Here is a 130381-nt window from a genome sequence, read left to right as displayed (position 1 = left end):
TTATCAGTCTGCAATAAAGCTGAGAGGGGAAAAACATTTAGGTATGTAAGCATATGCAACATACTTTTAGTGTGCATTTAGATCTGAATACAATGCACATCAATTTTCTTTGCTTTATTTGCAAATATACTTCTATGCGTTTTGAAGCTGCATTAGTTGATGTTTGTACATTACAGTTGAAACAAATAGTTATTTCTATGCATGCTTAGGATATATTATGTTAATTCAAACTAATGTTTAGCTATAGATTTCCCATTACATTTATTTAAATTTATTGCCTTCACCTAATATATAAAACATACAAAATTTTGAAGATAGTAAAATGTATGCAATTATTGCCATTAGGAAGTTGTAGTAAACAACAACACAGTGTTTTAAATTATACAGTACATTCACCAGACTATCTTTTAAAAATAAATTAATATAGATCAGCAAAAGCAACATTCACATGTTGTGGAATGTGTCACATGTACATTTTTTTTAATGAGTTACAGAGATATTTTACTGAAATGTGAAATAAGTTGCTGCAAATTGCTAAATACACACATCCTCCCAAAGTTTGAAAATTTTAGGAAGCTCTTATGACTAAGACACAAGCAGGTACGTCCTTGTTACTACTGTTGCATAAAAAATCAGTTTGTGTTGGTCTAAAACATTTTAGTATTCTGTAACAGGAATATAGAAAGAGCATGGAGTGGTGGGCCTGTTCCTGGCAGTAGAGCACTGCGGGTCTGACCGCTAGAGGCTGCGGTACCTGGGACGCCAGGCACAGAGTCTCCTGCTCTGTCCGGGGGATCCCCGCCTTCCCCGCGCGGGCTCACCCTCTCCCTAGAGTACATGTCCCTGACCTGGGGTGAGTGGGGGGACGTTTATTTCCCGGCGCCAGGGCGATGGTCTCCGCCCGCCCGCCGTGAGCGCGTCTTCCCCAGGAGTGGGCGGCAAGGGCCGCTGCGGGCACCGGGAAGGCCGGGGATGTGGGCGCCGGGGCTGCCCTCCCCCAGCAGCTGCCAGCCCGCCCCGTCCGCAGCTCGCCGGAGGCGTAAACCTCGGAGGGCCAGACCCCTTCTGCGTGGTTCTTAGAGACCCCCCGGGGAAAAACTTGAGACTAGAAAGCCTGCCTCCGAAGATGATGCCGCTTACGTCCTGGCGTCTGAAAGTACTGGGTGGAGTAGGATCAGCTCTGGGTATCAACCCCTCCCCGCCCACGTCGGAGAGGGCGCTGCGCTGATGTGCTCCCCACAGTTTGGGAGCGGCCTGCCTCCCTGATGCTCAGATGACCGCGTCAACACTAGCCCCTGCCCGGCGCCCTCGTCCTTCCCCCAGGCTCCTCGCACCCCGCGCCCATCCCACCCCGGACTGACGGGACACAGAGTATCTTCCCCGTCGCTCACTTCCACGGCGGCTGCCCCCTCGCCCAGATCCCAGCATCCAGACTAAGGGAGTGGGGTCAAGGGCCGCGGGCCTCTGAGGGCCGTGCCCAGCAGCCATCGCCTCCACCGCCCCACTGGGTGGGGTGGGAGGCCGGGAAGCCGCCCACGAGGCAACTGGTGGCTGCGCCTGGCTTGGAAAGGCAAATGGAAACAAGCAGGATGGCGGACTGTAGGCAGACAGCAAAGACAAAACCAGACAACAAACGACTAACCATGACCTGCTTTATTAGGAAGCTTCGGAAGGAACTATTTAAGAAAATTAAATGTGAGTTATGTTGTTCAGTTGACAGCTTTTCAGAAAGCTTTCAGTGGCCTTACTTCAATTCCTTCTCTACAAAGTTTGATGAAAATCTCAAATTTCAGAGCAAAAGATGGAGGAAAAATAAAATCTGGATCAGGACTTCCAATACCATCTGTGTGAAAGAGACTTTTATTTTTCCATTTCCAGACCGACGTTTTTGTAAAACAAAAAATAATGCATTATTGACAAAATTTTAAAAATCGAATAAATAAAAAGACAACCCCAATTATACTTTTTTATTCGACTGCCTGAAGTTGCATTTCAATAGATATAATCAAATCAGCTTAACAGGGAGAAAGTAAAGAATTACACAAACTGGACACATTTTTCATTGAAATAATTGTATAAGCAATTAATTTAGAGAATTTTTGGTAAACTCAAATTTTTGTCATTCTGCAATGGTCATTTTAAAAATTAAGTGTGAAATGGCAATTTCCTATATTAAGGTACCTGTAAAGAAATGCTGTGTTTATCAATATTTGAAGTTTTCAGTGGGTTAAAAGGTTGCATCTTGCTCATTGACTTTTCTGATCTGGATTGAATTAAAGACATTGGCAGGGCTCATGAAATCTGTTTCTATTATTTGTTTTAGTATCACTCACAGTAAAGAAAACAGCCTCTCAAAGAAATGTTGACTGGAAAGAAGAGATTTTGAATTGATTTTCTCAAGCTCTGGATATTCACTTTTTCAACTTGTTTTCAAAAGTAAAACAAGTTTTCTTGTATTCTCAAAATTATACTCAATCTTTCATCAGTACCAGTCCAATATTTTATCCTTTTAAATTATATTACATTAAAATGAATTTCAAGGGAAGAATTGATTGTGCATTCAATACACTTTGAGATTACAGCTGCAGAACCAACCTTAAAATACACCACACTGTAACGTGGACCTACTGAGCATTGCTAGTGCAGGGGCCAAGCCCAGGGGACCCTGAGCACCCAAAACGGGTCTCTACCCTGCTCAGTCAGAGGGGCCCACTGCTCACACTTGAATAGCCTGGCAATGTCAAGTTCCTCTGTAAGTGTCCTCTTGACTCCGAACTGTGGTATTATTTCATTACCAAAGGTAACAAGTAATACTGGATTATGAAGAGCTCAACACAGAGACCTCCAGGAAATGTCTTTCTGATATTCGCTGCAGTTTAAACATCCTCCTAAGTCACTTTCACTGTTAGTGGAAATCCACCGAGATACTTTTTTATAAGAACTCAGAATGAATTTAAAATTCAGCCACCTTATTATTCACCCCCACGTGCCTACTTCCTAAATCAGATCCATATATGCAATGCGCTGCGTGCTCAAATGCTCCTTGCCCTTATCTCAATTTTCGTATTTATGTTACCTATAAAGCTTAAGAGTTATTGTACAATGAAGTAATGTTTATGAGGGTGCTTACACTAAGCTTCTGTTTGCTGCAGCGCGATCAGACCGCTCTCCACCTAGCTCTGGCTCTGACCACCTGGAGGAGAAACCCCGCAGAAATGCCACCGTAGGCAGTGATGGATTCCAGGGAGTGACTCCCCACAGCACCCCAGGGTCAGTTTTGTCTCCTGACTAAGTCTCGCCCCTGGGCGCCCACCCACGCGCAGAGAATGCTGGCCTGAGTTTAGGTCCTTCAGTCAATCTGTCCTAATGCCTGAGGGAGAGGACCTTGTGAGCAGTGCCTTGTCCGTAGACGGAAAAGTCTGCTCTTGCAGACGAAGCTTGGTGTGACATGCTTTGCCCGGCGCTGGGTTCGCCTCTTTCCATCTTGAGTCGGGTCCTAACCAGCCTCTCCGGTGGGAAGCCCGTTTGGTGCTTGCATTTCACGAATGAGGCCACAGGGCGCCGCGTGCTCTGTGCTTTATCCCGGAGCACTCGGAAACCAGAGAGGTGAATTCCAAACTCACTCCCAGATTTTGGTGGTAGTGGTGGTAGCGTGCGCGTTTCTCACTGCTGGTAAAAGTGCCTTCCCATCCCCTGCTCCCTGCGCTAGTTATGTTTTCCTGACCGAAGTAGGTGCGCTCTTTTAACACCAAAGTTTTCTTTTCTCCCGGGAAAAATACTTCTCTTCCGGGCAAAATACGTTTCATTGCACCTCCCAGCCGTACTTGTACCCCGCGCTGTCCTGGCCTTCCGTCCTGGCTCCTCCTCGAGTGGGTAACCCGGCGCAGAGGGTGGCGGGGGCGGCGGATGCGGGCCGGGAGGGAACCGGGGCCCCGGGCTCCCCGGTGACTCTTGGCCTGGGCGGACAGCCCTGCTGGCGCGCACAACAAAAGCCAGAGCCTCCATGAGCCCGCGGCTACCAGCGGGGACAAATCCCTTGACACAGAATAACCTCCCCCCCGCCCCCAGGATTTGTGAAGAGGCTCATTTACACTCAATTAATGTTGAAGAAGTGAAATGGAGCATACTTTGGTTCACTGAGGACCTGAAGAAATAATGTTCTCAAGATGCCCAGTGTAGAAATTTTCTCTTCGCAGTGTTTCTTTACATAAGGAGAGAATGATATATTTGAAAGAGCTACTGGATTCTGTTTGCTAATATCTTAAATTATTTTTGGCAAGTGATTTCTCAGGAGTCTATTTCTAACCCCTAAGGTCTTGTATCAGTGATACGCTTCCCTCATAAAGCAATCAGGGAAATGTTCCCCTTTTTTTCCTCACAAAGAGAGTGAGTGAAGTTAGTATTCTTCCTTAAATGTTATAATTCACCAATGAAGCCTTGTGAGCCAGATTTCTTTATACATTGCTTTTAATGATGAATTCAATTTAACAGATAATTGAATTATATATCTTTTCTATTCATGTTTCCAAATTGTGATTTTCCAAAATATTGCAAATTTGTCCATTTCACCTCTTATCAAATTTATTGGCATAAAATTGTTCATAATCTTCCGTTACCTCTGGGTAGCTATAGTATTTATGTTGTTACCCTTTTCAGTTTTTGTATTCTCTCTATCTTTCATTCCTTTGGATCAATCCTGTCTTTCTATGGTATTATTAATTATATTAATCATTTCAAAAAACAAATTTCATCTTTGTTGATACTCACTATTCATCAGTTTTCTATTTTGTTGATCTGGGGTCTTACCTATATTATTTCCTTCTACATAATTTGGGTTTAATTTTCTCAAGTTTTTTTAGATTTCAAAGAGGGAAGGTTGATAATTCTAATCTTTTTTTTTCCTATACATGCATTTGAAAGTAGAAATTTTTCTGTAACAATTTCTTTAGCTACATTGGGTTTTCATTATGATATAGTTGAAAATATTTTTCTTGTTAACACCGTGAAATCATCTTTGATCCATGAGTTATTTAAAAATAAATTTTTTTATTTTCCAAATATTTCATGATTTTTTAAATCATTTTATTTTTGTTATGTGCTAGAGGCACTGTTTTGTTCAAATTCAAGACTATCACTCCAAACACTGAGGCTTTCCTTTTTACCAGTTTGCCTCTCTGCAATTAATTTTAGTTTATTTTAAAGTCAGAGTGTAACCACTGGATACAAAACCTTACTTTCTCCTGGATAATGCTAGGTTTATTGGGGAAGCAAAAAGTTAGCAGGATACATGTGGTTCCCCAGCCTTTGCTTGGGTACATCTGGTTGCCCCTTGGGAAATGCACCAGGAGAGGGGGGCATCTCTCCCCGTACAGCTTTACTTATTGGAGGAGGGAGCAGAAATAGTCCAGTTGACCATATGACAAAAGGAGATTTCTGGTCACGAGAAGTGTTCGAAAAAGCCAGGGAGGGACTGGAGCTCAGCTGTCATTTACTTAGAGCATTTGCAAATCACACCCAGGACCTGGCAGGTTGCTGCCCTCTTGTGGAACCACCTTAGTCCTGTTGAACCACCTCAAGGGTGGAAGGAGAGTTGCTATCAGGGCCACCTGATTTATAAAAGGTTTTGTTTCTCTTCAGTACATGGGTAGCTTTCTGAGGTGACTACAGAATTCAAATGTGGGGTTTTTTTTGCCTTATTCATTTATTTCATCATCTTACCTCCTATTTCATTCCCCATCCCTGACAGCATATTTCTGGTTTGCTGGTCTGGGACTCTGACTACATTGGACTACATCCAGCTTCCCTGAGGGTACAGGGCTCAATATTTCAGCACATATGTGACCCCATATGCCTCTTCCACAGATTGGGAAGCTCTGATTTACATGTGGCAGGAGTGGCGGACCTCCTGTGGGCATACATTTTTCTAGCCCAGAGCCCACCTAGAAGCAGAATTCACTTTTATGTAGCCTCCAATAGATCCGAATTGTTCCCAGATTAAGGAGAATGAGTAACTGAGGAGTTGTGGACAAAGATTCAGAAGTCACAATTCAGCTAACGTTCACAAACTTTACTATTGGGACTCTGTTTTGCTTTCTCAGCCACATTATTTTTCATTTTCATTGTATCATTCCCCCTCAGTGACTATCAGAATGCCCTCCATGGCCCTGACCAATTCCTTTTCCACTCACCTTGTGAATACTCCACTCGGGAAAAGTGAAAGCCCTTGAATTGTGCCCACTTTGTTCTCAAAGCCCACACCACGTAGAGACTTAGCTAATCCCTCTCTATCGGCAAAGGAAGTTCTTTGCTGTTTTTAGTCTGTGGTGCCATGTTTCTTAGCTCATTGGGGAGTGTCTCCCTCCCTGTGACAGGGTTCCTCTCATTTTTGCACATAGAAAACACTCAATAACTGTCAGATGGGTACCGTCCTGTGCTCCAGGCCAGCTCAATGAGCCAAGAGATGGCTGACGTGGAAAGGGCATTAGGGCTGACAGTCAGGACCCAGGGACTTGCAGTCATGACTTTATCGTTTCTGTGATCCTTCCACAGATATGTTTCCTGACCTGTAAAATTGGCGATGTGGAGGTGAATTAGAAAGATAATTTCCAATGGCCACTTAAGGTTTTAACAAACACTAACATACTTCACAATTTAAGATAGCACATGCTTCACAATTCATGTTGCATTGTTTTGAAAAGATACCTTATTGAAATTATAACAATATCATCTAGTAAGAGATGAGAATAATTATTTGTTTCAACACATCAACTTTCTAGAGGGCTCTCTGAACACAACACTACTAGGAGAGCACAGTATTGTTTCATACGATGAGAGAAAATATTCAGCCTTTCTTTTTCTTTTTTTTTTTTTTCCTGCCTTTCTACAGAGAAAAGTATAAATTGAGGACACATTTACCTTGTCATCTTCAGTCTGGCTTTCTTTCTAAGAAGAGATTTAATAAAGATCAAAATTAATATATAAAATTCTCTTTGTCAAGACTTTCATAAGAAAACAAGGAGTTAGTCAAATTTCCTACCTTCCTAGTGTAACTAAATGTTCCACATTCAATTAAAAGGATATTAAAGGGAAGCAAAATACGCCACCCCCAAAACATGCCACTTTCACATATTGATTATTTTGAATTAAAGTTTCTTAAGAAACAGTCCGTGCAAAGCCACACCGACCTTCCCTTGCCTCCCGGAAAGCAGGAAGTAAGTCTCCCATGTGAAAGGTGCCCTCCCTGTCCAGGAGGGTGGCCGCGCCCTTGTCACCAGAGACAGAGAATTTAGAGCCAAGGAGGGTTATACAACAAAACATGTCACTTCTTCACTAATTTACTACCCCAAGCTCAGACTTCTTGCCTTCTCAATTCTTCACAAATGTATTGTCTCTTTTTCTAAAAGGTATAGAAGTTGCCCCCTTTGGTCATTTCTCTGAGTGTCATATTTTTATGAGCCCGCATACATATGAACTTAATTTTTCTTCTGTTAATCTATCTTATGTCAACTTAATATTCGACCAGCCGAAGAACCTAGAAGAGGAAAAGGGAAAAGTTTTCCTCCCCTATTTAATTTTACAATATTAGAAGTAAATGTATGTAGTCTTAAAATCCTGAAGTCTTATGAAGCCATTTAGTAATAAATAAACTGTGCTAAAATAGGAAACTCGCATAAAAGAATGAATTTTTTATGTGAGGAAGAATAATTTTGAAACTTGCAGAAAGAATATGACTTTTAAACATTTGAAATTATAGTACAGAATAAACCCTAAAGGGCCAAAGATGATGTTCTTGAAGATAGCTAGAGCAGCCACCTTCCATCTGTATGATAGAATCAATATTCTTTTTGGTGACAATGCATTTTCTTTTCCAATTAATATACATTCCTCAATCACACATATGTAAACCTGAGTGATTCCTGAACGCTTGATTAAATTTTTCCTTGCTTGGCATGTCATCATGCCAGAAAAGTCAGAAATATCAATATCTTTGTTGTGAGACATTGTTTTGCCAGTGGGTTTCAGCCCCAGGCAAGTTCACTATGGATTCAATGAGACCGAAAAATAACAATGGAACGTACTTGGGGTGAAAAGGTTTATACCCAACATTATTCCCATGGTGGCAGGTCAGTCACTAGAATCCTGTCTCCTCAGAGAGCATCTGCATGTGCCTTCATTTTCTCCACAGGCATATGAAACATAGCAGAAAAAAATCCTTGTGATCCTGAAATAAATATTAATTGTATGTGTCTGTGTGTATGTTGCAGAGAAAGTGAGGCTTCCTATGGCCAGGATTCTCACCTGGCCCTGGTCAGCTTGCCCACTACACACATGTGGACAATACGTGGTCATTGACTATATAAAAAGCCCTGTCCAGTGCTCTAGGCTGCACAGCTGCAGGAGAGCAGAGACAAGACTGGAGTGGTGGTAGCACCAAGGACAGAGACTGAGACGGCTGTGCAGGCAGAGAGGCCCAGAGGCAGAGACCAGCTTGCTGCGTGCAGACTTGCTCTGAGTGAATGGGATTCTGGTGATTGACCTGCCACCATGGGAATAAAGTTGGGTATAAACCCTTCCACCCCAATAATGTTCCATTGTTATTCCTCAGTCTCATTGAATCCAAAGTGAACTTGCCCGGAGCTGAAACCCATTGGCAAGGCAGTTGGCAACTTTGGTAAGATTCATTGTTGACCGAGGCACAGAACGGGCTGCTCTCAGGTGAGGAGTGTTTCTGTGGGCTGTGCCTGCGGATGGGGAGGCCTTGGTGTGTCCCCCAGTGGACGTGTGGTCCGATGTGGCTTGCCTCCTAGAGGACTGGGTCCCACTCTAAGACTGGGAAGGGGTGGAGGTGACACCTGAGGCAGTAAAGTTGTCCCTCGGCCAAATAGGGAATTGCTTAGAGAAACAGAGTGCCCATGAGGCTGTTGGAATGGTGGGGAGTTTTTTCTCACAGTACTGAGAAAAGCCATAAGGGAGAAAAATGCCTTCCTGCAGGAAGCATGAGAAGAGGCAGCACGATAATGTGAGCTGCAAAGTGCCATTGAGGAGGTAAAACATGTGTTGATGACTGAAATGGTGTCACTACAAGGTGCTGTGGAAATGGTAAAGGATGTCATGGTAGCCTGAGAGGAAGCAGCACGAGAAGCAGTGGCACAAGAAGCAGCACGAGAGTGCAGGCTGCCAAGTGCCGTGGGGCAGGTGAAGGAGGTAATGGAGTTGTCAGCCCTGGAAATGGAGGAGCCGAGGTTTGGCGAATGGGTGGGGGTGGAGGCCCTGCTGGTGCCGGAGGCATCAGCCCCTCCTAGGTTGAAACCCCACCTGCTTAAAAGTTGGTTGAAATTCTGAAAGAAAATAAAGACTTGGCAACTGCGGGTTCCTCCAGGAGAGGGGCAGCCCCCTCCCCAGGCCGTGGAGCACTTTATAATCTGCTTATATCCTTAGGCTCAAGCAATGAAAGCACAAAAGGAAATATGGTCTGCTACTCAAAGGAAGAATTTAAATGGCCCCATGAAGGTCACAAGGACCCAGATGTGGGTTGATTTGATAAAGGCAGGAGCAGACAGAAAGAAATTGGGTGGAAAGTCAAATAGACACTTACTGGAGCTGTGGTAACAACTGAGACCAGAGCAACAGTTCCAGCCGCTGAGAACAAAGCAGAAGCCAGAGACAGCAACAAGATTGGCCTGTGTGTCTGTAAGACTTTCTGCTGGGGAGGTTGGAGAAGGTGGGTATTGTAAGGCCCTCCCATGGTTCTTTTGGTTAACTCATTTGAGTAGAACTGGTTTGATTACAGCCAGGATGACCACCTGGTAGCAATGGATCTCCTCAGGCTTGAGGGTTATTATAATTTGTCTTAATTTTTGTTATTTGTATATTGTTATAGATGTTATGGAACTTGGTTACAATGTTCCATCTTACTCGCACAGAGACCGTTGTAGAGGATTGAGGGCACATAGATTGAGAGGCAAGAATCTTGGAGTGTGGACAAAGTGAAGGTTCCAGGATTCTCACCTGGCCCTGGTCAGCTAGCTCACTACACACGTGTGGGCAATACGTTGCTATTGACTCTATATCAAAAGCTCCACCCAGTGCTCTGGGTGACATGGTGGCACAGCTGCTGGAGAGGAGAGATGAGGCTGTAGTGGTGGCAGTGCCAAGGACAGAGACTGAGATGGCTGTGGGGGTGGGGTGATGATCCCACTCTGACTTCTTTTTCCTTCTACCTTCTCATCTTGAACACTCACTTCTCTTTGCAAACTAGGCTTGGGGTTTTATAGAGTAGCTGCTGGGACTAGGTCTCAAAGTCATTGTAGTGGAAGGTCAAAAAGTAAAAAGTTCTTTCAATCAGCCAAATGTGTGTGAACACAATCTGCTTGATGATACTTTTCCCTTTGAGTTGATCTGTTTGAGTGTGATCTAGATACAGTTTAAATTGCCACTCGACTTGAGTAAATTGTGTCTAACAAGTCACCTTAGTGAAAAAATCAATTGAACTTACAATTTGATAACAAGAAATAATCAAAACTCCTCTGCTTCACTTAGCTTTTACTATATAAGCACATGTGTATTGGCAAGGTAACCCTAGCTATCCTCAGTTATTGAAAAATACCCAGGCCTGGAGCCAAGATGGCGGCGTGAGTAGAGCAGCGGAAATCTCCTCCCAAAACCACATATATCTATGAAAATATAACAAAGACAACTCTTCCTAGAATAAAGACCAGAGGACACAGGACAACATCCAGACCACATCCGCACCTGCGAGGACCCAGCGCCTCGCAAAGGGGGTAAGATACAAGCCCAGGCCCGGCGGGAGCCGAGCGCCCATCCCCCAACTCCCGGCGGAAGAAGAATAGGCAGAGCGGGAGGGAGACGGAGCCCAGGGCTGCCGAACACCCAGCCCCCGCCATCCGGGCCAGAGCGCAGACACAGTGCGTGCGCAGGGCCCTGGATACTAGGGAAATAGGGCAGCAAGAACGGTGAGAGAGTACCGGAGGCCTGGCGCCGGAGGACATAAGAAAAGTGAGCGGCCATTTTTCTTTTTTCTATTTTGTTTTGGTGAGCGCTTTTTGGAAGTCTTAAAGGGATAGGCACCCCAATACTAGGGAAACAGGGCAGCAAGACCGGTGAGCAGATGCCTGAGGCTGTCACCGGAGAATAAAGAAAAACGAGCGGCCATTATTTATTTATTCATTTATTTTTAATTTAAAAAACTTTTTTTTTTTTGTGGTCGTTGTTTTGTTTTGGCGGGAGCTTTTTGGAAGTCTTAAAGGGGCAGGGCGGGACACATAATCCAGAGGTAGGGAATCCGGGGATCTCTGGGCACCCTAACCCCTGGGCTGCAGGGAGCAGGGAGGCCCCTTACAGAGATAAATAGCCTCCCTGCCGCTCACCCTCCAACACAACTCCACCACTTTGGAGCAGCAGCCCAAGCCAGACGACGCCCACAGCAACAGTGGAGACAAACTCCATAGCAGCCGGGCAGGAAGCAGAAGCCCTGTCTGCGCGCAGCTGCCCAGCACAAGCCACTAGAGGCCGCTGTTCTCCCAGGAGAGGAGGGCCACAAACCAACAAGAAAGGAAGTCCTTCCAGCCGTTACTAGTCCCAGCTCTGCAGACTATTCCTATCACCATGAAAAGGCAAAGCTACAGGCAGACAAAGATCACAGAGACAACACCAGAGAAGGAGACAGACCTAACCAGTCTTCCTGAAAAAGAATTCAAAATAAGAATCATAAACATGCTGACAGAGATGCAGAGAAATACACAAGAGATATGGGATGAAGTCCGGAGGGAGATCACAGATGCCAGAAAGGAGATTACAGAAATGAAACAAACTCTGAAAGGGTTTATAAGCAGAATGGATAGGATGCAAGAGGCCATTGATGGAATTGAAATCAGAGAACAGGAACACATAGAAGCTGACATAGAGAGAGATAAAAGGATCTCCAGGAATGAAACAATATTAAGAGAACTGTGTGACCAACCCAAAAGGAACAATATCCGTATTATAGGGGTGCCAGAAGAAGAAGAGAGAGGAAAGGGATGGAAAGTATCTTGGAAGAAATAATTGCTGAAAACTTCCCTAAACTGGGGGAGGAAATAATCGAACAGACCAAGGAAATACACAGAACCTACAACAGAAAGGATCCAAGGAGGACAACACCAAGACACATAATAATTAAAATGGCAAAGATCAAGGACAAGGAAAGAGTTTTAAAGGCAGCTAGAGAGAAAAAGGTCACCTATAAAGGAAAACCCATCAGGTTAACATCAGACTTCTCAACAGAAACCCTACAGGCCAGAAGAGAATGGCATGATATATTTAATGCAATGAAACAAAAGGGCCTTGAACCAAGGATACTATATCCAGCACCACTATCATTTAAATATGATGGTGGGATTAAACAATTCCCAGACAAACAAAAGCTGAGGGAATTTGCTTCCCACAAACCACCTCTACAGGACATCTTACAGGGACTGCTCTAGATGGGAGCACTCCTAGAAAGAGCACAGAACAAAACACCCAACATATGAAGAATGGAGGAGGAGGAATAAGAAGGGAGAGAAGCAAAGAATCTCTAGACAGTGTATATAACAGCTCAATAAGCGAGCTAAGTTAGGCAGTAAGATACTAAAGAGGCTAACCTTGAACCTTTGGTAACCACGAATTTAAAGCCTGCAATGGCAATAAGTACATATCTTTCAATAGTCACCGTAAATGTTAATGGACTGAATGCACCAATCAAAAGACACAGAGTAATAGAATGGATAAAAAAGCAAGATCCATCTATATGCTGCTTACAAGAAACTCACCTCAAACCCAAAGACATGTACAGACTAAAAGTCAAGGGATGGAAAAACATATTTCAGGCAAACAACAGCGAGAAGAAAGCAGGGGTTGCAGTACTAATATCAGACAAAATAGACTTCAAAACAAAGAAAGTAACAAGAGATAAAGAAGGACACTACATAATGATAAATGGCTCAGTCCAACAAGAGGATATAACCATTCTAAATATATATGCACCCAACACAGGAGCCCCAGCATATGTGAAACAAATACTAACAGAACTAAAGGGGGAAATAGACTGCAATGCATTCATTCTAGGAGACTTCAACACACCACTCACCCCAAAGGATACATCCACTGGGCAGAAAATAAGTAAGGACACGGAAGCACTGAACAATGCAGTAGAGCAGATGGACCTAATAGACATCTATAGAACTCTACATCCAAAAGCAAAAGAATATACATTCTTCTCAAGTGCACATGGAACATTCTCCAGAATAGACCACATACTAGGCCACAAAAAGAGCCTCAGTAAACTCCAAAAGATTGAAATTCTACCATCCAACTTTTCAGACCACAAAGGCATAAAACTAGAAATAAACTGTACAAGGAAAGCAAAAAGGCTCACAAACACATGGAGGCTTAACAACACGCTCCTAAATAATCAATGGATCAATGACCAAATCAAAATGGAGATCCAGCAATATATGAAAACAAATGACAACAACAACACTAAGCCCCAACTTCTGTGGGACACAGCAAAAGCAGTCTTAAGAGGAAAGTACATAGCAATCCAAGCATATTTAAAAAAGGAAGAACATCCCAAATGAATGGTCTAATGTCACAATTACGAAATTGGGAAAAGAAGAACAAATGAGGCCTAAGGTCAGCAGAAGGAGGGACTTAATAAAGATCAGAGAAGAAATAAATAAAATTGAGAAGAATAAAACAATAGCAAAAATCAATGAAGCCAAGAGCTGGTTCTTTGAGAAAATAAACAAAATAGATAAGCCTCTAGCCAGACTTATTAAGAGGAAAAGAGAGTCAACACAAATCAACAGTATCAGAAATGAGAAAGAAAAAATCACGACAAACCCCAGAGAAATACAAAGAATTATTAGAGAATACTATGAAAACCTATATGCTAACAAGCTGGGAAACCTAGGAGAAATGGACAACTTCCTAGAAAAATACAACCTTCCAAGACTGACCCAGAAAGAAACAGAAAATCTAAACAGACCAATTACCAGCAATGAAATTGAAGCGGTAATCAAAAAACTACCAAAGAACAAAACCCCTGGGCCAGATGGATTTACCTCGGAATTTTATCAGACATACAGGGGAAACATAATACCCATTCTCCTTAAAGTTTTCCAAAAATAGAGGAGGAGGGGATACTCCCAAACTTATTCTATGAAGCAAACATCACCCTAATACCAAAACCAGGCAAAGACCCCACCATAAAAGAAAACTACAGACCAATATCCCTGATGAACGTAGATGCAAAAATACTCAACAAAATTTTAGCAAACCGAATTCAAAAATACATCAAAAGGATCATACACCATGACCAAATGGGATTCATCCCAGGGATGCAAGGATGGTACAACATTCGAAAGTCCATCAACATCATCCACCACATCAACAAAAAGAAAGACAAAAACCACATGATCATCTCCATAGATGCTGAAAAAGCATTTGACAAAGTTAAACATCCATTCATGATAAAAACTCTCAGCAAAATGGGAATAGAGGGCAAGTACCTAAACATAATAAAGGCCATATATCATAAACCCAAAGCCAACATTATAGTGAACAGCGAGAAGCTGGAAGCTTTTCCTCTGAGATCAAGAACTAGACAGGGATACCCACTCTCCCCACTGTTATTTAACATAGTACTGGAGGTCCTAGCCACAGCAATCAGACAAAACAAAAAAATACAAGGAACCCAGATTGGTAAAGAAGAAGTTAAACTGTCACTATTTGCAGATGACATGATACTGTACATAAAAAACCCTAAAGACTCCACCCGAAAACTACTAGAACTGATATCGGAATACAGCAAAGTTGCAGGATACAAAACCAACACAGAGAAATCTGTGGCTTTCCTATACACTAACAATGAACCAACAGAAAGAGAAATCAGGAAAACAAGTCCATTCACAATTCCATAAAAAAAATAAAATACCTAGGAATAAACCTAACCAAAGAAGTGAAAGACTTATACTCTGAAAACTACAAGTCACTCTTAAGAGAAATTAAAGGGGACACTAACAGATGGAAACTCATCCCATGCTTGTGAATAGGAAGAATTAATATCGTCAAAATGGCCATCCTGCCCTAAGCAATATACAGATTTGATGCAATCCCTATGAAACTACCAGCAACATTCTTCAATGAACTGGAACAAATAATTCAAAAATTCATATGGAAACACCAAAGACCCTGAATAGTCAAAGCAATCCTGAGAAAGAAGAATAAAGTAGGGGGGATCTCACTCCCCAACTTCAAGCTCTACTATAAAGCCATAGTAATCAAGACAATTTGGTACTGGCACAAGAACAGAGCCACAGACCAATGGAACAGACTAGAGAATCCAGACATTAATCCAGACATATATGGTCAATTAATATTTGATAAAGGAGCCATGGACATACAATGGCGAAACGACAGTCTCTTCAACAGACGGAGCAGGCAAAACTGGACAGCCACATGTAGGAGAATGAAACTGGACCATTGTCTAACCCCATATACAAAAGTAAACTCAAAATGGATCAAAGACCTGAATGTAAGTCATGAAACCATTCAACTCTTGGAAGAAAACAAAGGCAAAAACCTCTTAGACATAAACATGAGTGACCTCTTCTTGAACATATCTCCCCGGGCAAGGAAAACAACAACAAAAATGAACAAGTGGGACTATATTAAGCTGAAAAGCTTCTGTACAGCAAAAGACACCATCAATAGAACAAAAAGGAACCCTACAGTATGGGAGAATATATTTGAAAATGACAGATCCGATAAAGGCTTGACGTCCAGAATATATAAAGAGCTCACACGCCTCAACAAACAGAAAACAAATAACCCAATTAAAAAATGGGCAGAGGAACTGAACAGACAGTTCTCCAAAAAAGAAATACAGATGGCCAACAGACACATGAAAAGTTGCTCCACATCACTAATTATCAGAGAAATGCAAATTAAAACTACAATTAGGTATCACCTCACACCAGTAAGGATGGCTGCCATCCAAAAGAGAAACAACAACAAATGTTGGCGAGACTGTGGAAAAAGGGGAACCCTCCTATACTGGTGGTGGGAATGTAAGTTAGTTCAACCATTGTGGAAAGTAGTATGGAGGTACATCAAAATGCTCAAAACAGACTTACCATTTGACCCAGGAATTGCACTCCTAGGAATTTACCCTAAGAATGCAGCAATCAAGTTTGAGAAAGACCAATGCACCCCTATGTTTATCGCACCACTATTTACAATAGCTAAGAATTGGAAGCAATCTAAATGTCCATCGATAGATGAAGGGATAAAGAAGATGTAGTACATATACACAATGGAATACTACTCAGCCATAAGAAAAGGGCAAATCCTACCATTTGCAGCAACATGGATGGAGCTGGAGGGTATTATGCTCAGTGAAACAAGCCAAGCGGAGAAAGAGAAATACCAAATGATTTCACTCATCTGTGGAATATAAGAACAAAGGAAAAACTGAAGGAACAAAACAGCAGCAGAATCACAGAACTCAAGAAAGGACTAACAGGTACCAAAGGGAAAGGGACTGGGGAGGATGGGTGGGTATGGAGGGATAAGGGGGGGAAGAATAAGGGGGGTATTAAGATTAGCATACATGGGGGGTGGGAGAAAGGGGAGGGCTGTACAACACAGAGAAGGCAAGTACTGATTCTACATTTTGCTATGCTGATGGACAGTGACTGTAAAGGGGTTTATAGGGGGGACCTGGTATAGGGGAGATCCTAGTAAACATAATATTCATTACGTACATGTAGATTAATGATACCAAAAAAAAAAAAAAGGCAGTTCCTATGTGGTGACCTCCAATGAGTTCTACACAAGGGTATAAAGGGCATATAAAAGTGTAGGCAAAAGGTCTGTTTGTGTTTATACAGAGGATCAAAGCCTAATTTGGCTACCCCAAAAATCAACTAAGATACGATATGAAAAAGAACTACCAACATCAGCACTCTCTGGAAGACTCCTGCCAGAAGATGATCATCAAAAAGCCCCAACAAAGATCCACGCACTGCTACAGGTATAGATGCACTGATCCCACTAGTTCCTGGACTTGCCATGGGAATGAAGAAGGAGATATCTAAGCTGGCCTGTGCATACAGTAAAACAACAAATTTGACTGGATCTATACTGTTGGAACTCATCCAAGAATTAGAAGTGCAAATTGTAGCGCTCCAAAATCTTACAGCTACAGACTATCTACTGTTAAAAGAACATATGGGATATGAACAGTCCCCAGGAATGGGTTGTTTTAATTTGTCTGATTTCTCTCAGACTGTTCAAGTTCAGTTGGACAATATCCACCATATCATAGATAAGTTTTCACAAATGCCTAAGGTGCCTAACTGGTTTTCTTGGTTTCACTGGAGATGGATGGTAATTAAAGGTCTGCTTTGGTTATGTAACTGTACTCCTATTATGTTAATGTGTGTGCACAATATAATTAGTAGTTTAAAACCTATACATGCTGAAGTTACTCTATAAGAAGATATGTCAAAGAAATAATCAATCTTCCCATGTTTTCTTCGGCCTCCTACTTCTATAGCTTTTCTTCTTCCTTCCTAAATACAACCCTCAAATAGAATTTGTGCCTCATATCGAATTTACTGAGTATCATAATTCTTCCAAGTGGTAAAGATACCTCAAGACAAATGCTGGGCATAGAAGCCACAGGGCATAAATATGCAAAGAAGCAAAAGGCTAACCTTTTCAAACAATAAGGCTTCTCTCTCACTTACCAATTTTACATTTCCCTGTATGGCCCCGGAAGATGACTGGTTAGCCAGAGATGGGTAAGATTCCTCAAGGGAGGAACAACCTAAGACAGGCACAGTCACAGGGGGCCATCAGGTGAGAAATTGGGGATCAACAAAGGTGAGGCTTAGAACCTCACCCCCCCTGTTCTGAGAGAAATCTTCTGCATCCGTGGATGTTTTGTTGCCCTTGTCTAGCTTGGATTAACACATAGTCTACAGGCACAGACCTGATCATCTACATTTGCTCTCTTACAACACTAAACTATGTTTTCTACCTTTATCTTGTATCTACCTACCACTTTAGCATTTTATTAAAAATAATAATAATAATGAGAGAAATGTGGTATCCACATATAAATCAAGTATAAAAATCAAACGAATATTCATATTTGAACTGATTGTTTATAGTTCATAATGCACGAGCAAAACCAAAAGTTTCTGTGATGACTGCCTTTGTACTGTTCACCATGTAACTTATTCACTATGTAAGAATTTGTTCTCCATGTAAGAACTTGTTCGTTATGCTTCAGAAGATTGGAGACTGATGAAAATTAAGCTTGGGGTGGATTAATGATTATGCATTGAGCATTGACTCCCCTGTACAGAATTTTATTGTTGTTAACAACCATTTGATCAATAAATATGAGAGATGCCCTCTCAAAAGAAAAAAAACAAAACACAATGTTTTCTAGTAGAATAAAGAATAAGCTTGACAGCAAAATTCAGTTTTGACAGTCTCTAAAGGTCGATAAGACCTTTGCATTTGGTGTACAGATTTCATAATGACTAACTTCCTTTTCCTGAAGGGAACAGTCACAGCCACCACATAGTGAGGAAGGCACTGATTAGCCATGGAGGCACTGAGAGAATGCAGGCAATAACTAGTGAAGTAGGTGCCTACTAGCAATTTATTTCCTCTTTCTTAGATTCAGTTTTCTCATTCATAAAATGAGGTGGTTGGTTAAGATAAGTTTTAAGATCCTTTTAAACTCAATTCTTTTATATTTTTGAATTTGGCAACCTCATCTTTATCTCCAAAATTTTTGAATCTCATTAACAAATTACAAAGGACTAGACAAAAGAAAATGTAGCTAGAGATTAAAAGAGCATTCAAGGACCACATAAGCTCCTGAAGAGTAGAGAGAAAAATTAGTGAGTAAGTATATGAGAAGGAAGAAATGATCTTCTTTACTGCCTTTTCAATAAAGGGTTATCACAAAACTGCTGGTGAGGAAAAGGAACAAATGAAAATTAGATACTATCTATGCCAGAGACAGCTGTTATTATTGTAACTAACAAATCTGCATTTAAAAAAAAGCTTTTGTCGGTCACTTATTGCCCAAACAAAACAAAATTAAAGTGACAACAAAATTGAAACCTAAAATTTCAAGATTGCTTCTCCTTCAAGAAAGTGGCTTCACCTTAAAGAGTTTGCTTACGCAATTCTTGAGGGAAGTATTATTGGAAGTTAACTCTTCCTTGCTACTTAGAACACCAGCTGATTAGTCAGTAACTATACCAGAGGTATTTCTGTTTGATCTCAATTTGGCTTATGTTTATCTTTAATAAAAACAAGAGGGAACAAAACACCTGCCAATTATAATGCCAGTCATCTGTGTGACTATTTAGAAATAGAGATAACCAAGAACAGGAAAATAATCACTCATTATTTTACTACCCAAATATCAATAATGTTATATGGTGCTGCTTAATTAATAAAGTATTTATAAAAAAGGATTTTATTGCATTTAAATAGGTACAGTTTATAATTTTTTATTCAATTCCTTACAGCATTAATCAGTTTAAGTTATTAAATATTTATACCATTATATCTTTTTTTGGCTGTATGATGGTCCATTGCACAGCCTACCTAAATTTATTGAAATACTTTCACTTTTTGGATATCAGGTTTTTCTGGGGTTTTTTTGCATGCATATTTCCTTGAATTCTTTCAACCAACAAAGCATTATTGAGCATTTACTATATCCAAGACACTTTGGTTAATAACAGGAGGTATGGAAAACAGTATAAACAGAGTCCCTGCCCACATGGAACTACAGTCTAGTGTGAGAAACAAGTATAAATCTCAAATTCATCATGTCTAAAACTTGCCTCATTATCCCATCTCCTCAAATATACTCTGAATTCCCATGAACAACTTTTATAATCAGGATGAATTTGCTTTCCCTTGCTCCTCATAAGTAAAAATTCACAGTGTGTCAATTGTCAATTCTATCTTCTAAAAAGCTTTTGAAGACCTTCCTTTTCTATATTCCCACTATTATTTCCCTAGGACAAGTGTTCATGGTCTCTTATAAGACTATTGCTATCCTGTGTTACCTCTAAAATCTTAATATATACCCTCTTTTATGACCATGATTTCCTATCATTCCTAGTTCAATTACTCTAGTTTTGCAGTTAAATCTCTTCCACAAGTTCCATGAAATGTTCTTTTCTTTGGCCCCTCTATTTTGTCCTATTTTGTAAATCTTTGCTGGCTTTCCCTCCTTTCCTATTGAGTCTAGACATAATATTTTATATAAGCACATAAGTCTCAACTTCCTCACAAAACAATTCACAATGGATTTGAAAGACATTCTATTTTCTACTTAGGAATGACATTGTTGAATAATCAGCTCTCACCTTCACTGCTTTGTCAGCTTTTAGCTGGTGAAGTCCCTTTCCCTGAAATATTTTAAGCATCAGATTAGATTAGTGGTGACTATGCCTCTTGTCTGAGGAAGGACAGACACGCTGAGGTTCACCGGCTCCATGCTGTGAGCCATGCACTGCAGATGACGCCCCCAGTGTCCTGTTGACCTGTCTCCCGTGAGAAGTCAATGTAATTGAAGATGATGGCATCACGTGAAAATACTTCCTTTCTCGTTTGAGCATGGGCCCAGAGACTTTCTTACTCACTATTAAAAACATTCCAATGTGGCAAACTGGCAAAATCCACATGATGTCAGATAGAACTGGATATAAAGGCTGAAGTAACTGATACGTTTTTGTTCGCTTCCCTCATTATACCTTACATAAATGGCTTATGGGGAATGAATAGCCTAAACTTTGTGGCACCACGGTGTCCTACTGAAATTAGGTTAGGTTCATGAGTTCCTCAATGAAGGAAACTGATGGCTAAGAAGTCAGTAAGTTGAAGAAAGATTGTTCAATGGCTTTCTGACATAACAGTGTATGATGTCATCTTCATGATATAATTTAATGTAGCTCGACAAACGATTACAAGGCAGTGTAATTTGCCCAGTGCTGGCCTTAGTGTAGTATGCAGAATAGTAGCCATGATATGCTTCCAATGTCAGGGCCAAATGTTAAACAGGAAGAATTATGTTTTTACACAGCAGAAGAATGTATTATCAGATGGATTCCAAATGGTAAGGGGTGCTCTCATACAAGAGAATGCAGGCAGAGAAGAACTGCAGTTTCAAATGAGCAGATGTTTGTCACACCTACATGAGAAAGTGACGTGAACAGCTCACTTTTATAAGGCATAGTAGGGGGGAAGAAAAATCATTGTAGGGACTATGGAGAAAGAGAACTTTATATATTTGTGGTGTAAAGACAAAGGGCCATCTATAAAGACTAAAGGCACTGAACAAGAAAATGTCTTCCATATACCAAACACCATTGAAAGAAATGAAGAAACACTGTAATTAGAATTAAGAGACAAGAGAAAGCAAATATTCACAGCAGATCCACCATGAGGAGGAGGCTAGAATCAACGTGAGAGTCATGATCAAAGTGGTCATTATCATTGTGCTGCAGTACTGAGTACTTTGTGTGTGTGAGGTTTATGCTAGTGGGTTTCTAATTGGGAAGGCAAACTGCCTTGATCAAGGTCATGCTGCTAGTATACATTACTCAACAAATCTGCATCTGATTTCAGCTATCTTAACCTCTACAGAACATAGTCTTACCCATCTGACACCAATCTACTCAATAATATTTCACTGCAATCATATGCATTTATGTTTACATTAATGCACTTTAAAATGTATACAATTCTCATGTCAACATTAGGTGGAGGCCTTTCCAAAAATCTTTTCAAACTTAAAATTCAGATTTAAAAACCACCCACCCAAGTATAGTTATGAATAAGATATCCACACTGAATAGTCTCTTTCACTCTCCTCTGGTCAAAATATTAGTATCTAGATATAGCACAAACTGTACCTTTTTTACAGAAATACCTGTTAAGAATAGCAAACTCTTTCTGGGCATGCTGCTCACATGGTATTTATTATGATCATTCAAACCCCTCTTCACTCACAGGAGAAACCCCACCAATGGAAGCACATAAACTCAGCCACCGAGCCACCTCCCCCACTGAAGCAGTGCACAAGCCTTCTGAAGTGAGAATACAGGGAACACCTCCAACACTTTCTTTTCGCTGGCTCTTTCAAGTTGGTATGAATTGTCCTTTGTGCTGTGTTTTCTGTAAAGAATTTGTTTTATTAAAGTCGTGATGACACAGTGAATGGCACACCAGCTGTGACACCAGTCATTTCAGAGTTTTCTTGCTGGCCTCTTGATAGATTCACCATTGGTCTTTCTTCCATCCCAAGAGAATTTAATCATATATCTGAGACTATAGCAGCAATATCAAAGCACCAAATGCTTTCCCGGTCTAGCCCTAGATCAGAACCTAACACAAGATACTATGTTACGTTGTCTTCTCAGTTCACTGGGATATTAGGATTTTTGAGGTTTGATTGCCCTGGAGCTGGTTTATTTTTAACAAAAAGAGGTAAACCAGTAATCAGCTATCTTTCCCCTTAAATATTACCTATCTACCTCACTACGGGTGGTTAATAGTTACAGTATTGGACAACTCCTTGAATTATGATTTTAGAGTTTATAAAATCTTTAAAAGCCAATTTCATTTGGTGGGTTTGACCCAAGACTGAAGGTTTATAGAAGTACATGCCTGTAAGTATTCCCTAAACTTTAGAGAGTGGGAAGTCAGTACAGGGCACTGAATGGCTTCAGACACCACTGAAGTGTTCAGACAGCCTGGATGTTCAGATAGCCACTGTTTAGGTAAGAAATTCATTACAAGTACACAGTTAAATATAATTTACATTATTGTTTTCACCTACATAATACTTTTCCTATGAGCAAACTCATAAATTGAAAAAAAAGAAATTTACCTGTGTACATATCCTGCTTTTTATTTTACATGTATATATATATGCTGGAGAGTCATGTAGATAGTTCTCGGGCCCTTGGAAAGCTCTCACTTGAGTGGTCTGAGATAGGATGATTAGCTTGGTGTAAGCCTTACTTTCACTTGGTGCAATCTGATGGAATATTTTTTTATTCATTTTCTTCTTCCTCCATTTATATACGCTGGCCCTCTAGTGCTATCTGGAAGTGTGTTAAATGGCTTAGACATCTATCAAGATGTTAGAATGGAAATGACTATCTGGAGGTGTTGGCATATAGAATGTATCCATGTCCATTCAGTCTAAGTATGCAGGAAACTTCCGAATACTTTACAGCATTTACAGTTTCTGCCTACGTGACTTTTGAAACAGTGAAGAACTTATTTGTAAAAAGTGGAACTACAAATAAAAGGCAAATGTGACAGGGGAGAAATAACATATTTCAAATAAAATACATGAAAATTCATCTTTAGGCAGCTACAGCAACTAAGGCAGTTTCCCATTCAGTGTACACCGGTTCTGCTGGGTGCTCTGTGTCCCAGCCCAGGATGATAAAGCCCCATCAGAGGATTTTTAAATATTACTCCTCCATTTTATAAAGGCTTTCTAGTTGGAGGGTAAATGTGAACCATTTTGCATAGGGCAAAGTTTTTAACTTTTTCTGTTATTATTTATGATAACGTACATTTGTTCTCAATCACCAGATCTATAATGATACAAAGAAGAAGTCACCAAAGGACTTTTATCATTAGAATCTGTTCTAAATCAGGTTTTGATTCTCCATTTCAACCCCACAGTGCTTCAAAATTTGGTACTTTCCCTCTCTGAAGCCAGCACAGAATCCACTTTCTTTCTCCAACACCTCAACCTTCCTTCCCCAGTCCCTCCCCTGCTTCCTGCCTTTCCTTCATCCTCTTTCTCTCTCTCCTTTCTCTTATCCTGTCCTTTTTCCCACCTTTTTCTTCCCCCTTATTGGTCTCAAACATCTATTAATCTCTTATATGGCCAACGCTGAGCACATGATAGAGACACAAAACAAGTAAGATGTGATCACTGACTTTGAATTATACACAATCCAGAAAAATGGTTTCAAACATTTTTGGACTGGGTCCATAGTAAGAAACCCATTTTACCTTGCAGTCTGGTACACAGACACACATGTGTTGGTCTGCCAGGGCTGCTGTAACAAAGTATCACAAACGGAGTGACCTAAAACAGCAGAAATCTGTTGTTTTATGGTTCTGTAGGCTAAATCCAAGAATCAAGGGGTTGGCAGGTGGCCGTCCTCCCTCTGAAACCTGTAGGCGAATCCTTCCTCGCCTTTGCCTGGCTTCTCGTGCATCCCTGTTAATCCTTGACCTTCCCTGACATGCAGTTGCAGCATTTCCACCTCTACCAGGTCATCGCTTGGCACTTCCCCCCTCGGGTGTCTTCTCTCACTGTGCCTCTTCCCTTTCCGTAAAGGATGCCAGCATTGGATTAGGGCTCACCCTACTTCAGTTGACCTCATTTTAACTAATTACATCTACAATGAGCCCATTTCAAATAAGGCCACATCATATACTAGGAATTAGGATTTCAACATTTTTTTTTTGATTGGGGAGGACACTATTCAACCCATAGCAATACACAAACACACATACACAGTGAAACAATAGTTTCATGAATTAGTATTCATTTTTTTTATGATGTGATATTTTCTCTCCTACTTTATTACAGAAAATTTTTGTTTTGACCCACTGCATTTTTGCATTTCAATTTCGATTTCACAACCCACTAACAGGTACAAGCCCAGTTGGAAAAAGACTGTTTTAAGAAAGAGAGAGAAGCATGGACATGGATACTTACAACATAGTATCATAGGTGCTAGTAGAAGAATCCATAACATGAATATACTAGTATGGGGAAAATTTATGAAAGTAATGAAAATCTGCATAAGGAGGTAACCTGGGTAGAGCTGTAAAGGAAAAGTATGAATCACCAGTGGTGGAGATGGTTTGGTGAGAGATGAAGAAAGGTGTGTAGGGATGAGTAACCTTTGGAGGACAGATAAGCAGGAGTTCCTGGAAACAGTGCGGCCAGTTTATAAAAGGTCTTCTGTACACTGCTAAGGAATTTGGCTTTTGTTCTGTAACAATGGGGAATAGTGGACAATAATAACGGTAGTTAAGAATATGGCTGAAATTTATTTGGACTTAAGTCCCATTGTGATCTTGAATAAGCCACTTTTTCTTTGCTTTGGTTCTCTGACATATAACTGGGAATGAAAATACCACCTGCCTCATTGAGCTGTTGTAGGAGTAAATGAGTTATTGTTGCATGACAAGAATTGTGTCTGGCCCATAGTAAGCCCACGATAAGGTTTAGTTATTGTTTTGTAGTTATTGAATGCTTTTAAATGAGGAGTAAAACAGGTGAACAAGTGTTTCTGGATAGTTTGAAGATCACTGCAGGCAAATCTGTAAGAGACTAAAGCCATTGAATGGAAAGTTAAAATAGTTAACCAGTCCTACAAAGAACAACAGTGCCAAAGTCCACTCCTCACAAACATTTGATTCCACTCCCTTCCTGTCCAGGTTCATTGGAATGATTAGTTGCGCAGGTGTCTTCTAGATATAACTCAACAAGTCTCTTTCCTTCTAGACAGTTCTATTGACAAGAGTAAGTTCTTCATTATTTTCATAGTTTAAATCCCAAAGTGAGGGCATTGTCTTTCTATTTTACAGAGATCTTTACAAGAAAAGGCTTTGGGAAAATGCAAATACACTTGGAGTGTCCAAAACAACAATAATAAACACCAATCACCAAAAAAAGAGAAGACACCCCAAAACCAAAAAACACCTTCTGGGGTAAAGAAAGCAAGTTTAAAATTGACAGATGAAAATGATCTGCTATAATTTTTATGTCACTCTATTTTGTATAATATGTTTCTTATAATAAAACATTACAGAATGTTTAGCTAAGTCTTTGATCAAAGTCAAAGAAAAATAAGACATTTTATCACCATTTGGGATTAATGAAGATTTAGATTCAGAGGTTTATTGTAATTCGACTTTTTCTTTTGTTTAAACCACCTTCACTTTGTCTCTAGCCACCCTGTGGCTCTGACGTTGTAAGAACAGAAAATCCTAAGGTCGCATTAGTACCTGTAACTGCAGATGCACTGCGTGTGGTGAATGTATCTGAGCAGAAATCTGTGTCTCAATCCCACCCAGGGGCAGCTGCCTTCAAACTGAGCCAAAATCCGAGCCAGCCAAACGATCCACAGCGAAAAATAAGTATCAAAGGGAAAGGCAGAGGAAACCCCCCGGGAACTCTGGTCAGCCTAACAGCGCCAGGGGGCCCGTGTAGGCGAGCGGGCGAGCAGCCCAGCGCGGTCACAGCCGTGGACACAAGTCCGCCCCGCAGCAAGGCCTCCGGGTCCCAACCCACAGCATGAAGCGCGCAATCCCGCTGCGCGGCCTGGAAGGTCCCCTTTGTCCTTTACCCTTTGGGGGTCTCCCGTCTACAGGGCTGGGCCACGCATTGGCTCAGCAGTAGAGATTCCACAAATGACTGTGTTTTGCTGTTGTTTAAGGTGGCCCTGTGGATCACAGCAGTGAGGGTCACCTGCAGATTCTTTTCCTGGCTCAAGCTCTGAAAGAATTTTCCTTTCAGAACTTAAAAAATAAGGTCAGAGAATGCACCAGGCAAGATGAAGATTTTGTAGACATCGCCCCTGGCAGACAGAAAAGGACTAGTACCTATAAACAGACCCTGTGAGGGCCTTTCTTAGTCCAGCTAAGTGGATGTGGGGTGGAGGGAACCTGGGGTCCAGATTTTCATTTTATATAATACAACTGCTTAAAAATGCAACTTCTGTAAGTAACAACTGTTGATTTGTTAACTTTTGTCCTAGACAAACAAGCATAGAAGGAATAATCGTTAAAATTTCCTCTTTTAAGTGCTTGCAAAAGAATACCTACTCCTGTTCAGTTATTTAAACTTTTCAAAGGTTTTGTAAACTCAGCTTTCACTCTTCTAGATATTCATGGATTCTTAGTTGCCTGTAAGACCATTGCCTATAGGAACTATGTACAATATTACCTACAAGCTATTAGTCACAGATATTGTCAATACATTTTTCTGATTTATACAGAAAACAAATAGGAGAAGGCAAAAAGATTTCAGGCTCTTGTATTAAAAAACATCTTTCATTCTATCACAAAATCATACATATTAATTACTGAAATTTTATAAAATACTGAAAAGCAAAGGAAAGATAGCTTAATGGCCACCATACCCTATTGTCCTGAGATAATGTAATTTGTCCAAATGTAATTTGTATATTCTTTGGGGGTAGCAGCCACACATTACTTATTTCTGAATCTTCTCCAGAGCTCAACTCAGAGCCTCATATAGATGAGGGCATTGGTTTCTCCCTTGATTGAGCATGTGTGACATCGGTGGGACAGAAAATAAGTGTATAAACAGAATGTGTGTCCTGGGCTCCACCTCAGACCTATTGATCTAGATGTTTTGAATGGTAGCCTAGATGACAGTATTACAAGGAAATTCCACAGGGGTTCTCCCAGGGTTGCAAAGTAATGGATTCAGTACTCAAAAACAGCTTTTAAATCAATTTAAATATTTTTGTTGCAATACTAAAACAAATTTAAAAAAGGGGTAGACAAACAGTACATCATGATCTTTTCCCCCAGCTGCTGAATTTGCTTACATTCCATAAAGCCTCAAGGCAGCAGGGAGTTACCATGCATGTTTGAAAATTAGTGTTTCACATCTTAAGAGCTTAGCCTCAATCTTTTTGAACAAAGCACAGCCAATAATTGTACTTAATGACTTCATTCCTAGCTTTCTGAGTTTGGCTATCCTATGTACCACTTACTCTACCACCCAAGCGCAAGCTTCAAATATGATTACATGTTTGGAGTTCTTGGCTGAATCATGCTCCAAACACTTGGGACCTCTCTTTTGGTTTCTTCTGTTTTCGTTTCCCATTTAATTCTCTTTGGTTTTGGTTTTGGCCTCTCTCAGTGTCTTCTGAGTTGAAATCTTCTCTCTTGCCTTGGCCAGGGGGGAAAAAATCACTCCAAAGCTATGTTATAATCACATCTATTTTGCTATTACTTATGTATCAGTGGGTTGACAAGGGTTTGGCTGTTGGTTTTTCTACTGATTTCTCTTGGGATCTCACGCAGTCAGACAGCAGCTGCGGCCAGGAAGTCCAAAATGGTGCCGCTCACATTCCCATGCGGTGGTGTGGATGAGTGGAAGCCTACGGTCAGCTGGGACTTTGGGATGGCCAACTTGCATCTCTCTCCATGCAGTTTCTTGGCCCCTCTGCCTCTACGTGGTCTCTCTAGGTTATTTCTCCTTGTGGTTTCTTCAGAAGACTAGCCAGACTTACTACATATCATCTCAATGCTCAGAAGAGCATAAAAGCAAAAAAGCCTTAAGGTTCAGCTCCAGAATAGCTAAGCTGATTGGGTGAGTTCCACTACCTTCTCTTTCGGCTGACCAGTCCTTTCTTTGGCTTCATATAGACTGCCAGTAAACACTGCTAGGGTATTGTTTGGTTACTGTATTCGTAGCTCTGTAACTTCTATTTGGTATTTTCTTATATTTTCCATCTCTTTTTTGATGTTCTCACTGTGTTCATCCACTCTTCTCCTCAGTTCGTTGAGCATCTCTATGACTATTACTTTGAACTCTTTATAGATAAATTCTGTATCTCCATTTCATTAAGGTTTTTTTTTCCCCCTGAGGTTTTATCTTGTACACTCATTTAGAATATGTTCCTCTGTTTCTTCATTTTGCTTGACTCTCTGTGTTGGTTTCTATATAGTAGATGATACAGCCATGTTCCCCAGACTTGAAGGAGTGGCTTTGTGTAGGAGATGAACTTGTCATTCATCTCTGCCTCTTCTCTTTGCTGTCTCTTGATTCTTTGTGCCTGTCCAAGAAGTCTGTCATACTTTTAATAGCTTCCAGTGGTTGAGATGTGCCAAAACCTGTCAGTGTCCCAGATGGGAGGATCTCAGCACCTAGATTCAGGCTATGTAGAAGCCAGACCTTCAGGATCAGTTTTTGAAAATATGTAAACATATACCATCCTATGGGACCATGTGCATAAGCCCTGTTGGCCACCAGAGCCAGTTTATCTGGAGGTTTCCCCTAGGTGGCAGTTGCAGAAATTGGGGCTCCAGATGAGTGTATAAACTCTTTTCAGTGTGATATTGGCAAGTTGAAGCAAGGCAGAAGTGAATGCCAAGATGGCATCCACAGCCTACATTTCTTGAGAGCAATTCCCTTTACCACTAAATGTGCACCAACCTAATGCCCGTCCCTCATACTAAAGTTCCAGGCCAAGCAAGGGCCCTTCTTCACAGAAAACTAGGGATTGTACCTCAGTTTGTTACCTATTCAGTGCCCTGGGCATGGTAGCTTGCCAAAAATGATCTCACTGATTGCAACAGTCTCATGTGAGCAAGAAATGCAAGCCCCGCTGACACCTGGGCCAGATGATCAAGGGGCATCCCCTCGGTGGCAGCTGCAAAAACTGAGGTGCTAAATTGAACATAAAAACCAGGTCACCAGACACTGACTTTCTGTAATGTGGCAGAGAGTGAATGTGACAGAAGGTGAATACAGAGAGAGCACCCACCCTCCGATGTCGCTGGAAAGGATTAGTCAGTTCAAGATGTGTGTTTGCAGAAAGACTGAGCTCCTGGGTTTGTTGAGTCTAGCTGTGCTCTAGGAGTCAAGTCATTTAAGAGCTCTTTCTCTGGAACCCGTGAGTCTAAGCCCCACTGGTCATCAGAACAAGGCAATGTAGAGGTGGCCTCAGGCAGCAGTTGTAAAAACTGGGGTATCAGACAGGAGTATGAGCTCCTTTGTGGGTGGTGCTGATTATTTCAGTCCCAGAAGACCAGGAACACAAGTTCCCCAGCCCTCAAAAGCCAGGTGATCAAGTGGCATCCTCTTAGGCAGCAGCTACAAAAATTAGGGCACAGGGCATATGCAAAAGCCCCCTTCTGAGAGAGCATGTTCTGGAGCATGGCAAAGGGAGACTGTAAGATGGTGCCTGCCAGTCTTTGTCTTCAGAGAGTGCTCAGCAGGATCCTAGATGTGTATGTTAAATTTCATGTCTGCTCCTGAGGCCACTGTTTTAGTATAAGCAGGCAAGCTTCCTTCACTTAAAGTCTGGGCATGACTGGCTGCCTCTGAGCTGGGCCCTAGGGTGGGGAGTCCAAGCACATTTGCCCTTTAAAAGCTGCTTCTCAGATTATTACAGTCTTTTGGGTCTTGGGATGGGATCCACTTGGATTTTCAAAGTTAAGTGTTTTGGAGGCTCATCTCTTCAGTGTATGTCCGGGGAATATTCAAACATTCAAAGCCAAGTTCCTACTGACCTTTTGAGGTTTAACTGATTAACTGATTAACTCTTGAGTCTTTTTTTGGCTTTCTAGCTTTAACTGGTTAACTGAGTCCTTTCTAGTGCGCTTTACTGACCTTACTCTTTTTCCACCTGCTCATATCTATTTTCCTGCCTAACGGAAGTAATTACTTTCAAGGTGTACTGGTAATGTAATGCCTATACATATTGAGAGCATCATCTTTGGGCCAAAAAATGTCTCCTAATATGTCATGGAACGGTCCTCAGAAGTGTGCTTCTGAACAGAAGGGACTAAAAACTGTCATGCTGAGTTGGTTTGCAGGGGCTCAGAGTCATTTTGTCTATCACCACTTAAAGAATGATCTCACTGGGCAAACTGAGAGCAGCTTCTTAGGTCTTTTAGCATAATTTCTTAATTGTTTTTCAGGAGGAAGCTTGGGTATTTTGAGGAGGAAGCATGGGAGGAAGGATAGATGGCTCAACTTGGAAGGAGTTTAAATAAGTTTCAGAAACAAATTACAGATTAAAATGATGGAACAGGAGAAGTTGTGCTCAGCTCTCGGCCTCTTCTCTCTGATTACTATCGAGCTTCAGCAAAGCCCTTTTGTACTCAGAGAAGCCCTTTCCTACTCACACAGCCCCTTCCCTTATGAGAACTTGCTCTCAGACAGCTACCTATAAAATTTCCCTTATGCTTAAGTGTAGTTGACTAGCAGTCATAAGGGCAAATACAAATTATAAATAAGAGGCTTAATTCTCCCTGTTGAAAATAAGGAAAGACACCTCACTTCCCTTTTCCTAGGATATTTATATTAGAAACCTTGTAATTTTGTAAATTAATTCTCCATCTCTTTGAAATATATGTAAATATTTTTAAAAGCTAAATAAGCCTCTTGCAAGGCCTGTCTTTCTCAAAGACGTGAGAACCATTACTTTCTAATGTAATTAAGGAAGATAGCATCACACTTTACAAACAGTAAAAGAGCCATTCCTAGGAATTTCTCTGACATGCAAGTCTGACATTACTGCCCTTTTAAATTTAAATATTTTCATTAAGTAACAAAAGAAACACATTAAAGAATAACACATATTCCTTGAGCAGCTCAGATACCTTTTACTAGGCCCCTTCTCAGCTTCCTCAGACAATCTTTCCTGAGTTTTGGTGCTACACAGAGTATACTGTAGTTCCCCTAGCTATTGGACACACTATCAATTAGGTTTGTGTGCCCCTGGAAACAGGGCCATGTCTTACTCATCTCTGTCCCTGAAAATTCTGGGTACATCAACAGGCTCATAACAGTTGTTTATTAAATACTTAGACGAGCAAATAAATACATGGAGACTCTCAATGTCCAAGATATAAACACAGTGGGGAATACATAGATGATAAAAAAATAGCTAACAGTCCTTGAGTTCTTACATAATTAACCTTGAAAAATCCTGACTCATAGGAGATAAATATCAAATAACTTTACTGTGTCCCACTTTCTCTTTTAAAATCCTCTCTGTTGGGATTTCTTCACCTATCCATGTCTTTCCTGGCTATGATCTGATAAGAAAAAGTCCTGAGTTATAATCAACACCTCCATTTCCATAGAGTATAAACTTTATATACATACCTTAGAGTGTAAACTTTGAACTTGTTTTAGCATTGAGACTTCGACTCCCAAGCTCAGGTCTAACAAAAAGGGGAACACAGTCAGGAGGTGGGGGGGGGGGGGCAGATTCTTTTAACACACGTGGGATTTTACCTACTTGTGGTTTTCTTTGTGTGGAACCACATGCCCTTGGACTGAGTTTCCTCTGGTCTTACATAACTTAATAAGGGGCAATTCAGTTGATTCAGTTGTTGAGGCAGAAGACTTCATCCTTGACACCTGGCTTCTATGCCCTACCGCCAATTATTCAGCAAGTCCTTTAAAATGCCCCCACCTGTGGCTATTTCCCGCTAACCCCACCCTAGGCCGCTTCACGACCATCTTCTGTTTGAACTGTTGAACTAGTTATGTTCTCTCAGCTGCTTACACCCTCCACTCCTAAGGATACTTTCCACATAATACCCAGAGGGATCCTTTAACATGCCAAATGGTATCATTTCATTCTCTTAAACTCCCGAAGATTTCCCATCGCTCCTAGTCATGGATGCTGAGACCAGCTGATTGGAGAAGAAAGTGTACAAACGCGTCCTGTGACTATTTTTGCAGATAAATGTGTCCGCAGAAAGGGATTCGGCCGCTCTTGTTTCGGGACGTAACCCCTAGGTGGCACTACGACACCGCGCAAATTTCCACCGCGGTTGTGCTTTCCTCCCCGCGCACACAGCGCGGTTTCACGCTGAGCCCCTTCCTTCGTCAGGCTGGGCGAAAATGGATAGAATTTCCTGCTTTTCCTCTCCTCCTCTTGTTCTATTTTTTAAAGCAACAAATTATAGTTTAAAAGAAAAAAAATGGAATGATTTTGAAGGTGCAGGATTCTGTCGGAGGAAACAGTTTGAAATGTCTGTTTGAGAAGGTAAGAGTAACGAGGACCCCGGCGCAGGAGGCTGGGGTCGGGGAGCGGGAAGCCCTCGCTCCCAGGGGCCCGGGCTCCCTCCAGCGCTGGTGAGCGCCCCCAGGGGTTGCCTAACTAGAGGCGTTGCCATCTGAGCGCCGTCCAAAAGTTTCATCCAAATTCGTCACTTCTGGAAAATGCCTTCTTTCTTCCGAGGCCCAACTTTTGCAAATGAAGAAATTAGCAGGCTGTCCAAAGGTGGTCGGAGGCGAGGTGAGGAGTGGCGGTGACCTTGACGGCGTTAGGGAGCCTGCTCTCTGACCCTGGGCTGAGGGGAGACTGAGCCTGCGCGCAGGAGGGGTGGCGGGCGGGTCCATTCAGGCCCTTGGGGCCACGGGCTACAGGGTGGGGCCGGGACGCTCCTGGGGCGGACGCCCAGCTGGGAGGAGCCGGCCACCCCGGGGTCCCGGGGCCCAGCCAGGCCGGGTGCGGCGCGCCCTGCGGCTGCTGACGCCTCGCCCCGAGGGGACCCGGCGGGTCGGCCCGGAAAGCGTGTCCCGCCCCGCGACCCTCGCCGCGCAGGCCCGCGAAGACCCCCGGGTCGCACATGGCACACGTGCCTGGTCCAGCCTCCCGCGGACCTTCAGGTGGGGTCGCGGTGGCTTTGGCACGTTTAGGGCGGCGGACCCCAGAGCTGTTGGTCGTTTCCTGGAAATCTGGGTGGAGATAGTCACCACAGCCGCCAGCTGGGGCTCTTCAGCCCTTGTTTCTTGCGGCTCCTAGCATTTCCTCTGGGTAGTGCGGGCTGCAGGATTGGCGGGACCCAGAGAAAAATTAAATCTGAGCCCCTTGTGTAAAAATATAAGAATTTCAAGATTGTGATAGCAAAGCACTAAATCGGGCTGATCCTTCCAAGTGCAGAGCCCTGTGTGACTGCTCAGGATGCGCCTACAAAGCCCGTGACGCCAGCCCTGCCTCTGGGCACCCTCTTTCCCCGCAGACTTGATCCGGTGTGCGTTTAGCTTCGACTCTCCTACTTTCTTAAGCTTTAGGGGGCACCGATTGGTATTGTATGTGGGACCTGCAAGGGAGGGACTCTCAACATGTAAAAAGAGCTGTAACTTTGTAGATAACTATGCTCCTAACTCCCCTTTTCATTCACATTAATGTCTGCCTTGATGTATTTCAAAGGAACTTGCTCAAAATAGAGAGTTTTTGAAACCCAGGAACAGACGCTTTCTGGGTTGTTCTAAAACACGCTTGCAAGGAGGAAAATCCTGTTTTTCTAAGGGCTCGGGAGGACACAGATGAACTCAGACATCAGGAAAGAGAGGCTTTGAGCCTGCATGAAAGCGATTCTGTTTTGATGACAATGTGCAGGTATTTGGCTCTTTTTAACGCAAAGCAAAGATGGCAAGTTTCCAAAATGGTTTTGTTTTTGTGATCCGAAGTCTTCCAAATTATTTTTCTTCTCCCTTTTGAATGAAATTCCCTTAATTTTATAAATTAAATCAGCTGACTTACTATTCTTTCCTTCCAAATGGCTACGTATACATTATCATTGGTACAATTTTTAGTAATCATACCACCCTTACACAAGAGATTTAACCCTTACAGCATCCCTATGAGTAGACCTTCAACTGGCCATTTTCCAAAGGAAGACTGGTAGCCCAGAAATATAAAGTGAATGACCACCACTAGGAATAAGTGGGTTGTGAGGCTGGATTCTCAGGTTCATGCAGACCCTCCGTTTCCCATCCATTCCTGCTCACTATGCCATAGTGCCTTTGCAACAGATAGTCTCTTGCTAGAGTATATACAAGTTAGGGGTTAATCCTAGCTAGAACCTCTGTTCTTTGTAGCCAGAGATAGTTTCCTGATAGATTAAAATAGAATTCAGCCAGCATTACCTTCCCCTTGAGAACATTCAGTTAGTGGGCAAAGAATGAGGTACTTCTGGCCTCATTTCCAGAACACTTTCCCACAGAGGAGCCCACCTGGAACAATGCCACGAATATGCCCAACTGTGCCCTCCCCTATCAGCCAACCTCCATTAAATATATACTGTCCTTTCGGTGTAAATATAAATGGATTTGTCCCAGTATTTTATCACTGACCATTTAAGTTTGGCATCATTTCTTGGTATTTCAGAGGTATGGCTCCAATAAGTAAGAGCTATAAAATACCTAACATGAAAGACTTTAAATTCATCCATTTATTTCATTCACAAATATTTATTAACCTCATATCATGTTCCCTAGTTATTGGGGTTATAAAAGTAAACAACAGACAACATCACTGCTCTCATGCAGTTACATTCTAGTGAGGAATATGGAAGATAAACAGTTAATAAATATATACATCAGATAGTTTTCAGTAAGGGCAATGAAGAAAAATAAGGGATAGAAAGGATATAGAAAGTCATAGGAGCTAGGTGTCATTTTAGGTGAGGTGTTTCAACTGAGAGACAGAGAGAGGCAGGACAGCAGAGAGAGAGAGAGAGAGAGAGAGAGGAAGAAAGAAGCCCGGTAAAGGAGGGAGGGACTGACTCTGTCCTGACATTTTTTTAGAGCTTCCTACAACCAGGAAGAACAAAGGATTTTTCTTGGGTGGGGTGAACAGCTGAGACCCCAGCAGTACAAAGCACTCAACTGGAGGCCTGGAGCCAAGACAGGAGGGGGGGCAGGCTGCTCCCTTGTGAAGAACTCCCTGCATTTCCTGACCTTGAGGGACTTTCTGGGCAGCTGGGAAGTGACCTTGGCTGAGAGGCCAGCAGGGAAGGGGCCAAGATCTCACTCTTCCCACAGACACGGTCTGGGTCTTGAAGCCCTTTTACTCCTGTGGAAGTAGAGCCCCAGTGTGGAGCTGGCCTTTGCTCTGGGGCACTTGGAGGGGTGGGAGGTGGTGAGCCAGGCAGGAACCCCAGTATCCAGGAGTCCTGCTGACAGAGCAGGCTGTTGAGCCTCAGGAAACCCTGAAGGTACAGCAGGTAAGAGCAGGTGAGAGGTGGAAGTTGATTCCTGGCCTCAACAAGGCAGTGACATAGTTAAGGCTGGCCTTAATCTGGGCCTCTTTGTTCAAGCCTTTTATCACCGCCCTGCCCACATGTCCAGGACACTTCTAACACCATTAGGGTCTTCATTGCTCAGACATCCCACCCACCTGGGGCAGGCCAGAAGGAGCTGAGAGAACTGAGTTTGTTTGGGGTTCTTTTTTTTTTTTTTAATGGGTGCTAGAACCCTCCATTGTCTCCTCAGAGGCAAGTAGATAATAGAGGAAGGTGTTATCTCCATTTTACAGATGAGGAAACAGTCTTGGGAGACTCTCCTAAATTCGTACAGCAAGTAATGGAGCCAGGTATCATCTCCAAGGCCCATAATCTTACCCCCACACATTTCTCCTGTATGCTGCTTGAGAACTTGGAGACAGGGACTGTCACCGCGGGGAGGGGCCCCCAGCCCTCCGTGTCTGGGCATTGGTCACTCTCCTGCTATGCAACAACACAGCCCCTAGGGCTCTGAACAACACCCCAGAGCTCTTTAAGCTCCTGAAATGACTTCTGAATCATTCAGTATTTGATGACACCAGCTGAAACACAGGGCCGGTGATGCCAGCAGGAGTCTTCATTCAGGAAATGTTCACCAAGTGTTCTTTCTCTCTCTCTGCTGTCACCCAGGGTCCCATTCTTTTCTGCTCCTCTCTGATAGGCCAGCATTCTTTCTGCCAGCCCCTTTCCTCCACTCATTGTCTGTTTTTTCTTATCTCTAGTTTACAAGTGGACCCTTGGTGCTACCATGGGGAGAGCTGTTAATTTTTTAAGCAAATGTGCCACCAAAACATAGTAGTTCCATGTGTGTATTCTTTCAGAGCAGTCCCGTTGGGAGAGCATCCTCATTCTGCCTAACATTACCAAAGCCAACATTTTTTTATTCCTCTTTGAATACTTCTTTAGAAGCCAACTAACAAGTAAAACAGGAAAATCTGTTGTCTTAAAACTGTACTTGGTTTCTTTTTATTTGTTGTAACAAGTGGTCTAATTCAATTTAATCACCCGCTTCAATCACTAGATTTAGCTCGATTATTTCTGGCTGTTTCCAAAAAAATGAATCCACTGAAGAATGTGTCTCTTCAGAGATCCTGAGCAATGGTAGACTCTTAGGGGTGAGGCAGTGACTTTCCTCTGAAGGGGAGATTGGCTCCTGAAGGTTAGGACAGCCAGACAGCAGTTCCTGTAACTGTCCCCCTCTCCTGCTGGCTCAAGGTGACCCTCCGTCCCGGAGGTTTCACTCTGGATTCTGGCTTTCCATTGTTGCCCATGCATCACACCAACTGAGGAGGGTGACACTGAGCTAACGCACAATCCAACCTCCCCATGAAGGTCAACAGCTGTTGCACTAAAGACTTTGTTCATGGCTGGGGATGCGGTGCTGCTGGTGGGCAGGCTGGGGCTCCCCAAGCTGAGGTGCCCACTGAACCCTGAATCCTTGTGCTTGGCTGCAGAGCAAGACATAGCTCCCTTCGAGAAGTAGCCAGCTGAGACCAGATCTGAAAGTTTGGCCCACACCTCACCCTTCAGTACATCAATGGGAAACAAGATGAGCCAGGAACTCTACAGTGGAAGCGGACTCTAAATGACCCAGGCACCCCTCTCAGACAATGCTTCAGGGGGTCCAAGAAGAGTCAGAGAAGACAGTGCGAGCCAACACTTACGTAATCCAAGAATTGCAAGCTCAAATTCCTTCCTGGAGTGTACAAAATGAGTAAATTGGATCCAGTGCAAGAGAAAAACTGCAAACGTGATGATATAAGGCAACTGATTTCCACTGTTGGGGTAATAGGGAATAGTAGGGACTGTGGCAAACTGGAGGGCATAGGCATCCAAAGGGGACAACAGCTGATGAGCTCTGGGCAAATGTTGCCACATAGTAATGGGAGCCCATTGCTGCCAGATCTTCTAAATCTTTCAAGAGAAGCTGGGAATCCAAATTTGTGAGATTTACAGACTTGTTTAATTTGGCTCACATTTTTATAAATATTGGGTAAACACAAACACCTGTGGGCAACACCAAACCAAGACACTGATTCACTAGCTGGCTGAAGACACAGGACGGTCTCACTTTGCAAAGCCCATCACCTGTAAGTCAATCCATGGCTTTTATGCCTCAGCATCTAGGAACTCAGATCTGGTTCAGTGTAGATGGCGGTTGACTCAAAAGTAGCCTCAGCTGTGTTGCCTCATACACGTCACTCAGACCCTCAGCCTCTTCCTCTCCCAAAGGCCAAAGTACCTCAGAGGAATGCTGTATGATGGAATAATGCCTATAAACTAGCAGGCCAATAAAAGAGATTAAGTGCTTAATAAATAGCAGCCATGATCTTTATTACTACCATGGCAGCCACTTTACGTGAATGCCTTCTGCAAGTCGGCACACAGCTCTCAACCTCAGTTCTACAGCGAGGTGGAGGCAGGCAGAGGACACCAACTCCAAGAAAGCTCCAGGCCTGGCCCAGTTCATCTCAGCCTCTCCCTGCTTGCTGACTCACACCCCACACCCCAGTGCTCCAGAAAAACCACATAACACTAGAAATGCACATCCAGAAGAGTTTATTTAATGTTATCTGTGTTCTTCACAAAGATCACTGTGCCATAGGCACTGGCAATGCCAACTTAAGGGCCTCTGGTCTCACCAAACCAAGTGAGCATGCAGTCAGCCCCAAGGGGAGCCGTAGTCATGGGGTGGAGACGCATGTGGCACCTCAGCCACAGGGTACCACCACGTGGACTGATGTGGGATCCATCAGTGGGCTGCAGGGGGCAATCCAACATGGCAGTCATGGTGTAGCTGAGCACGAGGCAGATGTACCGTAGGATGAAAGGGTCAGATAAGGGCCAATTTCTACACAAGGGGTTAATTTAAGGTGGGATTTGGGGGCACCAGTCCTGCTACCGGAGCTGCCACAAGGCTTCGTCTGTATCAGGGCTGGGAGTCTAGTCCACCTGTTGCCTTGGAGATAGCAGAGAGCATGGTGAAGGGCAGCATCTGCTTGGGGATGGCAAGCAGAGGGCCAATGGTGCACTGTCTTCTCGTTACACCCAGACAGCCCCTGAAAGCCAAGACGACTTTTTCTCTGTTACAGCTACAGTGCGGAGGCCAGGCTATGGGTAGAGAGAAGCGTTCCATCCCTATACCTTCTTAAAGGTGAGGGGTGGAGGCTACAGGAGCCTGTGACCAGGGTAGGACCCAGCATTAAGGGCAGGGAGCCAGCAGGGCAGGTTCTGGGAGACAAGGGGAGAGGCTACCTCTGTGACACTTTGCAGAGAGAGCAGAGACGGCCTCATGCCTAAAACAGGCAGGGGGCTGAAGAACACAGCCTTCATTTCAAGCTCCTTCAATCTGGACAGCCACAAAACCTCCAGGGTCTGGCTGTTATGGACCCCCCAGATGTTCTCCCCGCTCCCCAGCCATTGAAAGCATCACTCAGGTCTTTGAACTGGTACAAAGTTTACTAGGTCGTACAACATGGCTCACAAAAGCGATGGGACATTGCAGTGAGGGCAGTTTGTTGGTGGGTTCCTTTTACCCAGAGACAAGACACTTACCCGCAGGACTGCCCACCCTTTCCCCACCCTCACCCCAGGACAGACAGGATGCAAGACTGTTACAGTGCAGCTATGTTCAGTTCCACAGATGCACAATTCAGTGGCACTGACATATCCCGCTGGATCCTCGGGACGCCAGAGAGCAGTGGGTGCTGGGATGGGGAAGCAGCTACCGCGCCCCCGGGAGGAGCCCTGGCAGTGTCTGCTGGTGATAATACATTTCACACGGAGGATGTCCCCAAGGACGGGCTGCAGAGGCCTCTAAGGCCTTCAGATGGTATGACTTTTCATCTCGGGCCAATAAATAACTGCTGGACAAATGCATAAATTAGAAATGAACACCACTAAACTTCACACATGGGGAATGTACAACCAGGCTGAAATTAAATCATGCAGAGAGGCAGGGCGGATGAGGGCGATCCGGAGGTGAGAGATATTATCAACAGCACACACTCTATTTTGTACCCTATGCTATGTGCCATTAGGTGGCTTGTTTCCCCCCCCGCAGCAGTGAGGGGCTCTGGCTCCGGCGTCTCCCAGCACAACGCGCTGGGGAGAACAGGAGTGCCACTTGAAGAGAGAAGTTCTGGAAGGGCAGCAGGCTGGGGTCCAGGACTCTTAGCTGCTCGGTTCTTCTCGGAGCCGCACACCCACCGCCGTGATGAGGGCAGCCCCCTTGCCACTGCCATCTTCCGACAGGAGGAAGGACACTTTACACTTTGGGGACAGTTCCTTCACAGTTTGGCACATGATTCTGGAGAAGCTGAAAGAGACAGAAAACGGGGACAGGTAAGTAGCGGAAGATGAGACGAGACGCTGGACCTCATCAGGAAGGAGGGCAAACAGGACAGGGGTGCTGCTCAGAAGCAGCAGCAACTCACTGAGAACGGCTGGGAGGAAAGTGGACTCACAGCCAATCAGATTCATAAGCAGGTTGTCAGCAAAGAGGCACAACTGAGAATCCCCAAACAAGCTGCTCTGTGCAGCTTATAAGGGCCGGAGCATGAAGAGCACACTCAGACACACCCATTCTCAAAGCAGGATTCCCCCAGCCCCACCCCTTCCCATGAAGGATAATCTCTAAATGAGGTCACTCTAGGTTCTTGCATTTTGTGCTGAAAATAAGACAGGGCCAGGCTGAGGGAATACTGACCGCCTCTAAGGAACACCTACTTGGGGCCCTCAATTCATTACATTTCCAGGCCTGCCAGTGGCTGTTATCCCGAGGAAGGTGAGACTTGCAGAGATGAAGCAAGCAGTGAAGCACAGCTTCTGAACGATGGTGCCAGGATTAAATCTAAGCATGTATGTGTATGGCTTCAAAGCCCAGGTCTAAACCACGACTGTGTGCTGCCTCAGGTAGAGGATAGCTACTAAGGTCCAGAGACAGAGGTGGATGAGGAGCGAGGAAGAGGGCTCTATCCCAAGTCGTGGCCATGCCCAAAGCAGGGAATGCCTACACTGAGTTGGGCAAGGCTGCTTTGAAGTAGGGTGACGTTATGACTAGGTTTAAGTGGGATGACCCAGGGTAATTATTAGTAGCACTCTCTCCTCTGGCTAAAGTACACCAGTTCAGACAGTAAATAATATGGTCACTCTATTCCTCAGAGCTACACTTTGGGATAAGCACTGGGTCAACGAGCACATGCAGCCATATATCCTTCTCCGGAATGGGTGCCAGACACTTGACCGAAAGGACGCCGCTCCCCACCCCTTCCCTGCTACAAAGCCCAGGGTCAAATCTTCTCCTTTCCAAGCCTCTTAAAAACTGATTTAGCAAGTGAAAAATCAATGGGCCCTCCTCCCCAAGTCCTTCACTCCGTCTCCCACTTACCAAAAGCGGCCTCCTGCCAGCCTGCAGCTAACCAGGCTGGTGGGTAAACCCAGGCCCACCCTCACCTCCCTTTCTGCTCCCCACCTGGACTCTGCCTGACCTAAGAGGGACCCAGGAGGGGCAGGGTGGGTCATGCCATGTCACTAGTTAAAGGATGTGGGAGCTGGTCAAGTGAAGCCACTTCTCTACCTCCCCAAGGACCCCAGTTAAACTTGACAGCAGCTCATTACCCAGTCGCAGACAAGCCCCACTCTCTGACCGCACAGCCTTTGGGAGGCTGTGTCCCAGTGCAGAATTTCCCACGATCATGTCCCATAACCATCAAGGGAACTCAGCAGCCCAGGAAGCTCTGCCCACCCACCGGAAGCCCCACTCACTGCGGATGTAGCTTGTAGAGTGTTCCATCCACCCCCACAGTCACGCTGAGATGGTCCAGCCCCCTGTTCTCGCGGATCTTATCCACCACAGCAGCCACACCGGCGCCACACATCTGTGCCGCCCTCCTGGACACCACCCCGCACACCATCTTGACAAGGATACTGTCGTCACAGGTGCTGTTCAGGCCCAGCTGCTGGAGGATGGCCCGGACCTGGAGCAGCGCTAATCGGTCACTGTGGCAGACGAAAACCAAGAAGCTGGATGAGGTGGGATCCATGAGAACAGCCTGGAAGCTGACCCCGCAGGATGGGCCCCAAATCACTGTACTTACCTGGGTTGTGGGGGGTTTTCCCTTCAAAATAACATTTATTTGTATCTTTTTAAAAAGTATTACATGTTAAATTGTTGAAAACTTGCCAAATCCAGAAAAATGAAAATTGGAAAATTAAAAGTATCCACAATCCCAACACCAGGGAAAATGCTATTAATATATTTATATATTTCTTTCCCATTTCTTTTCTTAAACATCACCAAAGAAAATCTTTGTAATTTTGATGTGCCAAATGGGCTCATCCTTCTTAGGTGGTTTTCTTTCTTGCTTTTTCCCTGTTTCATACATCTGAGCAATTTCCCACATTCTTATCTGAGATGAGGATTAGAAAAGGCTGCCATAGTATTCATTCTGGGGACACATCGTAGTTTATTTAGCCAGTTTAGAGAAATTTGTTTGTAATTTCCTGCTATTATGAAGTAACATTCTGGTGAAGTTTCCTATTCAGAAAGCTTTGTGTGCAAATGATTTTTCCCTTAGGACACATGTCTGGATCAAAGGACTTCTGATACATATTTCCAAGTGCCTTTCAGAAGTTATGTCAAGTCACTGTCTCCCCAGCTGAGTTTGCCCATACTTATACCCAGTGGAAAGGGTCTCTTCAAAACCTTTGACACTTTGGTAAGAATGGTATCACACTGTGGTTTAATCTGCAATCTTCTCTATTCCTGAGACGACCTTTGTTTTTCATTTGTTTATTGACCATATGAACTACTATTATGTCAAGACTTTTGTTCTCCTGGGATATTTGGCTGTTCTTGCTAAACTGAAAGAGATGACAATGACTGATGATGATAATGACAGTGATAAGAACACTTTTTTGAGGACTTAGTATGGGATAGGTGCTTTACATACATGACCTCATTTCCTCCTCCTAACAACCAATGGATATATGCAGGATCACGCCCTTTTAAAGATGAGGAAACTGGCTGGGAGACTGAATTCAAACTCAAAGCACACAGCCAGTGGGACTGAGCAGGTCTCAATACCAGACCTGCCAGTGCTCTCACGCACTGTGCAAGGGTGCATCCTGTCATATACAATGCAAATGTTTTCCTTACTTTGATTCTCACTTTTTAGGTTTGATGACTGATTTTTTTTTTAACTTACAGAAGCTATGTATAGCTAAGTTTGGCAATTTTTTCTTTATGATTTCTTTCTTCACAATTATGCTTAAAAAGACCTTTCCTACCAAGTCACACGCATCAGGATGGCTCTATTAAAAATAGAGAAAATAATAAGTGTTGGTGAAGATGTGGACAAGTTGGACCGTCATGTATACTGTTGGTGGGAATGCAAAGTGGTGCAGCCACTGCAGAAAATGGTATGGTAGTTTCTTAAAAAAGTAAAAATAAAATCATTGTATGATCTAGTAATTCCACTTCTGGATATATACCCAAAAGAATTGAAAGCAGGGACTTGACTGTGTGTTTGTATACCCATGTTCACAGCAGCATTATTCACAATAGCCAAAAGGTCGAGGCAACCTGAGTGGCCATGGACAGATGAATAGATGAACTAAATGTGCACATACATACTACAGAATATTATTCTGTCTTTAAACGAAATTCTGACATGTGCTACAACATGGATGAGCCTTGAAGACATTATGCTAAGTGAAATAAGCCAGAGACGGAAAGGACAAATACTGTATGATTCCGCTTACATGAGGTACCTAGAGTAGTCACATTCATAGGGACAGAAAGTAGGCAGGTAGTTGCTGGGGCTCGGGGAGGGACAAATGGGGCATTGGTGTTTAACTAATACGGTGTTTCAGTTTAGGAAGATGAAGAAATTTTGGAGATAGATGATCGCGATGACTGTATAACGATGTGAAAGAATTTAATGTCACTGAACTATATGCTTCAAAATGGCTGCAACGGTAAATGTTACATGTATTTTACCACAATCAAAAATGTTATGAAAAATATTCACTGATACTTTCTTCTCATTGTTTTATGGCTCCTTTTTTCCCCCCCATTTAGCTCTTGGACGAATTTAGAATAAGAAAGAAGACTGGAACTTGTTTCCTAGTCACTAGTGAGCACCCAGCACCATTTGCAGACAGCGCCCCTCTCCCCCGTGGCTGTGAAATGCTACCATTGATGTGCTCAGGTCTTCCAGGGCCACCGTTTAGGGGCCTTCTGGATGCCATCTACTCCACTGCTTCGGTTCTGGTGGGCAGTGAGTTTCCCGTGCAGGTCACAGAATCAGGCATGGGGGAGAGCAGTGAGCAGGCGCCAGCAGAGCCGCTGTTACCTTTGCTATTATGACCATTCTAAAAATAAGGTGGCTTTTGCACAACTGCTCTTGCTTTTGCAGAGCATGTTCTACCCTCTCTCACAGCTCACCATGGAAAAGGCCAAGGCAGACACAGTGTTCACTCCACATGAGAGAAACAGGAGGCAGACAGAAGCACTCTGCTGTGAGGCACACACACGGGGTGACCGAGCTACACAATCGCAGGCTGCCTCTCAGATGAAATGAGGGTGGGCAAGGCCAGTGGTTCTTGGCTCCAATGGACTCAGTGCCCCTTCAATACAAATGTCCTAATGCACCTTTTCTCCTACTTACACACATAATTTCAAGCAAATCAATATAATGCCCCAACATAAAGGATGAGTAAAAAGAAAATGACTTATAACAAAATTATGTAACTTCACTATTCAACTGCTCAGGGCCTACTACTCCAGGTCCACCTCCAACAAACCCCTCCCCGCTCACCTCTCGATCTGAGAGAGATACTTGGTCTGAAAGATGCCCCGAGTCTTCAGTGTCTCAGAGATCTGCCCGCGGAAGAGGAATCCCTTTTTGGTGAAGTCGATCAATATGTTGCGGACAATTTCACCCAGGTACATACCACTGATCATCTTCTCAAACCTAAAACAGGAGGAACAGGCTAGAGCATCTAACTGACACCTTCAGGCTCCCAGTAACCCTGGGCTTCTTACCCTGAAGCCATCCCCAATCTACATGCCCAGTCCTGTGCTCCCAGCAGAGGCAGAAAGTAAACCAGGAAGGACTGGAGGATTCTCAACCCTCCCTTGGACGAGAAACAAAACCAGCAGCACTAACGTCTAAGTGCTACACCGTCTCCCTCCTCACCGCCTTCCTCCATTGTCTGGTGAAATCCCACACTACGTCTCAGCTCAAACATTTCTTCTCCGAGAGGCCTGTCCTCCTCCCCCAGACCAGGCTATTTCTGCCCATCTCAGGCTCTCACACACCCTCCCCTCTCCTGCACCTGGGTCCACTGCCTCTCGTCATCCCTGCAGCAAAAGCCTTGAGACCACACACTGCCTGGCTCACAGTCATTGCTCAGTGAGTATTTGCAGAATAAGCAACTGATTGAGCTGAGTCTTCAAAGGATAAGAAGAAACAAGAAGAAAGTTCCTATGAGGTTTTTGGAAGGTTTTGCAGAAGCCCGGAGTACTGGTCAAGCACCCAGAAGAGTGAGAAAGCCACACAGACTGCAGGATTCAGGCGGCATCTGTACTCCTGAGGGCAACCTGTTCTTGGGGCTTCTAACTCCTGCCCTGTGCATGCTCAAGGGCCTCATGAAATGATGAACGACATCAGCGCTTCCACAGCACACATCCAATCCCAGTGTCCTCAAGCTGGGGAGTGCCCACTGGAATTTGGAGACTCCAGATTTCAGGTGGTCCTCAGTAAAAACACGGAATAGCGCTATTATTGCCAATTCCTACCCAGTCTTTATTCCATCAAGGAGACCATCTCAGTTTGGTGCTAATATGGCTTTAACCCTTCCCTTATCATCACTGGGGGTTTTGCTCTACAACCTTGGTAGGCAACAGTAGCTAGAATTGAATGCTGCTCTCTGCCATATTCATTTTATGGTTACCAGTTATTTATGCTAATACTGGTTTTCCCTTTTTTTCTCCCTCATTAAATTTAAGTAAGGAATATAAGCTGATTTAAAACCATTAAGTAAGCATAGACGGTATATGGAAAAGGCAAAAGTCTTGAGGGTGGCTGGAGAACAGCTCTGTTCTACCCCAGCCCTTCTCTCTGCTCCTGGGGAAAAGCTGGGACCAACCCACACTGGCTATGGCAGCGGATGGCCTGACCCATGTCAGGCAGAGTCCCTGAGACCCGAGCTGCAAAGCTCCAACCAGCCACTGGGTGGTTCCAGAGGCCAGCTGTGGGAAGCATGAGTGGACCTGGGCCTCACCTCACCCCTGCCCAGACCCCCACCCCACCCCTATTCCCACCTACACTGGCCATGTCCTAATTTCCCTTGTCCTTTGACAATTGCAGGTCAAGTGTGTTGTATTTCCACTAAAAACAAAAACCTGCTGACCAAGGGGCTTCTATTAGTATGATGGAGAGCATGGGGGAGGTGAGACTGTTCCAAGATGAACATGGTCCCTGAGGGAAGTGGTGTGGCCACTCCACTCTGTCCTCTATGCAGAGAGAGCACCTGGATGGGTTGATGGACTCGGGCCCCCCTGTAGCACGTAGGATGCCCATCCCCCACTCCTCCCCTTATTCTGCTCTCCTTGGGCCCAAACCCCAGGTCAGGAGAGAACCTGAGGGACCAGTCTCCCAAGCCTCTGTCCAAACCCCATCCCTGCTAGAAACTTCTTCCACTGTAACAGGCAGGATGCAGGCACACACCCTGCCCATCCTGACTCCTTACGTGTCTCCTCCACAAGAATTACCTTTGTTTCCCAGGGTTCAGTGAATACTCATCCACCAGTCTGTCATAGTTTGTTCTGATATCGTCTAGGCACCCATTGTCCCCGAAGGCCCCCCACTCCATGTTGATGCACATTCGTCCCTCATTTCCCTCCACCATCTCGACGTTCCTCATCTCTTCCATGTAGCAGGCATTGCTGCCGGTCCCTGAAACACACAGGGGGAGGACTGAGTGGCCGTGCTGTCGTGCTGGGGGCGGGGGGATCCTGGAACCAGGCCGAGGGCCTGAGATTCCAGACATGGGGTATATTTTTGAGATGAAGAAAATAATAGCTTTGCTTTCCTAACATTTTCCAGGAAAGTCTATAAATATAAAAGGAAAGTCAGATTATTAAACCACCAGATTGCACTTAATTAACTTGCTTCATATGAAGACATCAATATGGAGAGCCTATGTGTTTACCTGTCCAGGCAGGGCTCTACTTACTTTAATAGGAGACACTCTTACAATGAATGGATGTATCCTCAATGACATTAGTTTAGGCAATATTCAGACTGGAAATTTCTGAATAATTTCTGGTTCTGGGGCTTTTGTTTCTTACTGTCTTTTCCAAAGCTTGCTTTCTTCCCCCAGCCCCACCTTGCCTTCCGTGTATGAATGGAAGGCATTCTCTCTATATATACATACATGCAGACACATATATACATAGCTGTACACACACACACACATATTATACTGAGGAGTTGTCTACTATTATACCATGGATGTCCATTTATTTTATCAAAGATGGTCATGGACTATGTCTACTCAAAAAACTTTACTCTGTGTCCCAGAATGAAGCCCACAGGAAGGCCAGTGTCCTGAGCATTTCAAGAGTGCCTTTCTAAAGCAATGGTTTCTCACTGTTGTGGTATCACAGACCTCTGAAAATATCATGATTCTCCTGAGAAAAGGAACATTTCCCTGAGTGTACCCACCCAATCTGAGGGTTCCCAGGGGCTCAAAAGCCTGATTTTCACCCCTCAACTCCCCAGCACGGGGCTACTTAAACAAATATTTTAATCAATGCCAAAATCACTTGGGGGGCCCTGCGAGATGCAGGTTCTGATTCAGGAGGGCTGCGGTGTGGGGCCGGGGACTCTGCTCCCAGGTGATACCAATGCTGCTGGCCTGAGGTCCTCACTTTGAATGGCCAGGACCTTCCAGAGTGGACAGAGATGGAGACAGGCTTCCACCACCACCAGCAAGTACAAGGCCATTCGCACTGACCAGAGCAAAGGGCTTTGGTCTTTCCATCCTCTCTAAAGAAACTTACACAGAATTTGCAGAGGCTTCTAACTGTGTAACTCGGTTGATTTTTTGTTTGTTTTGTTTTGTTTTCTTAGCTCCTTTCAGCCAAAGTGTAAAACTGAGAAGAGAAGCCCCAGAAATAGGAAGGGATACAAAGAAAGCTAAAACTTGTAAGCCCTACTTCTTGCCCTTGGGTGTTTTGAGCAAAGAGATCAATTGATGAGGAAAGGAAAATGTGACTCTGAATGCAGCTGGAGCCATGGAGAACCTGTCCCAGCTCTGTGCCCGGGGCCAAGCACAGCTAAGGGGCGGCCCTGAACTGGGCAGCCCTAACCTCCCTCCCAGGCTGGGCCTGGCCCGAAGTGGAGAATGCGCTGTGTCCCTCCAGCTGTACAGTTCTTACCTATGTCCATTCATACACGGAAGGCAAGGTGGGGCTGGGTGAAGAAAGCAAGCTTTGGAAAAGACAGTAAGAAACAAAAGCCCCAGAACCAGGCCCCAGACAACCTTTCTACTGGAAGCTACTCCCCAGTTTTTGAATGACCACAGGAGCCAAAAGTATATGACAGCATATGAAAAGGCCTTCCTGGCGCCAGGAGGGAGCCTGCTGGGGCCTTATACCAATCTCCCAGGTACTTAGCAAATACCCCGCACAGCAGCAGTGCCACTGCTCCTACATATGCGGATGTTGACTAACAAATGGGCCTTTTCCTGGCCTCCCGACACTAGGAGCAGGTTCAAGTGGACCAATGGTTGTCCCACAGCCGAGGTCAGTATGCTTCAGGAATTACAGATCCCTACCGTGTTTGCACTATAAGGAAACAATCTACAGAGCGACCTCCTTGTAATCTACTTCAGTAGCCGGGGCCACTCACAAACAGTGGCTAATAAGGGCAAAATGGTGCCCAGACTACTCTCTGGACTTTTCCCATGGTCAGGAGAGGAGGGAGGACTCTGCTTCTTTCCCAGTTGCAGGACCCTAATGCCTGCCCGGAGCCCCTCTGCACAAGCCTAACAGTTGCCCTGCTAGCCAGGCCAGCCCCAGCTATTCCCACCGTGGCTCCAAGCCATGTGAGCCATTTGGGCTCATTACTGCAGAGCCTGGTCTTGACGGTCAGGTCACAGGCGTCAGGTTGGGTGTTTGGGAGGAGGAAGGCCCCTGGCGAGCCCTGCAGCCATCGTCCAGGATGAAACTCAGGAGGCAGTAAGGGGATGGAACTGAGAGATATCCTGCCCTCCAGAGACTGGCTCAAGGCCCCACAGAGCAGGGAAACCCAGCCCTCCCACCCCAAGGAGAGAGACCTCCAGGACACCCACCTACGATGAGGCCAACCTCACAGGTGGGCTCCTCATAAGCACAGGTCATCATGGTGCCCACCGTGTCGTTGACCACAGCCACCACATCCAGGTCGAATTCCTTCGGGAAGAGAGGACACAGCTTTAGGGGAGGGACAGTGCTTCCTGGCTTGGAGTCAGCCAGTTCACTCTGCGGCACACACTCAGAGAAGCACTAACACACCACCTCAAACAGCTTTCTTACCAGCCTCTATAAAAGGTAATTTAATGCCCCTTCACTGACTACACACCTACTATTAATGATGTACCTGAAATCTGAGCTCTAAAGAAAGGAAGTATTCTTCCCATTTCACAGATGGTCCTGCGTAGTTAGTGAGGCAATGCAGAGGGAACTGCTGAATGGAGAAAAGACATGGGGCAATGGCCAAATAGCTCTTGTCTTGGGAGTTTCAAATGTTATAGCATTTCACAGAGCAAAATGGAAATATGAAATCCATTTCTCAGAACCTGTCCTGTAGAAACAGCCATGCAGGTACCCCAAGGTACATACAAGGATATTTACTGCATGACTTGCATGAGCCAGAGAGAGAAATAACCCAAATATAGATCAAAAGGGGCTATGTAGACCATGACTCAGGCAAACACTGGAATCCTGTACAGACGCGAAAAACAGTGAGGTTGGTCTATATGCAGTGGCACGAAAGGTGACTTTCATAGTAAATGGAAAAAGGAAGTTGTAATACAGTATATGTAGCTTACCATGTAAAAATAAATGTGCATATGTGTGTATATGTTATATGCATGGAAAGTAAGCTGGAAGAACATGAGCATTAAGAGTTGTGAAATGGGTAAACAGATCACCAGGCCTCTTTGCAATGAAACATTAGCTGCTGTCTAGCGTACTCTTCTGGGTGCAATTCCTCCCTCTTTCAAACCCATTCCTTTCAGCCTTCCAGATTGCTTTTGTATTTCTCTGATCTTTTGAATGGAGACACCTGAACTGATCTTTTTTCCCCCTCTTACTGATTATCTCATTAAATGAGTTATATAAATTCTTTGGAATTTTTCATTTTAAATTTTATCAATGTCCTCCAGCCAAACACCAGCAGAAACACACCTATAGTCAAACAAAGCTGGGCTTACTGACTGGTTCCAACACAGGCAATCCCAGAAAGTGTTAGAAACACTTGTAGGTTTTGAACCTGTGTTGGTGGCTTTGGAGGGATCAAAGAAACAGGGCTTTGCTCTGGACTGGATGCTGTCATGAAGCAGGGCAATTCTCGGAGTGTGTGCGGAGCTCCGATGGGATTATGGAGTCCCCTTATTCTCATCTAATTCCATTATACTCAGAGGGACTGTGATGTCTGTGCTCTGCAACACTGTGTGTGTGCAACTGGGAACTCTGACTGATACTGCCAGGCTGTGCCCATGGTGGGGACGTGTTTTTCTCTTCTGCAATCTGTAGGACAGTCATGATTTTACCTTTCTTAAACCCTCCTTCATCTGTTTTATGGCTGATAGTTGGGGAAACTTCTTTTATCCAGGTCACACGTTTATTATTTGAATTTTTTATGACAAGCAAGTACAATTTTTATAACCCAAAAAAACAGTAAGGATTTTTTTAAAACATCCTTTTAATAGTTACCTCTCTTCTTTTTACAGCATCCCTTAGTAAGGTCACTACATCATGGCCCACACAGTCGGTTGCCTTAAAACCCTTCGTCCAGGTGATCAAGATGCCCTGAAACAGGAACGGCACCAGGAGAGTCCTGTTTTACTAACCTTCTGGGCAGAATACAAAATTTCCCTCCCTCCCCTCCAACTAAACATCTGCTGAGAATTTATAGTGAGATGGCACTGGAACATCTGAGGCCCAATCTGATAAGACATGAATAGTCCTTCCTAAGAACCCACCCCTCCTCACTGTGCCCACTGCAGCCTAGCTTATAATCTCCATTTCACAGATGGAGAAAGTAAGGCACAGAAGGTTAATGGTGCTACCCCTGGTACAACCAACCAGTTCCCCTAAAGAATAGCTTGCCAACAACATAAGTTGTTGGAGAAATGCAAACTTTTAGCAGCACTCTTACTACCTAAAGCATATTCTAGGTCTGACTGGACTGAAGTTCTGCACTGGCTGGGGATACGCGCACCACCATGAGCACCAGGTGATGGTATAAGTGAACTGCTTTAAAAAATCACCAGGTCTTCAAACACTGCAAAAAGCAAGTTTATATGACCTCCCTGCTGAGATCTAAAGGGGCCGAAGAGGCGCAAAGCCCCAGGCCAGCACAGTGACTGGGCTGAGTGGCTGCACAGGCAGGCGGCCCTTCCTTGCTCCCTAGTGCTGCTCATCCCATGCCTCAAACCTGGCCCAAGGCCCCTGCGATAGGATGTCACCAACTGGGCCTCCTCCCTGGCCACACCCCCACCTATGACTCACAGAGACACCTGAGGCCCTTCCAGTACCACAGGCCGGGTCTTGCCTCTGTGACTCTGCACCATTGGGTCCTCTTGGCTGGGATCCCCCCGACACGAACCAACAGCCCTTAGGCACAGAGCTGGAGCTGCCAGGGTGAAGCTGAGGCCCTCCGTGAGACTATGGCCCCTGTGGCCCCGAGGACCGGAACTGTAACCTTCAGTCTGTACCCAGCACTTAGTACTTAGCAGGTGCCAAGCCCTAATCTTCGACCCTGTTTCATCCCATCTACTGAAAACACTTTTTTTTTTTTTGAGAGGGCATCTCTCATATTTATTGATCAAATGGTTGTTAACAACAATAAAATTCTGTATAGGGGATTCAATGCACAATCATTAATCAACCCCAAACCTAATTCTAAACAGTCTCCAATCTTCTGAAGCATAACGAACAAGTTCTTACATGGTGAACAATGAACACACTTTTTAAGTATCTCCCCTGACAGAACACTGTACTGGGGCAAGTGGGGAACACAAGTCCTGCCTCAAGGAGCATAGAGTATAGCAGAAAGAGAGACACAATCACTCCTATGTAAGAAATGCTAGCATCAAGGCAACAGTCAAAGGCACAGGGAACACCTAGGAGGGAGAGCTTCCTTTTGCCTGTAGGAGCCAGAAAGCATCCCAGAAGAGATGAACACTTTAAACAACAAAAGAGAGAAGAGGCTTAAGATGAACTGGAGAGTGTGATATAAAACTTGGGTCAACCCACTGTAACATGTGAGTCACTCAACATCCAGGGAGGATCCTCAAACTGGAGGAAGCCTTGAGCCAGCACATGCCACAGGCCAGTCAGCACCGCCCGAGGCCCAACGCCTCAGGACAGAGACTTACCGCATCCAAGCTCGTCTGCTTGCAGGGGAATGAGAAGGTGAAGCCCAGAGGCATTCTGGGGCCTTTGATCCCCATGTAGTCCAGGAAGTCAGAGATGCAGGAGACGATGTGGTCAAACAGCTTTAGGAGAAAAGAAAGGGTTACTGTGCTCTGGTTTCCTACTTTTGGTACACACATACAAGTGCATAAATGCACACACACGTACACACAATGACACATGCAGAGCAAGCACCCCCCCTTAAAGATCTTTTAGAGCCTCCTAACCATCATTAAGCCCAGCATCACTGAAAGTACCCCATGCTTTCAGACACAGGACACAAGTACACAGCTGTAGGCACCCCATAGCAGGTTAGGGGAACCACCAATGCTACTGCCCATGTGTGTGACACACATGTGCCACAGTGGTGGAAAGGCAAAATGTTTCTCACCTCTTCCCCAGTGCCCTGCATGATTTCAGTGGGAATGGCATAGATCTTGTTGTGCATTTCCACCATCCTCTTTTTCCCACTACGGATTTTCACCAGTAGGACACGGAAGTTCGTTCCTCCAAGATCCAGGGCCAAGAAGTCACCGTGCTCTGTCATAGTCAAAAACATAAAGAACATCAAAAATGAGTGTCTCCTGACAGCCAGTAATCCCAAGACTTCATGCTTTCCAGGGGAACGCCTGTATTAAGGACAGGGAAGAAAGTCTAAGTCCACCCTCCAGCACACAGCTCAGGGTCGGAGAGGGGCTGGCACTCACTCACTGACCATCACGATCCTTGAGCCACACAAGAAGGACAAAAGGCCCATGGCTGAGCCACTTGTCACAATAAACAAAAAATAATAATAAACTTCACTAGGGCTACTGAAACACTTGGCAACACTGACCTGACTTTAGCGAACTACATACAAAAATTGGCAATTTATGTGAGTGGGTAGAATGTTTGCAAAAATGGCCACAATCACTCTCCTCACTATACTCATGCCTCTTTGCAAACTGACTTTACAGCTCTTCCCATTAAAAGATGGAATCTACTTCTCAACCCCCTGGATCTGGCCCAGCCCATTGCTTGCTTTGGCCAACAGAGCATTGCAGAAGCAAAGCTAGGCCAGTCCCAACTTTGAAGTCTTCCCTCTCCCTCCTGGACCTTACTGCTACCATATGAACAAGCCCCGTGGCCCACTGGAGGATGAGACCCATGGTCAGATACTCCTGCACCCCTGCTAACAGCCAGCCAACTGCTGGACATGTGAGGGAGGTTTCCCAGCTGGCCACCAGTGACTGCATGAATGAGTAGAGCAAACATGAGTCGAGCCTGGTCCATATGAGTAATAAACAAACCGCTGACCCTCAGACACGTAATCAATAATAACTGATTGCTGTTTTAAGCCACTAGGTTTAGGGTGGGTTACAATGCAATAAATAATACAATGCAATAGTAAGTTAACTTACACATAGAACACATTCATATCACAGACATTTATTACTCCAAGGATGCACCGAAGAAACCCTTCAGAATACCAACAGAGTGCAACTCCAATGAGGACCAGCAAGGTCAACATAAAGAGTTGGATTCTGTTCTCCAATCTGCCTGGGTGTGAAAATCCCCAGGCCCATCTGCCTCACGTGCACACTGTCAGGGCTCACGAAGGGTGCATTGGGTATTTATCCTTCTGCTGGTTTATTGCTTGTGAGAGATCCTACAGCAACCTCAGTGCTGCAGGATTTGCCCAGCTTTGTTCTTTCAAGAAGTTTTTCTACCACTGAGCAGGGCTGTGGTGGTAGAGCTGGTGCTTGCCTGGAAGTCACACATGTGACAGGTCAGCGATAAAATGGTAAAAATGGAAAGCAGAGTTTGAGTCTAGCTCTTGCCAAAATCATGCAACCCCAGAGCAAATGCACCCACTGGAGAAGCCAACCTCCCTGTCCCACTCTCAGTGGGTCACTGGCCCGGAAAGCAGAGGGGCATGTCAGCCCCCACACAGGCCCTCACCGGTCCCATCTGGAGTGCTTCGGACGAAGGAGGGCAACATCTTGACTGCTGCCTTTTCGTGTGTCTGCTTCTTGAGCCCCAAATCCATCTCAGCCCGCATCCTCCTCTTCACCTCCAGCAGCATCTCCTTGGTGAGGCGGAAGTGGGCCAGGGTCTCCTCTATCTGCCGGTGCTGCTCAGCCAGGCGGTAGGCCACCGCGGTCACCATGGCGGCCCCCTTGCCACTGCCACTCTCCGAGAGGAGGAAACGCACATCAGAGTCAGGCACCAAGCGCCTCAGAGTCTTGTGGAAACGCCGGGAATACCTGGAGGATGGTGGGAGGGAAGGGGTGCATCCCAGTTGGATTGAGCCATCTGTCAGGGACCTCTGGGACCCCTTCTTTTCTTTCTCCACATTTTAATTCCATCTTCTATACTTGGTTTTCTCATTATATAAGACATATATATCTACTGTAGAACATGTAGCAAATGCAGATTAAGTAAAAAGGAAAAATGAAATTGCCCATAGTCATATGTAAAGAGAGGATTCTCATTATTATATGTGTAATGAACACAGAAAATTCAGGGTCCAAAAAGGATTTTGTCTACCAGCATGACAAGGAGATAATACTGCACAGTGGTCAAGAGCCCAGTGTTTGGAAGCCAGACCAGGAGACAAGCGGGGAGCTCCGCCCTCACTGACCTCGGAGTCCTCGAGGGCGGCAGTATCTAGCTGACAGTGATGTAGTGGGGGCCGTGTGAGTTCATTAAATGCTTAGATTGGTAACTGGCATTGAGGCAATGATCAATTTTTTGTTTTCACTTGGCCCTTTCCCTCTGCCCCAAGCATCTAGAAATTTTTTTTTGAGCACGGAGCTAGAAGAGGCCTTTAGGACAGGATTCAGTGAGACACAGAACCTTCTCAATACTTACGGTCTGTTGTAACCATGGAAGGCTGCCTGCCAAAGGAAATGCGGACACTGGAATCCCAAAATATCAACTGGGTGGGGGGGATTAAAAATGACTTCTCTGTAATTTTTTGAACTACCTAAAATTTCTATACCAAATATATATTATTTCTAAAATAAACAAGCAGTTAATTTTTTTAAATGTGAGGACGTAGTAGATGAAGAGTTCTAGAGACAGCTGGTGGTGGTGATGGCAGAACCGCGTGAACACACTTCACACAACTGAACTGTACACTCAGAAATGGTTCAGACGGTAAATTTTACAATTAAAAAAAATTTGAATGCGATGTTGCAAATCCGTAATTTCCAAATTTGCCAAGAAATTCACTCCCCACCAAAAGATGGCTGGTTTCACTATCAAGAATTTTATAAGTACCTTGAGAAAACAAAGAAATAAAATTATAAACCTGGCAGTTAACAGCATCTAACTAGCTTAAACCCTATCGCCTCAGCAACACAGAACGATTTCAATTTAAGTCACACACAAGGCGTGTTTTATTTTTGAGTTGTCACTCAAACTGGGTGTGAAGGTAGAGTGTCTGCAAGGCCACCTCATATACACTATATAGACAATGGAGAAATATCTGAGGTCCCACACCAAGAACGTCACAGGCAGTTACAAAAATGTAGTATATAAAGACTTAGAATTCGCCTTTAGAATTCACAAAATGGTACAAACCATGCTCTTAGTGGCCACAGAAGGCTCTTGAAGCTACAGCACCCAACAGACCAGAGAGCAGCATGGCGATGAGTCCCTGTCGTCAGGGGGACTGCTGATCCCTGGCACCTCCCTCTGGCTCTCAGATGCAAAGCATCAACAGGTTGCCCATTTAAAAAGGTAAAGTCTTAGGGTTTGGGGGACTTTCACTGGAGCTTCTAAAACAAGAATATGGGCACTGCAACTGTGCCCCCAGCTATATAGTAAAGATGAAGGATTCTGATGAAATGCAGACAGGCAAGAGAATTTAAAATATAGACACATTCCACCCAGCATCCTGGGAACTACATAATCTCCAACAAGACTTATGAAAAGAGGAGAGATGACAGCATGCAGAGCAACAGCAACACTAGTGAGATCAGCTGAGGACCAGATACTTCCCAAGTGGGCAGCTCTGACCTTTCTGCCCAGAAATCGGTGTTGTCTTATCTGTCAAAAACCTCCACTGAGTGCCAGAGTCTGACCTCTGGAGAAAGTCCTGAGCCCAGACAGGTACTGAGTACCAATGATAGCAAAGGGCAGACTCACTGTGGGTGCGTCTTGTACAGAGACCCGTCGACACCAACCGTGGTCCGCAGCCTGCGTATGCCCTTGTTATCTCGAAGGCGGTTCAAGATGGCGCCCAGCGTCGCAGCCACCAGGTTGGCAGAACGAAAGGACACAATGGTGCACACATGCTGGACAGCGATGCAGTCATCATTAGATGGCTCCACTCCCAGGCGGGTCAGGATTTCTTTGGCATTGTGAAGGCCTTCCTTATTCCTGTGGGGTTAGAGGCCCGTACTTATTTATAAGTAAGGACCACACCAGGGAGAGCAAACCACTGAGGCTCAGAGGTCCTGGAAAGATCAGAAGGTCACCTTGTGTGTATGGCATGGGAGTTAAGACGGTCAAACGCCTGAGAAGAGCATGAGAAGGGGAGCAGGAGAAAGAACTGCACTCTGATGCGCTATGACACGCCAGGCACCCAGAGAGGTAGAACCACGTGGCTCTGGCTGCCTCCACCCCAGGGCTCAGTGCTCAGGAGGCTTGGGATCTCCTGTTCTGGGGATCTATGAGTTACCCTGGAAGGCTTACATATCCTTCCTTGATGTTTTCTAGTCAAATTTTAATTTTCTGGTTAAGTGTTTTCTGTATCTTTTGTTGGATTCACTCCAAGGTACTTTATAGTTTTGTTACTATTACAGATGGTGTCCTTAGGAAAAAGAAACACATTTTTTTCTTATATTTTTTCTCTTAATGTGCCGAAGTAATAATGTTAAGATGTTAACAATAGGGAAAATTGGGTCAAGGATATGTGGGAACCCTGTGCTATCTTTGCAATGTTCCCACAAATCTAGAAATACCCTAAAAATAAAAGGTTTATTTTTAAAATATGTAGATATTTTTATTGTCAATACACAGCAATATAGCTGACTTCTGTATCTTTTCTCCAGACAACTTCTAACCTCTCGTTACTCTATTCATTTGTCTAGACATTTTTTGGTGTTCTATCCAATTACCGTCTGCAAATAATGACAGTTTTTACTTCCTCTTTTTTTGATTCTTATGTCTCTAATTTCCTTTTCCTTTTTCTTTTTCTTTTAAGCACTGGCCCAAACTCCAGGATAATGTTTAATAGAAATGGGTGATACTGCCTTGCTTCTAATCTTAATGATAATGTTTCCAACATCTGCCCCAGTAGGATGTTCAGATTTTTCTGAGATAGCCTTTATTAGAAGTTCAGGAGGATTTTTCTTTCTTGGTAAACCAGCAGACAACTCAGGAACAAACCAGGCATTTCCTGACTTTGTCAATGACTTTGAAGAGAAGCTATGAGCCTCCTGTTCTCAGTAGTGTGGCTCCCTGCTTCTGTGACTGCCCTGACTGCTCCCAAAGGAGCGTGATCCTGGGACAAATGCCAACACTCGGATGTGACAGAAGTGTTAAGCCCAGGTCAACTCCTTTCCACTTCTGTCAGCCTCCTTCTCTAAACACAAAGACAGCTAATGCGCATCTTCTCCCAGGAGCCAGAGCTATGAAGCCCCCGCATTATCTGAATTTCCAGGACCACAGCAGGGGTGCTGGGAATGACTGCTTCATGCAGAGATGAAAGGCCATTTACAGCAGCAAGCTAGCTGTATCTTTAGAGAACCTGGTGGCACATGGAAGCCAGTCGCAAGACAGGAGTCCCTTAGAATTGGAGGTGCCCAACTATGTCACATTGCCAATAGAATCATGTTCACCTTCCCTCTCAGGGTGAAGGACCACAAATAACAGTCAAAGCAGAGAAGTCTGTGTTCCTTAAGTTGAGGCTAATAGGCTGATGGCTGGACTCTGTCCTTCTATATCTATCTGCCCTGTCTCATCTGTTAACCAGTGTGTCTCAACACTAGTTATGCCAGGGAACACTTCTGACTGTTAGCAGGTGTTAACTTTCTGTGTGTGGGGGTAAAGGGCAGTGGGAAGGGTGATTCAGGCACAAAGAAGTTTGGGAAATGATGGGTTAAATAGAGTGAACTGGGTTTTCCTTAACATAATAATGAATACTTCAATCTCTAAATGGAGGATAAATATGCAGTATTTCCCAATCCTACTGGCCACAGAACCCTTTCTTCAGAGAACACCTAATTATCTCAAGGTCATTAAGGTTCCCAGGAACACAGTCCAGAGAAGGTCCTGAAATCCCAAGGGGGAGTTCCAGGCCCAGGCCCCAGGCTCAGTCAGTTCCTTGTTCACCACTAGGATCATCTGCTTCCTGGCCTCTAATCTCACCCTATGTGTGTGTTGGGTTGCAGGGGGCGTGAAGGAGAAGAGGCTGCTTTTGTAACTAAATCATCCAGGAAGTATTTGCTGCGAACTAAAATATTCTTTAATGCGCTGCCACCAGGTACCTGCAGGGAGACCAGTGCAGGTTGGGTCAGTGAGAGAGGGAAGACTGACTCAGAAAGGCCTGACACTCCTGAGGGATGAGCCCACCCAACCAGGACCCATTGCTCTGCTCTGCCCCACCCCCCAGAAGGCCTCAAGGGGCAGCACCTACTTTTCAATGGCTGACACATCACTGGTGTTAAATTTTCCTCTCGTGAGCAGCTCTGGGGTGATCCGCCCTTCAAATAAGAGGCCTTCCTTGGCCATCTTGACCAGGATCAGTCGAACCAGCTCCCCCAGGTACATGCCACTGACCATCTTCTCAAACCTGCAGGAGAAAGGTGCCCAGGCACTGGTCAGTTCCTTCCTACATGCCCACCTCTGGGCAGCTCACGAGGATTGCAGCAGACACAGAGGAGGGGAAGGTACCCCCTCACCCCCACAAGCTCAGTCTCACTGGCAGGAAACACCATGCACTTGTTTGGTTCAATGATGAGGAGATAGCAAGGGGTTGGGGGAAGAGGGGGTAGGTGTCATCCAGACCCCCAGGGTGGGCAACAGGAGGTGAGCACCATGGGACAGGGACAGGGGCAGGCAGGGAAGGCTGCCCCAGGGCAGGGAAAATGTTAGGATTTAGACTGGGGATGGCAAGAAGGCCCCCAGATAGAAATAAACAGAATATGATAATCTACAATACACTGCACTTTTTAGGGCCTTCATCTCCATCACGCTCGCAGGGTGATCCCCAAGCCCTGTGAGTTGGGGGTGGCCCAGAAGTAGTCTCTCCATTTCCCAGCTAAGAAAAGGTAAATGCCTTCTCCGAGGGAAGGTTGAGTAGATGACGGGGCTGAGATGCAGCCATTCTCCAGGAGACTCGTCACTGGTCACCTCCCTGACAGCCAAGCTCTCCTTCTCTAGCCGAAAGGACCAAGAACTTGCTTTAGGGCTGGAAAGCACTGGGCTGACCCTAAACTCCGTGGGAGGGCTCTAAGCAGCTAAAAGCCAATCGGCTCATCCCACTGCTCTGGTCACATTCAGCCACTGGCCAGTCAGGGAGTGGATCTGCTCTCTCACTTCCCCTGGGAGGTGTGCACTGCCGCAGCCACGGTGAGCCCAGCGCTACAGGGCAGAGGCCTGCAAACTGGGGCTTGATGCAATAGCTAAGCCAGACTTAGGCCCCATCCTGGCTGAGCAGGGGCCAAGAGGAAGCCCTGAGCAGGACAGACCAAAGTGGTAGGCCCACATCCGGTGGCCAACCTCTCCTCGGAGGCTGCTGTGACAAGAGAGCAAAACGGTCTGTCCCTTCAGAGCTGGGCCCGGGAGCCAGGGATGCTGCTGGGACCTGAGCACTCAGCCCTCCCTCTCTCCAACACAGGCCGCAGAGAAACACAGTTCTCATTGTTCCTGCTCCTGACAGGACCAGACAGAACCACTCCAGCCATGGCTGTGTTGAGGATCCCTGGCAGAAGAGTACCTTTCTGCATCCTAGCTGCCCAGGTGCTGCCCCAATTACCTGTGGGAACAGGCTCTGTGCAGCCCTGAGCTGGAATCTCAGAACAGGCAGAAGCCAGACTGCCTGGGCGTAGCCCTGGCTCTGCAGTGGCTGTGCTGCTCAGCTCTCTGGGCCTTGGTTTCCCAGCCTAGATAATCAGGATGATGGCACGGCCCTACTTACAAGGCTGCTGTATGGAGGACATGGGTTAATACAAGTAAAGGGCTGCAGTGTCTGGCTAGTAATGAGCTATGGCCCTTGTTAGGTGTCTCACAGTTTACTAAGTGCTTCACATGTATTAACTTATTTCATCCTCACGGACACCCTATGAGGCAGACACTATCATTACCTCCATATCACAGATAAGGAAATACCCTCTACTCCCAGTGGAGGGGCACACACAGTCTGTAAACTCTATAAACACAAGCCTCAATCAAAATGAAGGAATGGATGTGTGGTGGTCTAGAGCCCACCTTGGCACTGAGAGGCTTTGCACAAATCTAATACACCTATGTTTTCAGGCCTGGTTAAAAAGTGGAATCAGTTGGGAAACTTTTAGGCTCCTGAGGACAGGTCCCAGCCCAGGCCAACTGAATCAGGCCTGGGAAGGGAGATGGGTGGGTGAGGGACGCCTGCACAGCAGGATGGTTTTCAAAGGCCCCCATGAAATTCCAGTGTGCAGTCAGGAATGAAAAGCCACTCCTCCAGAACATCCCTGGTGATTTTTGTCCATAAATGATGGGATGCCTCTTGAAGACACTTTTTGAAAGCTCACGGTGAAAAACTCAAACTTTCAACAGGGCAGAAAACCCCAACCTTAAGCCAGATTAAACATCAACAGTCTTGGGCCACTTTTGTTCTATCAGATTGTCGCAGTGGATTCATTTCTTCATCAGTTAAATTAACAAACACCTTTCCCTGGCACAGTGAGGATAAAATGGCTTTGAAGAACATGGCACTGCACAGAAGACAAAGCGAAGACCCAAAAACTCATGCCAGAGCCTGGGAGAAGAGCAAAAATCTGCTTTGGCAAAAAACTATCTGGCCAGTTGCCTATTTCCAGGAATATGTGACGCAATTCAATAATTTATCATCTCTTTGGCATTGTTCACAACAAGACCTGACCTATGGTGATCAGTAAGCAGGGAAGCCTACTGGAGAAGATGGGCTTCACCCCACCCTTTTACGCTGTCGTCCAGCCACCTGTTTTTCCACCCAGCCACTTCCCATCTCCCATCCACCACCCATCCTACATCTACCTCCCATTCCCATGACCCCCCATCCATCTATCCACATATCCATCTTCATTCCATTCCAAAAATGTTTATTGCAAACTAACTGTGAGCCCAGTTCCCAGTTCAGCCTGGGGATACAGTTCAGCCCTTCAGAAAAATTCAGAAATACGTCAAAATGGATGTCAGAGAAATCTAGGTTTCCACCCAACCGGCACAGGGTATTCACACTGGGGCTAAGGATACAGACACCTAGGCCATACTGCTCTCTTGCCACAGGTAACTGCCCCACCTGCTCTGCTGAGAAAGGCAACTTCTGATTAAGTGATTGATAGTAACTACAGGCACATAATCTCTTATCTGAAACCCTTGGGGTCACATATGCTTGGGAATGTGGAGATCTGAGGATTTCAGAGATGCTCTATGGTGCTTATGCCACATATTACAGAACACCTCCCGAGGTGCCTCAGGGAGCTCTGTAATCAAGCACATCCACAGATCTCCCATGAAACATATAAACAGGCTCGTGAAATACCCTCATGCCAGCTGGGGCCAGACGTTAAAATTAGAAGTTAGGTCAATGGATTGGGGAGGGGAAAAAACCTTTGGCTGTCACTGCTTTGGCACTGGGGCCCTTTATCACCAAGCTGCTGCCCTAGTCGCAGGAAGCAAAGTAGATATTCAAGTCTAATTCTAAGAACTTGGGACTCTCTCACTGAGAAACCTAGTCCATTGACCACCACCACTCCCAGTGGAGGGGCACAGGCCAGTAATGCAATTCCATTAATTCAGGTGGAAAGCCCAATTGTTCAGCCTGGGATATCTAGATCTTTTGGATGAGAGGTTTCAAAATGCTCCCATTTCTCTCTGGCATAGGATAAGGGCTGTTAAGCCAACAGGGTCAGTGAACACCTCGCAGCACGCTGATGCCGTCCAGTTCCCGGATAAGGCTACTGGGAGGCCAAGAGAGAGCTAGCAGCATGCTAACATCACAGAGGAACCTGAGCATGTGCTTCAGGAAGTAAGTAGCTCCAATGAGGCAACACCCACACTGCCCTGCACAATGCCACTCATACTTCCACAGCCACGACCTCTCCAAAGCCCAAACAACTTGCCCAATAAACCTGATGTTCTTTATCAACTCTGATCCATCTGTCTGTACACTAATGGAAGAAGTTTCTCCATTCTCCAATCTCCCTAAAATCTGTATGACTCATGTGGTTCTCACCTACTCCTTTGCATGTGTGACTTACCTCACCAAATAACATCTTAAATCTTTGAAGGGAAGGTGCTGCTTTGTATCCTCAGAGCCTAGCACAGAGCTGGCATGTAGTAGGTGCACAGGAAACATGTGCTGAGTGAACAGACACACTCTCCCTTGCTCTGCGGACACCCCGCGGACCACATGGCCTCTCTCACCCTGAGAGGCAACACTGGTAACTACAATATATGGAAATGTTTTTAAACCTTAGCTTTATACTAATGCTTCTATGCATTTAGTTTTCAAGTTTTCACAAAGACACAGCCATGTCATTAAACAAAAGCATTCATTGCAAATGTGCTTCTACAGCTGTAGACGCCACAGGTGTGTACATATCCAGAGAAGGAGTGACGGGTAACGCAGACTTGATGGGCTTGCTCCTCTGTGATCATCTGGCTTTCTGCCCCTTTCATCTCCCAGTCCAAACCTTTCATTAAGTGTCCCCTAAATCATATATGCAACAAGTAAGAAAACATTAAGTGAAAAGGAAGAAAAGGGACTCACAGCTGTTTTCCGGGATTGAGAGACCCCCGGTCTATCTCCCGGTCAAACTCGGTGCGGATGTCTTCCAGGGCCCCGTCGTCCCCAAAGGCCCCCCACTCCGTGTTGATGCACATCCTCCCCTCGTCGCCCTCCACCAGGTCTATGTATCTCAGTTCCTCCATATAGCAAGCATTCGTGCCAGTGCCTTGAAGAGACAGATCAGAAGCTGTAGCCACATAAAACCATGTGGGAGGGCGCAGTGCCTTGTAGAAACACCAGCTGAAGGAAGGGACAAGGACAGGGTGGGGGGCATGTTACCAATGATGAGGCCAACTTCACACTGCTGGTCGTCATATGCACACGTCATCATGGTCCCCACTGTGTCATTCACCACGGCCACAATGCTGGCGTCATAGTCCTGGGCAGGGACAAAGGGTGTCACTGTCCACTTGTAGGAGGGGACAGAGATCACAAGCGGTAAAGAGTACATGGCAGGAGAGCTCCTGTTTCCCGGCACCTCTGGTGCTAGTGGTGCAGCTTTCATTACTGTGGCCACTCAGAGAACTGGATCAGAGCCTGGTGATTAAATTACAGGAACTGCACAGTCCCCTGAAGCATCTGGCTTAAGATTCTTTGCAGAGTTTCACTCACAGAGCCACAGCCCTCTGCAAACCATCCCACTACATCCATGAGCCCCTTGTTCTACCATGGCAGGCTGCACTGGCAACGCCCGGCTCCTGCATGGCCCAGCTGTCCTCTGGGTTGGGCTCATTTGGGCAGCTATGCTTGGAACCGCCCGACCTCTGGACTGTGGACCCTCACCACTCACCTGCCGGGGTCTTCAAGATGCCCCGTGTGATGCCTCAGGCTATGTACTTTTGCCCCCGGAAAGGACCTTGCTCTGTTTGAGAACATAGCCTTTTCCCCACGCTCCCCCACCTCCAAATGGCTCAGGCAGGTGGCCCGGGAGAAGTTACCCCACGCTTTTTGATGGCTTTGCTGAGCAGCTTCACCACATCTGCTCCCTCCACTCCACTTGCTTTAAATTTCTTTGTCCAAGTGATCAGGATGGCCTGCCAAGGAGAGAGCAAGTGGAGTCAGACAAGGGCTGGGAGGCCTCCAGAACCCCCAGGTCCCTGGGGAGACTGCTCAAGGGCAGTGACAAAGCAGAGGCCCAGAGGGGACAAGTGGCTCACTCCAGACCACACTGGGTAACAGAGCCAGACTTTGTCCCATTTCCTGTTCAGCCACCCACACGACAGATTTCCCTGGGAGCCGCCATGGGAAAAAACCTGCAGCTCCCACTGAAATACAGCAAAAGGCTGGCCAGCACCACAGTGTCACAGAGCATGTAGACCTGACTGCACGTCAGCCGCGTTGCCAGACTTCATTTAAATAGAGAACAGGAGAAATCCTGTTATTACCTGATTGCTCTTCCCTACTTTCAAACCAGACCTCGGCTTCCACTGCCCCAAGGAAACAAAGTCAGAGCCAAATTGGGGAGAGAAATAAAATGATAAGATACTTCTTGGCTATTGAACTTCAAAAGTCAGGTCCTAGAGATTTAAGGGTATTGACTATGTATGATTTATGCCTCTTCCCAAACTTTGGAACTTTACCCCCATTTGTAAGCAGCAAGTCTACTACTTAGACAACATGACCCGTTTCTGTTTGTATCTTAATGGAGAAACACCAAAAAGGACAGACATCCAATGGTTTTCACTTGGGAATGTAGAAGAGTAGGAATTTTGGTTTTTGCTTATATCTTTATGTTACTTCGTAGTTTTACATATTGTTTTTGTATTTTTTTGCTTGAAAATCAAAGATACTAGAAAAGAAAAATAATTGTTATACTTGACCATTTTCCATGGAATGGAGAAAGTCACTATAAAGGTGGCAGGGTCAGGAAGAGCTGTCCTCCAGACCTCACAGGCCTCCAGGGATGACACAGGAAGAGGAGGGAGCATGTCTGCATGGAGCCTCCTCACTAGCTGTGAAAGCCACACGGCCTGCCAGGTGCACCAGGAAGGGGGAACACTTGGGAGAATGTGGGGTTCTTTGCTCAGCAGCAGCCTGCAGCTAAGCCAGCATTCCAAAAGCCCACGGATACTCAGTTTTCTTTTCCTCAAGCTCTCTCCCCAACAACCACCACCACAAAACCTCTGAGAACATGGTGTTGTAGAAAGAACATGGGGTTGGAAATCATAAGATTTTGCCCATTCTCTTGCACGCAGTTCCCCTAACGCCATTTTGCTCATCTGTGGAATAAGGCAGTTGACCTATATTTGGATAATCTTGAAGTTCCCAGGCAGTCTTGAGGAGTGGTCACAGGCTCCCTGGATGGGTAATTAGGGCCTATAATCCATTGGTTTCCCAACAGGTAGCACGGCCAGACCTAGGAAGCCCTCCCCAGTTGTGGGTCAAGGCCTGAAGGTGGGGCCCTGCCTTCGGCTCCTATCTGCCTGCAAGCCTCTCTGCCAGGCACGTCTGCTCCACTCCGCTGGGCTCTGATGCTCCTGAGAACACTCCTTTCCTGCCTCTGCAAGGCCTTGTTCCTGAAGGCTGCACCTTTTGGCGGGCAGGCATGGCTGCTCACGGCTGTCGTCACCCAGGGCCTAGCCAGGTCTGTGCAGGGACAGAGGTCGGTCAGCAGCCGCTAATAAATGAGTGAGCACAGGGAACACAGCCGTGTCATTCCCAGGCCCTCTCCCACCTGGTGGGATGGGCTGTCCCACACTTTCCCTGCCCAGGGAGTGTGACTGTCATGTCTCGGTTCTCAAAAGCCAAGAGAAACAGTACCAACAACAGGCTTTGTGAAAGGCTTGGGGAGAAGCCCTGGAAGCCAAAGTGATCTGACACCTTGGAGATGCAGCAATGGCAGATAGCAGACAGGGTCTGGACTGGCCACAGCCCTCCCAAATGGAGCACCTCAGAAACCCTTGTGTGTATGCATGTGTGTGTCGGGGGAGGCGGGGTGGGGCAGGTAGGGGCCTACTGGGTGGGAAGCGGAGCCTGGGATTCTGATCCTAGAACTGCCATTAATAAGCTCTCTGACCTTGGAAGACCTCATTGTCCATCTGTGGAACGAGGGCCTTGGCCTGCTGGGAGCTGTCAAGCCCCTTCTTGCTCTAACTTTATGTGGCTGCACAAGTCATACAGGTATACTGGCTCCAGCACATGAAGCAGTGCTCAGGAGAGGGCACTTAGCCTACTGATGAAGAGGCACAGGGATGCTACCCAGAAGTGTGGGGGGGCGCCACATGCCTCGATGTTACTACCCTGCAGACCAGCAGGCTAGTCATGAGCACGAGCTTAGTAATAACACTTCTCTGTACCTGATGGATACAAATGCCATGATTTTGTCTCCAAAAATATATAAATAACTGAAGTCATTGAAAAATAAACACAATTTCATGTCCTTGTATTAATTCCCAAAAATGTTTCCAAAAAAAGACATGCAAGGCGATCCTGTAAGCAGAAGGGAGCAGCAGTGAGGAAGAGGGTTCGTTAGTTTTTCCACTCTTTGGCTTCCGTAAAGCTTGATACTCCAGAACGTCCTTACCTCATCTATCTTGGATTGCCGACAAGGGAAAGAAAATGTGAATCCCACAGGCAATTTCTTGTCCTTGATTTTCTTTTTCTCCATGAAGTCTCCCAGGCACTCGGCAACATGATCAAAAAGCTGGAGGAAGCACAAGAGAGCAGTCAGAAGGGACAAGGCGACTGGGCATTTTAGGGAAAAATGTGAATGATTCCCTCCAAGACACGCATAAAGGAGCAGGTCCACCCCCGCTGCCCATCCCACAGCTGCTGGGCTTGAAAATTCATGTTGGGTGTGAACTCCAGAGAAGACTCCCTCAAAAAGAGCCTGCCCTCTGTGCCAGCACAGCTTAGGAAGCATTTCAAACCCTGCAAATAGAACTGGCCCCTCAGTGGGCATTAAGGTGTATTATCTGGGTATTGAGGAAATTTTTAAATAATAGAGAATCAGTTCATCCCTCCCTAAGACAGGCCTCTCTGGGTCTCCAGAGGCCCTTGGGGAGGCCTGTCTGGCTCCTTTGCTGTATCTCTCTCTCTGTCTCCCTCTCTCTCTGCAATTTCAGAAGTTCCATGAGCAATTCCACAGTCTTCAGCCCACTGAGTGATTTAACAATCTTCAAACTATCATATTTTTACTTTTTTTACTGAAGTACAATATGCACGCACACACAAAAGAGCTCACAATCCTAAGTGTAGAGGTCACTGGGTTCACAGAAGCTGCACCCACCCATGTCAACAGCACCTCATCACAAAACACAATGTTATCAACACCAGACACCCAGTGGGCCCCCTGAAGTCACTACCATTGCCACCAACCTCTCAAGGGCGATTGCCAGCCTCTCTGACTTCTAACACTCTTGATTAGTGTCGTCAGTCTGTCTACTGTGTATAAATAGAATGACAACGTGCCCTCTTTGGTGTCTGCCTTCTTTCACTCTATACTGTGTGTATGAGGGTCAGCCACACAGTCGTGCATCCTTCTAGACTGTTTGTTCTCACTTCTGCATAGTATTTTATGGTGTGACTACACCACAATTTATTTCATGGGTTGCAATTTAAGCTCGCCTGCTCCACAACACATTGTCTGGGATATGTACTTTACAGTCCACTAGAACCCAGAACACTTCCCCTAGCCTCTGCGTGAACACTACCAATGGTGGAAATATCACCACCTCTATTTTGGATCTAATTCCTCCCCCTCATCTCTAAAATATACCTTGAACTGGATATAATGTTTCATATGAATTGTAACTAGAGAAGAGCTTAGCTGAATTAAGAACCTACCATTTCCTTAGCTCTATTAATGTAACCAAAGCATATACAGATGACTCATGAACAACCTGAGTTTGAACTGCACAGGTCCACTTATATGTGGATTTTTAAAATAAGTTCATTGGAAAATTTTTGGAAGTTTCCAACAGTTTAAAAAAACATTTTCTCTAGCTTATTTTACTATAAGAATACAGCATATGATATATATAACATACAAAATATGTGTTGATCAACTGTTTATGTTATTGGTAAAGCTCCAGTCAATAGTAGGTTATTAGTAGCTAAGTTTTGGGGGAGTCAAAAGTTATACATGGATTTCTGACTATGTGGGAGGTCAGCACTCCTAACCCCTGCATTGTTCAGAGTCAAACTGTATATACTCTTTGGGCAACCATGCTACAGTCAAGGTAACCCCAGTCTCTTTCACATGAATGTCGTGACACTAGACCTCCCTTATTCTTGGGACTGACACAGCCACGGAGCTTCTAGAGGCCCAGAAGGCAGTGCTGGCAGGGCCAAACCACACAGCCACAGGAAGCCACCACAGCCTGCGTGCCCAGACGAGGCCATCTGCCCGAAGGCTTTGCCCACAGTGGTATGCTGGACAGGGGGCTGGAAGACAATATCCCTACCCCCATCTCTCCCCAGAATGCTGCTAACTCAGCTCCGAAGCCTGACTTTCCTGCCATGGTAAAGGGGATCCTGTCGGCTTTGAGTTAGGAGCCTCTGTCCCTGAGTCACTACCACCCAGGCTATGGCCGCAGCGGGTGGCTCGGACTGAGGGGACACATGACCACCTTCCCTAGAGAAGCCTGGCTAAGCTTCCCGCGACCTCTATTTCTGAGTGATGATAAACCCATTACTAAACCCATCTGCACACCCCACGTCATCGGCGCTCAGAAGCTGCAGGCTCCCCAGTGGCCTTCAGGAGAGCTGGACAGCAAAAGGCAGGCTGCCGGCAGGAAGTGGTGGGGAGAGCTCGGGCTGTGGAAGTGAGTTTGCACGGATGGGGACCTGTGACTGGTCCCCACATCCAAGCCAAACACAGCCACCCCAAAGTACTCTGTTGAGGATGAAACACCGTGTTTGTGCAATGCCCACAATCCAGGGCTACGAAGCTGCTCTGGAAGGGAAGCTACCCCCAGGCTATCCTATGCCTGTGACCAGCGAAAGGGGAAGTCACCCAGCCCCTCTGAACTCAACATTTTAATGCCTAAAGAACTTTTTTTTTCTGCCAACATGTTTATTTTAAAAATCCTCTACCAATACCACAGAGACTCAGTTTCTCTGACTGAAAATGGCAGGCAATGACTACAAGAAATACCTAAATATTTATTATTCAAAATTCCCAAAACTAAATAACTGATGTTTTAACAAGATTGCATTTATGCTTCCAAAATTACTGAAGCTTAAAACTGCACTGAAACTTCTGGGATATTGTGTGCTTGTGTGTGCATGTGTGTGCATGTGTGTGTGTGTGTGCAGAGGGGGAGGGAAAGAGCCAAAGAAGGACAAAGCAAGTAAAACAGCCGGAGAATCCAGGGGAAGAGCATATGCAGGAAATGTTTGTGTTTATCTTAAAACCTTCCTGTGAGCATAGTATTATTTCAAATACAAGGTTTAAAAATCTACTGAAAATGATTGCACATCACAGAAGATGAGAATTACAACTCCAAGAATTACCACCGTTCATAGTCTGTGAGGCTGAGTTCCTTCATGCGCAAAATGGGGCCCTTGGTTTATCAGAGCACTCTGTAGATCCCTAAGAGAGCTCAGAAAAATGGGCCACTAATACTTATTTTAACTTAACACAAAACTTATGGAAGAAAGGAGGTTCCTGTTTCACCCCTGTTTTTCAATTAACAATCCTTTGCTTCATCCCCTGGATCTTCCTCCTTGCCCACAGCCTTCACATTTCCTCAGTGTCAAAAAATTTTAAATACATACATAAAACAAAGACAAAAAGCAGTCTAAGAGTATTCCATGTTGCTAAAACTGTGACATCTGAAGCCAGACTGCCTGGGTTCAAATCCCAGATCTATCACTTATGAGCTGTGTGACTCAAGGGGCTGGTTCCTTATGATCTGGGCCTCAATTTCCTCATCTATAAAATGGGAATGACAGTAACACCTACCCCCATTGGGTGGTTGTCGCGATTAAATGATTAATCCATATAAAGTACTTAGATCAGTGCTGCATACATAGAAGTACTATGTAATTTTTTGTTGTAATAATACCACATAATCCTCATCACCATCTTCTCTTTGCAAACTGCTTAAAAGGGGCAGAGGAAGAAACAGACAGCAGGATACAAAGTGATCCTGGGCTGAGAAGATGAGGACAGAGTTATGGAGAGGGGAGGCCCTGGGGGCAGCAGTAATAAGAAGAAAGTTGCTGTGGAAGTGAAGGTAGCAAGTGTGCTCCCCCTTCATCCACAAACCCTGCCCCTAAAAGGTCAGGCCAAGCCCACAGGAATGCCCGCAGCGCAGGGGGAGAGTCCAGATGATAAAGCAGCAGGCAAGGTGGCTCAACCCAAGGACCCTGGGGAACAGAGAGTGACAGGTCAGTACTGGTTGCCAAATGGGAAGAGCAGGATGCCAACGAGAGGCTGCTGGCCACCTGCAGAAAGGAGCAACACGGCGCCCACGGGGCAGGATGAGACATACCAGCCGGCAGCCTTGCTGCAAACAGCTGATGAGCAGGACGATTTCTGGAGCCCAGGAATGAGGCATAAGTGGGGGAGCCTCCAGGCAGGGCCATCCAATGAGTGAAGCACCTGTTTCAGTTGGCTGACCGAGAAGTGTTTCATCTATCCTAGTGACAGTGTCACCTTCAATGCTCGCTGTGACATGGTCTGAAAGCTCTGAACCCAAACCCCTGGAAGCAGGTTAAAAGCTGGCATTAGCCCTTTTCTCTCAAAGAAAAGTCAGAGAGCTTGCTCCAGGTCAAACCCACATTAATTTAGGAACAAAGAGGAGTCAAGAGGAGAAGGCTCCTGGGTCTCATCTTGAAGTCCAGCCCAGAACAAACGAGTGTCCTGGAGAACTTAGTCATGAACCTTGCCATGAACACACCCTCCCTAAAGCAAATATTTGGCGAGCTCTGAATCAGTATCCTGGACAGCAGCCATGACGCAGCAGGCGAGCTACACACTGGGGGAGCAGGACATCTCCAGGAGAGGGCAAGGAGGAGCTCCCACACCCGACGGGCTGATGGAACCCAGAACACCAGATGGGAGGCTGCCTACACCCTGATCACAGGGTCCTCAGTGAGCTAGGAGCCCACCACCCACCACAAGCAGATGGGCAGGAGAGGGGCAGACAGGCCCTTCTGAGCTTGCCCTCAGCTCCTCAGCCCACTAAGGCAGGCAGCCCTTGGGGGGTGGAGGGGTCATCCTCAAAGGGATGGGCCTCGGGTACCAAGTGTGAGAGGAGAGAATGGTGATTTCCCAAGCAACGCCTCTTTGCTTTCTGTGCCAAGGACTCCTAGGAGACTATTAAATCCAGTTGTGCAGATTAGCCCTAGGGCTGTGAACTCAAATTCCTGTGGCCTCACAAGGTGACAGCCACTCCCTAGGGCACCTAGGCCTTTGGTGAGGAGGCGTATAACTTGGAAGAAAGGGCATTCTCACCTGCTAAACCTGAGCTGGTTAACCAACACCCAGGATTCTTGGGGAATGAATGTATTTACCCATCAGAGCTGCTGGGCCTCCCTCTTCACCCTGTGCAAGCCCCAGAAGCCCCTCCCATCCCATCCACCAGTTTGTCCAGACAGTGGGGCCTCCACGGGCAGTCACATCCTTTCACCTAGGAGTCCCTCTGCACTCGCATCTATGAGGGACTTCTTCCATGGGCTCAAGACACCAGAGCTTTGGGGTCTGGTTCCTGGAGGCACCCTACGGCCACTGGGTATGCCAGGCCACTGGGGCTGATTGGAGGGGAGCAGGGACCCACCTGGCTTCCACTGCCTTGCACGATGTTCTCCGGGGTGTCATAAATCTCAGACTCCATGTGAACATTCTGGTTTTTCTCATGATTCACTTGCACCCGCAGAATTCGAAAGAAAGACCCGCCAAGATCCAGGGCAATGAAATCTCCCTTTTCTGTTTAAGGGGACAACAGGGATCATTTCAGATTCAAGAATTACCAGACGGCCCCATGCTTTGCCCACTTCTCGGCTTTGGCCCACCTTCCTCCCACCTCCCACTGTGCTTTTGGCCAGAGAGCAGGAGTCATCCAAACACGGCCCTGTCTGGAAGAGTAGGCAAAAGAAACCCTTTCCCAGCCAAGGTCCTTAGGCAGACTGCCTTTAAGCAGCCCTGCTCTCAACTCTGGGGCAATGGAGTACTGAATTAAGCACAAAGCCCCACTCATCTTTCTCTAATTCTTTACCCTTTTTCAAAAATGGCACTGTTAGCCATAGACTAAAAATAAAAGATTTCAACTCAGAAAGCCCTGTATCTGAGGTCTACCCCGTACCATGGGTGGCTTCCAGGTAAGCTCAAGACAACTACTATGATGAGTCCAGAGCTCCACTTACTCCCCAAGGGATCTTTTTTTAATTGTAGTAAAATATATGTAACATAAAATTTACCATTGTAACCATTTCTAAGTGTACAGTTCAGTGGCTTGAAGAACATTCATAATGTTGTGTGACCATGACCTCTATTTCCAGTTCTATCACCCCAAACAGAAGTTCTATAACCATTAAGCAATAACTCCCTATTTCCCCTCTCCCTCGGCCCTGGTAACCACCATTCCACTTCCTGTCTCTATGAATGTGCCTATTCTAGATATTTCATGTAAGTGGAATCATAAAGTATTTGTCCTTTTTTTTTTGTATCATTAATCTACAATTACATGAGGAACATTATGTTTACTAGGTTCCCCCCTTCACCAAGTCCCCCCATAACCCCCATTACAGTCACTGTCCATCAGCGTAGTAAGATGCATATTTGTCCTTTTGTGTACGGCTTATTTCACTTTGCATAAAGCCTCAAAGGCTCACCCATGCCTCAGCTGTGTCAGTGTTTCACTCTTAGGCAGCTGAATGATATCCCACTGTATGTATATGCCACATTGGTTTATCCACTCATCTGCGGATGGATACATGTGTTGTTTCCACCCGGGGGATGTTTCTGACAGAAGTCCCTCTTGGTCATGTGAGAGTAAACCAGCTTGACATGGTTAGATCTCTCAGGCCCAGTATGTGCTGGGGTGGATTTGCAGGACAGAGAAAGAGGACAGGGCTGTACAGTGAGACACCATATAGCACAAAGGGAGGTGGCCTTGAGCAGGATTCCAAACCATTAAGCCACCATCAGACATTCCTTACCATATTCTTATTAGTTATCCCCAGACATGCTAAAAAAAATCAGTTAAACTCTGTTAATTTTACTTCTGACGTGACATCCTGTCCCAATATACAAGGGTGACAGCCACTCCTGCCACCCTGAGCCCCGGCGGTCTAGTAAGCCCTCAGTCCTACCGCAGTAAATACAAGTCTGTTTGTGTATTTCACTCCCCTTCCTAGGGAACATCTCATTTTCCTAGGGAAGCATCTTATATTATTATTCTATTTTTTGGAAATAGTGTTGTTGAGATATAATCCACACACCATACAGTTCACCCATTGAAAGTATACAACTCAATGGTTTTTAATATATTCAGTTACGTAACCATTACCGCAAACCAGTCTTAGAACATTTTTATCACCTCAGAAAGAAATCCTGTCCCCTTTAACATCACCACCTCTCAAGTCCCTCATTGCCCACAGCCCTAAGCAACCGTTGATCTACTCTATGTCTCCATAGATTTGCCTATCCTGGACATGTCATCAAACTGGAATCATACAATTTGTGGCATTTTGTGACCAGCTCCTTACACTTAGCAAAATATTTTGAAGATTCATCATGTTGTAGCATGATCTGCATTTGACCTTCACTCCTTCATGGCCAAGTAATATTCCACTGTGTGGATATAACTCTTTCATTTGCCCATTTGCCTGTTGATGGACATTTGGGTTGTCTCCACCTTTTGGCTATTATGAATAATGAATATTTGTGCCCAACTTTTTGTGTGGACATCTTATTTCCCTTGGGTATATACATAGAAGTAGAATTGTTCTATCAAACAGCAACCCATGTTTAACTTCTTGAGGCACTGCCATTGTTTCCAAAGCAGCTACAGTATTTTACATTTGCAACAGTAACACAGGAAGTTCTGATTTTTTCACGTCCTCAGTACTTGTTATTCTCTGTCTTTTCAACTTTGATTTGCATTTCTCTGATGACTAATGACAATGCACACTATTTCATGTGCTTGTCAGCCCTTTGTATACTTTCTTTGGAGAAATGTCTATTAGATCCCTGGCTCATTTTAAAATTTGGGTTATTTGTGTTGAGTGCTGAGTTGTAAGAGTTCTTTATGTTATAGGTAAAAGTTCCTATCAGATACATCACTTGGAAACACTTTATCTCCTTCTGTGGGTCGCTTTTTCACTTTCTTGATGGCGACTTTTAAAGCATGAAGTTTTTCATTTTGATGAAGTACAATTTATTTATTCTTTAGTTATTTGTGCTTTTGCTGCCATGTCTGAGAATCCATTGCTAAGTCTGAAGTCACAAAGACTCACACCTATGTTTCCTTCTTAGAGTTTTATAATTTGAATTCTTACATTTACTATTTGATTCATTTTGGGTTGATTTTCATATACAGTATGAGGTAGGAGTCCAACTTCACTCTTCTGCGTGTGGATATCCAGCTATTCCAGCATCATTCGCTGAAATGGAGTATGCAGTTTCTTTTGGGGATGATGATATTTTCTAACATTAGAAAGGAAATAGTTTTTCCTTCATTGAATAGTCTTGGCAACCTTGTCAAAAATGATCATAAATGCACAGGTTTATTTCTGAACTCTCGATTCCCTATTTTTCAGTTTTAATGAGATATAATTGGCATACTGAACTCTCATTTCTGACCCACTGATCCACATATCTATCCTCATACCAGTACCACACTGGCTTGACTAGTCTTCCTTTGTAGTAAATTTTTAAACTGAGAAGTTCTCCAACTTTGTTCCTCTTTTCAAGGCTGTTTTGGCTATTCTGGGTTTCTTGAGCTTTTCTTCTTTTTTTTTTAAGTAATAGCTGTTGTTTTTTTAAAAAATGCTTCTCTTTTATAAAGCTGACATCCTTTATCTGATTCCGCCAAGCTGTAAGCTCTGGCACACTGCTCTGTTTCTGGAACTAAGAATGGTATGTGACATACAATCAGAGCTCAATACTACTTGAACTAATGAGGATGGTAATAGGCCAATGAACAACCAAAGAACTCTCACAGTGAATTTCACTGTTCTTAATCCTCTCTCTCAAGTTCCCTGAGGGAAAGACCACAACTTAGAATTCTGCATCTGCCCTTGTCACCCAGGACAATTCACTAAATGTGTGGAGCTGTTTGAGCACAGGGGTGAGTGGCCCATTCATTCATTCAAGGCACCCATTTGTTGTTCACTAAGCATGGAGCAGCTATGCCATTGGTTTTTTTAAATACAAGCTTTATTAAAAAATAATTCACATGTCATACAAGTCACCTGCTTTAAAGTGTATAGTTTAGTGGTTTTTAGTATATTTACAGAGTTGTGCAACCATCGCCACTATATAATTAGAAAATTTTCATCATCCCAAACAGAAACGCCATACCCATTAGCAGTCACTCCCCATTTTCCCCTAACCCTCATTATCTACCAACAACCACTAATCTATGGTCTATGTCTATGATTTCCCTATTTGGGCCATGTCATAACAATGGATTCACATAATGTGGGGTCTGTTGTGTCTGACTTCTTTCACCCACTCCAATGTTTCAAGGTTCATCTATGTTGTAGCATGTATCAGTACCTCACTGCTCTCTATGGCTGAACTACATTCCATTGTATGGATGTACCACTGATTTTCAAGAGTTGTCACATTGTCTTAAATTGATGTCACAGTTTTTAAATTGCCCCTACTATGATCCAAAGGAAAGAGACTAAGGGAGAAGGCTGGGGAGCAGACGTCATAGATTTGTGGGAAATTCTGACCCTAACTTTATGGGTTGTTTGAATCAATTTAGGGTTTTCTTTGGGCTCCCATCAGAATCGTAACCCTCATGTGCTTCCACTACTACCAGGTTAAAAACTGAATTCCACATAAGGCAGCACCTCTCAGGAGAATGAAGTAGCAGCATGTGGAAAGCACTTTATTTTACCATCAGCTACCAGCCACGGAACCTTTCTGTACTCCAGTCTAAGGGCTTCATCTGCTTCATTTTACTTGTAACCCTCTCAACTTTGTGCTTAAGTAACAACTATTACTTTAAAAAAAAAAGAAGAAAAGCTCAAGGAACCCAGAATAGCCAAAACAGCCTTGAAAAGAGGAACAAAGTTGGAGGACTTCTCAGTTTAAAAATTTACTACAAAGGAAGACTAGTCAAGCCAGTGTGGTACTTGCATAAGGATAGATTTGTGGATCAATGGGTCAGAAATGAAAGTTCAGTATGCCAATTATATCTCATTAAAACTGAAAAATAGGGAATCGAGAGTTCAGAAATAAACCTGTGCATTTATGATCATTTTTGACAAGGTTGCCAAGACTATTCAATGAAGGAAAAACTATTTCCTTTCTAATGTTAGAAAATTTCATCATCCCCAAAAGAAACTGCATACTCCATTTCAGCGAATGATGCTGGAATAGCTGGATATCCACATGCAGAAGAGTGGAGTTGGACTCCTGCCTCATAGTGTATATGAAAATCAACCCAAAATGGATCAAATACTAAATGTAAGAATTCAAACTATGAAACTCTAAGAAGGAAACATAGGTGTGAGTCTTTGTGACTTCAGACCCTACTCTACAGATGAGCCAGTAAAGGCTGGGAGGGCTCAGGTAACTTGCCCAAGCACATGACCACTAAGTAGCAGAGCCAAAATCTCACTCCAAAGCCCAAATTCATAACCACTGGCTAAGCTGCCTCCTGGGCAGATCCTGGGAACAAGGATCCCTAAGGACGGCTTCAAAGTGAGACTTCAGCACAACAGGAATGGCTACATTCATTTTGGGGGTTCTTCAACAGCCATGACTCTGCAGCTTTGGGTTTTGTTTTGCTTTGTTCTCCAGTGAAAACAACAAAAATCAGGCTGGTGAACAGCTACAAAGCCCCTGTGCACCATGAAACAACAGGCACAAAAGGGAACACCATTCGAGGATGAAATTGCAGGTGTTTTTTATTTTGTTTTCATATTTTTATTTAACTCACCTATTTACTGTTTAGTGGTCAAATAAACATTTATTTATTGCACGTTTTACACTGGCTTTTTATTGTAACTTTAAAAAAAATCACATGGAAAAATTTTAGGTTGCCACTCCAGTCAAAAGCCCAGTCATCTTCAGCTGAATCAAAGGCCTAAGTCAAAACAGGTTCTTGTGCTCAAGCTCCAAGTGACAGCAGGGGAACTGGTGCTTACTGGTGTCAGTGTCAACACAGAGCAGGTAAGAGGCTTTCAGCCCATTATGCAGGATAGGGTCAGGTTTCAGGCAGCACCTTTGCAGGACCCAGCCCTGAGGTTTTTCAAGCAGGATAAGTGAAAATAACCTCAGCAACCCAATATCCAAGAGGAGGCCGGCCTCAGGGCACATGGGCTGGCCCACAATTCTGTAGCTCCACCCCATCCTAGCCTCTCTCACTGTGGTCTGTCTGCCCCAGCTCCCCACTGCTCCCTTTTTTTCACAAACACGGGTCAGTGGGTACCCAGAGAGTTAGGGTCAGAGAAGGTGATCAGAAAAGGTGGCTTTGAGATATCAGCACAATGCTAAAATGCTAGACACTCCCCACACCTGCAGAAGTAGGATTGATGGGTTTGAGCAGGGTCTTCCTCTGAAGGTAGTTTACAAAGAGTCACTGCCAGGCCAAGTGCAGCTCCTGACCCTTCCCTTAGCAGTGGCCCTGGCTCCACAGTGTTTGTGACTGCTACAAGAAATGGCAGTTGGCACCTCTTTCTGTATCACATTGGCAGCACCAGAAACATGAGACAAATATTAACTCACCCCTATCAGTTTATGGATAAGGAAACTCCAAGCAAGTCAACTGAATGACTTACTGGGGATCACACCTGTGGCAAGCTAGGACCCCTCCCTTTTGTTAGTCTCTCATATACCTGCAGTTACTGTGATACTCATTGTTTTTTATGTGTATATGTCTTATCTTCCACAGTTGGATGATAAGTAACTTGAAGGCAAGAGCAATTTAACATGCTTACTGTGTGCTGCACACAGCAGGCATTCAGTGTTCGCTGCTAGTTCAGTAAGACCTGCCTGGGTCAAGTATGTGCTCTATTCGGTCCTACTCTGTGTCAGGCAAAGGACACCAAGGGATGACTTCTGGTAAGGGCAGGAAGATTCCTGGTAAGCTCTGTTGACTGTCTAGACTGTCTAGCATCTCTTTAGATAACTACCCTCCCCATTTTTCATCTGAGAGTGGGGGTGGGGCCGACCCACTGCTCCAGCTCCAAGGGGACCCATGTGTATCCAGGTGCATCCAGTCACCCATCTTGGCCATGATGATTGGTTCAGGATGGTCACATGACCCAAGTCAGCCAATCATCGCCCTCCTCAAGACCATCCCGGAATCACTGGCTTTGAGGTGAGAGGTCAGCTAAGGCTGCCAGGACTGTGTCTGCCACCATAAGGGAGAGGTGGCCTATGAATGAAGCCCACACAATGCCTGAAAGAATGAGAGACAGGTGAGTCCCTGGATACAGAAGCCAATTGACAACTAGATTTGCCCATTATATGAACCAAGAATTTTCCTTTTTTGCTTATAAAAATCTGGGTTACATTTCTTTCAGCTACAACCACAAGGCTCCTGAGTTCAATATTCTTTTTTGGAAATGATTTGTCCAAATACCTACTTGCCCTCTGTAACAAAGGGAATCCATCATCCCCTTTTATCTTAAGTTGTTCCCCATTTCAGAGCCATGATATCCAGTAACTCCACTGCAGAGGCACCAGAGCTGCGTTCTGTGGGCTAATCCACTCTTTGATGGGAGTTGGGGTGCAGGTGGAACAGCCTGACTTTGCTTCCCCCTTTATTCCACCTCTTCCCCCTCTAACATCACAGAGATGCCAGGGAATTCTGAAAAACTCTTAATCTTGTCTCCAGGGCTAGACCTATACATTTAGGCCTGGTGAGCGGTGGTGTGGGGGGTCCTCTGACCGGCCACATCAGTTGGGAAGGGCCTTCCCAGGAATTCTTACAAAGTTATTAAATTACAATAGTGAGGAGGAAGGCAATAACCCACTGTAACTCTTAGAGTGGTTTACAGTTTCCAAAGCACTTTCATTTGATCCTCTTGGCAGGTAGGGCAAGAATTATCACGCCCATTTTACAGATGAGAAAATGGAGCTTTGGGGAAGTTAAGCAACTTCTCCAAAGGTCGCACTCATAACAAGCAGCAGAGCAGTTGACTAATCCAACATTCTAGGTTTTTACTTTTTTCCCCTTTAATTTCAAGTTCAGCCTCATTCTGCAGCAGTGGGCATGTCTGACTTCCTCTTCAAATCTTTAGCCTCAACCTTCCTGCCGCTGGAGCCCCTGCTTGCGGCTCCTTCCCATGTTTCCCATTTCCACTAAAGCCAGGAGAACTGCTCTTCTAGAGAAGGCTCATTAAACAAAATACCTGAAGAGCACCTTGTAATGACAGCCATTATGACCAGCAAATAATGGAAAACAAACACAGGGACAGATGCTCTCTGTTGAGTCCAGACCTGCACAGGAATGGAGGGCAAACAAAAATTCCGCTTTCATGGAATGCCTGCCTTTGCCCTGCTCAATGAATGAATTCTGTACGTGAGATACAAAGGCTCTCCCTCCTGTCCGCAATCAGCTACCCAATCAGAGTTCTTACACCTCTGTCAAAACCCAGCTGGAACACTAGACACAGTAAATTCCAGAAGGACAGAATTTTAGAAATAGTCCAACCATCTTCCTAGATAAGGAAATTAAGATAGAGAAGGTGCAAGTGGCCACCCAAATGTGGTGGGAAAGGAAAGGAAACATTTTCCTTCCTTTAGCTGGGAAGTAGTCCTACCTATATTTGGGGACCCCCAAAATAACTGCAACCACAATGCAAATCAAATATGTACTAACTTATCCTTTGGGTAAAATGTGTGCTGGAAACCATGAAGCAGAAACAAGGAAATATTCAACTCAATCTACTCTCAAAATGCTTACAACCTAATTGGCATTTCCAATATCCTTAGTGATGTGAGGAGAGGAGAAAAAAGGGGAGGTTTCACAAATGAGACACAGAAAGCCAGGTCTTCCAAGGGAGGCTGGCTGGGGGGCAAGGGAAGCAGCTATCCCTGGAGACTGGGCAGCTTTGAAAAAGGACGTCTGTTTATTTAGCCAAAACACCACAGTGAAAAGGCTTCTATATATATTTTTTATTTTTATTCATACTTTCCTACTCCAAAATGGACATGCAGCAGCTTAAAGTCACGTCAGGGTTAAAAATAATAATAATAACATATAATTACTGAAGAGCAATTAAAGAAAAAACACTGCCCATAAAAAATGTCCAAAGAGGAAAAAGTTAACGGAAATAAGCTGATATATTTCTGAAAAATTAGTAGTGTCCCAACTGAGTGCAGCCCACCACGGTCAAGGTCAGTGGGAAAGAAAAGGTTCGTTTCTTCCTTTGACTTGTAAATCACATCACCACCTACCTGCAGGGGCATCTCTCCCCAACAGAGCAATTTATCCTGGGTGGTTGGGGATTACCACTAATTCTGCCACTGACTAATTATACAGATGAAGCAGTGATTAACATTTAAAAAGGGAACAGCACCTCTGTTTACTAGGAAGAAGACCCGAATTCTGAGTACTCCAGAGGCCATCGGATTCCTGGTTGATAAAGGAGTGCAGGGAGGAGAATTTACAGCACTAGGGGTAGGGACTGAACTGGGGTCAGGTATCTGAGGCCTTGGTGTCAATGTCAATGTCTGTGTGGGGTTGAAGGGGCCAATCCAAGGGTATTGTGGGCTCCAGGGCACATGTACTGGGCCCACTCGTGAATATTAGGAACAGCCACAGGGAGAAAGGCTAGAGAGTGTGTTGTGGTTGCACTATGTAACCCCCAAAATGCAACCTAACCCTTGGCCCCTGCTAAATGCTGAGGCCCTAACCCTCAGTACCTGTAAATGTGACCTTATTTGGAAACAGGGTCTTAGCAGATATAATCAGGTAAGATGAGGTCATTAATGTGGGTCCTAATCTGGCTGGTATCTTTAGAAGAGGAAAATGCCATGTAAGGACACAGACACACAGGGAGAATGCCACATGACGACAGGCCGAGACCAGGGGGCACAGCGGCAAGCCAAGAAACAGTAAGACTGAAGGCTGTCACCGGAGGCTGGAGGAGTCAAGGCAGGGGTGTGCCCAGACTCTCCGAGGGGGCATGGTACTGCTGCCCCTTGACTTCAGACTTCTAGCTGCCAGAACTGGGAGACAATATTCTTGTTGTTTAAGGCCACCCAGGTTGTGGTACTTGTTATGGCAGCCTTGGAAACCAATACAGTTCCAGGAATGCAGGGAGCGCAGGGGTGGGCAAGGAGGGGAAGGGCACTGAGAGCAGGTGGGCGCAAGAGGCCCTCTGCACAGGAGGGCAGGTCCTCCTGCTTCCGGGCTCTGGTTTCACCTCCTCTTCCTCCCCATTCCCAACAACGCTCTGCGCTCCTGAGGCCCTAAACATTAGGCCCTGTGCACATCCAGAAGGAAATGCGGGGCCCAGGCTGCTGGCTGCCATTCCACAAGCCCTAGGACAGTGCTCCCAGCACAGGCATATTACCACATATGCCACCACACTTAAGACACAACTGATTATGGGACATATCATCATTTTATATAATGTAGAGAAAAAATGCTGCCAATACTAATTTTAAGATGCAATTATTGTACAGTGCATTGCTAACCGCAGAGATAGTTGAATAGAAAAGTGTCTCAAATAGATGAAACAGGGAAAAAGATCAAATGGGTTTAGGGAAAAGGCAGGAAAGCCAGGTTTAATAGGTTTCTTTCTTGCAAGATTACCCAATGTCTGTAGTATCTTGGTGTCTGTTACAAATCTCTAAACAGGGGCTGCAGAAAGTCATTTTTCCCAAATGAGTCTGAGTTCTGGGGCATGTTTTGAACAGTTGCTGATGGGGCAAATGGCTAGATTCCTAGTGTCCTTGGATCACACTTTGAGACCCTCAACCCTGGAAAGGGTTTGTGAAAGCGTGCGGGAGAGCACCACCTGCTGACACACGGGCCTGCGAAGGCGGCTGGCCTGAGCGTAGGGTTCAGGAGGAAAGGGAAGCATGTCCTCCACGGCTGTTAGCCTGGGCCAGTCACACAGGACCAGGTGCCCTGTGGGCACAGGGTATCCTAATGAGCTCTCCCAAGCAAAGGCAGAGCAAGGGTCTTCCGGGAGCTGCCCACGCCCCCCTCCCCACTCCTCTTCTCTCAGCTGGAAGCAGGCTCAGCCACACCTCTCCCACAGAACTCCACTCATCCTGAGAAAGGCCCAAATGTTCCTGGATGGGGGTGCCATCCTGAGCTGGGAAAAAGTAGGAGTGAAAGACAAGGTCAGAGACATCAGAACAAAACTCAGGGCACACCACAGTCCAGTCACTCTGACAGCCAGCATCTCTTGGTAGTTACTAAAAAGCTAAACCGCTGGTAACCAAGACCCCAAGGGGAACAAAAGGATGGAGGTGGAGTAGATTTTAAATAGTCAAGAAACATCAGAGACAGAAATGCCAATGTGTGTGCATGAAGCAAACCCCACCTGTGGCCGCAAGCAAACAGAGCACCTGCCCTTCATTAGCATCTGAATCTCACTCACGACAAAAAGGCCAGCTGCAGGCACAGAAGGACCTTCCCACTGGGCCAGTCCGACAACAAGCTGTGCACTCACCCCTTTTCCGTGACCATCAACTGCAATAGATGCAATTTTCCTAACGCCCATTTTGTAGGCACCCCAAACTGCAGCTTTAAACAGTCTCCAGAGCAGGGCAGAAATAGCAGGAGTGTGTGAGGCCCTACTCACAGTGTGGGCTTACAACCCCAAGGGCCTTTCTCATCCCCTCTCCCTCTCTTGCGTATGCCGGTGCCTGGAACACAGAACACAGCTCAGAGCAGGATTCCTGTGAGTGTGCCAAGCTAGGGCAGACACAGCGCCATGCCCTGCAAGCTACTAACTGGTTGAACAGAACAGCCTCGCCAGGGCACGTCATGCTGTGCCCTCTCAGCCTCCATTCCACCAAGTGCAGGAGCTGAGCCCACTCCTCTGGGAGGGGGTACAAACAATCCTCAGGGAGCCCTCCAATGCTCCCTTTTGGGGCATGAGCCACACAAATACACAACAACAGATTAATATTTTTTTCCTCAATTCTATCTCCCCTCACCATTTCTCTGCTTTGGGAGCTACCTTGATTTAGCACCTGTGAAATGTGTTCAGATGGGGACCTGAATCTCCCATCTGAGTCTGAGACCCGCCTGGCCACCAGGATTGCTACTTATCTGAAGGGAGGCATTGGTGCCCTGACAGATTCCCCTAAAATGAATTCTTCATTTCTTCTGGAGCCTTTCATGTTTTGGAGACAGAGGAGCAACCCACACGTTATCTATAAGATCCATGAACACTACCCTTTCTTACCACAAGCCACCAGACAGGCAGGCCAGTGAGGGTAGGTCAGCCTTGCCCACACAGTATGCCCAGTGCTACCACCTGGTGGATGCTCAGTAGACATATGTTGGATGAATGGATGGATAGATGGGTGGATGGATGGAAGACAAATGGTGAAATGGTGAATGAATGAATGAGCACCTGAATGAATGAACAAACGAATCAAAGTTGGAAGGATGTTTTCACAGAGCATTTGGCCCTCAGAAACCAATCTCAGGGTAAGAGACTCACCTGAACCATCAGGAATGGACCTTACAAATGTCGGTAACATCTTCACCGTGGCTGTTGGGTTAAAATCCCGGGAGAGGCCATTCTTCATTTCCTTCTTGAAACGAGTCATGATATCTATCAGAGTTTCATCGGAGAGCCTCATGGCATAGAGATACTTATCAATCTGGGGGAAGGATGAGGGGAAGAAAAGTGAGGCCAAGGCTGAGGAAGGTCATTTCAGCTCAAGTCCGGCTGGAGGAGAACAGAGTGAGGTTCCCACCTGCCCAAGACAATCCAGCTCCCATGGGCACTGGAACACCCATGTTAGCCCATCACACAATGGCAAGTCATTCAAATTCCATCAACCATGTCACTCAGAGCAGCCTTGCAAATGCTCTGAGCCCCAGTTCCTCTTCTATAAAGTGAACCAGATATCTTCAAGGTCCCTTCCAATCCTTGGATGTCACATGGAAGCTGCTCTTCAACCCCAACCTAGTACATGCTAGAGGCACCTTACACCTCCACATGACTCCTTCCCTATGTGAGAAGTGGCTGGCTGGTTCATTCTCACAGAGATACAGGGTCAGTTAAGATGGAGTGCTCAAGAGCCAGCTGTCTGGGGTTCAAAACCATCCCTTAACAGCTGTGTGAACTTTAGTTTCCCCAAATGAAAAACTGAGATGGCAAATAGGACCTAACTCTCAGAATGTTGTAAAATCAACTGAGATGGAGAAGCACACAGGAAGTGATCAATAAACACCAGTTATTATTAATATGAGACAGAGTTGCTGATGGGTTTCCCCAGGCATGATGTCTAAGGTGGAAACAGTAGCCAAAAGGCTGGAACCGTTCAGAACACGGAGCAGCAGGCCCAGAGCACAGAAACCTGAATCCCACCATCCCCAGAAGGTATGGAGACAGCCGCCCGTGCCCCATACCCAAGGGCTGGGGCTGATGTGAGCACACTTCCAAGGCACTTGATGTACAAAACCAACATGCTCCTCTTTCTAGGTTGCACATTCTCCTCCAAGTTCCCAGGCTCCTAACCTCAGGCCCCCTGGGTTTTCCCTGGTTGTTCTTCCTTCATAGTAACTTCCTATTTATTCTCTCAAAAAGTACTTATTGGACACTGTGGAGAAACTGAAGGTTTCTATGGCCAGGATTCTCACCTGGCCCTGGTCGGCTTGCTCACTACACACATGCGGGCAATATGTTGCTATTGACTCTATATAAAGAGCTCTGCCCAGTGTTCTGAGTGACATGGTGGAATGACCACACAGCTGCAGGACAGCAGAGGCTGGAGTGGTGGCAGCACTGAGGACAGAGACTGAGACGGCTGAGGGGCAGAGAGGCCCAGAGGCAGAGACTGGTTTGCTCTGAGTGGATGGAATTCTAGTGATTGATCTGCCACCGTGGGAACAAAGTTGGGAATAACCCTTTTACCCTAAGAACATTTCACTTTCATTCCTTAGTCTCACTGAATCCATAGTTGAACCTGTCTGGAACTGAAACCCATTGGCAAGACAGACACCTACCCTGTGCCTGGCTCTGGGCTAGAAATCAGTCTTCATGGTCCCGTCCTCATAGAGTTCACCGGAAGTCATCTGTCACCATTCATTCTTTTTGCCACTCCTCAGCTTCAGAAATCCTGATGACCGTGTGCCTGGACTCCTCATTCCTCACAGATTCACTGTAATGGTTTTTCCATCTTTAATCTCTCTTCCTTCCATCTCATCCTCTACACCACCACCACAATCACCTTCTTAAACTGCAGCCCTGGTCAATTCACTCCCCTCTCACAGTCTTGCAATGATACCGCATGCCTGAGGCACCTACGCTCGGCAGGTATGACTCCATGCTCTCTGAACTCTGGCCAAACCACCTCTACCATTCCTGGTAAGTGCCTGGGTTTTCTTACTGAAATGCCCTTCCTTCTCTTCTCAGTTATCCAAACCTCACCTACCCATCAAATGTCACCTCTGCCTGCAGACACGTCTGAGTCCCTCTGGCTGGAGATACCCCTCCCTCAGCACCGATCACTCAGCACAGTAAGCCTGGATACAGCTTTCTGCGCTTGTCACCTCAACAGTGTCTGCTCCACTCACCTCAACCTCCCAGTGCCTTGCATGCAGCATGCACACAGAAGGCTTGCAGTGGCTGCAGAGACAGATTTAGGACCCGGTGAGGCTAAACAGACCTTGATACTGATTTGCTTCTCACAACGGCATCTCATCATGCTCACTTTTCAGGGTGACTGGAAATGTCCTGAGACAAGGACAGAGTCTCCAGTCCTAGGTCATTTCTGCATATTTTGGTCATAGGCAGCCTTCTCATTCTGGTCTCCATGCCGCATCCTCCTCCAGGCCCAGCCCGTCTCCTGACTCGTGGGCAATCATGGAACTGGCAGTTGTCCCGGGTGTCTCTGCAGCCAGAAACAACCCTGGCCCCACCCCTAATCTCTTCTACTGCAACCACCTTTTTCTTTACCCTTCGTCATAAAACAATGTAAAGACGGGCAATCAGAAACCACAAGAGCTGAAATATAAATTGCCAGAATCACAGCACTAGGAAGAGACAGCCTCCACTTTATCCCCAAGACTGGCTCAAAGTCCTTGCCATCATAGCAAGTCTGGTGGGAGGAGGCAGTCTCAATACACTCATGCATGGCACAAGCTGCCAGAGGAGCACACTCAGCTACTCAGGGGCCTGCTGAGTGTGAGCCAGAGGAGGCTTCCTGGAGGGCGATGTCAGAGTGCATCCAGGCACAAGCAAGAGCATATGTAAAGGCCAAAGGCAAGGGAGGATGGCTTGTACAGTGAATTGAAGTAAATTTAATATGTATCAAGCACACAGTGTGAGAAATGAGGCAAGAAAGATGGTCAGGAGCTAAGTCACGCAGGACCTTATAAACCACATAAACAAATTCAGACTTGATCCCAAAGCACGGCAAGCTTCAGGATGACTTCAATCAGGATTCTACAATGAGATTTTTGTTTCAGAAAGATCAAGCTGTCTGCTGGGCAGAAAACAGGTGAGCAGGAGCAGACCATGCAATAATAGGCACATGGCTTCTCTAGCATTTTGGACATGCTTTGACTATTACACTCCTTACTCTACATTATGATTATGTGTACTGACATGTCTGTCTTCTTTGATAACATGTGAGTTTCCAAGGAAAAGAAACATATTGAATAGACCTTTGGAACTCACCCAGTTGCCTGGCACAAAAGAGGAATTCAATTAATGCTGGATGTTAGCATAATACTTATATTATGAACAGTCTATCAAGTGCTTTCACATCCAGTATGCCATTTAATCTTAAAAATGACCCTGTCAGGGAGACATTCTTAATCCCCACTTTACACATACAGAAACTGAAGCTCCAAAAAGCAAAGTGATTAGTTCAGAGCACACTGCTGGGGGAACCAGATCTCATACTTGCAAGCCAAACACTCTCCCTGCCACAACCCCCCATCCCTTGGGGAAGCCAGGTTCCCCTATTCTGTGGAGGGCAGGCCCAAGTAAAGCTGCTGAGGTTTTCCAGATACACGGAAGCTTTGAGAAAAAGCAGTGCTCCCCATAGCTGCACAGTCATCCTGCCCCCTACTCAAGGTACAGCTCAACACAGGGACACTGACCCAGAATTCTGACTTTTCGAGACAGCCAAGCCAAACCCACATACAGCCCAGAAGCTCAAACAAGAAAGCACGCTGGGGGCATAGATGACAACCTGACCCCCAAGCATCTTCAGAGGGAGAGCTTTCCTCCTCGATTCAGGTTCACGGATCACCATGTGGTACAACTTCTCTCAGAAGAGACATGGAAACGGGGCCAAAAAGAAGGTACAACTCAGGGCAGAGCTGGAATCAAACTTGAGGCCTCCTGGATCTCATATGAGTGAGAATAAGGCAGGGCCCTTTCCATTGGTCCTTGGGAGCTCAGGAGGAGCCTTTGAACCAGCATAGATTCTGGGGCCGGGGTTGGTCTGGCCAGGTACCTGCCATGCTGCCCAGCCAGGGAGGCACCTGCAGGGCTCATGAGATCTACACCATGTGGACTGTGGCACTTTAAGCAGCCCAAAGAGCACTGGAGAGAGCACACATGAACTAATTTGCACCTGGCTAAATATTCCCAGGGGCCAGAGTGCCCAGCACCTCACTGAGCACGGGGCCTCCTTCCTCTTGTTGGGACCAGCCCTGCCTGGCAGCTGGCGGGGCTGCCCCTGGCCGCCTGGGAAAGAGGCTGAGAATGGGTGGTGGGTGGAGGGAGGGAGGAAGGAAGGGTGTCAGGAGTACCGCTCCTGCCTGTCGGCTCCAGATGTGGCATGGCTGCACTCGGCGAACACCCGGGCAAGAGCTGCTGTTTCCTGGGGCGGAGCCCAGGAGGGGAAGACGGTGGCCAACGCAGACCTGGGAAAGGCCTGCAGTCAAAGTCTGTGGTCCTTGCAACTTTCCTGTTTCTGTCCCCTTTCCACAGCATCTCCAGATCTTTTCCTTCCCACCACCCCCCTCACACACTCACACTTCCACAAGCCTTCCTCTTCTCTCAGGACACTGCCTTCCTTAACTGCTGCTGCGTTACTGCTCTGGCCAAACTCTGGGGCCCAAAGAATCTTTCCTGTGCTTCCAGCCCCCAGCCCAACATTATGGCGGGGTTCAGGGGTGGGAGCACAGCACAGCACAGCACCTCTTCTGGTGGCTGCAAGCAGCAAGACTCAGCCTTTGGAACGTCTGTCAGAGGCTGCCACAGGACAGAGGCTCCCAGGAGTCCATGATCCGAACCCCCAGGGCCCCTGAATGGTCACTCCTGCACGTGGTGTCTGACACAAGCATGCAGAACTCTGGTCTGCCTAGGAAGGAAACGGGGGAGGTGCCAGAGTCCCAGATACCACACGCAGAGCTGGGTCCTGCAGACTCCGGGTGAGACTGACATGTACCCTTGGCCAGTCTCCAGGGTATCTTTCACCATCCCGGGAAGGGAAGAGCCCCTCTCACAAGGGCAGGAGCAGGCTGGCTGCACCAGGTGGGCACTCATCCCCTAATACTGTGCAAATACATGTTCTGGATTGTCGTTCTTGTGGACGAGGAGGGCTTAGAAGCTCTTAGCAGCTCGAGAAGCTGGAACGCCACAGCAGCAGGAGGAGATGGCAGAACACAGCCTCACCAAGCCTCCCCGGCCCAGAGCCGCCCCACTAGTGAAGGAACCCAGTGACCCCAAACTGGGCTAAACTCAAATATCTGTGCACCTAACCACAGCCCCACCTCCCGCTTCAACAGAACACACAAAACCAATTCAAGACTGGACATGCCCAAGTAAATGGACCAGACCAGCGGGCACTGGTGACCCAGGCATTTTGACCCTGTGGAAGGGGGCACTGCCATGGAAACTTGTCACTCCCTCTCCTCCACTCTCCCATGAGGATCAAGAACAAGTCAGGCAGGTGTGATTGAAGCTGCCCGGCACAGGCTTTTAAAATGAATTTTCCAAGTGAGATGCTTTACTTGCAAAGGAAATCAGGAAGCTGGCAATGAAGGGTTAAGGACTCTTGCTTAAGGGAAGGGCAGAGATTTCAACATCAAATTCACTTCTTTTTCTTAAAGAGACTGACTCAGGAGAGAATATATCCTGGGTGATTAATATTATTTTCAAAATAGCTCACATTAGCAGAGGGCGTTGCCATTTATACACAGGACTTTCACGTACGTTATCCCATTTGGATGCCATAGAAAGAGATGGAATGAGCTCATGGGTGCCAGGCAAGAAGCAGGTACTTAGTATGTTAGTTCTCTTTCTTCCAAGACAAAGACCCAGTGAAGTAGGCAGGAACCACGTCATTATCTCCATTTTATAGTAGAGGAAATTGAGACCCATGACTCACACATAGTCACATGGGTTATTAAGTGGCAACTGGACCTAGATTCCAGGTCTTCTAAACCCTCATTTTAGGTCCCTCCTCACACATTTCCATTCTTTCTCACATGGTGGGAAGAACACGGGGCTGTGGATAAAGAGAACCGGGTTCAAACCCAGAATCTGCCGTTTATTACCTGTGTGACTTTGGACAAGTTACTTAACCCGAATCTTGCTTTTCGCACTTTTAAATGGGGGTAAATAATACACCTCAGAGAGCTACTGGGAGCATTTTAATAATGTGCTAAGTAACATTTATTAATATATGGCCTTAATACAATGTTATGGTAAGCTTAAACATCATTTCCCATCCTACTATCTAAATGACCAAAAGGGAGGCCACCTCCTTCATTCCCCTGTCTACCTCATAATCACATCGAGACTCCTATTACCTTAATACCTAGAGAAATGCATTGATTACCAAATGTTACTGACCCACTTTATAGAAGAGAAAACTAAGGGTAGATGGCCATATGCCTGAAACCATGGCAAATGATTCTGGCAAAATTCCTCTGAAATATTTGTGCTATTTTACTAGGTTTTTTTTTAAACTAATGATAAGTTCTAGTAACAATAAGTAATATACAGTTATTAAAAAAATCAAATACAAAATGCACAAAAGTAAAAGGTATGAGTTCTTTCCCCAACCTTTCCTGAGAAATGGTTTTCCTACCTGAACACTCCTATGTGCACAACTTGTTTTTTTAATTCCATTTTACAAAAATGGAATCATATTATAAGCAGGTTTTCCTTTAAAAGCTTAACTCCTCCTATTTCCTCTGGGAACTGCCTTTAAGATTCACACTAGCAGCCAATGCTTAGATTTCCTCAGAACCCTGCCTGGTTCAATGATGGGACCTGGACAGGGCAATGCAGACACCTGCATTTGATGCAACTTTGCTGTTCTGTAGGTACATCCACAATGAGAGTGTGTTCACAAGGCCTGACCTGTAAAGGCCTCTCTACTGAGCAAAGTACTTGAAAAAGTGCTTAAAGGATCCTGGCTGGAGAAGCAGGGCCGGTGCTCTCACTTCCAATGCCCCAAGAAAAAAATCAGGGGCGGGAGAGGCTCCGCCATTGGCAAAGGGGACTGCTGTTTAGCAAGAGAACCAGGGTGGACGCTAAGTTCCCCAACTCCTGGTCCTGGGCTCCTTCCTCTGCCTCTCACTCAGCCCGGGCCAAGCCAGGCCAGAGGCTCCCTAGGCCAGGGCGCTGCGGGAATGTGGGTGGACTTCATGCCACGGCCCCGCCCAGCTGGGCAGCAGCATGACTGCCTGCAGAAAGCACGCCACTCCAGTGTGACCTTTAGGAGGCCTCGTTCACCCTCCACCCACTACAAGCTGGCAGGTCTGCTCACATCCCCTTTCACACAATCCTGGGAAGGAAGTTCAAAAGCCACAGTGAGCCCAGAGGTCCTGGCAGGATCCTCCCGTCTGCGTGTGTCAGCCCGACCCCGCCTCCGGCCTGCCCGCGGCCCCACCTCACTGCTGCTGTCCTCTCTTGGCAGCAAGGCCCTGAGCAGGAAGGGACTTGGCTAGGAAAGGACACGTTTTTGACCCTGTGGGCTCCCTACAAGAACCACCTACTCCCAGCACCCTCCTGCCTTCCCTCAGACAGCCTGGGGCCCTGACAGAGGTTCTTTGCTCTTAAGGTCCCTCCTCGTAGACCCACTGCCCACTGTCCACTCTGCTTGCTTGACTTGTAAGTGGCCCCTCCATGCCCTGCCTTTTCTTTCTCCCAAGGCCCATCTCCAGACTCACCTCCTCTAAAGGGCATGCCACCATCCTCACCCTACCTATACCAGTTGCCCCTCTCCTCAGCATCCCCTCGGCATCCCCTGGTCTGCCAATGTTCACTATGTAGGAATTAATTTGCCCTGGTGGACGCATCGTAGAGCGAGAATCTTCCTCAGGCACTGCAGCACCACATGAATGGTCTGTGCCTCCAGCTAGACAGTGAGTGTGGGCTGCGCAGGAACATGCCCTCCAAGCCCTTTGTGTCCCCTCCCCAAGCCCTGGGGGTGGCTCCTCAGCTGGGCTGGGTGGCTGCTCTGCTGGAAGGCAGGCCTCTGGTGGTGCCTAGCTCAGGTGGTCACCCTCTTGCCTGAACAGCCCAGCCCTTCTCTAGCACCTCCGCAGAGCCTGCAGCCCTCCCTGAGGAGCAGTGTTCCAGGTGTTCTCCAAATGACCCCACTTTTTCCCACAACAACTGCATCTGGAGGCCAAGGCTCAGAGGGACACAAGAGCCTTACAGATGACCAGGATTCTCGCTCCACTGTTCAAGCCTCCCAGAGACTGCCGAGTACCTGGAAGCCACCAGAGGAAATGCGTTTGGGAATATAAATTCCTCTTTAGAGGATCGGGAGTGAAAGATGTGCGTGCATATCACCAAGTGAAAAAGGATCCCTTCAGCATGTTAAAACACTGGCAGGGGAGTTTCCCTTCCCTGGTCTTTTTCAAGGTTCATAAATAACTCTAAGTGCCTTATACATCATTTTATTTATGCTTCTGAACTGATAGTTCCACTTCAACAAGGCTGGACCAGGCACGAGGGCCTGCTCATACAACACTTCTGTTTACTCACAGTATGTCAGGGGGACAACGGAATCCCCATTCGTGATGAGGAAGCTGAGGTTCTGAGGACTGAGATGTAACAGGGCCATGCTGGGCACTTCTAGCTGCCCTAGTCTACCTGCACACCTGCACGATGGGCGTTATCCACCCCATTTCACACAGGAGGAACCGGGGCTGTGAAATCAAGAGAAAGGCCTGAGCACCCAGCAACGAGCTGGCTCTGGCTTACAGCTCCAAAGGTGCTCCTTCCCTAATTCTCCAGACTACTCCTGCGAGGAGGGCAATGTAAGGCCTTGAGATCATGTTCAAATTCTTCCTAATTACCTTGGTGCCCGCGAACAGGTGCTTCCCGGTGAGAGAGACCAAGCCCTCGCACAGGACAAGAGGGAAGCTGGGAGAACAAAGCCCTGGCACTGACTACCTAAAAATAAAGAAGGTAGCAGGTCGCTCAAGGGGAACACAACAGCCCTGGAATGTAGCAGGACAAGAACAACAGGCTGAATTCTCAGCCTTGCTTGGGCCAGGGCCAGCCTCCAGCCTCCAGCCTCACAGTTCCCAATATCCAGGTACCTCCAGACAAGCGGGAAGAGAGGGTCCGAAGGGCAATTTTGCTCTCACTATACGACAACCAAACCCCAATGCTGTGAGATGCCAACACTGCAGTGGGGCAAGGCCCAGCTAGAATCAGAATACCTCTGGCCTCCTCCGCTATCCTGACTCCCTCTATCACCTTGGTCAAGTCACTTCCATCTCTGTTTTTCCATCAGTAAAACAGCAATAATGAACACTGCCCTCTGGCCCTCACGTTGGTGAGCATAGGAGCTCCACTGCACTCTGGAGTCCTCAGAAGCAGGCTTTCCAGAAACCCAAGGCAGAAAGGCAGAATGTTCTCCAGGACCAGTTTCCTGGCTAAGGGTCTGGCCTCACACCTTCTGTTATCCAGAAAGCTGCACTCCCCCACCATGCCTCACAAGGTGCCTACAGGTGTGTTCTGGGTGATGAACAAGGAAAACATCTGGCATTTCTACAGTTCTGCACATTTTCCAAGTGTTTGCACATCCACTCTCTAATTGGATAAGTGGGCAGATAGTAAGGCAGGATCATTTACCCCATCTAACAGATAAGGAAACTGAGGCCCAGAGCGCTGGATGGCCACCTAACAACAAGGCGCAGGCTGGAGTGATCTGTTAGATAACCTGGATTCCAGCCTCCTGGTCTTCCTGATGAGAAAACCAGGGCCCATGGACCCACAGGAACCCACTCTTTAAATGCAGAGTGCCTCTGTCCAAACTTCTGAGCCATGAAATTCACTGTCTAGCTGAGCACTGTCCAACAGAAATATAACGCAAGCCACAAATATAATTCTAAATTTTCTAGTAGTCACATTTTTAATAGGTGAAACTAATTTTAAATATTTAACCCAATATATCCAAAATACTATTCACACACAGCAATCAATATTTTTTAAATTATTAATGAACTATTACATATATCCTTTTGTCATACAAAGTCTTGAAAATCCTATGTGTATTTTATACTTAATAGCACATCTCAAATCAGACTCTCCACATTTCAAGTGCTTGATAGCCACACATAGCTAGTGGCTACTATTCTGCACTCACACCCCCATTATGGGAGTCTTGGGTGATCTACCAGAATGCCACTGCAGAACACTGCTTTGGAGAGCCCTGGACCACAGTCCTGCCTCTGCATGCAAGGTGAGCTGCCCACAGTATCAGACAGACCGTGTGTCCTTCTCCCAGCCCTACTGTTTTCTGGCCACCAAGATCATGTCAATTTCACTTCCTGAGTCTCACCTGCTCCATATGTAAGAGGCAGGAAGAAATACCTACATCCCAGCTTGCTGGAAGGACTCAACTAAATCAAGCATGTAAACAGAAGAAATTTGCAACGGTGACATGGTGTCTTTCTTACAGTGGTGGCCGCCATGGGGGTCCTACTCCACTTACCCCGGCCCACCCAGAGAGGGCCCTGGAAGGCACCAGAGAAATGAAGTCAGACTGAATAACAGGGTGGAAGGCAAATCCCATGTGCTAATCAATCAAGGAAATCAGCAGCTTACAGTCTGGCCAGGCAGAGGCTGGGAGAGAATGCAGAACAATCTCTAGCAGTAGGGAGCATTAGGGGGTTCTCACAAGTTAAGCAAAGCCCTCCCAGGTCCTCTTTTAAAATGTAAACAAGGACTGGGGAGGGAAAACCAGTGGAAACAGTACACATGGAAAATTTTGAAAAAGTGGTAAAATCCATAACATTTCACTGTAAATGACTTTATGGGCAAATTTCCCTCCCAATAGAGACAGTGGGTTGACCGTGAGCAGCTGTAAGGGTCAGGGGAGGAGGTAGGGATGGGTGGCCAGTGTGCTGGTGCTGGACACAGGAGTCAGGGGAATATGCAGGGCCTGTGCCCAGCTCGCCCCTCCTCCCAGCTCTTTCCTGCCTGGATCTGTTCCGCTAAACAGCAAAAAAAGAGAGCTGGTTGGGTGTGGTATGGCGGAAGAACTAGGGTTTGTGAGTCCAGGGACCTGGTAGTATTCCCATCCCTAGCACTTATGAGCTGTGTGGTCAAAGCAAGTCACTTCACTGAGACCACTTGGGGGTCTCAGTTTCCTCATTTCTAAATGGAATGATGCCTTCCTCAAGGTGGATAAAAGCACGGGCTCTAACCTCAATCCCAGTCCTACACAGATACCCAAGAGAAATGAAAGCATATGTGCACACAGGAAAAACAGGTACACAAGTGTTAGAAACAGCTCCAAAAAAAGTGGAAATAACCCAAATGTCTATCAACTCACAAGTGCATAAACATAATGTGGTATATTGATACAACTGAATATTACTCAGCAATAAAAAGGAATGAAGCAATGATACATAGAACAGCATACATGAAACTTGAATACAATATGCTAAGTGAAAGAAACCAGACACAAAGGCCATGTATTCTACAATTCCATTTATATGAAATGCCCAGAAGCAGCAAATCCATTAAAAAAAAAACAGATTAGTAGATGCCAGGGACTGGGAGAAGAGAAGAATAGGGAATGACTGCTTAACGGGGCTTCTTTTTGGGGTGATGAAAATGTTCTGGAATTAGACGGTGGTGATGGCTGCACAACCTTGGGAATGTATGAGAAATCAATGCATTGTACTCTTTAAAATGGTATTCTACTATGTGAATTATATCTCAATTTAAAAAAAAGCAGTGACTCTGCCATTGGATTTGATGGGTCTGAGTGCTGGCTTTTCTGTTTACTGAGCCTCAAGGTTCTCATCCAAAAGTGTAGATCATAGTAGTTCCCACGTTACAGGGTGTTACGGAGATGTAATTCCTTTAGCACAGTACTTAGCAATAAATGCAACAGGCACTGAATGTTGGCTTCCACAAGCATTAATACTGATGATTAAATAAGATCTGTGTTAGGAAAAACACAGGCCCCTGGTAGGCATTCAATCCATCCTTCCCTCGAAGGCACCCTCAAGGTCTCAGTGTGTGCAAGCCATAAGCAAGCCTGGAATCAGATGAACAGGATCTAATTTATCTGCCTGGCCAAGAGAAGGCAGATTCTGTTTGCAAGGAATGGGCTGCAGACTTCACACTTCAGTTTTCTACCATGGGAGCACAACCTGCCATTCCTTTTTAGGGAACACAGTCTGAGAGGCTGCTGGCCTGAGTTTTCTCTAAGAGGGCTGGGCACGTTTAAGTTACTGATAAACCTGCCCTCCCCAGCTGGGTCCACCCAGGACGAGGGAGGGTGTTAGGCCAAAAGCACACTTGTGTTTTAATTCCCAGAAAAGTTTAACGGATTCACATAAAACACAAGGGGCCACAGAGAACCTTCCTGAGCCTTTCCCTGCATCTATCTACTCCCCCTCCTCTGTACTGCGCAAATGTTTCAGCAGGATGGGGCCGGCACTGCTCACAATGAGAGCTGTCAACTTCACTCAGTAATTTGCAACAAGAGCTCTGCCTGATAAAGTACACTAGGAAATGGCTAATTTTAAAATAAACTCAAATGCTATAATGTGAATGGAAATGACTGGGAAGAAATAGACTCTTTTAAACTTATTTTAAAATGTTAAAAGTTTGACTGTACCCAGGGCTGGCGTGGAACTACAGGAATCTGTACAAACTTCTGAAGGGAGTGTGAACTGGCAAGACCGCGGAGGATGGCAATTGGAAAAATCTTGAAAACGGGAAAATGGACACCCTCCTCCACCTAGCGATTGCAGCCTTAGATACACAGCTTGCAGCCAAGAGAAACTTGAATGTGTACCTGAAGAGCTGCAAATAAGAGGGATCAGAGCGGTACTAAAAATTACAAACCCAAATGCCCATCAAAGAGCAGATAAATTAACTGTGGTGTATTTACACAACGTAAGGGCACACAGCAGTTTAAACTGCTGAAATTAAGATGTATGCATCAATGTGGAAAAGCCCCAAATATAAATTGTTGAGCTAAAAGAAGCAAGTGGCAGGACACGAACAGCATAGCACTACTTACACAGTTAAAACCATATAAAGTAACACTATATGCTGTTTATAGATACATGATATATATGAAAAGTATCAAAACATGCATGGGAATGAATGATAAACACTAAATTCAGGACAGAGGTCACCTCTGGAAGGGCGGGACTAAGGACTGCATGGAAGGGGTTCCACAGTTGTGTCTATCATGGAATTGTGATTGTGTCTGTTACATCTTAAGCCGAGCGGTGGATGCAAAGGTCTTTGTTGTGTTAACCTCAGTATTTTGTATGCACCTCAAATGTTCCATAATAAAAAAATTAACTTGTCTGTATTGATTTGTAAGGGAGAGAAATACAGATTCCAGGTTAAGCCATTAAAATCAACAAAGAAGTTTTTCTCCCAGAAGAAATAATCAGAGGGAATAAGAATAACTCCCTAGATCCCATTCCAGATTTTAAGACCTTGAGAAAGTCACTTATCTGCTTGGGGCCTCCAGTCTCTGTTCTAAATGGGGAAGAAAACCTCTGCCTTCTGTCCTGCAGTCAGCAAGGCATCCAGGGCAGGCAGTGCTCCAAGGGAGAGGGAGCTGCCCTGGGACACTCAGGATAAAACTTACTGTCCTGACAATCACACTGAGGTTTTGAAAGATCAACTGAAGCAAACAGACACATGCATGTTAGCATGTTAGTATACTTGTGTGTATTGTTACACATATATGCTCACAACACACACAATTGATACCTGATATGGTACCCATAAAATGTTTCCTGACGCTTAGAGATAACATTTTTTACTCTCCCTTACAAATTTCTAAGAATAATATTCCTATTTGTACATCCATAGCCTGGATTTAAGCAATTCCTAAATTAGTGATTTCCCACCCAAGACCTAACCATTGGCTCCTATATGCTCTAGTAGCATTCTATGCTTTGTACTTATAGGTACTTATAAGCAAATAATTACTTATGATCCATGAGAATACAGACCATTTCCACGAGGTTTATGGCTATCACCTCAGCCTAGCACACTACTCTGCACATAATAAAGGACTCAAACATTTTTCTGAAGAAATGATTGAGTTCCCATGATCAGATCTGATTGTAAAAGTCCTCAAATCAATAGCAGGTGCCGGCAGTCTAGCCATGAACTGACTCCTGGATGCTGAAGTGCATGGCTGCCTCCCTCTCCCCAGGACCAGCCCAGCACCTCCTCAGGCACGCTCAGAGCAGACTCCAGTGGCTTATTCTACCAGGCAGAAATCCCGGACTGCCAACACACGGACATGGCTCCAGTCATGCCAAATTAGTCTTTTAACTGAAAGCTGCCCAGGCCTTCTCCAGGAAACAGCAGGAGCGTGGGAGGCCAGTGCAGCACGGCCAGATGTGAAAGTCCCTCATACCCACCCGCTTTCCCAGTTTATTCCCTCATGACAGTCCCAAATTATCAAACCGAATGAAGTGTAGGGGGAGAATTCCTAAGAACATTCAAGGCAGAGGAGACAGGGATTACGAAATGAAGATTCATGAAGGAGTGAGGCTCTTTCTGGATATCTGTATAACACCAGATCAAAAGATGGATGAATAGTTATCAATTTCTAACTCTTGGCTCTCCAACCCCTGACCAATAAGGGCATTTATTAAATGCTTTTGTACTTGGGCCACATGGGCTCCGAGGAAATAAACCTTGGTAGCCCTTTAACTGCTAAGCCCTTCCTGGGCCAAAGACTCCTGGGTTCCAAGTTAGACAAATCACACATTTGTTCACCTGCCAGTGGGGATTGCTTAGGGCCATGGGGATCCCAATTAGGGACAATCCACTGGTGTTTGCTCACCATTATGACAACCTTGGAGGAAAGGAAGTCTGGTCTTTCTTTAGAGGCCAAGTTCCAACCTTGCTAGACCCATCTGCCTCCCCTAAATACACAGAGCACTAGTAATCCTTCACCCTCCTCCAGGCTCCCAGTGACTAAACCAAATGGAAGAAGCAAGCAAGAGGAGAGGCATGTTGAAAGTTACTTGGAGGTCAAAGGAATTAGCAGACGTCTGGGATTCTGATGAATGGAATCTTTCACAAGCACACACGTGCCTCCTTTTCCGCCTAAAAGCACTAGACGGATGAATGGAAAATAAATGTTTTGTATTTACTTCAGCCTAATGGTAGGACTCCCTTTTCACAGCACTCAGTAACCAATATTATGCAGACAGAATCTGTAAAATGGGGCTCCATGTGGGGAAGCCAGACACTTGGCCTGTCTCAACCCAACATATGTTCATGAGGTTCAATTACTGATATGTTTCATACTAATGAGAAACGATACCTTTTTCACAACCAGTTTTGTATCCTGAGCAATCCCAAAAACCTTCCCTGGCCCCAACTCCATCTTCCCTCCTCCTATCCCAGGCCAGAGGCTAAGAAGATGGGTGAGGGTTAGTGGGGGTGCCAGGGTTGTCTGCAGAGCCCCAGAAGCTGCTTAGGACTGGTGGGCTGAATAATCATGACTGCCTACACTGGCAGGGTCAGGTGGGGGGACTGTCCTCATTGGATCCCTGTCAGGTGGCAGGTAGGGCCCATATCCTGCAGGAAGAATGGGGTACCCAGCCTTTTCCACAGTAAGTGGTGGGTAGGAAGGGCTAGTCTCTTAACAAGTGCTGAGTCCCGGGAGAGCAGATGCATCACCCAGCATCCACACAGGCAGCAGGGGAAAGCTGACTAGATCCCCAGAACAAGTGCCCGCTATGTGCTCAGGAGGCCCCAAAGCTTCCTCGGGACCACACCCACAATGGCAGTGCCACACAGCTCATCACACAGGCCAAGGCAATCCCCTGGCAGGAATCCTCATACCCGTCCCCCCACCCCCCACAATATAGAAAGCAGCATAAAAAGTCCAAACGCCATCTTGTTTTTAACACTCTCCTTGACAAGTAGTATATCTGGTAGAAGCTTTGGCCTCAAGACCCTCCTGCGGCAAGATTCTGAGGCCCGGGGAGGGCAAGGAGGAAATGTCAGAATCCCAGTTTCAGAGGAGGAAGGGATATGAGGATGAATTGATTCAGAAGTCACACACTTGGATGCCTACAGGAGCCCGGAGGAAAGAATGTAAGTCAGGCCGCCACAGGGAGTGGAGGACTCCAGGGCCACACTAGAAATTGCATACCTGATAAAACAGGTCCCACTGAGTGCAGTCCTAACTGCAACCCAACTCAGCCCCTGGAGGCCACACAGCAGGTGGTGGCTGTGGATGCTGGCGGCTTACAAGGTCATCCAGGTCCCCCCACTCCCACCCCGCAGTCTGCTGCCTTGAGCTACAGAGGCCACCGTGTACACAGACTGGGTAGTGAACTCATCCATGCCTGAAATTCCCCACTTTGAAACGGGAAGAACCACAGAGATACACCATTGAAAAAACTCGTGAAACACACATGTTGGCACACACAGCTCCCCAAGCTCAGTGGCCAGAAGGAACCTGAAAGGTGCTCCATGGGAGTGAACATGAGTCCCAAGGTTTGGCAACTCAAGCATCACTTTTATAGCCGTGAGGGACAGTGGCAGATTCCCAGGCCCATCTCCTAACATCCCAACTCAGCACAGGATCCACGACCCATGCAGCATCCCCAGGGCCTTTGTCTTAGCACCTCCTCCTCAGCTGACTTCCAGGAAGAGCACTGGTCAAATTCCCAGTGGAGGGAGGTGGAGACCGCCCTGGCTGGGCCTCTAATTCACTGGGTGACCTTGATGAGGTCACTGCCGTCAGCAGACCTGTTTCCCCTTGTGCCAGAGGAGGGGGTTGTCTTAAGTGGATAGAAAGGAGATGAACATCCTGTGGCTTTCGAGGCAGAAAATCCAACCTATCGCTCCTGCCTATCACCTGTAGGTAGCACTCCCTCGTTTGAACTCCAAAGTCAGGTTGACTTGCTCATCCATCCCAGCTTACCCCAGGGATGTCACCTATGTGGAGTGGGAGGTCAGGAGCTTGTGCCAGGCCTGGCATTGATGAAATAGGTGCCTTTCCCTACAGCCTAGCCTGTTTCTTCATGCCCTTCAGACCTGCCAACCGACAGTATTTTATGCTAGACAGATGTCAAAGCCAAGCAACACATCAGGGGAGATCCAGGTGCAAGTACACACATGCCACAGGCATACATGTCAAGGCCTCCATTCGACTCAAAGACCAGCCTCTTACTTGAGCTCCTAGGGCTGGCTGGAAATTACAGCTTAAGGGAACGGTCACGTAGAGGTATAAAAAAATTCCATTCAGACATGCTGCTCCAGACCTGAGGCCGATGAGCAAAGTTCCCGGTGGCCTCCGCGCCCCACCCGGTTCCCGGAAGCCTGGCGAGTCACCCCATCCTCCGATTAAGGAGCAGCCACACAGCTGGGAGAACCGGGGAGACGGCTTCTCCCGGGCACCAGACGCCCTCTGCCAGGAACCCCAAATATGGGATGCCTGGCCTCCAGCCAGCACCCCCGCCTGCTGCGTGCACACCTCCCAGCATCTCTATAATCACTCCTCCGCCCACAGCGCTCGGACCCTTCCAAACAGGCCCTGCGGATTAGCCCACAGGCCCCCACACATCCACCTCCCCGCATAGCCCGGAGGCCCATCTGACATCAACAGCCCATTTCAAGGACACTGCAGCAAGTAGCCCAGTCTCGAGGGTCTTCCCCCCACCCCGCCCTGAAAACACACACATACACACATACACACACACCACACACACACACCACACCACACCACACCACACCACACACACACACACACACACACACACACACTCTCCTCGGGTGAATCAATGGGCGAAGCCTGCCGCACTGTCCTACAGTCCGACCAATGCGGGCCTGGTGGAGAGCTGGGCTGGGCGCGCAGGATGGAGGCGGCGGCGGCGGCGAGCGGATGCCAGAACGCAACGCTGGAGGCAAAGCGGCGTGCGCAGCGCAGGCGGGGGCTCACCTTTTTGACTTGGTCATCCTTCAGCTCGGTGAAGTAATAGGCCAGGAGCTGCGCGGCGATCATGCTGGCGGCGGAGGAGCGGGACCGGCGTGGGTGCTCCGCAGCCTGGGAGAGCAGTGGTCCTCGGGCGGCTGCTCGCCGGCTCCTCCTCCTCCTCCCGCGGCCCCTCCCCCACGGCCTGGGAGGCGGTGGCTCGCGCGCTCCCCGACTCCGCGAGCCCGTCGCCAGGAGGGTGGCAGCCGCCAGCCAGCCCACCTCCTCGGCGCCCATTGGCTGCCGCCCGCCTCTGCAGCTCTAGGCGGTGGCGTCCGGGCCGGGGAGGGGTGGCGCGGCGACCGCTCCCTTCCGCGCCGGAAAGGGGGCGGGCGACGCTGCGAAATCCCCCACGGCCCGGCATCTCCCTGCACGTCTCCCACGTAGGGAGCCACGCGCGAACGGGCGGCTCTGTCGGGGGCGCAGGGTTGCGCGTGGCGGCGAAGTACCCCGACGGGGCGCGGGAAGAGGCCCCGCCCGATCCGGCCAGACGAGCAGCCGGAGAGGACTTCTGCGGTTGGCAGCCGGGGGCGGGATGGGTGGGGAGACAGTCCCCTTCCTCGGAAGTTAGGGCTCGCTCCCGGGAGCTCCGCGGACGGTAGGCGCCGGGAGGGGACTGCAGAAGTGGGCGTGGAAAGCGAGCTGGGCCTGTGCCGGCGGAAACGAAGGCCTGGAGCTCCGGGGTCCTCGCACCCGGCCCCCGTGGCAGCCGGCTGTCGCGGACCCAAGGGGCCGAGCGCGGAGCCCCACCAGGGGCTTCACCGACAGTGGTCACCCCGCTCCACTCTCCCCCACTTCGTGCAGTCCGGCCTAATCTCTGGCTGGTGGATTTGTGTTGCTAAACCAAGAGCGACGCCCCACGGCGCGCGCCCGAGTCACTGGTTTCTGCGGCTCTCCGGGAGGGCGTGGGCAGGGCTTGGGCCGCCTCCTTCCTCTCGGGCTCCCTAGCCCGCTGCGGCCTGGGGGACTGTTTAGGCGCGCCCCCTAAATGACACTTTTTCACTTCCATAGAGGAAGTTGACCCTGCTGGGACGGATCCCTAGAAAAATAAGCTTTAATGGGGAGGGGAGGTGTGGAATTACGTGTTCTGCGGCTGGGACTGCCGCAGCCATAGGATTCTTACATTGTTCCTGAGGACAGGACACCACCAGGAGCTTTACTGCTTTGAAGATGACTGGATAGATGTAAATACAAAGAAGTTACTATCCTAATTCAACAGGTAATCAAGTTGAGGCTCAGTGAGGCCTTGTATCTTGACAGACTTTATAGAACCAGGAAGTTGTAGATCCAGGATTAGGTCTATGTATTTTAAAAGCTGGTGCCCACCCCTGGGGTTTGCTCTGCTCCCTTGATCCTGGGACCAAGGCCACACCATATTTTACCTTCACATGGCCAGAGTCCAATAACCTTGACCCCAGCTCCGGATCCTGGGGGATCCTGGCTAGATCTAAGAAACATTCCTAAGTGGAATTGGGGAGATGGGTAGGTCCAGGCTTAGGTTTCCCTTGGGAACCTTTGGGACTGCCATCACCAACTGAAGAGGACCTCAGATGTGACCCTTGAGGCCAGAGCCCAGCCCCTACCGCTGGCTTTGTGGTTGCGGCAGCCTGAGTCACCTCTCTAAACCTGCTTCCTCATGGGTAACATGGAGATACTAATGCTCACCTACCCTGTTTAGTTGTTGTGGAATACTAAAAATAAAATACCTGCTTATAATATACAGTTAATAAATGATAGGAGTTATCATAAGAATGACTGGGAAACTGATGAGGTTTCAGCTTCCGGGCTTCTCACTTGTATTCCCCCCATTCTAGGCCCTGAGCAGGCCTAGCAATTTTATATTTGTAATTTCAAATTATTTCCCAGAGAGGCTTCCCAAAACTGTTTAAGCTTCAAGCCCTACAAAACCTGGATCTGCCCCCTGCATAGTATTATAAACCAGGAACAGAGAGGTTTTCTGGCATCCATCAAACACTTGTACTCCCTTTATGGCCATAAAGCAAAATTGGGTGAATGAGAACAATTTGGTTGTTCTCAGGTGCTCTTGAGTCCTGCAAATGTGATCCTGCCAGACTCACAAGGCTGGAGGCTCCCTAAGGATCAGGAGTGGTACTTTGCTAATTGCACTCTCTTCCACACCTAGCACAGACCCTAGCACTCAAAAGGTGTGGTGTGCCCAGTACAATGATCAAGAGCATACATACCCCTTAACCCATGCCCCATCTAGCACCATCACCATGCCCCCATTACAACAGAGAGCTCATACATGGGCAGGAGCCAGAGAGAAGATGATCCTCCCAATGGGTAGGCTACTCTGAATTGTTTTGTTTGCAGGCAAGGAGCTGGCAATGCTTTCTCCTTCCTGGCCTTTCAGAAAAAAACTGCTTCTCCAGGTGACTCACTCCTCCCCACCACTTGAATACAGCCAGACCCCAATGCCTATCAATATTTTCTGCAAGAATAACTCTAGGCCTGCTGCACTGCCTCCTCCTAACTCCCAGTCCTCATCCATCACCCCATGCCAGAAATATTACAAGAGTCTTCAGGCTGCTGTGTCTGGCTTCTGGCCATCCAAGTCATCCCGAGGTCCAGGCCACATTATTCCTGCTAAAAAGCAATCTAATCACATCATAACCCTGCCCCAAATCCCTTGATGATCCCGTCCTTCCTGATGGAGCTAATTTAAACATCTCTGCCTGTGTCTGAGGCCTTCTGTAACCTGACTCCACAGTTCCCGACTTATCTCTTCCTCTGCCCTTGGCCACAGCACAGCCACTTCCCACTGACCTTGGCCCTGACCAAGTTCAGTCCATTTGAGCCCCTACTCGTATTTCCCTGCTTGCCCTGCCTTCTCCACTCACCTCTACCCAACAATTATCCTTCTTATCAAAGGCCCCGCTCTCACACCCTCTCCCCATAAAGCCTTCCCCGACCCTGGCTACTCACCCATATTGTCAAGGGCTCATCACCTCCACTGGACGCTCTCCGACTGTGCTTCCCACCCATCTAGAGCTAGAGTAAGACTATTCTTTACAGACTAGGAATCTGATTTGCACCAGGTGGACCCTGTAGTCGAATGTTGGCTCTTGGTAAAGTTTGGAGCTGTGACTCAAACCCGTTCTGATGCCCAGCAGGTGCTGTAACTATCCTTCCCCACCACCTCCCCACAGCCTTCATTTCAGATAACTAACACTGAGTCATGACAGTCTGCCTAATACTGCTGTCTTCTGGGGAGCCAATCTTATCTGCTACAGTCAGACAGCTTGTGAGGCCAGAGCCCATGCTGCCACGTTAAAGCTGAACCTGAATCCCCTCTCATGCCAGTTATTGCCTCATGCCCTTCTTTATTATTTTGCCTCTTTTTTGCTGTCACTTAGCTCTTGGACCCACCTAAGCCCCTTTCCTGATTACTCTCTGGACCCTGAGGAAGAGCAACAAAGACCTCAACCATCAGAAGTGTAGTTCCACGGGTGTCCCCTCCCCCTCCAGGTGGCACTCCCCTCTCCGGGAAGTCCCCTGGGTTTCTCCGTTTTTACTTGCTTCCCCTTACATGAGTTGGGGCAGGAGTGAGGGGTCAAGCAGTGCCAGGCTGCCACCTGGCAAAACACACCTGCCAGTAAGAGAATGCAGGCTGCTGCTAAGTCAGAATGTAACAATTCACATCACCCACGGACACTAGGAATATTCCTCCAGGGATTCTCTCCAGTGGATCAAAACTGTACCCCAGTACCGGGGAGCATACTTGTAACAGCAATATTTGCACAACGTTGACAGTGTACAGAGCAATTTCTCGTTTATTACCTCATTCCTCCTGATAGGCTGGTGAGGTTAGAAGGGCAAATATCATTATCCCCATTTAATCAAGAGCAATGAGTGTTGTAGAGGTTATACAGCTGGTTTAAAATTTCTCAAAGAGAAAGAGAAAGTAAAAAAAGAAAAATTAGGGCCAGTGCCCAAACTGCTGCCCCACATTGGAACCCTGACACTGAAGGGACCAAGGGCTGGCCACCCCAAGACGTGCTGCTTTGGCATGCAGATTATGTCAGAGCTAAAATCAATCAAGGCCCAAAGACTCCGAAAGTTCCATCTCTACCCCACAACTGCATGAAAAGGATTTAGATAGGGTAGCTGCTCCAGGAGGAGAATCACCACCATAGGGAGCTACATTATATTCTGAACTAGTGTGGTGGTCTAGGAGGTATGAGGCAAACTTAAAATTCTTGTGTGTCCATTGTTTCTGTGTGGCCCAGCAAACATTTGTTTACTAAGCATTTACTCTTTTATATTCCTGTGAATTGCCTTCCTTCTCTTTGAAGTCCCAGGCCCCTATCCCCTCTCCTTAGTTCAGGATGACATATATACCTCATTGTCCTGATGTCTTCAGAGTCTCATGTCTATGGATTCCCACTTTGGTTTCTGTCTCCTGTTAATCCGTCTCATGTCAATTTGATTCTTAGACCAGCTAGAAGAACTTTAAAGTGTAGAGGAAACTTCTTCTTCCCCAACGGTTGGTGCAATCTGCAGGATACTTTATCTAACTAGATATTGCTCATAGTGGCCAGGATACATTATCTTGCTGGACATCACTAGCTTCCAGGCTACTGCAGCTGCAAAATTCTGGGACATCTGATGGACAGCCAGCAGATGAGATTTCTTACCATGTGAGCCCCCTGGGAATCCCTGGGGGGTCTCGCCAGTGAGAATGGTGAGAGTCCTTTTTCTCTTTCTAAATTTAGACCAGCAGGATAAAATATTGGTAGAACTAGTTCCTTGGGCTTGGCAACTTGGTGTGAATTTGGCTGAGTACTCTTGGTTTTGCTGATCCATTTTCTCCCAGATATGGTCTTTGTTTTGTCTGTGTCTTTTGTGTGGTTTGTAAATGTGCCCATGAGATAAAGGCTGTTGCTAAGGGACATTTTAGAAGCTAAAGCTGCAAAACTGGTGGGCACGGGTTGAGCACTTAAAGGCTGTTAGTGACTAGCCACCGCAAGAAGACTCCTGCCATAGGATAAGTTGGTCACAGAACAGGTTAGATTGACACTAGGTCACCTGCCAACCTCAAGAAACTTCCGTGCAGTGAGGCACACTGTAAAACACCACACAGCCCCAAAGCCCATGACACATCCCTCCCAGGTATTCATTTGGCTTCTGAGAAGGCCCAAGGCTTAGCTAAAGCTGAGAATATATATATAGGATGAAGTTTTCCTCTTGTTTTGTTGTGTGTATGTATCTGAACCCAGATACACATTTCTTTATTTGCTTAAACCTTCACTACACTGTCCCTTCCATGGTACCCTTACTCAGGGCACAACCTTGCAAGGATCAATAACCTTGTCCTGTCCTTTGTCTTCTTTTCTAAAGCTCGTTGTTGGAGATGGGGGATGGGGGCAGAGGGTATTGATTGACAACATCTATTTTCCAGAGATACCACCAGATATGGAGTCTACATGAGCCAAACCAAGACCCTCAGGCGATGCCAGGAAGATGGGATTCCAATAAGTTTCAAGGACCTTCCCATTTCTGCCCTAACACCCACATTCCTTTGCCAGGAACATATAAAGCCATCCCCTCCGCCAATTGAGCAAGGCAGATTTGGGAAAGGTACCCTGCCTTCTGATAATAAAGCTTTCTCTGCTTCAAACCTGGTGACTCAGAGATTGGCTTACTGCACATTTGGGCACGCAAATCTGAATTTGGGAGTCTGGTAACACCTTGAGAGCTTGGCTTTGTGACCAGTGAAAACATTTTCCCTGCTCTTCACCAACCAGAGGGTGCATGTACTGGCAAGCACCTGGCAGGCAGCCCGATTGGCTGTGGATCCAGTAGTCCCCATTCTGTGCCAGCTCTCAGGGGAGTTTGTCATAAGAGGTCTCAGCCCCTAAAAGACTCTTGTCTTCTCAACCTTCACTGCTTGTTAGTGCTGGAAAAGTCCCATTCCAGTATCACCTGCCTGATGTCACAGATTAGTGGGTCTCATGTTCATGGGAGACCAGAGACACCATTGTCACTACACCATCCTTGCTACCTATGCAATGATGGCCTTTAGTTTCCTAGACTATGGGAATGAACTTTATAGTTCATGGAGCTGCATTATCTGTGACCCCTAGGCATGCCTCCTGTATCCATGGTTTATTCCTGGAAAGTTGCCACCTCGGGGTCTTTCCATAAAAAGGCTTAGTGGTTTGAGTCACTATTCAGATCCTACTCATCAATGGTTTGTGAACATCGACTCCTGGATACCCCACAGGCACCTGAAATTCAACACGCCTCTCATCACAGTCACTTCTTAAACTTTCTCTTCTCGATTCCCCACCTTGTCATTTATTTACTCAACAAATATTTGTGAAGCACCAAGCACCTAACCTGCCTTGCACTTCCCAGTCACTAGCAATGTGCTGGTGAGCAAGACCCACATTCTGGCAGGGAGAGAAACACAGTAAACAAGCCACAGATTAAATATACATTAGGTCCGGTGCTAGAAGGAAAAATAAAGCAGAGTGTAGGTGACACAGCTGCATCCTACAATTTCCATTTCTCCTTTGTTCTCACTGATAAGCACTCCAACTTTTAGCTGAATTCAGGCTATAGAATAGACTACACATCTAGCCTTCCCTTTAACTAGGTGTGGCCATGGGACCAAGTTCTGGCCAGAGTTGAAATCGAGAGTGTCTCATGGTAGCTTCCAGGCGAAGCTTAAGATGCAGCAACTGTGCAGCTTTGCCTCATTGTCTTTCCTCCTTCCTCCTTCCTGCTGGCTGAGATACAGACACACTGGCTGGAGATGCAAAACCATCTTGGACTGTGAGATAACCTTGGGGATGGTAGCCACATAGAACAAAGCAACAAAATAAAACAGAAGGAGCTTGTGTCCCTGTCACCAAGGTGCCCTGTTACACACTGAGTACCTCCAGATTTCTAGAACTTCAGAGAAAAATAAAATTCCAGTGTATTAACCAAAGTGCTATTTTGGGACTTACTGTTACTACCAGCCAAATCTAATCCTCCTACCCAAGTTGAGCAACAGAAAGTAAGAGTATTATTTTAGAAAGGATGATAGGGAAGGACTCTCTGAGTAGTACATTTGAGCAGAAAGCAGAATAAAATGAAAGAGAACGCCGTGCTCACACTTCCTCTTCTGTCTTTGGAAAAGAGTGTTCCAGACTAAACCATCTCCCCATCACCCAAGCTGGAAACGTGCATCATCCTTGAGCTCTTTCCCCTCCCAAATGCCCCTTATCAAATTTGTCACCAAACTCTCTCAAGTCTACCTACAAATGTGCCTCAAAAACAAACTGAACAAAACAAACAAATCAAACCTAAAAATGCTGTCAAATCCATCTTCTCCTCCCTATTCCTTCTGCTAGAACAGGCCTGTGGTGGGTTAAATGGTGCCCCCAAGAAAGATATGTCTCAACCACCACAAGCTGTAGATGTGACTTTTCTTTGGAAAAAAGGTCTTTGCACATGTAATTAAGTTAAGGATCATGATAAGCTCATCCTGGATTCCTGGTGGACCCAGATCCAATGACTGTCCTGATAAGGGGCAGAAGAGAAGACATAGGGAGAAAAAAGAGAATGTTATGTGGAGATAGAGGTAGAGATGAGAGTAAGTTCTTCAGCCGCAAAACAAGGACTGCCTGGAGCCAGTAGAAGTGGAAAGATTAATATCAACTCTCTCCTAGCCCCAGGCTATGGAACATGTCTATTCAGAAACCCCTGTAGTAAAAAATGTTTTGATCACATCTCTCAATAATAAGTACATTTATTTATAGCTATGAATGCATACTACTGTACTAATATATTATAGATGTTATAAACATACCTTAAATACAGTCATAAAAAACAGATGAGACAAATGGGAGTGTACAATGATGCAGCTACTTTGGAATTGTTTGGCTGTTTCTAATAAAGTTCAAAATATACCTACGTCATGACCAAGCAATGCCATTCCTGTGTATTTCTCCCAAGAGCGTCTGTACAAAGGTTTGTACACAAATGCTCATTGCACTTTATTAGTAATAGCCAAAACTAGAAAAACCCAAATGTTCATGAGCAGGTGAGTGGACAAAAAAATTGTTGTATATTTATACATATTTTATACATCTCAGTTATCAAAAATTAATGCCTTTTGGGGGAGGTAACAGTTTTAATGAGATATAATTCACTCACTTAAAATGTACAATTCAGTGATTTTTATTACAATTGTTGAGTTGTGATATCATCTCCACAATCAATTTTGGAATATTTTCATCATCTTACAAAGAAATCCTATACCCATTAGCTGTCATCTCCCAAACTCCCACCCTCCCCAGCCCTAGAAACAACTAATCTACTTTCTGTCTCTGCAGATTTGTCTACTCTGGACATTTCATATAAATGGAATCATACAATATGTGATCTTTGGTGACTGACTTCTTTCACTTAGTATAATATTTTTAAGGTTCATTCATGTTTGTAGTACATATGTGAATCTCAGTCTTTTTTATTTCTGAATAATATGCCATTGTGTGGATACACCACAATTTATTCATCCATTCACCAGCTGATAGATGTGGTTGTTTCCACTTTTGGGATTCTTTTGCTATTGCATTAGTTTACTAGGGTCGCCATAATGAAACACCAGACTGGGTGGCTTGAACAACAGAAATTCCTTTTTTTCACAGTTCTAGAGTCTAGAAGTCCAAGATCAAGGTGCGGCCAGGTTTGATTTCTCCTGAGGCCTCTCTAGGTGGCTTGCAGATGGCTGCCTTCCTCACACGGTCTTCCATCTGTGTGCATGCATCCCTGATTGTCTCTTTATGTGTCCAAATTTCCTCTTTGTAGAAAGACACCAGTCTAATTGGATTAGGGCCCTCCCTAAAAAACCCTACTTTTAAATTAATTACTTCTTTAAAGGCCATCTCCGAATGTGATTGTATTCTGAAGTACCGGGGGCTAGGACTTCAACATATGACTTCAGGTGCAGGGAACACAATTTAGCCCATAATATGTGGCATAGTAAGACACCATTGCCAAATTCAAGGTCACAAAGACTCATACCTATGTTTTTCTCTAAGAGTTTTATAATTTTAGCTATTGCATTTAGGTCTTTGAACCATTTTGAATTAATCTGTATATATGGTTTGAGGTAGGGGTTCATATCTTTTGCATTTGAGTATCCAGTTGTCCCAGCACCATTTATTGAAGAAACTACTCTTACAGCATTGACTTGTTTTCTTACCCTTGTAAAAAAATCAATGACTGTAAATGTAAGGGTTTATTTCTAGACCCTCAATTCTATTTCATTGATCTACATGTTCTTCTTTATGCCAGCACCACATTCTTGATTACTATAGCTTTATAAGTTTTGAAAACAGAAAATGTTAGTTCTTCAACTTTCCTTTTCTTATTCAGGATATTTTGACTGAGTTCCCTCCATTTCCATATGAATTTAAAATTCATATGGGTTAATTTAGCTTATTAATTAATTAGCTTGTCAGTTTCTGCAAAGAAGCCAGCTGGGATTTTGCTAGGGATTATGGTCAATCTGTAGATCAATTTATGGGGTAATGGCATCTTAAAATATTAAGTCTTCCAATCCATGAATGTGAGATATCTTTCGATTTATTTAGATCTTCTTTAATTTCTCTTAACAATGTTTTGTACTTTTCAGAATATAATTCTTACACTTCTTTTAAGTTTCTTCCTGAGCATTTTGCTCTTTCTGGTACTTTTGTAAATTGTTTTCTTAATTTTATTTTTCAGTTGTTCATTGCAAATGTATAGAAGTACAACTTATTTTCATATATTGATTTTGCACCCTGCAAATCTTGCTAAATGGATTTATTAGCTCTAATAGTTTGGGGGTGGGGATATGTATACCTTAGGATATTCTAGAATATACGAAGATATACAATATCATGTAGAAATGAACTCTTGATACACGCAGCAGTATCAAACATTAAAGCCAGGTACAAAAGAGTGCATGTGTGTGATTATATTTACATGAGGTTTAAGAACAGGAAAAGTAACCTGGTGATAGAAATCAGTACAGTGATAACCTCAGGACAGGGAATAGGGAAACAGTAACTGGAAAGGGGCATGAGGACATTTGGGGGAATTATGGAAATGTTCTATGTCTTGAACTGGGTGATGGTTATATAGATATATATGCGTGCTCAAACTTATTGAGCTGACACTTAGGATTTATGCATTTGACTGCTAGTAAATTATACTTTAACAGAAAATAAAGAGAAAAAATGAGATAAACTATTTTAAAATATGGTGGTTTACCAATATCATTAGCTAATTGTCTCAGGGCCCTCTCTCTCTCTCTCTCTCTCTCTCTCTCTCTCTCTCTCTCTCTCTATATATATATATATATATATATATATATATATATATATATATAGGGATTAGCTCATCATTGGCAATATACAAAGTAAATCCAGAATTCAAATAGCCTTGCTCATTTTAACTTTTTTGACTGCTGACTTATTATGTATGATTGGATCTTTTATTTATTTTAACCCCAAGATGTAGCTCATGAGTTAGCTTGTACCAGAAATAGGAAAATAATTGGCATCTTATTTTCTCATTGTTCATTAGCTTTAACTCACAGTTTCTTTGCAGAAATCTTTCTAATCATTTGTTTTGTGAGGGTCAGTCTAGTTAAAGCCAAATAATATGGTGCATAAAACTGTCACTCAGGCAGTTATAAGATAGTAATGCCTCATAAAATGCTAAAAATGGTCCTGGAAATGAAGGAAGGGGTCACCACAGGCCCCTTCTCATTGTGAGAGACCCTGGGTACAGGATGACACAAATAATCATCTGAAAGGCTAACCAGCCAAAGTTACCAGTATTGACTGGTCTTTTAAAAACTGATAACAATGGAATTTGTAATACTTTCTTCCCACTCTGAGATAGATCATCTTAAACACACACCCACTCTGGAGCTTTCTCTCTACCTACCCCCAGTGCCCCATCTGGTTCCTAGATGCCCAAGGCCTATGCTCCTTGCTACTGAAGACAGAACACAATTTAATCCATAACTCCTCAGTTTAAAGATCTGGGCTGGTGATAGAATTTCTTACCCAGACACCAAATGCCAGCCCTACCAGCCTCATCAGCCGCCCTCCTGCCTCACCTGCCAGCATCACACCAACCTGCACTCCCCACCCCATGCCCCACCCGCACCCCCACCCTGCCAGGCTTCTTTCCATCCTTCATTGGCTCTGCTTTTGTACTTACCGCTCTTTCTGCTTGGAATGTCCTCCTTTGCAAATTCCTTCTATTCCAAGACCCTCTGCAAATCTCACCTCTATCCAACTTTCCTTCTGTCCCCAAGACAGGGCTGATCCCTCCCTCATCTGGCTCTTAAGGCACCTGTCACCCTCTGCTGTAAGTTTTTTTGCCTGTGAGCTTCACTTTTCAGCCATAAGTCCTCAAAGGCTAGAGACCCTCATTTTCAAAAGAGCAAGAATACAGCTGCTCAATCAGTGGAATGAAGAGCAGGGCAGAGGTGGCTAGGAATCCAGACCCAGCCCTGGGCCTCACCTGGGACCAGCTAATGGACCTAGACGCAGGAGAAATCAAGAGCTACCGTACTTTCCTCCCAGCAAGTTGTACCTTAAGGACTCCACCTCACCACCTCCACATGAAGCAACCCACCTCAGATGCACCCTACTGCAATTTAAAGGCCAGGAACAGTGTCAGCTCACGGGATGGGAGGAGGGGTCCCAAACAGCACAGAAGATTCTATTTGTGATGTTTCCATTCCCACATGATTTGGAACCATGTGGGATATGTCAGCAGGAAAGATCTGAAATTTGTTTGTGTTCCAGTGCAGAGGTATTTGCACCAGGTTCCTGGCATGCCTGATTCTGCACATTGGAAAAGACAAGAGAAGGAAGGGACCCTTCCATTGCTTCCCCAAGAGTCTCTCTCACAGTCAGTGTGCAGCTCCAAGGTGGGAGGGCCCTGTGTTTAGCGCTAACACTTAGCATTTTGCTTTCTAGGAAGGGCTAAGAACGGAGTCTAGTAACAAAGGCCCTCAGAAAGCACCTGCCCTGTAGGGGTGGGCTGCGCACAGTGGGAGCAGGTCAGAGGCAAGTGTTCCTCCTAACTCTGGGAACCCACTGCAGGGCTACTTGACTCCCTGAGACCATGACCTGAATTCCCAAAGGAATCTGCCACACAATCTCTCTCTTTTACAGAAAATGTTACAGAAGGAAATGGAAATAACATGTAGGTTTCTTACCTTACTTTTAGTAAGCCAGGGCTGGATTTGCTCTCCAGATACTGCAACCTTAAAGAAGGAAAGATAAGGTGTTACAGAGAAAAATCTTAGCAACTTGCATACTGATGCTTCTAACTAATCAATCACATTCAGAAAGCAAAAGCAATTACAAGTAACCTTGTAAGAGCTTATAAATTCTAATATGTTAATGATCTCTGGATGAAATATAGCAGACCTTAGAAATGTCCCATTCACAAATCTATTCACATCAACATTTATTAGGGGCTTACAAATGTGCCAGGCACTGTGCTACGAGGCAGAGATTCAAAGATGAAAACAACACTGGAGAAGACAAAGGTGTCAATCAGCAATGAAAGCACAGCAGGAGCTGAGCTGCTAGAGAGGCAGGCCCAGAGCTACAGGAACACAGGGGGCTGCCCCTGCCAAGCACTGACCCCATGGAGTCCCCAGGGTTGCAGGATCCAGCGCTTCCCAGGTGAGCACGGAGGGAACAGGGCCAGCAGCAGCCCACCAGCACGCGGACTCAGCATCCTGCCCTGTCAAAACCCTTCACAACTTCCCATGCTCACAGACCTTAGAAGCTGCTGCCAATTAAGAGTGAGGCCTGCGTGGATTTCTTCATATTGGCAGCTTAAGGAATAAGGAGGATGTAGTAAATGGTTTGCAAAAAACAGCCACCACACCTCTCCCCGCTAGACCCACACTCTCCCCTAGTCTCCTCCCTCAGGGACGGGGGATTGGCTGTAGGATGATCTGGCCAGGGGGAGATTGCAACAGGATGTAAGAGAAGTCTTGCGAAACGGGTATGCTGGGCTTGCCCTTTCTTGCTGCTCTGAGACACCACTGTTGGGGGGTGAGAAGGGATGGAACCCAGAGTGACAGAGCACAAGAGGCAACCCCACTTTATAAGGAAAGAGACTGAAGTTTCTGGAAGGTTCCACAGCAGCCCACAGACATGCAGCTGGTCCCTGTAAGAATCAGGGGTAACCCATGTATCCTTCCTGAAGAGTAGGGACCATCTTTTGAGCACTTCTTGTCCTGCCTCACATGGAGTAGGGGCTCAATAAATGCTCTATTCTGAGTGGGCCCCAAATCAAATTCTGGTCCTCAGGAAGCTAGGAAAGCAAGAAAAGGCATCCCACAGACCGCCCCAGTGACCAGGACCACGGAGGCAAGTCTTCACGTGCCAAGGCCCAGATAGTCTAGACCTTACCAGTACACCCTGTCAGAGCAAACTTCCCTTTGAGAGGACTCTAAGGAACCCTTGCAGATACGTTCAGACCTATATGAGAATCAGGAATAAGGCCACAGTGAAAATTCTCTCTGCCACTTGGAACAGCCAGGGAGCCAAGGAGAAAGAAACTGAATGGACCATATAATTTTGGCCCTTCCTTAGATTAAGAGTGGGAATTCAATATCCAAGCTCATTTTTAAGCTTAGAAAAACTCAAAATGTAGCTGTTCTAAGGAAGTTATGCTTGGAGTTGCAGGCCTCACCCTCAGACTGAGTTTGCCATGGAGAGAAAAAGAGCACAGGTTTGGGGCCAGCGAAACCTGATTATGGTCTGGATCTGCCAGTGACCAGCTGTGTAAAATTGGGCAAGTAATGTAACTTCTCTAAGCCTCAGTTTCCCTATCTGTAAAATGGAATGACATCTACTTTGTTGGGCCTTTGTGAAAATTAAAGGAGGCCATGTAAAATGAAGTGTCTGGCACAGAGTAATTGTTCATTAAATGGCTGCAGTAACAACAAAGATCATGGAATTATAGAGGCACAGGGCAATAACTGGACCCCTGAGGACCACAGAGAACCTGCCCTATATCCACAGATTGATGCTGAACTCCCAGTGCTGGGGCCCAAGCCTGCTGACTGCCACGTGGTGCCTGTGACACTGGCTGCTTTGTGCCACCTATCCAAAGATGTCCTGGCCTGCTTTAAACTCTCAGTGGCATTTTGCCTGGGGCTGGCAAAGCCAGGCACAGGAAGGGGATAGTGGGGGCCACAAGAGAGGGCAGTGACATCTCAAGCAAAGCTACTGGTTTGGAGATGCCCCTCTTTTCTTAGAGCAGGTAAAACTTTTTTTACCCTGTTGGGGGAGGAAAGGAGGAGAAGAGAAGGAAGAGGCACCAGAGGCGCAGGACCCAAGGAGTCTTCAGGTTTATGTATTTCATGGCCTCCACTCCCCACCAGAGCCCAAACAGGAGCCTCAGATTCTACAAAGGAGACTGAGACTGGGCATCCACTTGGGTGTTGGAAACAGGATTGAATTCTATTCTCCCAAAGCCCTGCGAGGTGGGAAGGGTGTGTGGGGGCTGGACTTTGCAAAGCTCTTCTCAAAGATGATTAAGGGGGCATTTTTACCCAGTCCTGCAGGACTGAAGGGAAGTTGCCTGCCTGCTCTAGCATGCCCAGGTCCCTCACCTGGAGGCAAAAGCACTCCCTCCACACTTTCAGATGCCATTTGGGAACTCATCTGTCACCAAGGACTGACCCAGGGAAAGTCTTCACAGAGCAGACAGGATAGGTCACAGCAGTGACTGAGAGGCTCTGAAAGAGTTATGCCCCCCGGGCCCTCTGTAAGTCCCAGCTCTGTAGGTGTCATTGGGCTTAACCCCCACTGTGCCTCAATTTCTCAAACTATAAAGAGGGAGCAACTGTAGTCCTTGCTCCAGAGGGGCCATCTGCAGGAGAGGTTCATTTAATGTGAGCCAGCTCCTCAGAAGAACCTAATTAGTCCCATAAACATTTCCAGGGCCAATGTAAAGCATTGATAAGGGAAGGCTTCTCTTAAAGAGAAAAAACCACACACCTGTTCTCAGCATAATTATCTGAGAAGCAATTAACCAGAAAGGTTCCATGAATCATCCTCTGGGCTTCCCCTAGTCAGCGCCTACCTGGCCCAGGTGGAAAATCAAACTGCACAGAGAGTTAGAGTTGGCTCTGAGGGCTCCAGCCATATCCCATAACACATGCCTGCTGTGCTTGTGGTCTGGGGTTGCCCTCCTGGAAAACGGACCCCAACAGTGGCTGGGCTGAGGGGTGGTGGTGCTTGGGAACATGTAAAGTTAGAGAGAAGCGAGGGGAGACCTTACCCCTCCTCGCTGGCAGTTCTGCCCCATGGTGGGAGGACACCTGCTGTGCCCGGGGCCTTTCTTCTCTTCTGCTCTCAGCAGCCTGGGCTGGGGCTCCTGGAGGAAAGCAAAACCCAGAGGCAGCATTAGGGGTTCATCAGCCTCGTTCCTATTCCCACCAATTGGGAAACCAAACACCCTGATACTGAGGACCAGAGGCAGAGTACAGGCCCGTTTCCAGAAGTATCCTTAATCTCAAGTAAAAAGTTATAAGGTTTCTGGAAAGACATTATTCTAGAAGCAATTTGCTAGAACTTGTCTGTAGCTGGTGCCTCATCACCAACTACAGGTCCTCTGCTTATGAAAAGGTCTGAAGACAGAGTCCTGCTTTAGGGAGGAAATCAAATAGAAATGGAAGTTAGTCAAGACAACTTCAAAAGGCCGACATCTTCATAATGTTCTTTTCCCCTGCCTAATGGAAACAGGGGTAGGGAGGATCTCTGGGTAACAATTACTTTTCTAATTATAAAAGCAATATACACACATCACCAAAAAAAAAAGCCAGAAAATACAGGCAAGTAGTTTAAAAATGAAAATCACCTTTACTCCTATAAACATATGTTCTATTAACATTTTTGGCATATATCCTTTTGTGTATTTTTCTCCACCTAACTATATGCTAATAACAACACAAAAATGGAACCATGCTATGCTTTTTAAATCTACTTTAAATATATTATGAAAATCTTTTTATGTCAATTAATAAAGATGTCATCATTTTTGATTGATTACACTGAGCAGAGATTTTATAATTCATATTCAGAAAGGCTAACTCAAGAATCCCTATTCAATAAATGTGAGATATTCTAAGTCAAAATTCATAGTAATTTTATTAAGTCTCTACCACATCCTGAACAGTTTAGAAATAGTATGTGATTTGCTTAACAATTAACATGCTGCAGCAAATCCAAAAGCTCCTTAAGGCTTTTTCAGTTCTAAGAGGGTAAGCCAAGAGTCTGGGCTTCTAAACATTGGTGTAACGCTGGGCATCCAGCCACTGAATCCCAATGGTTCAGGGTTGGTGAATTCTGCCAGTTTGTTTTGGCAGGATACCTGACACCCCTGACATCCCAAATGCTCCCTGGCCCAGCTCAGAGGCATAAACAAAATTTGTGGGGTTTCTTTGTGACTGGTTTACATAAACAAAATTTGATTCAAAGCTCATACTTAGTTCCTTCACCTTGAGGGTATCTGGAAAAAGAGGAGACAGATTTGGCTGTGATATCTTCTTCAAAGAACTTAGGAATAACAGTACTTACCTCCTATTTCTGTGACAATTGCTCTCTCTCCCATTAAAGTGTAAGCTCCCAGGGTGCAGGGACTTGTGCGTCCCCAGGGCTGGGCACACAGTAGGTGCTGAGTGCAGCCTGGAGGTCCGGCTGCTAGGTTTGAAGCCCTCCTCAGCCACGTGCTTTGACTTGAAAAGTCACTTGACCTACAGGAGTTTCAGTTTCCTCAACTGTAAAGCGAGGATGCAAACGGTAAGAATGGACCTGCACAGCAACAGGAGCTATGTGTATGTAAACAGAACACTTAGACTAGGACTTGGCCCCTAGAGAGTACTCAGTACCTTAGCTAGCTATTAGGATTGTTGACTGATTAGTAATTTCACTGAAATTCAAAACAAGTGGGAAAGCAGAAAGGGGTTTTACCAAGAGCCATGAAGGACTTATAATTGGAGGCACAGCCTATTCAGAGGGGGTTTAAAGCAGCGGGTCCACCAGGTGAGCAAGAGACAATTTGTTGGGTTGAAGGGAGATAATATCAGAACTTTTATTTATAACTTTTAAATCTTACCCTATAACTAAATGTAATTTTTTAAAAATTGAGGTATGATTCACCTTTTAAATATTTAAATTTATCAAAAGGTTCTCCTTTTGGAGTATGTATATAATTCAGTGTGTTTGAGTATGTTGATGAGGCTGTGCAATCGTTGCCTCTACTAACTTCGAAAAAGAACCCTGCACCTATCAGCAGCCACCTCCCTTCCTCACCTCTCTGCAGCCCCTGGCAACTGCTAATCTTTCTTTATAGATTTGCCTATTCTGGGCATTTCACATACATGGAACCATAAATGTGTATAACCTCAAAATAATTAAAATACATGTATTAGGGAATGCATCTGCAAAACTGTTTTACTGATAGAGTGACCAAAACTGTTTGAAGAGCTCTGGCTGAGAGGGTAAAGCCTTCTTGGTACTGTCCCTGGCTTCCCTATTAGTTTACTCTGCAGACACTGACAGGATGTAACAGTCTCCATCAACCTGGGCTAATGAAATTCCAACAGTTGGCACAGTCCCAAAGCAGAACGTGATCTAAACACAATATACATCTCACTTTGTAATTTATTATTGAATTTTATTTTTATAAAAAGATGTTCTCCTAATTATACTAGATAGGCTAATAGTTCAAACAGCAATGTGGCCTGGGACCTGGGTTCCAATTCCTTGCTCTGCCACTTACTGAACTTCTCTGAGCCTAACTTTCCTTATCTGCAAAATGGGGGAAATAATAGGTGAGAGTAAATAATCTTTTACCTTTCTGCATTAGAACTTGGCCTTTGGTTAATGCTCTAGTTCTGTTCCCCCAGGTTACCTAGTAAGGGTAGTATGTCAAATACCCTACTGAGCAACATTCCTGATGATAAAAATGGCCCTTGGTCGGTAGCTTGCTTTTGGGTTGGAAGAACTATAAATACTAGAGAGGATATCATAGCTTTGGCTTCCCTGAGAGAGATGACTCTTATCTTGTCCCCCCACAAGGACCCTCAAAGATGTCCCTATAGAGTTATTACAAGAGAATTTGGTGAATGATGTGGGGCAGGAGGCTTGGAGGAATCCTGCACCTGCCCAGTGAGCTCTTGTCTTCCCTGACCTGTGGACTGCTGCACAGACTCCCTCAGAAAAGGAGCACTTGGCGTTGCCCCACAGCAAGGTAGTCCCTGTCTCATAGCCCTGCAGGCATCATGGGGCCACGTGTGGCCTGTGGCAGTCTTTGAATCTGAAGGTTTAGCAGAGTCTAGGAGCACTACTGATGGTTGTTGCAGATTAAATAATGCAGAGTCTGTTATACAGTAAGTACATAATGAGCAACAACTGTAAGTACTAAATAAATGGCTATTATTATTATTATTGGTGTTTTGTTTTATCTACACTTACAAACTCCTAGTGGGCAAGAGATGAGTCTTAACTCTGAGAAGCCCAGGTGGGGGTATCAGGCTGCTAGGTACAGCCCCATTATGAAATATGAAAAAACACTCTCTCGTAACTCTCCAAGGAGAAAGTATACAAATAGCCATTCAATAAGTATTTATTTGCCACCAACTGCATGCCAATCTTAGTACTAGATGTGAGGAGCATTGTAGTGGAGAAGATGGATATTGTCCCTGCCCTTGCGGAGTTTATAGTAATTAAAGAGCGATTATAGTTCACCACAATGGGGGAAGTGTGGGGAAGTGAGCTTCTCCCCTGGCAGAAGCCCCAACTAGCCTTGGGATGCTGAGAGGGCAGAATGGAGCAGAAACCACCATTCAAGCTGAGTAACTTAAGATAGCCCGCCCCAGCCAAGCAGAGAGCCGACTGAGGTACAGCTGGGGGCCTGACCAAGACCAGCCAAGCCTGGCTCAAATCGGCAGAACTACTGTGATGCTGTGATTTATAATAAGAAATAAATATTTGGTCTTAGTTCGCACTCCTGGCACACAGCTCCTAAAACCCTTGTAATTTTCCTAAGTGATAAGAGCAATGGAAAAATCCTTTGTTATAATACTTAGTCTTTTGTCCTCAAATAGCTCCCGTGTGATAGAGGGAGGGAGTGTCTTGTCATTCAAAACCCAGATCTCTCAGCCACACCTGAGTTTATGCGAATGAGGATGGGCTGGTTGCATGGAGAACCAACCACGTGATTTGAGGGTTGGCACCCTCAGCAGCACCACCACCTGCTGTGGGGAGGGGACAGAGGTTAGAGGATGAATTAAGACTAGTGGCCAATGATTGAATCAACATGCCTGTGCGGTGTGCGAAAAACCAAAAGGACAGGGCTCAGAGAGCCTCCAGTTAGTGAACAGGTGGACATGCTGAGAGGCGATGCACCCTGAGGGGCATGGGCGGTCACCCCTTCCCACATACGTTGCCCTGTGCATCTTTTCCATCTAGCTGTTCCTAGGTTACATCCTTTTATAATAAACTGGTAATCTAGTAAGAAAACTGTTACCCTGAGTTTGATGAGCTACTATAGCAAATTAAGGGAACCTGAAGAGACGGGTTGTGGGAACCTCTGATTTATAGCTGGTCAGTCAGAAGTACAGGCAACAACCTGGGCTTTGATTGGCATCAAAGTCAGGGGAGGGCAGCCTGGTGGGACTGAGCTCTTTACCTGTGGGGTCTGATATTCTCTCTAGGGAGATGGTGGCTGAAGTGAGTTAAATTATAGGACATTCTATAATTTGGGGGTCAAAGAATTGCTTGGTATGGGAAAGAAACCCACACAGTTGGTGTCCAGAGGTGCTCAGTATAAGTAGTGAGAAGGAGAAATACAAGTGGTGTGTTTCTTTACAACCACCCAGCTGAGCCCAGCCCAAACTACTGGAAGACACAATCATGAGCTTATTGTTCTAAGCCTCTAAGTTTTGGGGTGTGTTTTCAATGTAGCAGTAAATAGGTAAGTGAGCCCCAAGGAGTTGGTCCCTGCCTTCTGGGAGTGGGCTATAGTGGGAGAGCCCCAGAACTACGAGTCAGAGAGCTGGCCCTGCATCTACCACCTCTTACCTAACCAGCCTCAGGGAAGATGCTCATCCCCTCCAGGCTTCAGTGAGTCACCTGACAGCAATAGCTCTCCTGTCTACCTCACTGCGTTGTTGTGCAGATCACACAGAGCTACTTGGATCCCTGAAGAGAGCTATTGGTGTGGCCTAAATGGAAGCCGGCAGTAAAGAAACTTTGTTGCCCAATAATTATTAATAATGCCACAAGAACAAGTTGCATTCTGGTACTTCATTACAAGGGGGATAATTCAAGTCTGCTTTAGAGAAGAGGAGACTGACACTCAGGAGTGCACAAGGTTGCACAGCAGGATGTGGGGAGACCAGCAAGTGCACAGATCTTACAGATGCCAGAGCCCTCTTTCTTCACACTCCTTTCACTGCCTCCCTCTGGAGTCTGTGTCGGGCCGTCCACTGCTCCCCACACTTCAGCTTCCTGGATGCTGAAGTCAGATGAATCGAATGCTCCCTGGCTCCAGGCCCTCTGCAAAGAGAGCCTCAGGAGCAGAGCTGCCTACTAGATTCAAAGCAGTTCATCAACAAATTCCACATTCACCCTTGTCTTCCATTCTAAAACCTGGGCGTCTTCTCAAGTCTAGTTCAGACACTGCTCAGGATCACCAAAGCAACCTTACAGAATAAATGTTACACCTTTCCTATTAGTATTTATTTCTTAAAGTCCTAATGGGTCTATCACATGACAAAGAAGATTATGCTGTCAGCCCCTTCTTCCGTGGCTTCCTATGTGCTATTACCCAGGAGGTGGGAGTAGAGTGGAAAAGGAACCCTTGGGACTGACCCAGGCACCCAGTCTGAAGGTCATTCAAAGCCGCACTGCCTTCTGTCAAGAGACTGCTTGGCCTAGAGCTCATGTAGAATTTGGTGGCATTTCCACTGGTCCACCATAGTTCCATTCTGCATGCACACCCTACTTCATGCTGGGACCTCCAGCATTCCCCTGCCCCTCCATTACCCTGGGAGCCCATCAGGCCTCTCTGGGATACCCACAGATCTCTCCAGAACTCTTCAGAATCTAAAGCATCCACATAAACCAGGTGTTGTCCTTCCCAAAAAAGCTGGCATAGGAACCAAAGCAACACAACTCCATTTCTTGTGTCATTTACCTGTATTTCGGGATCTGAATATTCTAGCATTTTAATAACAGAAAAATCCACAATTCATTTACATCTGCTAATGGCTAGATTCCTTGTTCACTTCCAGCCATGCTTTCTTTGTATTGTTTAACCTCTTTTTTGGAGAGCATGAATGAACCTCCTAATCAATTGGCTTTCCATTTTTCCCTTAAGCAACCCACTTGGAGGTAATTATAACTAGCATTTATTGAGTGCTTATTATTTGTCAGGGACTGCTACAAATAATGTAAGGCATTGGTTCACAAGAACCTCTCATAAGTGATATTATCCCATTTTACAGATGAGGAAACAAGGCTCAAACTTCCCAACATCATATGTAAGTGTGGATAAAGTGAAGGTTCCTGTGGCCTGGCCCTGGTTGGCTACCTCATTACACATACGTGGGCAATATGTTGTTACTGACTCTATATAAAGAGCTCCACCCAGTGCTCTGGGCTACACGGTAGCACGGCTGCAAGCCTGCAGGAGAGCAGAGCAGAGGCTGGAGTGGTGGCAGCGCTGAGGACAGAGACTGAGTGGAGAGGCCCAGAGGCAGAGACCAGCTTGCTGCATGCAGACTCGCTCTGAGTGGACAGGATTCTAGTGACTGACCTGCCACCGTGGGAATAAAGTTGGGTATAAACCCTTTCACCCCAAGAATGTTCTACTGTCACTTTTTTGTCTCACTGAACCCATAGTGAACTTCTCCAGGGCTGAAACCCATTGGCAAGACAAGTTAAGTAACAAAGCTAAGATTTGAAATCTGGCTCCAGTGCCTGCATTCCCAGCCATTCTACCACATTCTCCCTCAACAGCATGACATCAATTCAGACGAGGTTAATAGAGAAAGGTAAATGAGTACTCAAGTAAGAGAGGCCTTTTACACATTATCAGACATGATGAATACAAGCACAGCATTTGCCTTTAAAAAAAAAAACAGTGTAGATGTTATTAGTCCAGTTACTTCATACAAAAAGACCTAACTGTAGTGACTTGTGGTCCAGTTATAGATTACTGTGTGACCTTGAGAAAGTGTTTGTCTCTGGGCCTCATCAGTACAGTAAGTGGGCTTAAAATCCAGAATCTACCCTTTAAGATCATGAGACTTGGGTATCTCTTTATTCATTATTTTAAAAGGACAGGAAGCTAGCTAATGCAAAAGGCCAGGGAGGGTCTGGCTCAGGGACTGAGACCACAAGGTTTGGCCACCCACCCACTTGCCTTGAGATGATCTGAGACACTTCTGTGGGCTCTTCACTTGGTCTCACTGTCCTTTTTCCAGAAGGACAACATATGCTGTCTTTGCAACCCAACTGTAGATTCTTGGCACAAAGCAGGTGTGTGTGGGTGTTTGGCTCTTTTCTTCCTTGGGAACAATGCTCTGGGTAGCAGTCTTTTAGTTGGCTAGCTGCAGTCCTGAGGACAAAAAGGGACAAAAGATGCTTTTGTCATAATATGAGTCACCAGAAGGCTTTAAAAGTTAGAGCCTGCACCTTCCCCCACCTGTGGAAGGAAGGGCCTCGTTTCCAGTGAAGAGGCTATTACTGCAGCCTCATGGGCAGGGGCGGGGACACTTGGTGCCCTTGGCATCCAGGCAGTGCTTTGTGATTATCAAGTTTGCTGTCCTACTGGGACCTCACAGAAACTTTGGGTAGGAGGACGGGAATGGTGACAGTGATGTAGATAGATGGTGATGACAGTGGCAGTCCATGTGCACTGACCCTCAGGTGTGCCAGGCTCTGGACTAAAGACTTCACATGCATTGACTCTAGAAGCTTCCAAACAATGCCAGAAAGTACAAACCATTTCCTAATGCCTGGGGAAGCCGAAGTTTAGAGAAGCTAAGTCAGGTGCTCATGAAAATGTATCACTAGCCTCCCTTCCCAGGCCATTCCTGGGGACAAACCCCTGTTCCTCCATGCTCTTCCACAATCCTGGAGGTGACTGACCACTGCACCCCCACCCAGCCACTGCACCTCTTCCTTACTGTTTGTAAATCCTGCCCTCATGGAGCTTACAGTCTCTCTGGGACAGAGGTGCTGATTAAGAAATCACACAAACTACCATCACAAACTGTGAATCATGAGGCTCCCTATAAGTATGGGAAGCCACAGCACCTAATCCTGGAGGTTTAGATGCAGTCTCCGTCTTCCCAGAAGAAGTGAGTTTGGATCTGGGACACATTGGTCTAGGTCAGAGTTTCCTCTGAGGCTCCTGAGGAAGAACAAGCTAGCTTTGATGAAAGGGGAGACAGCCGTGGAAGAGGAGGAGGATGTGTCAACTACTTACTATTCACCCCCTCCAGATCTGGGCCTCACTGAGAGTGGCATGGCTGGGTCCCTAGAGCAGTGGTTCTCAGAGTGCGATCCCTGGATCAGTGGGGGCAGCATTCCTGAGAACTTTTAGAAATGCATTATTTTCAGGCCCCACCGACAAGTGGATTCACTCCCTAAAAGTTTAATAGATCCTGGTTCTCTTACTCTCTCATGTTCTCCACATGGAAGAGAGCTTTGTAGATGACATTCTGAGAAAAGACTAGACAGGGATCTGTAGCTATAGAGAGAACTGGGATAAGTTGTTTGACGGGGTTGTGGGTAGGGGATGAAGTACAAGGATTTTAGCAATTCAGAGATTAACTGCCCAAGGCATGAGACTCCAGGAGGTAAAAGCACATTCCTTGAGAACTGGGAAGAACCTAGCAAGTTATACCCCACTGCTACCCGATCCAAGATCTGGGTAAGTGGTACCTCACCCTGTAAAGCAGCCTTTTCCACTGTTGGCTGGTTATGTCTGAGATGAAACCTGCCTGCCTCTGACTTCTTTCCATTGGCCTTAATTCTCTGGATTCTCGCAGAGAAACCCTTTCCTCCCTGACAACTTCCCCAGGATGAAACTATGCATATCCATGGTTCTTAGTGAAGACACAATCACTGGTCACCAAAATGTAAGAGGAAGACCCTGGACTTAGAAATGCTTTTATTAAAACTAGAGTGAACATGACAGAAACTTCAAGAACATGTGCCCTTCAGCTGGGCTGGCTGATATGAGGGAGGCTTTGCAGACTGGCCCACATTCTAGAGAATGTTAAATAAAGGTCACAAGGATCTGATTCCTCACTCTGGCCCAAGCTTCCAATGCTCCCTAGCTCACCGACACCTCTCCCATGTGGTTTCTTTTAAGCCCTACATTCATGACTTAGCTGGTTAGGAAGAAATTTTTGCACCATAGTGAACTATCAATGCTTATGGGTATTAACTATTTCACAGTGAGGATCTATTTAACTTCTGAAGGAAACAGCCCTCAGAACATGTATCTTGGGTCATTCTGAGATTCCTCATCACATCCAGTCAGTTGTATGTTCATTCACACATTCACTCAACCATTCTGCATATGCAGTCCCAGTCCACCCTTTTCAGGGTACCTGCAACCGGGCACTACCCAATTTCTCTCCAAATGGAGAAACCAAAGTCAACGGCAGACAAGTTCTATTCCAAAGAATATGTTAACAAAAGACCCAACTCAGAGAAAACAAAATGTGGCAGAGTATAAAAACAACAGCTTAAATCCTCTTTTGAACTTGTTTTGTCATGCTCTCTGAATATCCTTCACAAAACAGGGAAGAGGGCATTGGGATGATTAGCCCATTTCAGGGAGAGCCAGATTAAAGAAATACAGTACAGGTACCAGTCTCTCAGCCTGGTCATCCCACCACCACCAGCACCTCCCAGGCCTGGGAGGGCTTTCAGGGGCACCACTCTCTGGAAATGACATCAGCCTTTGAGTGATGATACGGAACTTATCAACCAAAACAAAATGTCTAAAGAAACTTACTATGAAATGGGGCTCTGACACTTCCTGCAAAAAGATGGTCTTTGGAGAGTCACATCGAGATAAAACTCACTCTTCAGAGGCTGGAATCACAGCTTCTCTATGCTCTGGATGATGTTGGACAAAAATGTGACCACATGCTCTTACACTGGCTTTCCACCACACACCAGAGAGAGAGAGCTCGTCTGCCCACCATCTCGTTACAACTGGAGCCAAATCTGTTTCATTTTTACCAAAAAAAAGATGCCATCCTACCACAACAGTCCATTGAATTCAAGTCTATTCACAAAGGAAGCAAAAGACTTCCTAATCTCAAGCAAAAAATGCCAGCTATGTGCTCCCACAGGGCTCCAGTACCCTGGAGGCGCAGGGCACCAGGGCTATCACAATAACCTCCCAGCGGATCCACAGTTCAATTCTCTTTTGTGCAAAACTCCAGACACTGTCCAGCTGTCCAACAGTTCAGATCCAAGCTTCGATCTCAGGACAGTCCACCCAGTCCTCCCTTCCGAAGTATTCCCTGACCTCACAAGCAGACTCAGAAATCTAGGCAGACTAGAATCTGGGCCCAGAGATGGACCACAGCTCTAGCTCTCTTTGAGAGGAGAGACAGATTTCCAATTTGAAATCTATTTCCAGTAAGTGCTCCCTTTTAAGTACCAGGCCCAGGAGGGAAGGTGTGGGTGAGTGACAGGGGCTGGGGGTCGGGGAGCAGAGTAGAATGACAAAGCCTTTAGAGAGCTGATAGACAAAACACAGATTAAGCACACTTATACCCAAGAAAAACAAGCCAGGCAGCCATGTGTGAGCAGCCAATGCTTTACCTATACAGGAAATGCCAGCAGGTTCGAAGAAAATGGATCTGACCTGGGATGTTGGCTAACCTGTCAGTTTCCCTGAGAAATGTCAATCTCCCTTCCTCTGCCTTCTCAGCCCTAATCCCAACATCAGATTTATTTTTGTCCCTAGCCCCATCCCCTGTCCCTCCACAGTTTACTACCAAAAAAATATACTGTTTTAACCAGCACTGATGACACAAACATAATGATTATCCATGATGTACTGTTAAATCGAAAAAGCTAGATATAGAGTAATTCTATTTTTATTATCACTGACAGAAACAAAAACAGCCATTTGCATGTATATCAGTTGCACCATATGAACTGTTTTGTAGTTGAAAAATGGTGAAGGTTAGAGAAGAGTGACTTAAAATCTGCTCCTGCCTCTCCCTGCACATAACCCTGAGGCAGTCACTTCCTGTTCCTCCACCAGGGGCAGGAATTATCAGACCCCAGTACCAGAGTCCCTGGAGCGAGATCAGGGCCTAAGCCTTGCTTGGGTGAAGAGCTGGGGAAACAGGAGGTGAGGCTTGACTAGCCTCGGGCATCACTCACCCATCCCCAAGGGCTGGTAGATGATGACATAGTGAGATGCTTCCTCCAAGCACTGCTTCTTCCTAAGAGGCTAAAGAGCAGACCCTGCCCTGACCGAGGGAGACACCTGGCACTAACAGGGGTGTCTAACCGTGGGTTTGGAGCCCAGGACTCTGTCCGAGAACTCTGCCTCTCTCCTCTCCGTGAACTCACTGAGACGGACTCATACTAGGCTCTAGCCTTATAGACTCTAACCCAAAACACATTCCAGGCCAAAGCACTGGGTTACCTTGGGATGAATATAAGCTCACCAGGCAAAACTAACCAGACATCTGAGGAACAAAACTACCTGAAAAGAATGTCAACTATCTAGGCAACATTGAACATTTAAGCCAAAATATTATAATAGGCAGACCAAAAATGTAAACTAAGGATGATAGACATATTTAATAAGATAAAGAAATAAGATATGAAATTATTTAAAAACTAGAAATATTACATATGAAGAACATAATATAGAGAGTTTAAAAATACTAGAAAATTAAGCAAATATATTTATATTTAGGCAGGATACAAAAATCACAAGCCATAAAAGAAAAAAATAATAAACTAGACTTCATCAAAATTAAAAACTTTTGCTCTTTAAAAGACAACCAGAGTAATAGTTTTTAACCATCTGTCCTCCCAGGGCTCAGTGCAGAGGTAGGCAACTAAAACACCCAGTTTTCCATGAAAGAGGCCTATCTGCAGATCTTACAAGTTGTGGCCTGAAGGTGAGGCTCCTAATTTAACACATATCTAGGAGCCAACTGCAATCCTCTCCAGATAAAGAGGCAGCTGGGACGTGCCATCTTCGCACTCTCCCTCTGCCCCCATCAGACCTTTGGAATCTCCATGAAAGGAACCTATGTATAAGCCTGGTACCCTGGCTTTTGTGGCTATGGCCCAGAAGACACATCCCTTGATAATCTGGCTCTCATGGCCAGCAGGGCTTGTGTTCACAGGGTCAACAGGGCAGTAGCAAACAAAGAAACAGTTCCTAACTGGTTATCCCCCCAGGGCTCAGTACCGAAGGAACACACAGAAATGTCCATCTCCCCAAGTCTTCCTCAGAAAGAAGTATAACTGTATACTTTAAAAACAGCTGCCTGCTCCCTAGTTCAGGGGTAGAGCGCTGGTCTCAAAAAGCAATCTTCCTATATCAAGATGCTGACTGAGATCCTCTCCTTTGGGACACTGACAGGTTTTGACACACCCTCAACTACCGGGAGCCACTGAGAACAAAGTGGGCTGCTTGGACAATCACACAGGTTTGAGACACCCAAGAGCTAGGGCACAATTGAATGGTAAAGTTCATCTCCGGCCTGAGGCATTTTTTCAAGACTGGGAAAGATGGCTGTTTATGCATAGAAACCAACATAAAGAGTCAAAGAAAATGAAACAGAGGAATAGGCTCCAAATGAAAGAACAAGATAAAATCCCAGAAAAAGACTTTAATGAAATAGAGATAAATAATATACCTGATAAAAAGTTCAAAATAATGGTCCTAAAGATGCTCACCAAGGTCAGGAGAACAATGTATGAATAAAATGAGAATTTCAACAAAGAGACAAAAAAAAAAGGAATATTAAACAGAA

At 45.8% G+C, this 130381-nt stretch overlaps 1 protein-coding gene and 2 long non-coding RNA genes across 4 annotated transcripts; 2 read left to right on the top strand and 1 right to left on the bottom strand.

The window, feature by feature from the left end:
* The first annotated feature begins 32728 nt into the window (after window positions 1-32728).
* On the top strand, window positions 32729-38238 carry LOC130684598 (uncharacterized). Its single transcript, XR_008998931.1, has 2 exons — window positions 32729-32900; window positions 37380-38238. It is a non-coding gene; the product is annotated as an uncharacterized LOC130684598 (long non-coding RNA).
* A 229-nt stretch (window positions 38239-38467) lies between these two features.
* HK1 (hexokinase 1) lies at window positions 38468-102524 on the bottom strand. Of its 2 annotated transcripts, XM_036924009.2 has the most exons (18): window positions 102247-102524; window positions 84348-84510; window positions 72308-72456; window positions 67105-67224; window positions 64520-64615; window positions 63861-63960; window positions 63564-63747; window positions 59247-59402; window positions 56753-56986; window positions 54560-54864; window positions 53010-53158; window positions 52582-52701; window positions 50915-51010; window positions 49291-49390; window positions 46706-46889; window positions 44748-44903; window positions 41692-41925; window positions 38468-40243 (listed from the first exon to the last, which is right to left on the bottom strand). In XM_036924009.2, the coding sequence occupies exons 1-18, from the start codon at window positions 102514-102516 to the stop codon at window positions 40099-40101; spliced, it is 2961 nt and encodes a 986-aa protein (XP_036779904.2). In that variant the 5' UTR covers window positions 102517-102524; the 3' UTR covers window positions 38468-40098. The 2 variants fall into 2 exon arrangements, with proteins under 2 accessions (XP_036779904.2, XP_057361916.1); XM_057505933.1 differs by lacking the exons at window positions 72308-72456; window positions 102247-102524 and having other exon boundaries at window positions 84348-84503.
* A 419-nt stretch (window positions 102525-102943) lies between these two features.
* On the top strand, window positions 102944-107891 carry LOC118931465 (uncharacterized). The gene is made up of 3 exons (XR_008998922.1): window positions 102944-103498; window positions 104614-104672; window positions 107702-107891. It is a non-coding gene; the product is annotated as an uncharacterized LOC118931465 (long non-coding RNA).
* The last annotated feature ends 22490 nt before the right edge of the window (window positions 107892-130381 follow it).

This window comes from Manis pentadactyla, chromosome 8 (genome assembly GCF_030020395.1).
Source record: "Manis pentadactyla isolate mManPen7 chromosome 8, mManPen7.hap1, whole genome shotgun sequence".
Classification (NCBI taxonomy): domain Eukaryota; kingdom Metazoa; phylum Chordata; class Mammalia; order Pholidota; family Manidae; genus Manis; species Manis pentadactyla.
The sequence above is the reverse complement of the archived record's forward strand: the minus strand, read 5'-3'. Positions and strand labels throughout refer to the sequence as shown.

Coding starts and splice junctions, on each gene's coding strand:
- HK1 (XM_036924009.2), bottom strand. CDS start 102,516: ATGGGCGCCGAGGAGGTGGGCTGGCTGGCGGCTGCCACCCTCCTGGCG. Junction 46,890..49,290: donor TGAGGTTGGCCTCATCGTAG/GTGGGTGTCCTG, acceptor TGTGTGTTTCAG/GGACCGGCAGCAATGCCTGC. Junction 44,904..46,705: donor CTGAACCCTGGGAAACAAAG/GTAATTCTTGTG, acceptor CTCCTGTTTTAG/GTTTGAGAAGATGATCAGTG.